At 40.6% G+C, this 110,596-nt stretch overlaps 2 protein-coding genes across 4 annotated transcripts; one reads left to right on the forward strand and one right to left on the reverse strand.

Annotated features, from left to right (window-relative positions):
• Positions 1 to 9,269: 9,269 nt before the first annotated feature.
• Positions 9,270 to 41,005, forward strand: LOC134349018 (augurin-like). 3 transcript variants are annotated; one of them, XM_063052862.1, is made up of 5 exons: positions 9,270 to 9,375; positions 32,038 to 32,156; positions 35,079 to 35,126; positions 37,495 to 37,646; positions 39,172 to 41,005. In XM_063052862.1, the coding sequence occupies exons 2-5, from the start codon at positions 32,087 to 32,089 to the stop codon at positions 39,334 to 39,336; spliced, it is 435 nt and encodes a 144-aa protein (XP_062908932.1). In that variant the 5' UTR covers positions 9,270 to 9,375; positions 32,038 to 32,086; the 3' UTR covers positions 39,337 to 41,005. The 3 variants fall into 3 exon arrangements, with proteins under 3 accessions (XP_062908932.1, XP_062908931.1, XP_062908930.1); XM_063052861.1 differs by lacking the exon at positions 9,270 to 9,375 and adding an exon at positions 16,971 to 17,093; XM_063052860.1 differs by lacking the exon at positions 9,270 to 9,375 and adding an exon at positions 19,574 to 20,093.
• A 1,186-nt stretch (positions 41,006 to 42,191) lies between these two features.
• On the reverse strand, positions 42,192 to 103,413 carry uxs1 (UDP-glucuronate decarboxylase 1). Its single transcript, XM_063054901.1, has 8 exons — positions 103,398 to 103,413; positions 95,425 to 95,546; positions 94,852 to 94,971; positions 74,100 to 74,143; positions 72,456 to 72,516; positions 71,540 to 71,597; positions 60,058 to 60,164; positions 42,192 to 45,855 (listed from the first exon to the last, which is right to left on the reverse strand). The coding sequence occupies exons 1-8, from the start codon at positions 103,411 to 103,413 to the stop codon at positions 45,724 to 45,726; spliced, it is 660 nt and encodes a 219-aa protein (XP_062910971.1). The 3' UTR covers positions 42,192 to 45,723.
• Positions 103,414 to 110,596: the final 7,183 nt, after the last annotated feature.

Consider the following 110,596-nt stretch of genomic DNA (forward strand, 5'->3'; position numbering starts at 1 on the left):
AATATGTTACAGGACAAAACTGAATGGAGTTTTCCACATGTAGACTTACAAAAATACATTACAATTTTCTCCGTAACTTCCGCCACCTCCAACGGGATCCCACCACTAAGCACATCTTTCCCTCCCCCCCTCTCTCTGCATTCCGCAGGGATCGCTCCCTACACAACTCCCTTGTCCATTCGTCCCCCCCATCCCTCCCCACTGATCTCCCTCCTGGCACTTATCCGTGTAAGTGGAACAAGTGCTACACATGCCCTTACACTTCCTCCCTTACCACCATTCAGGGCCCCAAACAGTCCTTCCAGGTGAGGCGTCACTTCACCTGTGAGTCGACTGGGGTGATATACTGCGTCCGGTGCTCCCGATGTGGCCGTTTATATATTCGTGAGACCCGACGCAGACTGGGAGACCGCTTTGCTGAACATCTACGCTCTGTCCGCCAGAGAAAGCAGGATCTCCCAGTGGCCACACATTTTAATTCCACATCCCATTCCCATTCTGACATGTCTATCCACGGCCTCCTCTACTGTAAAGATGAAGCCACACTCAGGTTGGAGGAACAACACCTTATATTCCGTCTGGGTAGCCTCCAACCTGATGGCATGAACATTGACTTCTCTAACTTCCGCTAGGCCCCACCTCCCCCTCGTACCCCAGCTGTTACTCCTTTTTATGCACACATTCTTTCTCTCACTCTCCTTTTTCTCCCTCTGTCCCTCTGAATATACCTCTTGCCCATCCTCTGGGTCACCCCCCCCCGTCTTTCTCCCTAGGCCTCCTGTCCCATGATCCTCTCGTATCCCCTTTTGCCTATCACCTGTCCAGCTCTCGGCTCTATCCCTCCCCCTCCTGTCTTCTCCTATCATTTTGCATCTCCCCCTCCCCCTCCAGCTTTCAAATCCCTTACTCACTCTTCCTTCAGTTAGTCCTGACGAAGGGTCTCGGCCTGAAACGTCGACTGCGCCTCTTCCTATAGATGCTGCTTGGCCTGCTGCGTTCACCAGCAACTTTGATGTATGTTGCTTGAATTTCCAGCATCTGCAGAATTCCTGTTGTTTACAATTTTCAATGTGCTTTGTCTGCTGAAAGTAACTTCTGCATAGATAACCTTATAGAGAATTGTTAAGATTCATATCAAGATCTGTTACTATAACAATCCATGTACTGACCTATATTGTACTCTTGGCAATTCCTGTTTTCTTACAGAAGTTTGTTCTATCTAGTCCTAAAACATGGATTTTTCACACCCACAGAGTCTTGGGCCAAAGTGCACTTTTTAAGTCATTATCTTTTGCTAATGTTATTGCACTCGATTCTTAACTAGCATGCAAATTCTCCCAAGGGGAAAGTGTTATTAATGGTTATCGGAATGTACTCAGTGCTGAATATATGGCAATAGAAGGCATAGCCTCAGAATAAAAGGACGTTACTTTAGAACAAAGATGAGGAGGAATGTCTTTAGCCAGAGGATGGTAAATCTGAAATTCATTGCCACAGATGGTTATGGTTATGAAGCCCTTGGTTATATTTAAAGAGGAGGTTGATAGGTTCTTGATTTGTAAGGGCGTTAAAGGTTCTGGAGAGCAGGCAAGAGAATTGCGTTGAGAGGGATAATAAATCAGCCGTGATCAAATGGTGGAGAAGACTTGATGGGCTGAATGAACTAATTCTTTTATGTCTTGTGGTCTAATCCCTCGCATTAACTGCAAAAGGGCCTATCTTGCAGAGTAACATTCAGATGGATAAGGCTTTGAGAAGAGCTAAGTAGACCTCCGAGTTATTTACAAATATTAACCAATTTCTTCAGAAAAGGCAACAATCCGGATTAAGAAGTTGTAGAACCTGGGCCTCTGTACCTCCCTCTGTAATTGGATCCTCGACTTCCTAAGTGGAAGACCACAGCTTGTGCAGATTGCTGATAACATTTTCTTGGTGGCAATCAACACTGGTGCACCTCAGGGCTGTGTGCTTAGCCCACTGGTCTGCTCTCTATATATCCATGACTGTGTGGCTAGGCATGGCTCAAATACCATATATAAATTTTCTGATGATACAACCATTGTTGGTAGAATCTCGGATGGTGAGAAGGCGTACAGGAGCTAGATGTGCCAACTAGTGGAGTGGTGTCACAGCAACAACCTGGCACTCAATGTCAGTAAGACGAAAGAGCTGATTGTGGACTTCGGGAAGGGTGAGATGAAGAAACAGATCCCAAGGAATCAGAAGTGGGGAGATTGAGCAGTTTCAAGTTCCTGGGTGTCAAGATCTCTGAGGACCTTACCTGGTCCCAACATATCGATGCAGCTATAAAGAAGGCAGGACAGCAACTATACTTAATTAGGAGTTTGAAGAGATTTGGTATGTCAATAAAAACACTCAAAAACCTCTATAAATGTACTGTGGAGAGCATTCTGACAGACTGCATCACTGTCTGTTAAGGGTGGGGTCTACTGCACAGGACTGGAAGAAGCTGCAGAGGATTATAAATTTAGTCGGCTCCGTCTTGGGTACTAGCCTACAAAGTACTCAAGACATCTTCAAGGAGCAGTGTCTCAGAAAGGCAGCTTCCATTATTAAACACCTCCAGCACCCAGGACATGCCCTTTTCTAACTGTTCCCATCAAGCGATACAGAAGCCTGAAGGCATAAACTCAGCGATTCAGGAACAGTTTCTTTCCCCCTGCCATCTGATTCCTAAATGGACATTGAACCCTTAGACATTACCTCACTTTTTAAATATATTATTTCTGGTTTTTTGCACGATTTTTAATCTATTCAATATGCATATACTGTGATTGATCTACTTATTATTTTTTCTCTTCCTCTATGTATTACATTGAACTGCTGCTGCTAAGTTAACAAATTTCACGACACATGCCGGTGATACATCTGATTCTGATTCTAAAATACAAAAGAGATGTATTTTATATATAGCTTTGTTTTTAATTTCATTTATTCCTTCAATCATCAACTATATACTTTAGATTAATGAGTTCTACCTTATCAGCATTTTTGAAAGGGAGAATTTCAGAAGCAGCCTCACTGTAATAGAATGATCACGCAACTTATAGGAGCAGTTTTTGAACTGGACATGCAAAACTCATCCCTCAATATATGTCAATATATCATGGTCCAGTGGTCTGATTTTAAAGTTTTCTTTATTGTTCCTTTAATCGCAGTTCATTTCACAATTTATTGTATAAAACCAAATAATGATTTAAATACTGCAACGCTTAAGGCTTCAGTTCAATTCGACTCCCAAAGCCAATTTTATTTAGCCAGTGCAGTTTATGTATAGCTAACAAGTGGGTAGAAGTATTCATTGTATACTTATGTCTTAGGTCTGTAGCAGAGCAAAATTAGTCCCCAGGAAGATCAATGTGGTAATCTATGTGTGCAACTGAAAGAGATGGGTGAACCAAAGCAGCAGTGAGGTCATGGACCCTATACAGATTACAGAGGAAGACGAGATTGCTGTCTTGAGGCAGATTAGGCTGGATAAATCCCCAGGGCCCTGACAAGGTGTTCCTTCAGACCCTATGGGAGGCAATTGCAGGGGCCTTAGCAGAGGTATTTAAAACATCCTTAGCCACAGTGAGGTACCAGATGTTTGGAGGATTGCTAATCTTCCATTGTTTAAGAACAGCTCTAAAAATAAGCCAGGAAATTATAGGCTAGTGAGCCTGACATCAGTAGTGGGAAAGTTATTGGAAGGTATTAAGGACAGGATATAAAAGTGTTTGGATAGAAGGGGACTAATTAGGAATAGGCAACGTGGTTTTGTGCCTGGTAGATGATGTCTCAACCAGTTAGTTTTTCAAGAAAATTGATAAAGGCAAAGCAGTGGATGTTTTGTATGTGGACTTTAGCAAGGCATTTGACAAGGTCTTGCATGGGAGGTTGGTCAAGAAGGTTCAGTCACTTGGCATTTAAGTTGAGGAAGTAAATTAAATTAGACATTGTCTTCATGGGAGAAGCCAGGCAGTAGTAGTGGATAGTTGCTCCTCTGGAGGCCTACGACAAGAGCTGTGCCACAGGGATTGATGCTGGGTCCGTTGTTGTTTATCATCCAGATCATTGATGTAGGTGATAATATGGCTAATTTACAGATGACACCAGGATTGGGGGTATAGTGGACAGTGAAAAAGGCCATTGTAATTTGCAATAGGATCTGCATCAGCTGGAAAAATGGGCTGAAAAATGGCAGATGGAATTTAATACAGACAGGTGAGGTATTGACTGTTGGTAGGACCAACTAGGATATGTCTTACACAGTGAATGAGCACTGAGGAGTGTGGTAGAACAAACGGATCTGGGAATGCATGTCCATAATTCATTGAAAGTGATGTCACAACTGGAAAGGGTTGTAAAGAAAGCTTCTAAGACATTGGCCTTCATAATGTATTGAGTACAGGAGATGGGATATTGTGTTGAAGTTGTATAAGATGGAGAGGCCTTATTTGGAATAATGTGTGCAGTTCTGAAGGGTTATAGTCTGGATGCTGGCTGATGGGAATAGGCAGAATAATGGTTTGGCACAGGTTAGATGGACCAAAGGGCTTGCTTCTGCTGTAGTGTTGTATGACTATGTAAATTAGTGCAGAAAGAAAGGGAAAAAATAATGACGTAGTGTTCATGAGTTCATTGTCCATTCAGAAATTTGACGACAGAGAAAGAAGCTGTTCGTGAAACGTTAAGTGTGTGTCTTCTGGCTCCCGTGCCACTTGACTGCAGCAATGAGAAGAGGGCATGTCCTGGGTGATGGGGTTCCTTAATGATGGATGCCAGCTTTTGAGGGATCATTTTTTTAAAGGTGTTCTGGATATTGCGGAGGTTAGTGCCCATGATGGAGCCGGCTAAGGTTACAACTTTCTGCAGCTTTTTTTCCCAGCCCTGTGCAGTGGCCCCTTCATACCAACAGTGATGCAACCAGTTAAGATGCTCTTTGTGGTACATCTGTAGAAATTTGCAAGTGTCTTTGTGACATACCAATTCTCCTCAAACTCCTAATGAAATATAGCCACTATCATGCCTTTTTTGCAACTGCTCACCTTTTCCACTGCTGATTGCTCAATGAAGACTGTGTCTGTTCCCTCAACTTCTCCTTTCTGAAGTCCACAAATAATTCCTTAGTCTTATTGACATTAAGTGCAAGGTTGTTGCTGTAACACACCTCAACCAGCTGATCTATATTACTACTTTATACCTCTTTGTCACCATCTGAAATTCTGCCAACAATAATTGTGCCTTTGGCAAATTTATAGCTGGTGTTTATGCCTAGCCACAATCATGGGTGTAGAGCAGTGGGCTAAGCACACATCTTTGAGGTGTTGACTGTCAGCAAGGGGAAGATGTTATTTCTGATCCACACAGACTGTGGTCTCCTGTTGAGGAAGTCAAGGATCCAGGTACAGAGGCCCAGGTTTTAGATCCTGTTGATTAAAACTGAGGGTATGGTTATGTTGAATGTTGACCTGTAGTCAATTAACAGCTACCTGACATGGGTATTACTATTGTCTAGGTGATCCAAGGACAAGTGGAGAGCCAGTGAGATTGCATCTGCTGTCGACTTATGACGATAGGCCAAATTGCAGTGGGTTTAGGTCCTTGTTTAGGAGTTAATTCTAGCCATGACCAACCTCTCAAAGCACTTCATCACAGTTCGTGTGAGTGTCGCTGGGAAATGGTCACTAGGCAGCTTACTGTGATCTTGGGTACTGGTATGATTGTCGCCCTTTTGAAACAGGTGGGAACCCCTGACTGCAGCAGTGAGAGATTGAAGATGTCCAGAACACTCCCGCCAGTTGGTTGGCGTAGATTTTCAGTGCCCTACCAGGTACACCATCGGGACTTGACACCTTGTGAAGGTTCATCCTCTTAAAAGATGTTCTGATGGCATTCTCCAAGACGGAGATCACAGGGTCACCAGATGCTGCAGTGATTCACACAGGTGTAGTTTTATTCTCCCTTTCAAAGTGTGCATAAGAGATGTTCAGCTCATCTGGGAGTGAAGCGTCGTATTAGATTTTGCTTTGTAGGAAGCATTGGCCTCATTGGTCCTCACCACTGGTGCTGTGGTCTTCAGTCGTTGTCAATATGCTGGGAGTAGAAGTGCAGCCAGGTGATTAGACTTTCCAAAGTGGGGGTGTGGGACATCACAGTAAGTGTTCTTGGTGGTGGTATAACTGTGGTCAAGTGTGCTGGCTTCTCTTGTTCCATTGGTGATAGTTGTTCAGAGACCTCTTCAAGCCAACCTGGTTAAAATATTCTGCATTGATAGGGGAGGCATCAGGTTGCAGAGTTTCATACCTGCTGATTATGTTGCTCAGCTCCTCCAGTGCCCTACTGATATTAGCCAGAGGTGGAATGTGCACCACTATCAGGATGATGGCAGAACACTCAGTCAGCAGATATGATGGACAATATTTGACTGCTAGATGTTCCAGGTCAGGTGAGCAGGACTGAAACAGAACTGCCATGTGTATGCACCATGGTAAGTTAATCATACTACACCTCTTCTGCCTTTAAAAGACCGAGCTGTTCTTTGCAGAGAATGGTGAAGCCCTTGGGCTGCCGTGCTGCATCCAAAATGGTAGGTGTGAGCCAGTTGTCCATGAAGGAAACTACACAGCAGTCCCTGATGTCCCTCATACAGCAATCTTACTGAGGTCTTCAGTTTTATTTTTCAGAGACTGTACAGTTGCAAGAAAAAGTTTATGATCCCTTTGCAATTATCCATGTTAATTGCTCATAAAATATGGTCTGATCCCCATCTAAGTCGCAATAATAGACTAACACAATCTGTCTAAAAACTAATAACACTCAAACGATTGTACTTCTTGTCAATACTGAGTACACCAGTATTAAACAATCACATTTTAGCTTCTAAAAAGTATTGGAGATGTGGGTTGTAGGGGTGCTCTGCTGTATAAATATATATCAAAAACACACAAAGTCAGGTTACTGCCAGCCTGCTTTTCTCTAGAAAGATCTGTTTTTATGCACCATGCCTTGATCAAAGTAACTTTCCGAGAATCTTGCAAGAAGAATTGTAGAGATGCAGGAAGCTAGAAAAGGCTTCAAAAGCATTTCTAAAGACCTGAGTGTTCATCAGTCCACAGTAAGAGAAATTGTCTACGAATGGAGGAAATTCAGTCCTGTTGCTACTCTCCCTAAGAGTGGACATCCTGCAATGATCACACCAAGAGCACAATGTGCAATGCTGAAGGAGATGAAAAAGAACCCAAGGGTAACTGCAGAAGTCTCTAGAACTTGCTGAAGTCTCTGTTTTTGTGTTCACTTTAAGAAAAACACTGAACAATAGTGGTGTTCATGGAAGGACACCACGGAGGAAAGCTCTGCTCTCCAAAACAAGTCATTGCTGCACATCTCAAGTATGCAAAAGACTACCTGAATGTTCCACAATGCTTCTGGGGCAATGTTCTCCGTACAGAAGAGACAGAAGCTGAACTTTTTGGGAGAAGTGCACACCACTATGTCAGGAGGAAAAAGGGCACTGCACACCAAAACCAAAACCTCATCCCATCTGTGAAAGGTGGTGTGAGGAGCAACCTGGTTTGGGGCAGTTTTGCTGCCTCAGGGCCTAGACGGCTTGCAATCCTTGAGGAAACAATTAATTCAATATTCTATCAAGACATCATACTGGAGAATGTCAGGATAACATTCTGATTTCTTAGTGTCCAGTTTCCAACACTATTCGAACAGAATGAAAGAGTAGACCAACTTTGAAGTTCTTTGTTCTTTGTAATTTCAAATAATCAGCCTTTATTGTTTGTATCAGAAATTGGGGCTCTCAAACTTCTGGTAATTACATTCACCATTTCCCATTCCTGTCTTCCCTCTCTCATCTTATCTCCTTACCCGTTCATCATCTCCCTCTGGTACTCCTCCCCCCTCCCTTATTTCCATTGTCTTCTATGCTCTCCTGTCAGATCCACCTCCTCCAGCCCTTTACCTTTTTCAGCAATCAACTTCCCAGCTCTTTACTTCACCCCTCCCTCTCTCCCAGTTTCACCTACCACCTTGTACTACTTCCTCTCTATCCCACCTTCCTACTCTGACCTCTCCCCTTTCCAGTCCTGATGAAGGGCCTCAGCCCAAAACTTCAATTATTTACTCTTTTCCATAGATGCTGCCTGGCCTGCTGAGGTCCTCCAGCATTTTGTGTGTGTTGTTTTGGATTTTCAGCATCTGCAGATTTTCTTGTGTTTGGCATTCTGATATCAGCTTAGTTACCATCAGCTCTGTACCATTAGCTCAGTTTTTCTCTATCCTTACTTGCCATCTGTCTTCTAAATATTTCTAGCAACTGCAGTTTTTTTGCCCTATGATTTAACTTTTTTATTATAAACCAGAATAATTTCAGATACATTATTGAAATTGTACCGGTTCCAATTCTGGTAAAGTGATTATCTGATTTGGTCCAAATTCTGTTTCACTATTTTTTTGTGTTGGGGAGGTGGAGAATATTCCCTTCACAGCACAGGGTGGCTAATTACAACAGTATTTGCAAATGCGCACTGCCCGAGATCATCAATCAAAAATTAAATCTGTTCCAATTGAAAATAAGAGTAGTTTATCTGTGGTTGCATATCACATGATTGAGTTGATTCCTTGGTGATAGTCTGCAGCAGTTCAAGAAGATGACTCACCATATAGTTCAAGAGCAGTAAATTTATGACCTTGGCAGTAGTGCTAATGTCAACTACCCCTCCAAAAAAAGGAATGAAAAATAAATTAATGCCAAGCCATGAATTTTGGTAGGAAATGAACACCAGCAGCAGATTCAAGCTTTTCCCACAAATCAAGTATTTTCCTCATTTTTATTTCTAATTTTATTTTTTTATATATATTCCAAATCTAGTATCACTAAATGTGTGTTTTGAAGTGAAAACAAGCTAAGGAAAGATAACTTGTAATATGTAGTAATAGTATTTCTGACAATATACTAAATTTCTCATGTATTTGCTGCATAGGTTCTTTTACTTCAGATGCTTTCATCAAAAGAGAAGCACTACATTTCTTTTTAAATGTAAGCACGTGTTTGGTAGTGGCAGCATGGGAAGGCATTAGTGGAGAATGGGACAATGGTTCTGTCTGGTGGTGAGTGAGCAAGAGGAATAATTTGTGAATGTGGAGCCATGGCCTGACATATTTCTTTGGTTGCCTTGGTATTCCGATTCAGTGCTCCCTGTAATTGCAGCCAAGCTGGTGAAAGACCACTAGCTTTCGATGCCAATGTCCCTGAAGAATGATCCTGGAATGCTAGGCTTAGAACCTGCAGCTTCCAAATCCCTTTCACTATAAGGAGCAGAAGTCTGGACTGACCTGCTGATGGGTAACAGTAACATATAGGTAAGGAAGCTTACTTTTAGTTTACTGGATTAAGCATGAGTTCTCATGGCAGTTGGGGGACTTTAATTTGACCAATGACATCTGGAGTTTTAATCTTTAAAAAAATCATTGATCTCAGTAATGGTTCCTATAAATCCATGGGATTATTAACCCATCTCCTTACCTTTGGATAATGCAATGCCCCAATGTAGTTGACTCTTAACTACCACCGGCAATATCAGTGTTGTCAACATCCAATGGCCAAATAAATAACTTTAAAAGAGTATCAGTGGAGTTAACGTTTGTCATACTGTAAATACTATTACCCTGAAAGAAGTATTTGTGCTGAACAGGCTGCCACATCAACAATCCTGGTGTTCTACTGAGCAAATTTGAGGAGTTGCTGGTCATGGGCATCATTGTGAAAACAATAGGTATTTATAATCTTGGTTCCGGGTAATTACCTGGCTGGGTGGAAATACTTGGGTATTTTCAAGGAGAAAAGGGACCAGAGTGGGGTTTAATAGAGGAGGAAGTTATTAGTGCATGCTGAGAGCACCTGCAGATTGTAAATCAGAACAGGTTGCAGAATGATTGGGAAACATTATATTAAGATAACATCCAGACTTGAGCGTTTTGTTATATTCAATAGCTTTCATTCTCTTAGCCCAGTGCTGGCTGTCAACTTTGAAAAGACTTTACTTCCTCTCAGCCAATTGAAGTTTGTTTCAACTCTATTTCAGGGGCTGATGAGGTTGTTGGGATCCAAATGTAGATCAGGAAGTGCTTGATCATACTCATAGTCATACTTTATTGATCCTGGGGGAAATTGGTTAAAAAAATACAACAAATAACTAAGTTAAAAAGTTTAAAAGTAAGAAACTACAGAGCAACTGTAACAGGCTGCATGCACGACCGGCACATGCACACTACTTGATGGGATGAGTAGGTAGATCAGGGAGAGGAGAGATACTGGTGCACTTTTCACTGAACTTGCAATGTCTTCCCCGCAAAGCTTTCCTGAATGCTCTTTTTTTAAAATTGATATCACTCCAACAAATACCCAAAATTGGTGAGGGTGTTTCTTTTGTAAGAGTCTTTTTGGGCATTCTTAAAGTATTTACTCTTTCTTTCTGTTGTGATGGAGATCAGAGTCGAATGATTCTGATGTCAGACGTGAAGAATATGGACTACCCATCGGAGTTGGCTGATGGAATTTAGAAGCTCTGTAGAGGATTTTTAGTCTGGGAGAAGTATACTTTATCCTGCTAACAGATTTGGAGGATTGGTTATATTTCTCCACATCTTTGTGCTGTCTGCTGTAGGTCATCCATCATGGGGCAGCCGGAATCATTCGCTGGATGGGTAATGATCTTTGTGCTCTGTGTCTTAATCTTCCATCTTTTCCTTCGAATAGCCAAAGGCCTTGCTGGCACACTTTAGACGTGGTGTCAAAGTTTCATCATGGATGTGCTTTGTGCTTTGAAAGGAAGATTATCAGAAGCCCTTTCGTGCCGCCCAGTGAAGAGTCAGCAGTGACTTGGATCTTGGTCTCTTGACTGCATGTAGCCTTTGACTCTACAAAGTGAGAGGGACTACTAAGAGTATTTCATCACCATGCTATGTCAGCAACATGGTGCATGCAAGTAGAATTCCAGCCAATAGATCTGCCTAGGGATAGATGGTGGAGGAAGGTTCTGCATTGTTCTAATATTGCATCTCATTCCCAGCAAACTTATTGCTGGATTGGAACTAATCTTCAAAGCAATTAAATTAACCAATGACTGCTGCCTTTACTCCAGAGCCAAGATCATTCCAGCATCTGTAATAGCGCTACAATACATGTAACGTTTGGAGTTGTGCCCAGTTTGAGGCTGATCTCTAATTCTCTCAGGCATTCCTTGCTTCGACACCTGTCTGTAGAAGTAAAAGATTTTTGTGCCAGTTCTATTAAAAAGGGGTGGCTGTTGCTATCCAATTTTGTAGAAGAGCAGGTTGGTCTCGTGGAAAAGGAATCCAACGTTGCGAAAATGTTCTGCTGCATGGACATGGTTATGCATGTTGTTGAACAAAATTAGTTAAACATGGAAAGCAGGCACAAATGGGCTCTGGCCACATGTTCTTTCTCTGCTCCCTTGATCATCCCTTCTGCACACCCGGCTGCCCCCTTTTCCATTTTCCTCCTGCCCTACCGTTCTATTCTCCTCCCCCTCACCCCATCAACAATGCCAACATCTCACACTCTCCTGGGGTGAGACCATTCCACCATCCTGCCACTTGTCCACCCTGAGACTGCCAGTTACTTCTCTCCAAGGTTACAAATACCATGCAACCAAAGGATTCAGCTCAGCCCAGACCCTGTGTCCTCCCTTGAAAATCCTTGGGAGAGACATTAGTTCCTCTCTCAATGCTGCCTGTTATCTGTGGCCTCTTGGTGCTCTGCAGTTCGGTGGGTCTCAGCATATGATTTGCTGGTTGAGGGAGGCAGATCTGTTCTGCAGGAGTTTCTCACTCAGCTAGTGTTATTCGGTGTGTAGAATGACCAGAAACCTATAGAACCTCAGAATCAGCCCAATAATGACTGGAAAACTTTACCTGATTGTCAAGATAAAAGGGAGGTGCATATCCCTTCCTACCAGAAAGGTGCTGGTAATCAGCAGAATCTGGATGGTAATCATGAACCACTGAAAATTATGCAGGCTCAGAAAGAAATTAGGAAGGCAAACATTGAAATTGCATTTTTTTTAACAGTGGTAGCCATGTCCTGTTCTAATTATACCAGAGCCTGGTGAAGCTACATTTGGAATATTATATAGATAATTGTTTATATATTGAATTCAAGCTTGCATTGCTTTAAAATAAACCCTAATTAATTTCCAAAATGTGCTTTTGTACGTGGAATCTTGTTTACCATATGTTATTCTATATTCATTTCCCAAGGTATTCATCTAAGGTTCAGATTGAACTTATTATGAACATGTGCTTTTATCATTTCTTATTCTCTTTCAGCTAATCTGGCATATGCATCCACTGCTCGATTAAATGCAATTTACTAATTGCTAAGGCAGATTAAGGCATTTAAAATGTCATAATTTTACAATTTGCTCTCAAATCATTTATACCCTTTCATATACTGCACTCCCAACTTCTACAATACCATATAACTGCACATCTTTTTGTTTTCTAAAGTCTGTTCTTTTCTAAAGAATTCGCTAGAGGTCATATGATGCCATTTTTTTAAAAAATGAAGCTAAGAAAGAAATCATGGATCACATTATGCCTATACTTGTGATGCAATGTGAATGAGGTACTGTCAACCTATCATGGGCCCTTTTCCCAGTCATCATTTTCATAAACTTCATCTTTTTAAAATAATAATACATTTACTTAAGCAATGAAGTTGTTTTTTCTTCTTCAGTTGATCCTACTCTTGACAGTCTTCCTTCTGGCATCTATCTCGTATGATATCGTATCTGTAAAATAGGGGCCGTGCACAATCCTGATTTGATGGAGACAACCGCGAGAGCATGGAGGAACATCTGGAGTAACTTCTGAAATGCCCGCTTCGCTGCCGCTGCTACTGTGAGATCGAGAATCTCCGGAGGGAAGGCCCCAAAATCCTTGGCTTTTCCTGCTGCTGGCTACCAAGGCTGGGGTCAAAGCGTTCAGCAGAGATGGTGCTCGGTGCTTGGTGTCAGAGGGCTGGTTGGAGCTTGATGTTTTTGGACAACTCAGAGTCAGACTGTGGTCGGGTATGGCAGGGAGAGTTCTCTTCCTTCTCTCATCTGCATGAGATGTGGGACTTTCGAGAGACTTTGAACTTTTTACCGTGCTCACACCCTGTTCTTCATCAAGTTATGGTATTGCTTGCACTGTTGTAACTATATGTTATAATTATGTGGTTTTTGTCAATTTTTCAGTCTTGGCCTGTCCTGTGTTTCTGTGATATCACACGGGAGGAATATTGTATCATTTCTTAATACATGCATTACTAAATGACAATAAAAGAGGACTGCGTGTCCTCATAATCTAATCTAATCCTGCAGCATTGAATCACAAAAATTCTCCCTAATCCACTGCAGCCTTACTAATTTGCAGACATTCAACACCGGTTGCCCCATATATAAAATCTGAAATCTTCTTTATATTTAATGCTTTTCCTACCAGCACCTGTTCAGTTAGAACATACAGATGAATCTGCAAATATATATATCTCTGTACCTCTACCTAGTACAAATTGACTTAGTTTGGCAGAGGAGCTGCGTGGTCTTGGTCATGGTGAGGGACAGGTGTTGCCTGTTTGCAGCCGCCAAGAAGGGAGGCATCAGAGTCGCTGGAGTGGAGTGGAGGTGTCGCATGGTATATAGGCTGCAATCGGTGCTGCTCTCCAGCATTCGCTCAGCAGAAGACAAGATGGTGTTCAGCTTGCTGCTGTGCAAAGCTGACTTGTCTCTGTGCTGAACTGGGGCTGCAGCCTGCAGCTAAGGGGCTCCTGAATTGGCTGGTTTTGTGGCTGTGGACTCATGTTTGTGAACTCCAGTTCTGGATGTTATTTGCTTACTTGTATTATTTGTATGGTTTTTCTTGCACATATTGGGTGTTTGATAGTCTTTTTTTTAAATGGATTCTATTTGGTTTCTTTGTTGTGTGGCTGCTTGTAAGGAGACAAATCTTGTGCCTCATTATATAGCATACATACATGTAGTTTTATATTACATACATACTTTGATAATAAATGTACTTTGAATTATATACTGACTGCTTCCAAAAATGTGTTTAAATTTGAATTCTCTTTTCCTTGGATTCCACAGGTACTTGTAATCTTATAATTACCTGCTGTAAGTACAGATTTATCAGACTAATGAACAGAGGGGTTAAAATTGCTATCCTACCAAAGACATCTTCAGCTGTTTCTAAAGATTCAAAGAAAATTATGTTATCATCCAAAGTCCTATTAAACTTGTACAGGTATATGTTTTAATAATTCACTTCCTATCCTGTGAATGGACTTTTCTTTGTATCCAGTGAAAGACTCTTAGTGTACCAATCTATTGTCCTGCCAGCCTCTTTATATGCCAACTTTCTATGAAAAGGAGCTTAAAAGCAGTGACTTTCAAAACATGGAAATGGAAGTGTTAGTAAACCCAAAAACACTGTTTTATCTTCAAATTAGTGCAAAGGAAAAACCAAATATGGAACTTTTTATTATTTTGAAACCACATGACCAAAATACTATTGGAATTCATTGTTGTTTACTAGACATGACCTTTTCACATGAGAAGCATTAAGCATATAATATGTATTCTTGCTAAACAAGGAATAAGTGTTGTGGAGAGGGGTTGAACTTTTTACGAAGAAATGTCATTTTGTATCCAAAGTTTACCTGGTATATGGCATTAAGGTACTTTACTGAAATTGATGTTTGTGTCAGGTGAAAAGAGATTTTTATGTTCTCCGTGTGCAGCTGCATGCATTATCTCACAAATCGAAGTAGATGTATTCTGTAATCTGAGATATCTAAGATAATTATAATTTGCAAAATATAATATGTTCCAATTTATCCAAAAAATTTAATGTAAAATGGTTGAGTAGTAGTAGTTTGCTGACTCTAATATGCGTGTTTCCTCTGATCTGGGAAGCTGATGCAGTATTAGATCTATAAATTCAGTTTTCAGAGAAACTGGAGATAATTTTGTGTAAACTATAACCTGATATTATGACATATCCCATTTGAACTGATGGAACAGGCTGCAGCAGATAATGTATATGGTCTTTTTTTAGGCTAAGCAGTAAGTAATTTAAGCAACACACATCAAAGTTGCTGGTGAACGCAGCAGGCCAGGCAGCATCTGTAGGAAGAGGTGCAGTCGACGTTTCAGGCCGAGACCCTTCGTCAGGACTAACTGAAGGAAGAGTGAGTAAGGGATTTGAAAGTTGGAGGGGGAGGGGGAGAGGGAGATCCAAAATGATAGGAGAAGACAGGAGGGGGAGGGATGGAGCCAAGGGCTGGACAGGTGATAGGCAAAAGGGGATACGAGAGGATCATGGGACAGGAGGTCCGGGAAGAAAGACAAGGGGGGGGGGACCCAGAGGATGGGCAAGAGGTATATTCAGAGGGACAGAGGGAGAAAAAGGAGAGTGAGAGAAAGAAAGTGTGCATAAAAAAAAAGTAACAGATGGGGTACGAGGGGGAGGTGGGGCCTTAGCGGAAGTTAGAGAAGTCGATGTTCATGCCATCAGGTTGGAGGCTACCCAGGCGGAATATAAGGTGTTGTTCCTCCAACCTGAGTGTGGCTTCATCTTTACAGTAGAGGAGGCCGTGGATAGACATGTCAGAATGGGAATGGGATGTGGAATTAAAATGTGTGGCCACTGGGAGATCCTGCTTTCTCTGGCGGACAGAGTGTAGATGTTCAGCAAAGCGGTCTCCCAGTCTGCGTTGGGTCTCGCCAATATATAGAAGGCCACATTGGGAGCACTGGACGCAGTATATCACCCCAATATTACTGCGTCCGGTGCTCCCGATGTGGCCTTTTATATATTGGCGAGACCCGACGCAGACTGGGAGACTGCTTTGCTGAACATCTACGCTCTGTCCGCCAGAGAAAGCAGGATCTCCCAGTGGCCACACATTTTAATTCCACATCCCATTCCCATTCTGACATGTCTATCCACGGCCTCCTCTACTGTAAAGATGAAGCCACACTCAGGTTGGAGGAACAACACCTTATATTCCGTCTGGGTAGCCTCCAACCTGATGGCATGAACATCGACTTCTCTAACTTCCGCTAAGGCCCCACCTCCCCCTCGTACCCCATCTGTTACTTTTTTTTATGCACACTTTCTTTCTCTCACTCTCCTTTTTCTCCCTCTGTCCCTCTGAATATACCTCTTGCCCATCCTCTGGGTCCCCCCCCCTCCTTGCCTTTCTTCCCGGACCTCCTGTCCCATGATCCTCTCGTATCCCCTTTTGCCTATCACCTGTCCAGCTCTTGGCTCCATCCCTCCCCCACCCCCTCCAACTTTCAAATCCCTTACTCACTCTTCCTTCAGTTAGTCCTGACGAAGGGTCTCGGCCTGAAACGTCGACTGCACCTCTTCCTACAGATGCTGCCTGGCCTGCTGCATTCACCAGCAACTTTGATGTGTGTTGCTTGAATTTCCAGCATCTGCAGAATTCATGTTGTTTGCGAAGTAATTTAAGTAGTATATCATGTGATAATTGTGTGCTTATAATTATAAAACAAATTGAGTTTAGAGTAAGCTATGCATTTAACCTGGTATTATGTTCATATTTATGTGAATTGAGTATCAGCTTGCTTGACAATTAGTGAAAGATTACAGAAAACCAATATGTATTAATGTTGAGTATTCATTTTAAACTGCAAATGTGGCACAGATTTTTTTAAAAAATTGGATCCAAATACAGTGTCACCAAATTCTTTATGGTACGCATCATACAGACATCTGTTAACAATCTATAGTAGCTTGAAATACATTCAATTTGAATTAACGCATTACCAAATTAGTCCGCCTTATTTAATGCAAGTTGCCAGACTTTCTAAGATGATGAAACTAATGTTAGCTTAGCAGATTTATTTCTAGATGTTCGGCTGTTCAGATCCCACCCCTAGTGTAGATCAGACTGAACTGTGCAACATAGAAAAAGAGACTTGCTGTGGACTGAAAATCTGCTTAACCCTGCGAGACAAAGGGAAAGAAAAGCTTTTGCATCAAAGGTAAACTGACTGAGTTGAAAAATAAACATGAATGTAGGGGTTTAAGGCTGACATCTGGTCTGTATGATTTTCATTTTTTATAAATAGAATTTAAAAATGTTATATTTAGATCAAGAAAAAGTTCAGTAGAAATGAATATTGTGCTGCCTTTCCAGAGACGAGATAATAAGTAGTTTACATAGGAAATAATTTATAGAATTGCTGACCTAGTCATTATACTTTCAAATTTCAAAGTCCTGTGTACTTTTAAGTTGCCTTGTTGCTTTTGTAAAATTATATTTGTTGTAATTATAGCACCTAAAATTACACTTCAGATGTTTAACAAGTTATCTTTTAAGTGTTAAGAAGGCAGGTTTTGAAGTGTTAATAAAGCAGTAGAACATTGAGATAAAATTTGTCTTACTGGCTCTTAAAATTTTGTTTTTTTTTAGCCAGTGTTTGAATAGAAAAATCTATTAATCTTCCATGATGTTGCTTAACTTCCTCTAGAACACGCTTACCAAATATTACTGGTTATTTGAGTGTGTTGTTTTTTTTGGGATTAGTAATTTCAAATTCTAACGCTTCAGTTTAATTCTGGGATGATTGGGTGGTCAACTTCTGTTAAAATATTTACAATAAAATCCAACATAAATTAATGGCATGTTAATTTCATTTGTAGTTTTGATTACTTGCTTTGAAGGCGGTTGTGAAAATGATGGTAGATACTTTGTTTATTATATCTGTTTCAGAGCTGCAGAAGTACAAACTTACAGTATACACCAAGTCCACTGGATTGTACAAAGTAATTATCAATACCGAGTATGAAAGCAAATATCTTTTTTATGTTATAAATTGATCCATTTGCAGAACTCTGGAAAAAGTCAGTGGGTACCATGTTTTATTACACCAGATGAAAAAAAACTAGGTTGAGAAATTAGATAAAAATTGGAAAACTCTCATGTACGTGGATTAATAAAATATTCTGCATATTGCGTGTCATATTTTACTATTTTGTTCTTATATGCAAGTAAAGAATTCTAATGAATCAAATGAAGATGAAATTCAAAGTTAAAGAAATTCATAACTCTGGCAAAATGAGTAAAGTGAAAAAAGAAGCTAACTACTCCAATACAGATTATATGCGGGAACGTTTGCTTTTCATTAAAGCTACAGTACTGTTTGAATTTTGTATAATCTGCTGTAAAGCTGAACCTTATTTCCAGTGTTGCCAGGATAGGATGGCATTAAGTTTGCTTAGCCAGACTCTTTTATGTTGTGGTTATATGTTTGATGATAAATATAAACATTTTTTCCCATAGGTTTTGCCATCAGCAGGAAAAAGTAAGAGTTTCTTAGTATTGTTGTTTTCTGCCCCCGTACAGCCTATGCCACTTTATTCCTGCTTCTGTGACTGGCTGGCTGGCATTGAAAATAAAGGGAAGATAAATGAATGCAGGAGGTGTTTTGTCGAGGGAAGCTACAGCTTCCTTTATGCAACTTATGGCCATGGTAGCATAGTGGTTAGCATGACGCTATTACAGCTTGGGGCGTTTTGAGTTCAATTCCGGGGTGCTCTATAAGCACTTTGTGTGTTCTCCCTGTGTCTGCGTGGATTTCCTCTGGTAGCTCTGGCTTCCTCCCACAGTCCAAAGACCTATCAGTTAGTAGGTTAATTGGTCATTGTAAATTCTTCTGTGATTAGACCATAAGACCATAAGACAAAGGAGCAAAAGTTGGCCATTCGGCCCATCGAGTCTGCTCCGCCATTTTATCATGAGCTGATCCATTCTCCCATTTAGTCCCACTCCCCCACCTTCTCACCATAACCTTTGATGCCCTGGCTACTCAGATACCTATCAATCTCTGCCTTAAATACACCCAGTGACTTGGCCTCCACTGCTGCCTGTGGCAACAAATTCCATAGATTCACCCACCCTCTGACTGAAAAAATTTCTTCGCATCTCTGTTCTGAATGGGCGCCCTTCAATCCTTAAGTCATGCCCTCGCGTACTAGGCTCCCCCACCATGGGAAACAACTTTGCCACATCCACTCTGTCCATGCCTTTCAACATTCGAAATGTTTCTATGAGGTCTCCCCTCATTCTTCTAAACTCCAAGGAATACAGTCCAAGAGCGGACAAACGTTCCTTAGGCTGGTGTTAAATAGGTGGCATGGCTTGTTGGGCTGGAAGGGCCTGTTCGGCCCTGTACCTCTTTGTAAATAAATGTCTGCTCCTATAAATCTGTGAACAAACGCTCGGGCAGTGAGGTTTCCTACAATGACTGTGTCTAATTCTCCCATCTTGTTGGCTGCTGAACAATATCCAGCTGTGAACTCTGCAGCACCTCCTCTGCCTCTGAAGGAATTTGACTGGGCGTCTGCCTTTGGTTCCTTTCCAAGTGGCTGGAGTTGGAGTTTGTGACAATTAGAATTGTCATAATAACCCATCATTACTCAGTGTACAATAAAATACAGGAAATGAAGCCAAGTAGTACTTGTATATAGAAGCAGCCATTGGGTGTGGATTGTATTTTTTTTTATATAAGAAGAAGAGGTTGTGTTGAGGAAGTAGACACTGGGAAAGTGAAAGCTCCCCTTGTTATGTGGACGTGAGGATGAAAATTTAAGTCAGGGATATTGTTGTTGGGTATAAGCCAGGAGAATAGTTGGCATTATGACATACGTAAATTACATTCTTCTCGAGTGGGAAGGGTAGCTTTGATTGTGTTGATTTTATGCTGAGGACAATTTCTCGCCAAACCGTGGTTCAATATTAGGCATTTGAAAGAAGGAGTAATGCCCATGGATTAACAAATGAGAAAGTGAAGTAAACCTACTGTAACTTGGTTTCAAAAATGATTGGTAATGATGGTAAAGGTAAGAATGTAGTCATTTGATGAGCTCTGGTAGCAAGTAAAGGAATTATGAGGGTGGTGCTACTGAGCTGAACTCTCGAGAGACATTTGTGGTGAGTGCTATGGGCACTGAAGTTGAAGATCACAGGATGGTCAGAGAAGGTAAGAATCATAACAGTGTTATATTTCTGTGCTCTTTCACACATGGGACATTAAAGAAGTTCCATAGAAATACAGGTGCTAAACCCAGAAATCGACTCTTTGGGTTAGCCAGTCCATATTATTCCTCCACAATGTGAACTGCTCCCACAATTGTTACAGATCTAAACTATCCTTCACATTTATGCTTCAATTATTAATTCGGCTCCTCATACTGATAACCCTCTATTTTGCATTATTGCTTATTTTCCCTCTCATTATGACCTATAAAGTTCACTTCTGCCTGCAAAGTTGGATGAATGAACGGGTAGTAGTGCTGCTGTATACTGGGATCTCGTGTAGCTGGATAGTGTTAAACCATCAGCAAGGCGGGAGAATTGTGTTAACTGGAAAGTAGTTTATTGTTGTCAAGTGTACCGAGACACAGTGGAAAAGTTTTACTTTGCATGCCATCTGTGGAGATCATTCCAAACTTAAATACATTGAGATGGTACAAAGCGATGAACAATACCAAAGCAAAGCGTTTCTGCTTTTTCACATGTTTACAGGCCCGACCAGAGGAGGCATAAGGAGGCTGTAGCTTCTCGAGATAAAGCAACATCCAACCTATACTGTGCATATGTATTCAATTGTTCTGGAAATGCAAGAAATCTTGATTTAATACCTCAATATGCTTGGGATTACTCATCAAGGAAGGCATCATTGTCGGCAAAGAAACATTAAATCCTCAGGATCTTTCAGAACAAGTAAAGGCTAGGGTTGGGAATTTTTAATAAAGTATACAGGTATGGGAGGGAACGAGGGAAAATGAGAAAAGATGGAAGGCTGGAGGGTGAGAGATTAGATTAGATTCAACTTTATTGTCATTGTGCCAAGTACAGATACAAAGCCAATGAAATGCAGTTAGCATCTGACCAGAAATGCAAAGAATAGTGTTATTTACAAAATAACTGCGAATAAAAAGTAAGTGCTGCAGCACACAAATATAAAAGTACTGAGACAGTACAAAAATAGACTTCAAAAGATGGGCAGCACACACAAAATGCTGGAGGAACTCAGCAGGCCAGGCAGCATCTATGGAAAATAGTACAGTCAATGTTTCAGGCTGAGACCCGTCATCAGGACTGCTCAAAAATGGGTGTTGTGAAGGTGTAAATCATAGCTGAATCATTTTCACTGCTGAAAAACATGGGCACTATGGGCGCTATTCCTGAACTGCACGTAGAAAGCTGTAATTTCCTGAATTGAAGGATGAGGTCCTGTTCTTTAAACATGTATTACTACTCACTGGAATACAGGTTAGACAGGCAACCGAAGTGATGAATAAGCAGACTCGTTGGGTAATATTCGTAGACAGTACGGAGACATTCTACACAAAAAATACTCAGTCCACGTTTAGTCTGCTCATGGCAAAAGAGACCACATTGTGGAAATGATGAACTGTTTCCATTTGTGCAGGGTTCCCTTGGCAACAATTCCAGCACAATTGCACCTGGCAATAACTCAACGAGAAAGGCAAGAATGTTCCTTTTCCCTGACTGCCTGGTTGCTGGATACTACCACTATCAATTAACACAGTGTTGACCACAAAAGAAAACAAACTCAAGCTTGCATTGATTAGGATGATTCTTATATTGAATTATTAATTAAAACACAATTACTTTTCAAGGTCAGCCAGACAGTCTATCACTTTTTGATTAGAATATCTTTAAATTGTAAAATTTATGCTCTTAATCTCAATTATGAAAATCTATTTTCAATTATAATTAGTGTTAGCCTCATAACTGGAAATTTAAATTATTCAAATATATTGACTTTGATAATTAACTATTGCTTTCATTTTCCCACCACATGTTCCATATTATGCTGTCATGGTATTACACTCATTGAGCTGCTATGTGGTTCTGAAGTTGTCAGATGGCATTGTTCCAGACCTGCTAATTATTTTGGATTTTGCTGTTTGGTGGTTGTGTGTGTGTGTATGTTTCTGATTTGTGCCCTATTCAAGGAGTACAGAATGCACATATGCACTCCGTGGCCACTTTATTAGGTACCTCCTGTATGTCGGAGGTCTTCTGCTGGTGTAGTCCATCCATTTCAAGGTTCAACGTATTGTGCATTCTGAGATACTTTTCTGCACACCACTGTTGTAACGCGTGGTTATTTGAGACACTGTCAGCTTCCTGCCAGCTTGAGTCAATCTGGCCATTTTCCTCTGACATCTCTCATTAACAAGCCATTTTTGCCCACAGAACTGCTGCTCACTGGATGGTTTATTTTTGTTTCTTGCACCATTTTCTGTAAATTCTTGAGGCTGTTGTGTGTGAAAATCCCATGTGATTAGTAGTTTCTGAGATATTCAAACCACCTGTCTGACATCAACAAGCATTCCATAGTCAGAGTAATTTAGATCACATTTCTTCCCCATTCTCATGTTTGGTCTGAAGCACAACTGAACCTCTTGACCATGTCTGCGTGCTTTCATGCATTGAGTTGGTGCCACATGATTGGCCGATTAGATTCTTGCATTTATGAGCAGGTTTACCTAATAAAGTGGCTACTGGGTGTAAAGCAACACACACAAAATGCTGGTGGAACGCAGCAGGCCAGACAGCATCCATAGGAAGAAGCACAGTCGACGTTTCAGGCCGAGACCTTTCGTCAGGGCTAACTGAAAGAAGAGATAGTAAGAGATTTGAAAGTGGGAGGGGGAGGGAGAGATCCAAAATGATAAGAGAAGACAGGAGAAGGAGGGATAGAGCTAAGAGCTGGAAAGTTGATTGGCAAAAGGGATACAAGGCTAGAGAAGGGAGAGGATCATGGGACTGGGAGGCCTAGGGAGAAAGAAAGAGGGAGGGGAGTGTCAGAGGAAGATGTAGAGCAGGCAAGGAGTAATTGTGAGAGGGACAGAGAGAGAAAAGAGAGAGAGAGAAAAACAAGGAAAATAAATAAATAAATAAATAAATAAATAAGGGATGGGGTAAGAATGGGAGGAGGGGCATTAACGGAAGTTAGAGAAGTCAATGTTCATGCCATCAGGGTGTAAATCTAGACCTATCTGATAACTTAAACACCAAACTCTTAAAATATATCAACTTACTTCACCTCCACTCCCTACCCACTCACCTTCCCCCTCACTTGGTCTCAACTATCTCCTGCCAGCTTGTACTCCTTATCTCCCTTCACCTCCTTATTTTGACTGCTGCCTCTTTCCTTTCCAGTCTTGATGAACAGTCTTGGCCTAATACCTAAATGATGCCTGACCTGCTAAGTTCCTCCAGCATCTTGTGCGTGATGCTCAAGATAACCAGCATCTGCAGAATCTCGTGTTTATAGCTTTAAATGTAATAAGTTTTCCCTTTATTTACGCCTTGGCTACAGAAAGGGAAGCGGGTAGAATTTAGGATATTGATGTCTCCCCTCCCCCCACAAGCATAAAGTACTGAGCAAAAGTCATAGGTATGTGCCTAAGACTTTTGCACATTTCTGTATTTATCAATGTGGAGCGGATAGCGAGTTTGTGAATCTGATGGGAGCAAAGAATGCTGGAGCATCGCGGGAGGGGTCTGGGACAGGAGGCAGAGAAGTGGTGCTGAGGTGATGGGTGGGAGTGGCGTGGGTGCAGACACATCTTGCCCTGAGACACTAAGTAAGGTCATTTGATTCCAAACAACTGGTTAGTGATCATTACAGAATGTCTCTCTGGTGCTTCCCTCTGCCTTCCCCTTTTCCCAACCGTGATTCCCCTCTCCCTGCTCCCTTCCCACTCTCAGTCCACAACAGAGATACATTTCTGAATCAGATTTATCATCACTCTCATATCTCATGATTTTTTTTTGCAGTAGCAGTATAGCGCAATACATAAAATTACTAAGGCACTGTGCAAAAGTCTTAGGTTCCCTAACTATATAATAGGATTAGAAAGAACCTCAGTGAAATTTAAAGGCCAGGATACGATTCTAATTTGGCACATTATATTATGAAATGTCTGTGTAGGTCAGCGAGGGCATGGTTATATGATGGACAGATTTTGGTCAAACTGGTGTTTCTCAAGGATAGATTAAAGTGTCAGCTGGGAATGTGTCAAGTGAAGACTAGTTTGTACGGGACAAAGGTGCGTTGAAAGGTTTCATTGGTAGAAAAACTGTGTGATGTAAATGGAAACATGTAGATAGAAATCCTGTCTTTGAAAGTTCAAATATTAAATTCTGATTGAGAAATTTGGTTTCATGCTTCTAACCTCAGTTGTATCAGATGGAACTTTGAGATTTTAAGCACTCTAATTAGGTATGGAAAGATGGATGGTGAAGGATGGAGTTCACTGCAGGGGCCAAAGATCGATGGGTTTTGTATCCTACTGGATGCATGGTGAGGAGTCCAAAGGCAAAGAGCAGTTGAGAAATCAGGGAGTGAAGGAATGGAGCTCTGTTTCTTTGGTGATTGTGTACAATGACATTTTCTTTAGAAGATGATACCTGCTTTGGCTCAATATGTGGAGAGGGAAGGTGAAAGCATTAAAGATGGATGTTTAGGGCAGAGCTGAGGTGTGAAGGAAACAACAGTGGTGATTGTAGATTTCCGTTGAGAGGTAGGTCAAAGAGAATATATCAATGAATGCCATTCGTGACATTGGTTTATGCCATTTCATTAGCCTGAGAGTGATGGATGTGAATTCAAGTTATGGAGCTAAGAGTAAAATGTAGGTACACAAGGCTCTTAAATCATTGGAACGAGAATTTGGAATTAGCAATAATGTTTTTCAATCATACAGCTTAAATTCCATTTTTTGTATTGATCAAAGGTAAAGAGAGAGGTAATATGGCTTTGTAAAATCTCTGGTTCCCTTTGTATGAGGAACAATTAGTTTGGGTTCTGCTATGTTACATTACAAAGTACAATATGTAATAACAAAACACATCGAAAAGAGCAAGAAAAAATTATACAGAGCCAAAACATATTTATGAAAAAGAAATTATGCTTGACCTATCTGTTGAAGATATGACTGTACTCGCTGGAATTCAGAAGAATGAGAGGAGATCTTATAAAAACATATAAAATTATGAAAGGGATAGATAAGATAGAGACAGGAATGTTGCCTCCACTGGTAGGTGAGACTAAAACCAGGGGACATAGTCTCAAGATTCAGGGGAGTAAATTTAGGACAGAGATGGTGCCAGAGAGGGGGGTGGGGGGAGAGTATATATGTTCTGTTTCCACCTAGCAGAAGATGTCTGCAACCTGTGCAACTGACAAATCCATTCCACTAGTCTCCAAAACACTTGTTCATATGTATTGGGTCCATAAGTGGTTGTGACCTGGAGATGACCTATGTTTGAATTCCTGTTGTAGAGTGCAAGACAGATTCAGACAGAATGAAGACATTGAAAAAATATATATTCGTCTTATTCCTCTACTCAAAATGCACTGCTGTTTCACATTATGCTGCAGTTGTGAATTGGAAATGCAGTACTGACTGGAATTATTGCTGCTTCTGGAAATTGTAAATTAAAATTCTGAGCTTTATAAAAGAATAATCAAGCAGCACCAGGCAGTTCATCTTGATTCCTTTACTCTAAGTGTGACTATCACTATTAAGACCCTTGGACCCAGGTACCAGCAAGCATTTTCTAATTATTTCAAAAAAAAGTTGGAGCCCTCTGATTCATAGATAATAACTTTCCATTTCTCATGATCTATTTAACAGTAGAGATGGTAATGACCTGTTCAAATGGAGTGCGCAAAGAAAAGTTAAAATAAATAGTTCAATAATTCAAATTATTGAACTTCTGAATATTGATTTTTTTTTGTGGAGCCAATGGAACTGAAAAAATTGGTGATTTTTATTTTTATGTTCCAGTGCCTTGAATGTACAAAACATTCCAGATATTTGTTGCACATCTGATGATCAGATTGTGAGCTGGGTTCATTAATCAAACACTAATAAGCTTTCAACAGCTTGGTGGATTAGAGGAACTAATATTTTCAGATGATGGCCTTGATTAATTACTTCTCAGTGGAAGTGTGAATTGGACATTTATGTTTCTTTGTGTTTATTTTTAAAAAAAAGCCATGCTGTTCACACAGCATTTACCTCTTTGTGAAATGTGACAATAAGTAAATATAACAAATCAGTAGACGGATAACAGTGATGGCTGAGGTAAAACAACATGTTATTGACAAAACAATGAAAGCCAATGGCCACTCAACATGTTCCAAATGCCAGGTGCAGGGAAATTACAAGGGATGAATCAATAGGATAAATTCTAGATGATCTTTTCTGAGCAGAGGGGAGCCATAGACTAACGTTCATAGAAGAGGTATATAAAAAAGGTATTTAAATTTACGTCAGCTCATTTAGAGGCATTGGTAAATGAAGAATCATGCAAAATTTCTCAAGTAAAATGCTTTGTTTTAAATAATTGTTGTGTGAGTTTGAGTTTCTGACTTGCACACAGCCGGGCAAGGTATTTTAAAGTTCATAATTAATCTTCTGAATGGCCTACATTTTAATTCAGCTCTTAATTGGAACAAGGGTCCACAGGAAAATAAGAGCAGGAATAGGGCTCACAAAGCTGCCTGACCAATCTATCTGAACATGACTACCCTTTCCTGGCCTTCACCTCAGCTCTCCTGTTCTCATTGCTCTGAATTTCCCACTCGAATAAAAAAAATATTTACCTGCTCTTTAAAAACTTCCACTGTTGTCTGCACAACCTTCCTGGGTAGAGAATTCCTGGGATCCACCACACTCTGTTTTAAGTAACTTGCCTCTTGTAACTGCATCATCTTGTTTGATGTTATTCAATAAGTTGTTACTTATTGTCACCTTGTTCCGCCCGCCGTTGATGTATGTATATTTCAGTCAGTCTCCTCTCATTCTCCAGCACTCAACAGAAAACAGGTCTGTTACAGCCATTTGTGATGGAAAACCCTCACTTTCCAGGAATTAGCTTAGCAAATCTCTTCTAGATTGTCTTTAATGCTACTATATTCTTGATTAAGGAAATCTAGGCCATGGTTCAGGTGCAGTCCCACCATCACCTGGTACAATTGTGATAATACTACTCTATTTTCAAATTTCAGTGGCGGCGCTGAAGGCCAATATATTATTTGCTGCCTAATTACATCTGAACCTTTCTGGGTTTAATCTACAAGATCCCTCTGTATCTCTTAATACAGATAATTGTCTATCATTTGCCTCATCCGGCAATGATTCATAACCTCACACTTTCTCAGTTAAAGACCATTTGCCAAACTTCTGCCCACATATCCAACCATTTATGTCTATTGAAGGAGCCATGTATCCTCATTGCATAAATGCAAGAGATTCTACAGATCCTGGAAATCCAGAGCAACACACACAAAATGCTGAAGGAACTCAGCAGCTCAGGCAGCATCTATGGAAAGGATTAAGCAGTTAATATTTTGGGTTGAGAGCTTTCATCAGGACTGGAAATGAAGGAGTAAGAAGGTGAAGGGAAGAAGTACAAGTTGGCAGCTGAGGGGGGGAAGTGGGGGGTGGAGGAGGAGAGTGAAGCAAGAAGCTGGGTAGTGATTGGTGGAACAGGTAAAGGGCTGAAGAAGAAGAAATCTGTAAGGAAAGGGCAGTGGACAATAGGAGAAAGTGAAGGAGGAGAGGCACCAGAAGGAGGTGCTGGGCAGGTGAGGTGAAGATAAAGGATCAGAGTAGGGAAAAAGGATGGGAGGGGTGGGGTTAAGAAATTACCAGAAACTGGAAAAAATCAATGTTCATGCCTTTGGATTGGAGACTATCCATCCACCACAAAAGGTGGGATTCCCATTTCAGTTCAACTTCCCATTCCCATTTCAACATTTCCGTCCATGGCCGCCTCTATGGCTGTAACGTGACCCTTCTCAGGTTGGAGTAGCAACATGTCATATTCCATCTGAACTCTGATTTTCGATGTGAGATATTTCCCTTAAACTACATGTGGGATTATACTCCCTATTGTGCTGTTGACTTGTGGAGGCAGTGCAACCAAGAGTTAGATCATAAGACATAGGAGCAAAATTGAGCCATTTTTCCCCTCCTCAGCCTTCTCTCTGTAACCCTTGTCGTGGCCAATCAAGAACTTTTCAATCTCTGCCTTAGATATACATAAAGACCTGGCCTCCACAGATGCCTGTGGTCACAAATTCCACAAATTCACCTTCTCTGTCTGAAGAACTTTCTCCACCTTCTTGTCCTAGACTGCCCCACCAAGGGAAGTATCCTTTCCACACCTACTTTGTCTAGGCTTTTCAACATTTGACACTGGCAGCCAACCAGACGAGGACCCTTTTATTCCCACTCGCTGCCTTCTGCCAAATGGCTAATACTCTAACCGTGTTAGTAACTTTCCTGTAATACCATGGGCTTTTAACTTGGTAAGCAGCATCATGTATAGCACCTTGTCAGGCCTCCTGAAAGTCCAACTATACCATCTCCACTGCATCCCCTTTATCTATCCTAATTGTAATCTCCTCAAAGAATTCCAACAGTTTTGTCAGGTAAGATTTTCCCTGAAGGAAACCATGCTGAGCTTGTCCTCTCTTGTCCTGTGTCACCAAGTACTCCATAACCTCATCCTTAACAATTGACTCCAACATCTTCCCAGCCACTGAGGTCAGGCTAACTGGTCTATAATTTCCTTTCTGCTGCCTTCTTCCTTTCTTAAAGAGTGGAGTGACTTTTGCAACTTTCCAGCCCACTGGCACTGTGCCAGAATCCAATGATTTTTAAAAGATCATTACTAATGCCTTCACAATCTCTACCACTACCTCTTTCAGAACCCCAGGGTGCAGTTCATCTGGTCCGGATGACTTATGTACCTTAAGGTCTTTCAGCTTTTTGAGCACCTTCTCCTTTGTAATAGTAACTTTGTTTACTTCTCTTCTCTCACACCCTTCAGCATCTGGCACACTGTTAGAGTCTTCCACAGCAAAGACTAATGCAAAATACTCATTTTGTTCATCTGCCAGTTCCTTGTCCCCCATTATTATTTCTCCGGACTCATTTTCTAGCAGTCTTATATCCACTCTCATCTCTCTTTTAATTTTTACATACTTGAAGAAGCTTTTACTATCCACTTTGATGTTGCTTGCTAGCTTGCTTTCATACTTCATCTTTTCCCTCCTAATGATTCTTTTAGTTGCTCTCTGTAGGTTTTTGAAGGCTTCCCAATCCTCTGTCTTCCTGCTAATTTTTGCTTTGTTGTATGCTCTCTTTTGCTTTTACATTAGCATTGATTTCCCTTGTCAGCCATGGTTGCACTACTCTCCCATTTGAGTATTTCTTCATTCTTGGAATACATCTATGCTGCATGTTTCTCATTTTCCCAGAAACTCACACTGTTGTTGCTCTGCTGTCATCCCTGCCAGCATCTCCTTCCAATTTACTTTGGCCAACTCCTCTCATACCACTGTAATTTCCTTTACACCACTAAAATACTGCTATGCTAGACTTTACTTTCTCCCTATCAAATTTCAAGTTGAACTCAATCATATCGTGATCACTGGATCCTAAGGGTCCTTTTACCTTCAGCTCCCTAATCGCCTCCGGTTCATTACATAACACCCAATCCAGTATATCTGATCTTCTTGCAGGCTCAATGACAAACTGCTCTGAAAAGCCATCTCATTTTTTTTTAGGCATCCATTAGTCTTATGAGAACATGGATCTGCGCCTGGAAAGTCTTCACTCTCCAGGGCGCAGGCCTGGGCAAGGTTGTATGGAAGACCGGCAGCTGCCCATGCTGCAAGTCTCTCCTCTCCACGACACCAATGTTGTCCAAGGGAAGGGCATTAGGACCCATACAGCTTGGCACCAGTGTCGTCGCAGAGCACTGTGTGATTAAGTGACTTGCTCAAAGACACAACACCCTGCCTTGGCTGGGGCTCGAACTCACGACCTTCAGATCGCTAGTCGAATGCCTTAACCACTTGGCCACGTGCCCACACATAAGCCATCTCATAGGCATTCAACAAACTCACTGTCTTGAGATCCATGACCAACCTGATTTTCCCATTCAACCTGCATGTTAAAATATACCATGACTATCGTAACATTGCCCTTTTGACACACCTTTTCAATTTCCCATTGTAATCTGTGGTCCACATCCCAGCTACTGTTGGGAGACCTGTAAATAACTGCCATCAGGGTCCTTTTACCCTTCCAGTTTCTTAACTCAGCTCACAAAAATTCAACATCTGATGATCCTATGCCACATCTTTCTACTGATTTGATGCCCTTCTTTACCAGCAGAGTCACGCCAACCCTTCTGCTTCACCTCCCTTTCCCTCCAATGCCAAGTGTAACCTTGGGCATTCAGCTCCCACTACAAAAATCCTTCAGCCACGATTCAGTGATGGCCACAACATCATACCTGACAATCTGTAATAGTGCAACAAGATCGTCCACCGTATTGCTTGTACTCCGTGCATTCAGATATAACACTTTGAGTACTGTATTTACTACCCTTTGTGATCCTGCATCCCTAGTGCTCTGCTTCTCACCCTGCTGACTACAATTCCGTCCTGTACTCTGCCTGCCCTTTCTGACAGTCTAATTGCATGCTAAGGACACATGATTTGCTTGGATGACAAAGTTTTCATGGGCTCTTTTTAGGAACTCTTACCTCCAAGGAGATCTTCATATCCTGTGCAGCCTGGCAGTCTGTGTCTTCTTCCTCTGCATGGCCGGGAGATGAGATGCTGCCGAATGCAGTTGGAGTCATAGAGTACAGAAACAGGTCCTTTGGCCCATCTAGTCTGTGCTACCCTGGACTTCTGCCTGTTCCATCTACCTACATCTGGACCATAGCCCTCCATAACTCTCTAATCCGTGCAGCTACCTAAGCTATTCCTTAATGTAGCAAAACGGCCTGAAATGTTGACTGTGCTTCTTCCTATGGATGCTGTCTGGCCTGCTGCATTCCACCAGCATTTTATGTGTGTTGCTTGAATTTCCAGCATCTGCAGATTTCCTCGTGTCTACTGTATCTACCCCTATTGCCACCCCGGCAGTGTGTTCCATGCACCAAGCACTCTTTGTGTAAAAAAAAAGTATATATATATAATATCAGCCCTCCCCCCCATACTTTTCACTAATCACCTTAAAATTATGCCCTCTCGTATTTGAGCAATTTTTGGGTTTAGTACATTTATATTTAGCAAATGACTTTCAGCCACAAATCTTCAAATCTGAATGTAAATTGTAAATTTAATTTAAATGAACAATAGATTCCTAAAAATCGGGAATCACAGACCAGATGATGCTGATTAAAATTCATGCAGCTGTCTGTGCCGTGGATGTGAATCGGGAGCTATGAAGTTCGTGTGTAGTTTCAAAGAAATCATTATAGATACATTGTAAATATGGAACTGTCCGTTGCTGTTTAGCACATAAAATATTGTTCCCCACGCTAGTCCAGCTGATTGTTCGACCAAAAGAGTCTCCATATAACGCCTGCTGTGTCTTGTTTTGTCAGATTTACCAGTACTTTTCTCCAGTGACACAACAACAGGTCGTATGAATATGGTGCTGATGTTTCCCTTGGCTGGTGTATGTAGAATTAGCAATCACTACCCCAGAATAAGCTATTGACCATTTTGGATTAAAATGAGAAGGAAGTTCTCTACCTGAAGGCTAGTGAATCTTAGGAATTCTCAACCCAAAAGTAACGTACAGGCTCAGTTCCTGAGTATATTCAAGTGTGAGGTCATTAAACTTTGGATGTTAAGGAAATCTTGGGATATGCAACAAAGTGAATCCAGGGGTAAAATCAGCCATGATGTTATTGGATTGTGAAGCAGACATAAGGGGCAAATGGCCTACTCGTATTCCTCTATTTTATTTTATAGATTATATAAGACAGCACTTTGACAGCCCAAGTCTCTTGAGATCAGTGTTTGCTACAACTTTTCTCTTCTCTCTCTCTCTCTCTAGCCATCTAAGTCTTCAAGGAATCTATTGATCTAACTCCTTCTCTCAAGAAATGTCTCATCAACCAAGCCAACTTCCTCTTGTCATTTTTTGCATACTTCTGTTGACGTCTACATTTCCAAGTAAGTAGAAGGATTCATGATTTTTGTCCAGGGAATTTCACATTGTTTTGACATTTAATTATTGGTATATTTTCTTTTCTTTTATCACATGAGATATATTCCAAGTGTTAGAAGCATATTTGAGTCATATATCAGAGGTAATCATAAATCTGCATCACTGCTCTGAAAGAAGAAATAAGTCAATATAAAATTAACTTTTTTCAACTCAGCAAATTTGGAAGGGCAATTCTACTATTTTTAATAGTTTTTATATTTGATGTTTAGTTTTCTGGTATATTTTCTCCCAAAGGTCAAAAATCAAATGTAAAACTTGTAGATACTGGAAATCTGAAAAGAGAAAATGCTATAATACTTAGAGGGTCAGGCAGCATCTGTTGAGAGGGGAGTGAGTTCCAGTTTCTAGCTTTCATCAGAACTAGGAAGATTTAAAAGTGTACTAACTTAGAGCTCAAGATTCCCAAAGCAATCCTGAAATCCAGCAATTGGTTGCTCATCTCCGCACCATGTTCAGATCATAAACAACACAGCTGCTGGAAACACTTGCATTTAGGAACATGCACAAAGATGAATTGAACAGAATGTCGGTAAGTTCTGGCTGCATTAGTCTTCTTCTTGATACAAACCTGATCAGCCTGGCACCTGTTTAGTTATTGATCATCTATTCCATGACTAAATGTGGCATGATGGCAGAGCAGCAAATACAATGACAGACACTGAATATCCCTCTGGGTGAGACTCCAACATAACTGTACACATTGTGACTCTTCTCCGTCTAAAGTTCTCCAACACAAACACATCTTGCTTTTGCACATTTGGTATACAGTGTCACATCCATTTTAAGGCACCTACAGGCTGGATTCATTGGTAAGTGATTTTCAAAGAAAGCCCACATGAATATTACAACCATCATGACAAGAGCAGATAAAGCAGTGAAATTTGTAAAACACATAAACGTTGCTGGTGAACGCAGCAGGCCAGGCAGCATCTCTACGAAGAGGTACAGTCTACGTTTCGGGCCAAGACCCTTCGTCAGGACTAACTGAAAGAAGAGCTAGTAATAGATTTGAAAGTGGGAGGGGGAGGGGGAGATCCAAAATGAAAGGAGAAGACGGGAGGGGGAGGGATGGAGCCAAGAGCTGGACAGGTGATTGGAAAAAGGGATATGAGAGGATCATGGGACAGGAGGCCCAGGGAGAAAGAAAAGGGGGAGGGGGGAAAAACCAGAGGATGGGCAAGGGGTATAGTGAGGGGGACAGAGGGAGAAAAAGGAGAGAGAGAAAAAGAATGTGTGTATATAAATAAATAATGGATGGGGTATGAGGGGGAGGTGGGGCATTAGCAGAAGTTTGAGAAGTCAATGTTCATGCCATCAGATTGGAGGCTACGCAGATAGAATAAAAGGTGTTGTTCCTCCAACCTGAGTGTGGCTTCATCTTTACAGTAGAGGAGGCCGTGGATAGACATGTCAGAATGGGAATGGGATGTGGAATTAAAATGTGTGGCCACTGGGAGATCCTGCTTTCTCTGGCGGACAGAGCGTAGGTGTTCAGTGAAACGATCTCCCAGTCTGCGTCAGGTCTCGCCAATATATAGAAGGCCGCATCGGGAGCACCGGACGCAGTATATCACCCCAGCCAACTCACAGGTGAAATGTCGCCTCACCTGGAAGGACTGTTTGGGACCCTGAATGGTAGTGAGGGAGGAAGTGTAAGGGCATGTGTAGCACTTGTTCCGCTTACAAGGATAAGTGCCAGGAGGGAGATCGGTGGGGAGGGATGGTGGGGACGAATGGACTAGGGAGTGATCCCTGCGGAAAGTAGTGGTGGGGGGATGGAAAGATGTGTTAGTCCTCTGTTTATTTCTCCGTTGCTGCCGTCTGACCTGTTAGGTATCTCCGGCATTTTCTGATTTTACTTCAGTTTACTAGCATAAGGTTATTTAATAATTTTTATTTGAAGTATATGGAGAAACAACAAGATTGTTTGATAGAATGCAGGGGAAGGGGAGTAGGGATGGGAGGGGTTGAATTACAGAATGGCAAGGGTAGGATTCTGTAGAGAAATAGTACAGTCCTGCTTTCCATGTGAAGGCCTAAGTCCCAAACTTGCTTTTAGCTGTAGTTTTCGGAAAACGTTGTGATAGTGGACTCCAGATGGGACCCAGAGAGGGAATACAAAGATGCTGTAATTTTTCAGACGTCAATGACGATTTTCTGCATGGAACAAAGGTTAGTTTTTTGAATTGTTCTCGCAGAGTAGAGTAGATATGGTGTATTTAGACATTCAAAGGCTTTGTGTAAAATTACAGCACATAGGGTTGGGAGTCATTAGACTGAAGATCGGTAAAGGGAATGACACAGTATAGGCACAAATGGGTTATTTTCAGGTTGAGGGGTTTTGGCCAGTGTCAGCTATTCACTATTTGCCTTGGGACCAAGTGTATTATACTTATGTTTGCTCATGATACTGGGTTGCATTATATGTGAGCTGTGAGGAAGACGCAGAGAAGTTTTAAGGTATATAGACAGGCTAACTACAAGGACATGACATTTTTTGATAAGGCTCTGCTACTGCACACAGCCTGTACAAAATGTATTGGATCCCTCTGTACCAACTTGGGAACTGTCATTGTTTCTTGTCACTTAGCTTTTGTAACGGTGGTACTTGCTTTTTATTGGTACAGTGATGTGCTGATAGAAAAAGAGCCACAACTTAAGAAACTAGTTATGTAATATTTAGAGATAAAAGAATACCTTGGTTAGCATTTGTGTTATATTTAGCAATAAGAGTAGGAGAACTTTCACGTGTTAACACCAGTGAATTAGAAGCAGTTACATACACGACTGTGTCATAACTGCTCTTGGTTCATCATCCTCTGAATGCCCCATTGAACAAATTCCCATCATTCTGTTCTTCTTTTCAGATGGGTCAAGTGGAAATAAACTGCGCAAGATGATTCAGAAAAGACATGGTGAGTGGTATTATTTTGGTGTATATTACATACCTTAATTATCACTCTAAGCATTTGTTAGATGGGTCCATTAAAATATTCTTGAAAAGGCAGGTAGAGTTGGATGTTACAATCATTGCCTAAGTTTCTCATTCATCAGCTACATCAAGAAAATCATCAATTTCTTTCATAACTCCAATCATACACATCCAAACATTTTCCAAGTGTCTGATATTCTGTGCAAGTGAAAGTTTCTAAAGCTTGTTTAACAAAAGTTTCTGTGAAAGTCATGACCTGTCGTTTACCTTATTCTATTTGGAATAGTTTACTCACATAAATGTAGATTTCTAGTCAATGCTGTACAGAGGAATAGGTGTCAACTCTGTTTACCATGACAACTAAGGACTTCAAGGCTAAGGAACGTCCTATTGTCCCTCCTTTGATGGTTTCATTATTGCGCATGTAACACACTGTACAAAACAATTCAGTTGGTGCCTCACAGAATATCAAGATTCAAGAGATTATTTGCCATCTGCCAGTATATAAGTGTAAAGGATCATAACTCCATATCCAATTCAGTATAAAAAACACAATAAAAACTCAAAATAAATATATATACATCAGATTAGCTTATAAATATAGACTGATCTTATATACTGTACATAAAGGATGTTGGGAACTGGAGTATCTGTACATAAGGTGACTTTAACAGGAAATGATAAAGTGGTGGTGGTGAGATGGATTAATGAGTGTAGGTGTTAATCAACCCTGGTCCTTTTACCATGATACTAATTTGTCCTTTTTATGCATTCTAATATTACTAAGTGAATTAAGTAATTTTATTTTGTAACTGCTACTTGACAAACTAGATACAATACTGTGAAAAGAGTCTCATTGGATAATCGTGCATCATTATCATATACAGTACACATAACAATGCAACTCAGTTTTAAATGTGGTCACTATCGTCTGTTGAATTCATTCTTATTAAAAAGGTGGATGGGAGAAACTAATTAGTTCATAACTGCAAATTAACAATCTGACCCAGGAATAAAGTATTCATAGTAAAGACTCATAAATGAGCAGGATAATATGGACTATCAAATACCAAAAAATAGCATACTCTGGTATAGGCGAGTCATAGAATTGCTGTATTCAACTGAACTGGGAAATGTTTTCCTGATTAGTTATGACTAGAACTAGAATTATAACGAAACAACTCCCAATTTTATGCATGTTTTTGTAAAAGACTCAATGAGTCAGATTTTACTTTTGGCTGCTTCTTACAAAATGCAACAAACCATTCCTCACTCAGATACTTGTTCATATTATTTTCTTTTGAGCTAGATGTTTCTCTTATCCAATTGCTAAATATGAAACGTTGGCCATCAGAAATTGTTGGCAAATTTACTGTCATAGTAGTTACTTGCATTTTCAAATAACATTTGATGAAGTGCCATTTTAAACTTCAGTAGCTCATATATTACTAAGGACTATCAGAAAGCAGCGAGTCAGGACACATGGGTAGTATGTTGACCCTCTGACAGAGGGTGATGTATCACTGGAATTCTCCCCCACAGAGGGTTCTGGAGGTTAGATCTTTGGGAGTATTTAAGGAGGAAGTAGATGAATTGTTGGATTATTGTCTCTGTAAAGCTGACAACTTAATCATTGAGTATATTCAAGGCAGAGTTTAGATTAAAATTATTCCTACATTTACAGTGTCAACATGGTTGTAATGTGTCTATTGTGGTAGTGTAGTGAGTCATGCTTGTCATTCTCACTTTCAGCTTCCAGCACTGGCTAGCAGTCTTGCGAAAAGGAGAGCTGAATGTGTAAGTCTCTCCCTGGCAGTACGTAGCCTCTCCAAAAGCAAGCCTCATGAAGTGCCTCCTCACTGGTGATACGTGGAAACTCAACTCCTTTTGGACTCAGGCTGAAATACAGAGGACGGGTAGGACGTCTGGCCCCTGCACATGTAGCACGCAGTCTTAATGACTAGGCATCCCAGGATCTCCATATCTTCTGCCCAGGCTTGTGATGATGATCATCATCACCCATTGTCCTTCAGGATAGATAGATGGTAGCCACAAGGAACAGACAGGAAATTGGAGCTGAAGCCAAGGCAAGATCTGCTCCAGACTTATTCAGTGCTACAACAGGATTTAGGGGCCAGATAATAAGACTCCTGCTCTCAGTTAGTCCTTTCACTATGTTTATCACAAATCTAGGCCCCACATAATTCCATTTATGATACAAGTGGAACATTTACAGAACTGGTACATCATAGTCGCAAAGTATCTTATTAATTATTTAAGTTCTACATTATTAGGCACTATGAAAATACAGGTACTTACTAAGTTGTTTCAAATATTTTCACTGTTTCTAGCTTTAGAGAGATTGTCTGCTTCGGTTTCTGAATCAAAAGCTAATGAGTTTTTGAATAGTTTGAAACGTCCCAAACGGCACCTTTGGGATAGATCTCGTGATGACGTTCAGCAATGGTATCAGCAGTTCATTGGCATGGGATTTTCTGAAGCTGTGAGTATCTTCCCCAATTCTCAAACATCTACTTAATATTTAGGTTTACTGACAGCAATTTTCTCCCTTATCACTTTTGCCCTGAAGATGTTAACTGCTTTGGCGGAGTATGTGAGTTGGATAAAGCAGAGTGGTTGAGTGACATAATTGTTTTGAATCTGTTATTTGAAAGAGAAGACCAGGACTTAAAAGTACAAATTGGAGGCTGATGATAAACAGGGAAAAGTGATAAAACTTAAGTTCAAAATAGAAACCCAAACTAAAAAAAAGCATTTTAGTGAAGATCTTCATTCAGTAAAAAGAGTGTTTCAAAAATACACTGACAGGTGGTGTTTATAGACAACCATTTTTTCCCCCCTAAAAATGTGGATAGTAAAGCATTGGTCAAAAGAAGAAGTGAACAATGACATCTTCTCTGAGATCTTTCTAGGATTGGAATACTGAGTTGAGTTATTAGAGGAGTTTTGATAGGCTGGGTCTGATTGCTCTGGAGTGCAGGAGGCTGAGAGGTGACATGTTGAGGTGTATAAAGTTATATGAGAGGCATACATAGGGTAGGCATTCAGTGCTTTCCATAATAGGGGTATCAAAAATTACAGCACAGAGGTTTAGGTGAGAGGAAGGTAGTTTAACGGAAGGCTGAGCCATAAGTTTTTCAGACTAGTTGGTATCTGGAATGAGCTACCAGACAAGGTCTTAGGAAGGAATAGTAACAGAATTTAGGAACTATTGACGGGTACTTGAGTGACGAAGACATTAAGAAATATGGAATTAATGCTGCCAAGTAGGATTACTATGGGTTGATACGCTGGTTGGCGTGGGACAACTCAACTCCTCAAATGATTTGGCTGCAGGACAGACACAAGAGCAGAATCCTACTGACTTGTGTTTACTGGCGAAAAAATCCCCCACATTATCCTCACTTGATGAGGACGCAGACTGCTTAACTTGCAGAATCCAGTGGTTTGGCTTGAGGAATGGCAGGGTTTCCACTATACCACCGAGAAAGCTCTGTCCCTGACACTTTTAACATCCAGAAAAGTCCTAGTGCAGGGTCTCAACACCGATTCCTTCCCTACTCCCACACCCATTTTTTTGGCTCCAGCTATTCAAGCTGATGCCTTAGTGTCAGAGGCTTGGGTTGTAACCTGACGCAAGATATTGCCTGTGTGGAGATGGTACGTTCACCAAGATTGTGTGGGTTTCCTTCAGATGCTTCAGTTTCCACCCAGATCACACACACATCTGAGTTGGTAAGTTAATTGGTCACTGTAAGTTGCCCCTCAAGTTTAACAGTGTGATAGATAGGACTTGGGGGTTAGTTTGATGAGAATAAGGGGAGAAATAAAAATGGGATTAAATATAGGATTGTTGCAATAGGTCATTGATAGTCTACTCAGACTTTGTGGACTAAGCAGCCTGTTTTCATACTGGTATCTTTAAGACTTAGACAAGTTGAAAATAATTATACTGTATCTCAAAAGTTACCGGAAAGGATCAATTGATTTTTAAAATAATTTTGCAGAAATTTGAAGAAACTGTTGCATATTGGAAGAATGTATACCAAGATGGCACTCATGACGACTACCATCGCTACTACAACCACTACCATGATGATGGGAATTCTCCATTTGGCCCCTATTATGCTCATTCCATGCGGCATGGGGCTGATGTTAATTATGATTCTTAAAGCAACGAAGTACAGTCCATAAATATTAGTGATTAACCTTTCACCTACTGGCATAATGTATTATATAATCATCTTTTTGAATATTATTGACTCATTTGTAAGGTTTAGATTTTGTGTTAGTTTTACGAAGAATTACAAATGTAAATTGTTTCTAACAACCTAATGCTTTTTCTGTTATATTTTAATCACCTTGAATTAATTTCTTACATGCTGAAATTTGAATTTCAATATTTTGGTAAGTAACTAAGGATCACATAATTGTAGAAGTTTTTAAATGGATGTTGGACTAACTCTTTCATGTCTTCTACTAAAATGGTATTTTCTGATGAAAGCAGCGAGATAAATCATGTTATTAATGATTTTCTATGTAGTGAAATCATTCCAATCAGAGTTTATAAAGATAGTCAGTGGGTTGCACAAGGAGCTATTGGGGAAAGTAACAAAAGGCATCATAAGCTGTAGGTTATACAGTAAGAAAGGTAAATGGAAAGTGTAGGGAAGGAAAGGGGGTGGGCAGCATGGTAGTGTAGTGGTTAGCACAATGCTTTACAGTACCAGAGACCTGGATTCAATTCCTGCCGTGAGGAGTTTGTAAGTACCCCCCGTGACCGTGTGGGTTTTGTCCACACTCCAGACATACCGGTTGGTACTTTCAGGTCCGGGTTAAATGGTCATTGTTAATTGCCCCATGATTAGGCCAGGATTAAATAGGAAGGGACTGCTGGGTAGCGCGATTCAGAGGGCCTATTCTGTACCGCATCTCAATAAAAAAATGATTTTGTAGCTAAGGACAGCTCCAATGCCATCTTCAAACTCACTGATGACAGTATCGGTAGATGTCTCACAGATGGCGAAGAGTCGGCTTCCTGAAGCGAGGTACAGCACCTGGTTGTGGTGTCGCAACCTTTCATTCAATGTTGGCAAAACTAAAGAGTCGATTGACTTGAGAAGGGGAGGGAGGGTAAATATGTGGCAGTCTACTTTTGGTGGGGTGGGGGGAGAATTGACGGTGCAGTCAGTAGTTTTTAAATTCCTGGGCATTAACATTATCGGAGGACCTATCCTGGCCCAGCATGTGGATGCAATCATAAGGAAAGTACTACTTAGGAGGTTAAGGTTTGGCTTGTCTCCGAACACTCCAACAAAGTATCCTAACCGCATCTTGAGCTAGTAAGGGCAATTTGAATGTGCAGGAACATAAGCCGCTGCAGACTGGTACTGGGTAAATGGAATTGGTTTAAGTCAAGTCTGAAGCAAGTGCCAGCTGTACAGTCATCATGAAGAGTGTTTATAGAATTTTCTGATAACAGTCAGGCACCACACTCTTATTAGTGAGAGAGGCTGTTTATTACCCGCCTCCCAATTTCAATCTAACATTAAATGTTAACAGACTCATGACAATATTAAGTTCCTTCTATTGATGTTGGTCCACCTGTATTATTTATGACCCTTTCTTCAGGATCCCTTCGACAATAGGAATGCCCTTTCTCTAATCACACTGCTCCATACTCCTACATATACGTATGTATCTAATATATAACTCTGAATTTCAAAAATTTGAGAACTCTATTGCAGCTTGCAGAAATTTGCAAGAGGAGCTAGTTCTCGATGCTGGCAATATGACATATCTCTGCAGAGGACAAGGAAGAGATTTGAAGAGTGAGAGGAGACCTAGCCTGAAACATCGACTCACAAACAAGAGAAAAGATGTAGATGCTGGAAATATGAGCAACACACACTAAATGCTGGAGGAACTCAGCAGGCTGGGCAGCAATAATGGAAAAAGCAGTCAACGTTTTGGGCTGAAACCTTTCGGCAGGACTGGAGAAAAAATGCTGAGTAGATCTGAAAGGTTGGGGGGGGTGTGGGGGAGAAGGAGAGAAACACCAGGTGATAGGTGAAACTTGTAGGGGGAGGGATGAAGGAAAGAGCTAGGAAGTTGATTGGTGAAAGAGACAGAAGGCCATGCAAGAAAGAAAAAAGGGTGGGGGGAGGAGCACCAGAGGGAGGTGGTAGGCAGACAAGGAGGTAACATAAGAGAGGGACAAAGAGATGGGAAATGGTGAAGGAATGGGGGAGGCATCACTGGAAGTTTGAGAAATCAAGGTTCATCAGGTTGGAGGCTATCCAAATGGAATACAAAGTGTTGTTCCTCCAACCCAGGTGTGGCCTTATCACGACAGTGGAGGAAGCCATGGATGGGCATATTGGAATGGGAAGTGGAATTAAAATGGGTGGTCACTGGGAGATCCCACTTGTTCTGGCAGATGGAGCATAGATACTCGGCGAAGCAGTCTCCCAATCTGTCGGGTCTTACCAATATACAGGAGGCCACACCGGAGCACCAAACATAGTACATGATCCCAACAGACTCGCAGGTGAAGTGTTGCCTCACCTGGAAGGACTGTTTGAGGCCCTGAATGGTAGAGGGAAGTGTAGCACTTGTTCTGCTTGCAAGGCTAAGTGCCAGGAGGGAGATCAGTGGGGAGGGACAAATGGACAAGGGAGCGATCCCTGAGGAAAGCAGAAAGTGGTGGGGGAGGGGAGAGGGAAAGAAAGATGTTTGATGGTGGGATCCAGTTGGAGGTGGCAGAAGTTTTGGAGAATTATGTGCTGTACACGAAGGCTGGTGGGGTGGTAGGTGAAGACAAGAGGAACCTTGTCCCTGGTAGGGTGGCAGGAGGATGGGATAAGAACAGACATGTGAAATGGAAGAGATGCTGTTGAGGGCAGCGTTGATGGTGGAGGAAGGGAAGCCCCTTTCTTTGAAAAAGGAGGACATCTCCTTCATTCTAGAATGAAAAGCCTCATCCTGAGAGCAGATGCAGTGGAGACGGAGGAACTGAGAGAAGGGAATGGCATTTTTACAAGTAGCAGGGTGGGACAGGTATAGTCCAGGTAGCTGTGAGAGTCCGTTGGTTTATAATTGACATTGGTGGATAAGCTGTCTCCAGAGATAGAGACAGCAAAATCGAGAAAGTGTTGGAAATGGACCAGGTGAATTTGAGGGCAGGGTGGAAGTTGGAGGCAAAGTGGATGAAATCCATGAGTTCAGCACGGGTGCAGGAAGCTGCACCAATGCAGTCGTCCATGTACACACACATACACAGTCAAGATGCCTTCCTGTAGCTAAACTGGTCTGTGATACAGTCAACTCTGGTTGCTTCACGATTTTCCTATTATAATGTTCACAGAAAACTCAAAGTCAGTTTCCACAAATTTCAAAACCTTTATTTATTTACAACCAAACAGAATTGGAATATTAACTACTCCAAAAAATCAGGTACAGAAAATTCAAGCAATAACTTTCCATTATTTACCTTGTAAGAGGCATGGTAGGGACTTGTTCACAATAGATTATATTAGACAAGACATTAATTGGATTAAGTACTTAAAATTGTCACATCAAATAGTGACTCAAACAATAGGAGTTTAATATAGTATATTAAACGCTTATATCAACAAACCTACACAGCAATCTTTTGATTGTGGACTTGTGTTCAAGTCTAGGCAAAAATTACAAAAACGTGCCTTTGGTTGTACAAGTCCCATAAAATTTACTTTTAGCAATTGTGTGTGTGTATGTATGATCACCATCTGCCACTAACCTGCCAATATCACTCAAAGAGGCAGCACAAATGTGAAATAATTTTTAAAAAATCACATTAATACTTTCAAAATACAGTTAAGGCACATTATTTGGGGCACTATGGATTGAAAACAAGTCTCAGTCAACCTACACTCAAATCATTCATCTTACCAACACAGACCCCTTCAACTTAGACATCAACAGATCATACCCAAGTATAAATGTCAAACATTCAATTGTAACATTACCCCGCATCTAATTCAAGACAGCAATTTCATGTGTAGTGTAAATATTAATGTTTATATATTGCCATAAATCTTTCATGCCAATAGTCGCTCTCAAAGTATTCACTGCTTTGAAGTGATTAAGAAAGACATTTTTTCCCACAATGTAGTAAAGCTCTGATAATCCACCATCTAATTGTTCAGAAATCCTGATGGTTTGGCTTAATATTCACTTAATAGTCCAAAGTACAAACAGCAGAAAGACTGTACAGCCAGAGCTGGGGTCTAGTGTTTACTGTACATCTTTTATTGTCTAAAATTCACCAAGTTTGACAGAAAATTGATTATTCTATGATGAAACATGTAAAGTGAAAATAAAAGTAACGACCAATAATCCAGAAGAAGCTGCTGCTGCCAACACTACTAAAATCCTGAGTGCATTAGTGTTTCAGTTTTACTGTACTTATCTTACCCAGAAATCTGCAGTGATAAATTTCAGCTTCTGCGCTTCTACTGAACGTCCCAAAACATGAATAAACCTTGCTTTGACAAGTGTTAGATAAACAAAACAATGAGCAATATAGTCTTCCTCATACATTGAAACAATTTCTAACTGAGCATACGAAGGAGAATGATTGAAACACAGTGTAAAAAGAAAATATTTAGACTCAATCCTTTCAAGATATTTTGGCCAAAAGAGTTTCTGAATGATTAAAATAGCATTCTGGTATGTCCAATAGATAGGCTACAAACTTTTAACACAAGGATATACAGCTTCCATGTCACAATAATCTGAACCATGAAAACTACAGCTGTCTTAGTTATTACTTTGTAAAGTTGTCCAACTTTGGGGAATATACTTTGAGATTTGAAAAAATTTAGGCTGAAGTTCTTGGAAAACAACAGTTTGACCTGTATTTCATACAAATTGTGGGGGATATCAAATGTATCCAATGGATAGTGCCATTTTATAAATTACCATCTGATTAGAAAGTTAGCATAGATTAACAAAGAGCGAGTCATACTACCTAACCTGGAGGAATTTTTCATTTTAGCTGACTACAGCATGTGTTTATAGATATGATTTCCAAATACCTAAAAAGAACTTAAACCACAAATATACAAGATTGCAAGGATTCTGTGCATCATTGGCCAATAGGGATAAAAGATGGCAGAAATAAAGAGAACATTCTACAATGGTCTGGATGAAACTAGTGTTTCAAAGGACCTGCACAAAGTATCTTTCTTTCTCTTTGGAAGCTGGTCAAAAAGGAAAGGAAGTGAGAGATAAACAACTAAGTTTCGATATAATATTAAGTTTGGAGGGACCGTTAGTTGTATAAATGGGAGACAGAGGTTACAAGTGAAATATAAACAAGATGGGAGTTTAATACAGTGAGCTTAATCACTTTGGACCTGAAAGGCATTCTGACAATGACCAGATCTCATGATGGGAATTTGAATTAGGTGACTTTATGCATGTTTTAATAAATCCAGTTTCTCTAAGGATTGAAGCTCTGTTCGACCATTTTTCTGACAGTTAGAACTAGAATAAACAGATTTGGTTTCAGGAAGATGAAAGACACCCAGGTAGATCAGTCCCTGCACTCCAAGCTACTATGAACATTAAACCAATTAAGAAAGTGGAGGATCCCATGAAAAGTTGCCTTCATCATCTGTTTGGTTGTAAATCTGAGACCAGGCCATCTCTTCCCAGTTTTATTTACTGGTTGAAAAAAAAAGAGAAGAATGACAACAATCACCAATGAGTTTTTAAATTTTCATTTAAATTGGGAACTATTTAGGCAAAAGTAAATTGACATTTCCAATTTTAACAACTTTAAGACGATATAAACATCTCACAAAACAAGACATACAAATAACAATTTTTTGTAATTCTACATGTAAAAAATAGCTTAAATATGATATCCCACCAACATATTTTAAATCAACACTTAAAATACATACGTACGTATATTCACACACTTCTCCCTCCAAGCACATATACCATGTAGCAGTGATTGAGACAACTACTTTCTTTTTAAACTCTTATATAACAAATAGATCTTACAAAAAGAAATATATTCCCTAATTTTAGAACATTTTTACAACTCTTAAAAATGAACAAGCAAAAGTTTGTGAATGAGGAACCACTTAGATGTCAAGATCAACCACTGATTGCACCTAACCACACTGTTAGATTGATTGAAAATCATTGCACATGATCATGGTAAAAATAAACCAGTACCTCTTGTTTTAGGTAAGCCTATTTCAAACAGGTTTTTTTAAAATGCAAAATCCTTCACATCAATGAAAAAAAAGTTCAAAGACAAACAAAATAAACTAAGTACATATAAAGCTACCCAAGAATGCAATGCCACTTTAAATAAAATAGATTAAAAAGTGCAAGGCAAGATCTGAATTTTCTTCTTTTTTTTGTAGGCACATCCATCTGTAGAAGCAAGCTCAAACTACAAATTAGAGTTCAATTTTAATTATTTTTCAAAGGTTCTTTAATAACTAATTTTTCATTCTATTCCCTGGGGTGTTGATGGCTTAATCTCCTCCAGTCCATTAGGCATGTCTCACTCTGGCTTTCTTTGTTTTAGCAGGTTTCGGTTTTGGGATATATTGATTATTTGCCTGATATTCTAGTTCTTTACGGAAGTAGTCAATTGTTTTGTTTAGGCCTTCTTCCAGGGGAACCTATGTAGAGAAAGTGGGAAATAAGTAAAAATATTGTTATTTCTTTACGTCTTGTAATGAAACCACAGAAAATGTAAAATGTGTAGTATTAAACCCCACGCACCTCTTGCGTTTTATCACATTAATATAGGAATGCTTTATAGACAAATGCTGCATCCCCTCATTGAAACTAAAGATACAATTTTTTAAAATATCAGGGAACTGCTTATGCCCAAATGCATATCTTTGTTTGAAGGTACACTCACACTACTGTTAGAGAAGGAGTTTTAGGCTTTTGATCTCACAAAGATGAAGGAGAGGAAATACACCTCTAAGTCAGTATGGTGTATGATGTTGTGTTAGAAAACCTGCAGGCAGAGGTCTTCCGACGCACCCACTATCACTTTTGGTGGCAGAGGCTGTGGATGTAGGTGGTGCAGTCAAGGTAATCTGGGTAAGTAACCACAGTCTATTTTATAGATGAATCAGAATTATTGTCATTGACTTAGATGACATGAAATTTGTTGTTCTACAGCAGTAGTACAGGGAACAAACAATAAATTACTATAAATTATAAAAATAAAGCAAAAAGAAAGAAATAACAAGACAGTGCACAGAGACCATTCAGAATTCAGAATCCAAAAGGAAGGAAGCTATTTCCGAATGAATTGAGTGTGTGTCTTCAGGTTCCTGTACTTCCTACCCAATGGAGGCAACAAGAAGGTGACACATCTTGGACGGTAAGGGTCACCCAGCAGCCGTTGTATACCAGTGGAGCAGACAATAAGTACTTAGTTTCTTAGATGGGGCATGAACCAAACAGACTGCCCGTCCTGGATGTTGTATTTCTTGAGAGTTTGGTACAGTACACATCTAGGCAATTAGAGGATTCCATCACACTTCTGATTTGTCTCCCTTAAATATTGGGAAGTGCTTGGGGGTCAGGTGGGCCACATTCCTCAGGAAATCCAGCTCTAACCTGTTCTGGTAACCAAGATAAAACCATAAGACAAAGGAGCAGAAGTCGGCCATTTGGCCCATCAAGTCTGCTCCGCCATTTTATCATGAGCTGATCCATTCTCACATCTAGTCCCACTCCCCCGCCTTCTCACTATAACCTTTGATGCCCTGGCTACTCAGATACCTATCAATCTCTGCCTTAAATACACCCAATGACTTGGCCTCCACTGCTGCCCGTGACAACAAATTCCATAGATTCACCACCCTCTGACTAAAAAAATTTCTTCGCATTTCTGTTCTGAATGGGCACCCTTCAATTCTTAAGTCATGCCCTCTCGTACTAGACTCCCCCATCATGGGAAACAACTTTGCCACATCCACTCTGTCCATGCCTTTCAACATTCGAAATGTTTCTATGAGGTCTCCCCTCATTCTTCTAAACTCCAAGGAATACAGTCCAAGAGCGGACAAACGTTCCTCATATGTTAACCCTCTCATTCCCGGAATCATTCTAGTGAATCTTCTCTGTACCCTCTCCAACGTCAGCACATCCTTTCTTAAATAAGGAGACCAAAACTGCCCACAGTACTCCAAGTGAGGTCTCACCAGCGCCTTATAGAGCCTCAACATCACATCCCTGCTCCCTGACCTTAAGACGTCAGAGCAGAATTAAGCCATTTGGCCCATCGAGTCTGCTCTGCCATTCAATCATGGCTGATCATTTTTTCCCTCCTCAATCCCATTCCCTGGTCTTCTCCCCCTAACCTTTGATGCTGTGTCCAATCAAGAACATACCAATCTCTGCCTTAAATACACCCAATGACCTGGCCACACAGCTGCCTGGGGTAACAAATTCCACAAATTCACCACCCTTTGGCTTCACCACCGTCTGCACCTGTTTTAAATGAACACCCCTCTATCTTAAGGCTGTGCCCTCTTGTCCTAGCCTCCCCCATCATGGGGAAACATCCTTTCCACATCTACACTGTCTAGGCCTTTCAACATTCGAAAGGTTTCAATGAGATTCCCCCTTCATCCTTCTGAATTCCAGCAAGTACAGACCCAGAGCCATCAAACGTTCCTCGTATGATAACCCTTTCATTCCCTGAATCATCCTTGTGAACCCTCTCCAATGCCAGCACATCCTTTCTCAGATGAGTGCCCAAAACTATTCACAATACTCAAGGTGAGGCCTCACCAGTGCTTGTAAAGCCTCAGCATCACATCCTTGCTCTTGTATTCTAGACCTCATGAAATGAATGGTAACATTGAATTTGCCTTCCTCACCAGCAACTCAACCTGTAAGTTAACCTTTAGGGTGTCCGGCACAAGAGCTCCCAAGTCCCTTTGCATCTCAGATTTTTGGATTTTCACCTCATTTAGAAAATAGTCTGCACATTTATTTCTACTACCGAAGTAGACCATGCATCTTCCAACATTGTATTTCACTTGCCACTTTCTTGCCCATTCTCCTAATCTGTCTAAGTCCTTCTGCAGCCTGCCTGTTTCCTCAACACTACCTGGCCCTCCAACAATCTTCATATCATCAGCAAACTTAGTTACAAAGCCATCTATTTCATCACCTAAATCATTGATATGCAGCATAAAAAGAAGCAGTCCCAACGCTGACCCCTGCGGAACACCAACAGTCCTGGCAGCCAACCAGACAAGGATCCTTTTATTCCCACTTGCTGCCTCCTACTAATCATCCAATGCTCCAACCATGTTAGTAACTTTCCTTTAATACCATGGGCTCTTAACTTGGTAAGCAGCCTCATGTGTGGCACCTTGACAAAGGCCTTCATAAAGTCCAAATATACAACATTCCCTGCATCCCCTTTATCTGGCCTACTAGTAATCTCCTCAACGAATTCAACAAGTTCATCAGGCAAGATTTTCCCTTAAGGAAACCATGCTGACTTTGTCCTATCTTGTCCTGTCTCATCAAGTACGTAGAACATAGAAAACCTACAGCACAATACAGGCCCTTCAGCTCACAATGCTGTGCCGAACGTGTCCTTACTTTAGAAATTACCTAGGGTAACCCACAGCCCTCTATTTTCCTAAGCTCCACGTACCTATCCAGGAGTCTCTTAAAAAACCCTATCGTATCCACTTCCACCACTGTCGCTGGCAGCCCATTCCACACACTCACCACTCTCTGCATAAAAAAAAAACTTACCCCTGACATCTCCTCTGTACCTACTTCCAAGCACCTTAAAACTGTGCCCTCTCGTGTTAGCCATTTCAGCCCTGGGAAAAAGCCTCTGACTATCCATGCCTCTCATCATCTTAAACACCTCTATCAGGTCACCTCTCATCCTCCGCCGCTCCAAGGAGAAAAGGCAGAGTTCACTCAACCTATTCTCATAAGGCATGCTCCCCAGTCTAGGCAACATCCTTGAAAATCTCCTCTGCACCCTTTCTATAGTTTCCACATCCTTCCTATAGTGAGGTGACCAGAACTGAGCACAGTACTCCAAGTGGGGTCTGACCAGGGTCCTATATAGTTGTAACATTACTTCTCAGCTTTTAAACTCAGTCCCACGGTTGATGAAGGCCAATGCACCATATGCCTTCTTAACCACAGAGTCAAGCTACACAGCAGCTTTAAGTCTCCGATGGACTCAGACCCCAAGATCCCTTTGATCCTCCCCACTGCCTAGAGTCTTACCATTAATACTATATTCTGTCATCATATTTGACCTACCAAAATGAACCATCTCACACTTATCCAGGTTGAACTCCATCTGCCACTTCTCAGCCCAGTTTTGCATCCTATCAAGGTCCCGCTGTAACCTCTGACAGCCCTCCACACTATCCACAACATCCTCAACCTTTGTGCCATCAACAAATTTACTAATCCATCCCCCCACTTCTTCGTCCAGGTCATTTATAAAAATCACGAAGAAGAGGGGTCCCAGAACAGATACCTGAAGCACACCACTGGTCACCAACCTCCATGCAGAATATGACCCGTCTACAACCACTCTTTGCCTTCTGTGGGCAAGCCAATTCTGGATCCATAAAGCAATGTCCCTTTGGATCCCATGCCTCCTTATTTTCTCAATAAGCCTTGCATGGGGTACCTTATCAAATGCCTTGCTGAAATCCACATACACTACATCTACTGCTCTACCTTCATCAACTTGTTTAGTCACATCTTCAAAAAATTCGATCAGGCTCATAAGGCACGACCTGCCTTTGACAAAGCCATGCTGACTATTCCTAATCATATTATGCCTCTCTAAATGTTCATAAATCCTGCCTCTCAGGATCTTTTTCATCAACTTGCCAACCACTGAAGTAAGACTCACTGGTCTATAATTTCCTGGGCTATCTTCACTCCCTTTCTTGAATAAGGGAACAACACCTGCAACCCTCCAATCCTCTGGAACCTCTTCCGTCCCCATTGATGATGCAAAGATCATTGCTAGAGGCTCAGCAATCTCCTCCCTTGCCTCCCACAGTAGCCTGGGGTGCATCTCGTCCGGTCCCTGAGACTTATCCAACTTGATGCTTTCCAGACCCTCCAGCACAACCTCTTTCTTAATATCTATATGCTCAAGCTTTTCAATCCACTGGAAGTCATCCCAACAATTGCCAAGATCCTTTTCCATAGTGAATACTGAAGCAAAGTATTCATGAAGCACCTCTGCTATCTCTTCCAGTTCCATACACACTTTTCCATAACATCATCCTTAACAACTGACTGCAACATCTTCCCAACCACTGAGGTCAGGCTAACTGGTCTATTATTTCCTTTCTGCTGCCATCCTCCTTTCTTAAAGAGTGGAGTGATATTTGCAATTTTCCAGTCCTCCGGCACCATGCCGGAGTCCAATGATTTTTGAAAGATCATTTTTAATGCCTCCACAGTCTCTAACGTTACCTCTTTCAGAACCCTAGGATGCAGTTCATCTGGTCTGGGTGACTTACGTACGCTTAGGTCTTTCAGCTTTTTGAGCACCTTCTCCTTTGTAATAGTAACTGCACTCACTTCTCTTCCTTCACAAACTACAACATCTGGCACACTGTTAGTGTCTTCCACAGTGAAGACTGATGCAAAATACTCATTTAGTTCATCTGCCATCTCCTTGCCCCCCAGCCTCATTTTCTAGCTTGCCCCATATCCACTCTCATCTCTTTTTTTTACCTACTTGAAAAAGCTTTTACTATCTGCTTTGACATTGTTTACTAGCTTGCTTTCATGTTTCATCTTTTCCCTCCTAATGATTCTTTCAGTTGCTAAGTTTTTAAAAGTTTCCCAATCCTATATCTTCCTGCTAATTTTTGTTTTGCTGTATGCATTGTCTTTTGTTTTTTACATTAGTTTTGACTTCCCTTGTCAGCCACGGTTGTACTGTTTTGCCATTTGAGTATTTCTTTGTTTGTGGACTACATCTTTCACAGAAACACACACCATTGCTGCTCTGCTGTCAACCCTGCCAGCAGCTCCTTCCACCTTACTTTGGCCAACTCCTCTCTCATACCACTGTAATTTCTGTTACTCCACTAAAATACTACTATGTCAGACTTTACTTTCTCCCTATCAAATTTCAAGTTGAACTCAATCATATCGTGATCACTGGCTCCTAAGGGCTCTTTTACCTTAAACTCCCTAATCGCCTTCGGTTCATTATGTAACAACTAATCTAGTATAGCTGAAGCCCTAGTAGGTTCAATGACAAACGGCTCTAAAAAGCCATCTTGTCGGCATTCAACAAACTCACTCTCTTGGGATCCATTACCAATCTGATTTTTCCCATTGACCTGCATGTTAAAATCTCCCACGACTATCATAATGTTGCCCTTTTGACATGCCTTTTCTATTTCCTGTTGTAATCTGTGGTTCATATCCCAGCTAGTGTTGGGAGGCCAGTATATAACTGCCATCAGGGTCCTTGTACTCTCGCAGTTTCTTAACTCAAACCACAAGGATTCAACATCTTCTGATCCTATGTCACATCTTTCTACTGATTTGATGCCATTCTTTACCAGCAGAGCCACGCCACCCCCTATGCCTACCTTCCTAACTCTCCAATACGTGTAACCTTGGACATTCGGCTCCCAACCTCAACTATCCTTCCGTCGTGATTCAGTGATGGCCACAACATCATATCTGACAATCTGTAATAATGCAAGAAGATCATCCACCTTATTTCTTATATTCCATCATTAATATACAACACATTGAGTGCTGTGTTTGCTACTCTTTTGATTTTGCATCCCTAATGCACTGATATTCACCCTGCTGGCTACAATTTTATCCTATCATCTGCCTGCCCTTCCTGATGGTCTGACTGCATGCCATTTTTGTGTTTTTACCATCCATCCTATCCCATCCTGAGTCTTTTCATTCCAGTTCCCATCCCCGTACTAAATTAGTTTAAACCCTCCCCGAGAGACCTAACAAACCTGCCTGTGAAAATATTGCCCCCCCCCCCCAGGTCCAATAAGGTGTAATTACTCAATGGTAACCTGATTAATGATGGTATGCACTTGGCGTTAGTAAAAATGCCACTGCAAGTTAAAGGTAAAGGTTAGACACTCCCCCTAGTGATGATTATTGGCTTACATTGTTGTGGGACTTTATTACTTGCCACTTATTAATGCATGCTGAATGTTAGCAAAGTTCCACCAAGAGATCTTCATGCCATATTCAAGTCAATCATTGTGGCAGTGATTCTCACTTCACCTCTGAAACACAAGCTCATTGTACTAAGGATGCAATGAAGCCTGGAGCCAAGTAATCCGAGCAGAATGCAAACCAGGATCAGGTAGGTGCATTGGACACAGAACAGTACAGGCCCACTATGTTGTGCTGACATTTTAACCGACTCCAAGCTCAATCAAAACCTTCATTTTTCTCTTATTCAGTGCCTATCTAGAGTCTCTTAAATGCTCCTAATGTATACGCTTCTACCAACCCTGGCAGTGCGTTCCATGCACTTACCACTCTCTGTGCAAAAAAAAAACCTATTTCTAATAAACCCCTATAGGTTGCTCTAATCACCTTAACACTTAACAGTACACCCTCTTGCATTAGCTGCTGCCCTTCTGGGAAGGCGGCATCAAGTTTCCTCTCATTCTACTTAACTCCAAAGAGAAAAGTCCTAGGTCACTCAACCTTTTTCCTATTAGACACCTTCTCTAATCCAGATGTCCTGGTAAATCTCCACTACACCCTCTCTATACCTTCCACATCCTTCCTATAATGATGCAACCACAACTGAACACAAGTGTTGCCTAACAATATTATAGAACTGGATGGTACCACATGGCTCTAGAAATCAATCTTCCAGCTAATGAAGCCAACAGACCATATGCTTTCTTAACCACTCCATCAACTTGCATAACAACTTCAAGGGATCAATGAACGTGGATCCCAAGGTCACTCTATTCCACCACACTGCTAAGAATTCTGCCTTTAACCTTGTACTCTTCCTTCATGTCCAACTTTCAGAGTGTATCATGTCACATTTTTCCAGACTGAACTCCATCTGCCACTTCTCAGCCCAGCTCTGCATCCTATCGATGTCCATTTGTAACCAAGGACAACCTTCTACACTATCTACAACACCATCAAACTTTGTGCCATCTGTAAACTTACTAATCCACACTTCCACTTCCTACTCTAAGTCATTATAGAAGTCACAAAGAGCTGTGGTCCCAGAATAGATCCCGGAGGAACACTAGTCCCAGTGCTTGTAAATCCTGTCTTTAGAATCCTCCCCAAGTTTGCCCATCACTTTGTAGATTCACTGGTCTACAATTCCCAGGATAATCCTTATTCCTTTACTTGAACAATTGAATAATTTTTGCCATTCTCTGATCTTCTGGTACTACTCATGGCCAGTGAGGACGCAAAGATCATTACCAATGTTGCAGCAATGTCTTCTCTTGCTTCCCAGAGTACCCTTGGGTATATCCCATCCGGTCATAGGGACTTATCTACCCTAAAGCTTTTCAAAATTTCCAGTGCGTCCTCTTTCTTAACATTAACTTGTTTAGATTTAGATTAGATTAGATTCAACTTTATTGTCATTGTGCCGAGTACAGATATAAGCCATTGAAATGCAGTTAGCATCTGACCAGAAATGCAAAGAATAGTGTTATTTACAAAATAACTGCAAATAAAAAGTAAGTGCTACAGCACACAAATATAAAAGTACTGAGACAGTAAAATATGGGTGCAATACTGTTTAGCACTGTGATATGAGGTTCAACAGGGTCACAGCCTCAGGGAAGAAGCTCTTCCTGTGCCTGCTGGTGCAGGAGTGGAGACTCCTGTAGCGCCTACCGGATGGGAGGAGAGTAAAAAGTCCATGGTTAGGGTGAGATGCATCCTTGATAATGCCTTTCACCCTGCCCAGGCAGCGTTTATGGTAGATGTTCTCAATGGTGGGCAACTGGGTGCCGATAATCTGCTGGGCAGTTTTCACCACACGCTGGAGTGCTTTGCGGTCCGATACGGGACAACTGCCATACCACACTGAGATGCAGTTGGTGAGTATGTTCTCAATGGTACAGCGGTAAAAGTCCGTCAGTATCCTGGGACATAGGTGAGCTTCCTTAATGCTTCGCAGGAAATAAAGGCGCTGTTGCGCTTTTTTGATCAGGATGGAGGAGTTCAAGTACCAGGTGAGATCCTCGGAAATGTGGACACCAAGGAATTTGAAGCTTGATACACACTCCACTACAGCTCCGTTGATGTAGATAGGGACGTGAGTGTGGTTCTACCACATTAAGACTTTTCTATACTGTCCACATGTTCATTAAGGTGCCTCTCAGTGATGAATACTGAAGAATTAATTAAGGATCCCCTTTACCTCCTCCAATTCAAGGCACACACTTCTTTCTTCATCCCTGATCAGTCCCTACCTTCAGTTTAGTTATCCTCCTGTTCTCCACACACATGTAAAACACCTTGGCATTTTCCTTAATCCTACTCACCAACGCCTCCTCATGTCCACTTCTAGCTCTCCTCAGTCCCTCCTTAAGCTCCTTCTCGTAATGCTGTAACTCTCAAGAGCCCTGTGTGATCTTTGCTTCATAAGAAGTATGCTTATTTCTCCCTAGTGCCAATCAACGTTCTACCACTTTTGTCAACTATGGTTCCCACACTCCACCATCATTTCCCTGCCTCAAAGGGACAAGTGAATCCAGGACTCCATGCAAGTGCTCCCTAAATAACCTCTACAGTTCTAGTTGTGGTCATCTCTGAAATGTTCACCCACTGAGATCTCTCACATGACCAGGCTCATTGATTAGTACTAGATCCATATGCCCTCTCCTCTAGTCAGTCTGTTCATCTATTGTGTCAGGAATCCTTCCTGGACACACCTAACAGATTCTCCCCCACCTGGGCTTGTACTCGTTGGAATTTAGAAGATTGAGAGGGGATCTGATTGAAACGTATAAGATCCTAAAGGGATTGGACAGGCTAGATGCGGGAAGATTGTTCCCGATGTTGGGGAGGTCCAGAACGAGGGGTCACAGTTTGAGGATAGAGGGGAAGCCTTTTAGGACCGAGATTAGGAAAAACTTCTTCACACAGAGAGTGGTGAATCTGTGGAATTCTCTGCCACAGCAAACTGTTGAGGCCAGTTCATTAGCTATGTTTAAAAGGAAGTTAGATATGGCCCTTGTGGCTACAGGGGTCAGGGGGTATGGAGGGAAGGCTGGGTTCTGAGTTGGATGATCAGCCATGATCATAATAAATGGCGGTGCAGGCTCGAAGGGCCGAATGGCCTACTCCTGCACCTATTTTCTATGTTTCTATGTTTCTAAGCCTTTTGCATGAAGGAGATCCTCTCAACTTCAGGTGTAACCCGTCCTTTGTGTGAATGTCATACCTTCCCCAGAAGAGATCCTAATGATCCACAAATCTGAAACAGTATCCCCTGCACCAATTCCTCAGCCACACATTCATCTACCATATTCTATTTTCACCTTCACTGGCACATGGCATAAGTAGCAATCTAGAGATTTCTCCCTGAAGTCCTGCTTTTTAGCTTCCTTCTTAGTACCCTTCTAAAAAATTTATTTAGAGATACAGCACAGTAAAAGGTCCTTCTGGCCCAACAAGCCTATGTAACCCATACACTTTTTGGAATGTGGGAGGAAACCGAAGCACCTAGAGAAACCAACTCATGGGAAGAATGTACAAACTCCTTACATGGACAGCAGCAGAACTGAACCTGGGTCGCTGCCACTGTAAGAGCATTACGCTAATCACTATGGTACCACGCCAGCCTGAATTTGCTCTTCAGGACTTCGTCCTTTTTCCTACCTATATCATTGGTAACACTGTGTACCACAACTTAGGCTGCTCAACTTTCCCCTTAAGAATACCACGGAATCGATCCGAGACATTCCTGTCCCTGGCACCTGGGAGACATCATACCATCTGGGAGCCTCTTTCACGTCCAAAGAATCTCCTGTCTGTTACCCAACCTATGGAATCCCTCATCACCACTGCTTTCCCCTTCTTCTTTCCCTTCTGAGCCACAATGAGAGATTTAGGCCAAAGACCTGGTCACAACGGCTGTCTGCTGGTAGTCCCTTCAACAGTATCCAAAGCACTACAGTCATCCCTCGGTATCCGCGGGGGATTGGTTCCAGGACCACCGTGGACATCAAAACCTGTGGATGCTCAAGTCCCTTATATAAAATGGCATAGTATTTGCATATAACCTACACACATCCTCCCGTATACTTTAAATCATCTCTAGATTACTTATAATACCTAATACAATGGAGATGCTATGTAAATAGTTGTTATACTGTATTGTTTAGGGAATAATGACAAGAAATAAAGTCTGTACATGCTCAGTACAGACGCAACCACCGTAGCTCTTCTGGGAACACTGATGCTGCCTCGGCATCAGCCGATGCCGATTCTCCTGTGATCTTTAAGTTCTTGAGCTGTAGTGCTTTACATCGTTAGCCAGCCATCCCTTACTAACCTTAAACTCCTTCCTCTCGCTCACAGTACAAGTAGCGAACGAACGAGATGCGAGGCGAACAAAGCTCAAGGAACGAGTGCTGGAGAGAGACTGAGGATCTGTGAAATGGCGGGAGGCTACAGCGGGGTATGCCTACATATCAGTTCATTCACGTGGATTCAGCGTAGTGCTCGGTGCGTGGCAAATTCAAGTTTCGCTTTTTGGAACTTTCTGGAATTTTTTTCCGAATAGTTTCGATCCACGGTTAGTTGAATTCATAGATGAGAAACCCGCGGATATGGAGGGCCGACTGTATATTTGTTATTGAGGGGAACTTCTACAGGGGTAGTTCTGCACTGTCTACCTATTCTCTTTCCCTCTGCTGATAGTCATCCGGTTGTTACCTGCCTCCTGTGACTTGGGTGTGACTGCCTTGCTGTAGTTCCTGTCTATCAATTCCTCATTCTCCTGAATGATCCGTAGATCATCCAGCTCTAACTCCAGTTCCCTAACGCTGTTTGTAAAGGGGTGCAGCCACATGCACTTCTCACAGGTGTAGTCATCAGGGACACTGGTGATCTCTCTGACCTCCCACATCATGCAAGAGGAGCATAACACTGCTCTACCTATGCAATAATAAAGAAAGACAAAAGAAATTTAACAGAAATCCTCACCCTAGCTTATACCTCTACAGCCAATGTCGCAGTTCCTCACTCTAACCCTCTCCACTCACACAATGGCCCCTCCATTTAAACCTAACCTCTTTTTATTATCCTTTGCTAATTGACTAATTACCCATTCAAATTACAAGAGAATAGAAAGTCCCAACAGGTATCGCTTTCTATGTCTCCTGTTCTTGCAAAAAGCAATTGCTCCTGCTACCTGAAACCCGCAAATGGCGAACAGTGGGCACTTTTGACACTACTGTTAAAAACAGCTTTAATCATTTTTACTATAACAGAGTAAACCAATCTGGTGCTAAATAGGTAGCTTGGATTGCAATTTTCTACATTGCCATGCAAAGGCCAGCATTATGTTGTACAGTAGATGCAGCTAGCTCTGGTTTTCCAGTACAACAGTTGAACTGCTCTAATCCTATTGCCTATGCCATATTCAGTGTTACCAAACATCATTTTTCAGATATCATGTATTAATAAGATATATGCAGTAAATGGGTAGGGTTTCAGAAGTGTTGCAATATAGGTGAAGCTTGGGGTGTGAGTTCATAGCTCTCTGAAAACAGCATTCCATATACTTGCCTTCACTGGCCAAAGAATTTAGTTAAACAAAAAGACTTGGGTGGCATTTTGCAGCTGCACAAAACAATAGCCAGGCTACACAGGGTATACAGTTGTATACAGTTCTGGTCACCACACTACAGGAAGGATGAGGTAATCTTAGAAAAAGTGCAAAGGAGATTCACGATATTGCCTAGAGTTGAGGGTCTTGTAAGGATAGACTGTAGTAATTAGGCAAGTAATTTGTAGATCATGCATGCCTTGTGCTGTTTACATGGGTTTTCTATGTGCACCAAACCAAATGACTCCTCCTCTACTCTGAATGATAGCGGTTTAGGGATTTTCAGAGTCAGTGAAGAAACTACATTTCAAGGAGGGTTTCTGAACAAAGCACCTCTCACCTCTGGTCCTTGTGCTTCTGCAAATGAAGTGTGGCAGTTGTGACTGGGGGCCCAGTGTCCTCATCCCCTTCCTAACTCTTATTTTTATTTATTTAGAAATACAGCACAGAAAATGCCCTTTCAGTTCTTTGACCACACTGCTCAGCAACGCCAATTTAACCCAAACCTCATCATGGGACAATTTACAATGACCAATTAACCTACCTGGTATGTTTTTGGACTGTGAGCAGGAACTGGAAGACCTGGTGAAAACCCACGCATTCCACAGGGAGAAGGTACAGAAACTCCTTACAGTGGACTCTAGGATTGAACTCCAAATTTCCATGTCCCAGCTGTACATAGCATCGCAATAACCACTACGCTAACTGTGGTGCCCATGATTCTTGCTGTGAGAGGGACCTTTCTTTCTGGGTATACATCTACTTTTTGTGATTGAGCTTGGAATCACTTTAAGGAGGCTAAGGTTGGGCATGTGAACAATATGGCCTGTCTATAGAAGCCAACTGACTGTAATAAGGATGAATTTGATAAAGCCCTATACAAGAGATTAGTGTGCAAAATTAAAGTACATGGGATCAGAAGTTATCTGCTTGCATGAACTGAAATTTGTTTCACATAATATAAATTAATGGGCCTTTTACACAATGGCAGGCAATGATTGTGGGTTAAATCCCTGAAATTCATTTTATATACAGTATATGCTAATAATATATGTAATATTATACAGTATATAAAAGGAACAAAGCTAACATCATTAAATTTGCTGACAACATGAAACTGAATTGCGAGCAGGATAGAAACAGACTTTAAGATAATTTAGAAAAAGTTGAAGAAATGTAGGTAAATGTGAAGACATCCATTAATTACAAGAAAACAAAGGCAAATAACTTAAATGGTAACAGATTTAAATACTGATGTACAAAAGGGATCTAAGCATTCCTGCCACCAACAAGCAGTAAAGAAGGGAAACTTATTGCGATAGATTTTTTTTTAGTGCTGAAGCAAGGATGTCTTATTACAGTAATTCACAGCCCTGTTGACAGCACATCCGGAGAACAGTGTGGCTTTGGCCTCCTTACCTAAGGAAGGATAATCTGGCTACAAAATGATTGCACCTTTCCCAATTTGCTCCTGCCAATTACTTCTGCTTAACTTCTGTGGACCACATCTCAAGAAACTGATTGTAGAATTTAAGTTCAGCATTGACTGTCATTTAGCACATTTCTAGATAAAAAATAATAGTGTCATGGCAAATCCAGCCAACTAAATGTAAACTGGCAAAAATGATTTAGAACACTTGGGAAAAAAAGTTCTCAATAATATGATTTCAATTCAGAATCAGATTTAATATCACCAGCATAATGTCATAAAATTTGTTAACTTAGCAGCAGCAGCAAAATGTAAAACACGATATCAAAAAAATAAATAAATCAATTGCAGTAAATGTATATATATTAAATAGATAAATTAAAAGGTGGAAATAAAGAAATAATATTTTAAAAAAGTGAGGTAGCATTCATGGGTTCAATATCCATTTAAGAATCGATGGCAGAGGAGAAGAAGCTGTTCCTGAATCGCTGGGTGTGTGCCTTCAGGTTTCTGTACCTCCTTCATGATTACACACTTTCAATTACATGATTTGTCATGTAAATAGAGGAATCAATATATCCTTACCACAGGCTCCCATCCCAGCAATAATTTAGCTTTTCTGATATCTGGATTTCTTCGTTGGGGATCATCTTGTGCTTCTGGAAGTGACAAAATTTCACTTCTGCTCCCTGCTGGAGAGAAAAAATAATACACCTCAACTCCGACATAACGCTATTAATTTTGAACTAAAAAGAAAGACTGAATAACCAAGTAGCTTACTTTTTCTGGAACAATGAGGATGAGTTAAAGCTGTGAAAATGGCTTTAACTTGCATCTCCAAATATTTCATATCACATTTACAGAAAGCACTGAAAATAACGGCACTCTTGCATTCGTAACCTGAAGTACCATGGTAATCAAAACTGATGCAAGTCAAACATAATTAGCTCCACAAGGGTCTCATTTAGGGCCAAGACTTTGGCAAGCAGGATTAAATTAAGGAGAATCCTAAAAAATCGCTAAGTACTATCTTGCTGCTTATGGAAAGAGTTCCTTCAGGGGCCAAAAAGGAAATCCATGTGAGGAGCCACTAGATAAGAGTAGGATTTCAAGTGAATACACCTCATTCTCCATAGACAATACCAATAAGGAAGATGGGGAATATGGGGAGGGATACATTAATATTCTGGAATATATCTGTGCCAGGAAGGAGAAAGTGTTCGAGACACTTGGCATTGATTAACATGGATAAATCCCTAGTGCCTACTGGAATCTATCCCAGAATACTATGACAAACAGAGCATATTGTTAGGACTCTTCATTAGCTACAGGTGAGTTACCAGATAGAAAAGTACAGAACAGAAACAGGCCCTTTGGCCCATCTAGTCCATGCTGAACCATTTAACCTGCACCCGGACCATAGCCCTGCCATCCATGTACCTATCCAAACTTCTCTTAAACGTTGAAATCAACTTCACTTGCATTGGCAGCTAGTTCCACCCTTTCATGACCCTCAGAGTGAAAATGTTTCCCCTTACATTCCCCTTAAATTTCTCACCTTGACCTCTAGTTGCAGGTCCACGCAACCTCAGAGGGAAAAAACTGCCTGTATTTACCCTATTAATACCCCTGAATATTATATACCTCTATCAAATCTCCCCTCAATCTTCCATGTTCCAAGGAATAAAGCCTTAACCTATTCAATCTTTCTCTGTAACCCAGGTCCTCCAGACCCAATAACATCCTTGCAAATTTTCTCTGTGCTCTTTCAGAATCAGAATCAGGTCACCGGCATGTGTCATGAAATTTGTTAACCTAGCAGCAGTTCAATGCAGTACATAATACAGAAGAAAAAAATAAAATAATAATAATAAATAAGTAAATCAATTACAGTATACAGTTAGGAATCAGATGGCAGAAGGGAAGAAGCTGTTCCTGAATCACTGAGTGTGTGCCTTCAGGCTTCTGTACCTCCTACCCGATGGTAACAGTGAGAAAAGAGCATGCCCTGGGTATTGGAGGTCATTAATAATGGACGCTGCCTTTCTGAGACACCGCTCCTTGAAGATATCCTGGGTACTTTGTAGGCTAGTACCCAAGATGGAGCTGACTAAATTTACAACCCTCTACAGCTTCTTTCAGTCCTGTGCAGTAGTCCCCCCATACTAAACAGTGATGTAGCCTGTCAGAATGCGCTTCACAGTACATTTACAGACGTTTTAGAATGTATTTGTTGACATACCAAATCTCTTCAAACTCCTAATGAAGCATAGTCGCTGGCTTGCCTTCTTTATGACTACATCGATATGTTGGGACCAGGTTAGATCCTCAGAGATCTTGACACCTGGAACTTGAACCTGCTCACTCTTGCCACTTCAATCTTATTTACATCTTTCCTGTAAGTAGGTGACCAAGTCTGTTCATAAAATTTCAAATTAGGCCTCACCAATGTCTTATACAACTTCAACGTAACATCCCATCTCGTGTACTCAATATTTTTATTTATGAAGGCCAATGTGCCAAAAGCTTTCTTTATGACCCTATCTACCTATGCCACCACTTTCAATGATTTATGGAACTGTATTCTCAGATCCTTTTGTCTACCACACTCCTCGGTGCCCTACCGTTCACTGTGTAAGACCTACCCTAGTTGGTCCTACTGAAGTGCAACACCTCACACTTGTCTGCATTAAATTCACTCTGCCATTTTTCCAGTTGGTCCAGATCCCACTGCAAACTCTGATAGTCTTCTTCACTCTTCACCGCACCCCCAAGCTTGGTGCCTTCTGCAAATTTGCTGATTCAGTTAACGAAATTAACATCCAGATCATAGATATAGATAACAAACAATGGACCCAGCACCAATCCTTGCAGCATTCCACTAGTCAAAGGCCTCTGGTATCAGAAGCAACCATCTACTACCACTCTCTGACTTCTTCCACAAAGCCAGTGTCTAATCCAATTTACTATCTCAACCTGAATGCCAAGCAACTGAATCTTCTTGATCAACCTCCCATGTAGGATCTTGTCAAATGCCATGTTAAAGTCCATGTAGACAACATCCACTGCCTTGGCTTCATCAACTTTCCTGGTAACTTCCTCAAAAATCGCTAGAAGATTGGTCAGACACGACCTATCATGCACAAAGCAATACCAACTATCCTTGAACAGACCCCACCTATCCAAATACTCATATTTGATCATGGAATATCTTTCCTATTACTGACGTCAGGCTCACCAGCCTATAATATCCTCGTCTATTTTTAAAGACTTTCTTAAACAGTGGAAAAACATTAGCTATCCTCCAATCTTCTGGTACCTCACCTGTCACTAAGGATGATTTAAATATCTCTGCTAGGGCCCCGGCAATTTCTGCACTTGCCTCCCACAGAGTCCAAGGGAACACCTTGTCTGACCCTGGGGATTTATCCACCCTAATTTGCCTCAAGACAGCAACACCTCCTCCTCTGTAATCTGCATAGGGTCCATGACTTTGCTGTTGCTTTGCCTCACTTCTTTGGACTCTGTGTCTGTCTCCTGAATAAATACAGATGCAAAAAATCCATTTAAGATCTCCCCCATGTTTTTTGGCTCCACGCATAGATTACAGTCCTGATCTTCCAGGGGACCAATTTTGTCCCTTGCAATCCTTTTGCTCCTAACATTTCTGTAGAATCCTCAGGATTCTCCTACACCTAGTCCACCAGGGAAACCTCATGCCACAGACACACACACACATATTATATATATACATACACACACACACACACGGGCATCCGTTAGTCTCGTGAGACCATGGATTTGCACCTTGGAAGGTTTCCAGGGCAAAGGCCTGGGCAAGGTTGTATGGAAGACTGGCCCATGCTGTAAGTCTCCCCTCTCCACGCCACCAATGTTGTCCAAGGGAAGGGCACTAGGGCCGATACAGCTTGGCACCGGTGTCATCACAGGGCAATGTGTGGTTAAGTGCCTTGCTCAAGGACACAACACGCCACCTCAGATGAGGCTCGAACTAGCGACCTTCCGATCACTAGACCAATGCCTTAACCACTTGGCCACATGCCTTCTTTTAGTCCTCCTGATTCCTTTCTTAAGTGTTCTCTTGCGTTTCTTATAGTCCATAAGTACATAAGTACCTCATTTATTCCTATCTGCCATGCATCTTTTTTTTTCTTAACCATAGCCTCAATATCTTGTGAAAACCGAGGTTCCCTAAACCTGTTATCTTCAACTTTTATTCTGCAAGGCACACACAAGCTTTGTACACAAAATTTCACTTTTGAAGGCCTCCCACTTACCAAGTACATCTGAGCCAGAAAACAGCCTGTTCCAATTCATACTTATCAGATCCTTTCTGATATAATCAAAATTGGCCTTTCTCCAATTCAGAATCTCAACCCATGGACCAGACCCATGGGAATTTGTAATTCCTTCTAAATCATTTCAAACCTTCATACATGAGTAAAAATATTTTTGTTACGTCTCCATCTAAATGTGCAATCATAGTAATTTATAATAAATAGAACAGTCAATGTAATATAGAGTACACTCAAGTCAGCATGAGTTCATCAGTGTGATGGCCTGGTGGAGAAGCTGTCCCCGATCTTGTTGGTCCTGGCTTTTATACTGTGATACCGTTTCCAGGATGGTAGCAGCTGGAATAGATTATGGTCAGGATGGCTTGAGTGCCCAATGATCCTACAGGCCCTTTTTACACACCTGTCCTTGTAAATGTCCTGAATCATGATGTGCTGGGCTGTCCGCACCACTCTCTGCAGAGTCCTGCGATTAAGAGAGGTACAGTTCCCATACCAGGCAGTGATGCAGCCAGTCAGGATGCTCTCAACTGTGCCCCTGTCGAAAGTTCCTAGGATATTGGGGCCCATACCAAACTTCCTCAAACGTCTGAAGTGAAAGTTGTGCCTTTTTCACCGCACAGCTGGCGTGTACAGACCACGTGAGGTCCTCTGTGATGTGGATGCCAAGGAACTTGAAGCTGTTTACTCTCTCAACCCCAGATCCATTGATGTCAATAGGGGTTAGCCAATCTTCATTCCTCCTGTAATCCACAACCAGCTCCTTTGTTTTTGTGGCATTGAGGGAGAGGTTTTTTTGTTGACACCACTGTGTCAGAGAAATGACTTCTTCCCTGTCGGCCACATCGTTATTGTTTGAGATAAGGCCAATCAATGTAGTGTCGTTGGGGCAAATTTAATTAGCAGATTGGAGCTGTGGGTGGCAATACAGTCATGGGTATACAGGGAGTAAAAGAGGAGACTCAGTACTCAGCTCTGAGGGGCTCCTGTACTGAGAGTCAGAGGTTTGGAGGTGAGGGAGCCCACTTTTACAACCTGCTGGCGATCTGACAGGAAGTCCAGGATCCAGCTGCCGAAGGCAGGGTTAAGGCCGAAGTCTCTGAGCTTCTTGTTGAGCCTGGATAGAATTATGGTGTTGAATACTGAACTGTAATCCAAGAACAACATTCTCACATAAGCATCCTTCTTCTTCAGATGCGTAAGGACAGTATGTAGAGCAATGGCTATTGCGTCATCTGTCGATCGGTTGTGTTGGTAGGCGAATTGTAGGGGGTCCAGTTTGAGTGGTAGCATGCTGCAGGTGTAATCCTTGCCCAGCCTCTCAAAGTATTTGCGTATTATTGAGGTGAGTGTGACAGGCACGTAGACACACGTGCCAGTTGTGCTGCACATATCCCAAGTACTTGCCCTGGGATGCCGTCCGATCCCGCAGTCTTGTGACTGTCCACGTATTGGAAACATCTGCGTACCTCAGCCTTAGAGATGATCAGGTTGCAGGTTGTAGTGGTGGCTTTTCTCAGAGGCTCAGAGTTAGCAACACTGAACCTAGCATTAAAACGATTGAGTTCATCTGGGAGAGAGGCCACAATGCTGGCCGCACCACAACGTTTGGCTTTGAAGTTTGCGATGGTACGCAGCCCTCACCGCAAGTCACGTGTGCTATTCGTTGTGAATCTTGACTCAATCTCCCTATATTGTTGTTTTGCAGCCTCAATAGCTTTGCGCAGATCGTAGCAAGTTTTCTTGAGCTCTAGTTGATCGCCAGCGATGTCAGCTCGATGTCACGCTGTAAGTGCTGCTCGCACGGAACTACTGATCCAGGGTTTCTGGTTCGGGAAGACCCTGACAGACTTCTGGGGGACAACATTTTCGATGCACTTCCGGATGAAGCACATGACTCCATCTGTGAACTCGGAGACATCCTCATCATGGAAGACATTCCAGTTGACATCATCGAAGCAATCCTGCAGCACGGAGGCTGATTGGTCGGACCAACAGTGGACAGTTTTAACTATGGCTGCCTCGTTTCAGATTCTGCCTGTATGTCGGCAGAAGCAGGATTGAAGAGTGATCTGATTTTCCAAAAGCTGGGCGAAGGAGAGCTTTGTAAGCATTGCAGAAGACAGTGTAGCAGTGATCAAGTGTGTTATCTCCATGAGTGCTCACCTGGGTGTGCTGACAAAACTTTGGAGAGATTTTCCTCAGTGACACTCGATTAAAGTCACCGGAAACGATGAAGGCAGCCTCTGGGTGTGCAGTCTCCAGCGTGTTGATGGTCTCGTACAGTTCCTTGACAGCCAGGTACTTTGATTCACTTTAATTAGTACTGAGGCACTTTTACTTTGCTGGCACCAGTGGTGAAATCAACCTTTGTTTTGCATATCTCATAAAAAATATATAGGGCAACACAGTTGTGCAGCTACTTCACATAGCAGAGATCTGGTTTCAATCTGACATCAAGTGCTACCTGTGTCGAGTTTGCACATTTTCTGTGCAATCGTGTGGGCTTCCTCTAGTTCCTAAAGACATGTGACCACTTTAAATTGCACCTAGCTGTAAGTGAGTGGGAGAGGAATGATGAGAATATGGGAGATAAAAAAAAGGAATAATGTAGAGGATTAGTGAAAATGTGTGGGGTATTGTTTGGCGTGGACTTGATAGGCTAAAGGGCTGGTTTCCACATACCACTTGAATCTATAGTCAAAATAACATTTGCAGTGGCATTGATAGCTCATCAACATTTGCACTTGGAAGTTCTTAGCACTGCAAAATTCCCTATGATGCTTGACAGGAGTACTATCAGATTAAAGGTGACATACAAAGTAAAACGTGGTTAAGTGATAGTTTTTGAATAGAGTGAATCCATGAGTTATCAACACCTCTAAGTTCAAATTTCTCGATTCATTTACATTCTCACTGGGAGTCTCATTCACACTTTTTTTACAATGACTTTTTGTATCCAAAAACAGTGAGATGATGTGTCTTTTTTATACAAGAAGGACGGCGGGGGGGGGGCGGGGAGGAGGAGAGTATTCAAGCAGCTACAGATGAGGCAATATTAATTAGGACTGTGCAATAGGCTAGAATTAAAGGTGGACAACAAAAACAGAGTTAAAGGCTAGAGCTGTTAAAGAGACATGGGTTGTGTGTACAAAGCATGATTTGACCACTGGGTGAGAATTTCATGTTTCAGGTACTATCAGACAGGTGAATGGCAGATGCACAAGTGAAAAAAATAAGCAGTCCGGAGGAAAGAATGCCAGCCAGCAGAATACTGGAATCATGTCCAGAGAGAATGAAAGTATTGCTGAGAGGGGTATTTTGGTGATGGAGATATTATGGAGGCAAAAGCATAACTTGGCTCTACAACCGAAAAACTCTGACTGAGCTTCAGAAAAATGTAGACAGTAACTGATGGGATTGAAGATAATGGCGTTCAATCCCGTGCCCCCCCCAACCCAATATTTAATTATTGAATAATTCTGCTCTTCTGATATTGGATGCCTGGCAAAGTGCAGTTATAGAGGGTCAAGAGAAGTGATGCTAAGGTAGAGCTGTATTTAATCAGTGTTTGTATGGAACCTGATATTTTTGAATTATGCTGTAGGATGCAGATAAGAAATCAAAAGCAGCTAAAGACCAGTCCCTAAAAGAATCCAGAGGCACCAGTGTGGGATTGGAAGTGACCTCACTGCAGGTGTCTCTGGCTTTGTTTTAGATAGGAATAAGGCAGTTAAATTTGCAGACATTTGAAAGATATATAAAAACATATTCTGTAAAGGAAGTAAATTTTTGCCCTACTCACAATATCTTGGTAAAATCACCAGTCATTACACAAAATTTCCAATTGCTTAAAGACCTCAATAGTACAAATCTTAATCCATCAGGGACATAGAACCAAATCTAAGCTAATAAAGATGACAGTGATCATAGCTTTCCATTGCAGCCAAGAGTCCTAAAGAAGGGGAAAATTTCATCAGCTACAAGCCTCAGCAAAATGCTTACAAAGACAGAGAAACACAGAAAATGTTAGTAATATTATTCCCCTATTAATTATGAAGTAATACTAGAGAAGAGAATGTGCACTACCTGATGGCCTTTTGTTCCAATATATGTGTCAATTCTCTGCTTACCAGCTTGATCTCTCTGCAGTATTTTGAATATCCTCAATTTTAAATATTTATCCAAATATCTAATGGATACAGATATAGGTTACGCAACATACATCAAAGTTGCTGGTGAACGCAGCAGGCCAGGCAGCATCTATAGGAAGAGGCGCAGTCGACGTTTCAGGCCGAGACCCTTCGTCAGGACTAACTGAAGGAAGAGTGAGTAAGGGATTTGAAAGCTGGAGGGGGAGGGGGAGATGCAAAATGATAGGAGAAGACAGGAGGGGGAGGGATAGAGCCGAGAGCTGGACAGGTGATAGGCAAAAGGGGATACGAGAGGATCATGGGACAGGAGGCCTAGGGAGAAAGACGGGGGGGGGGGTGTGACCCAGAGGATGGGCAAGAGGTATATTCAGAGGGACAGAGGGAGAAAAAGGAGAGTGAGAGAAAGAATGTGTGCATAAAAATGAGTAACAGCTGGGGTACGAGGGGGAGGTGGGGCCTAGCGGAAGTTGGAGAAGTCAATGTTCATGCCATCAGGTTGGAGGCTACCCAGACGGAATATAAGGTGTTGTTCCTCCAACCTGAGTGTGGCTTCATCTTTACAGTAGAGGAGGCCGTGGATAGACATGTCAGAATGGGAATGGGATGTGGAATAAAAATGTGTGGCCACTGGGAGATCCTGCTTTCTCTGGCGGACAGAGCGTAGATGTTCAGCAAAGCGGTCTCCCAGTCTGCGTCGGGTCTCACCAATATATAAAAGGCCACATCGGGAGCACCGGACGCAGTATATCACCCCAGTCGACTCACAGGTGAAGTGATGCCTCACCTGGAAGGACTGTTTGGGGCCCTGAATGGTGGTAAGGGAGGAAGTGTAAGGGCATGTGTAGCACTTGTTCCGCTTACACGGATAAGTGCCAGGAGGGAGATCAGTGGGGAGGGATGGGGGGGACGAATGGACAAGGGAGTTGTGTAGGGAGCGATCCCTGCGGAATGCAGAGCGAGGCGGGGAGGGAAAGATGTGCTTAGTGGTGGGATCCCGTTGGAGGTGGCGGAAGTTACGGAGAATAATATGTTGGACCCGGAGGCTGGTGGGGTGGTAGGTGAGGACCAGGGGAACCCTATTCCTAGTGGGGTGGTGGGAGGATGGAGTGAGAGCAGATGTACGTGAAATGGAGGAGATGCGTTTAAGAGCAGAGTTGATAGTGGAGGAAGGGAAGCCCCTTTCTTTAAAAAATGAAGACATCTCCCTCGTCCTAGAATGAAAAGCCTCATCCTGAGAGCAGATGCGGCGGAGACGGAGGAATTGCGAGAAGGGGATGGCGTTTTTGCAAGAGACAGGGTGAGAAGAGGAATAGTCCAGATAGCTGTGAGAGTCAGTAGGCTTATAGTAGATATCAGTGGATAAGCTGTCTCCAGAGACAGAGACAGAAAGATCTAGAAAGGGGAGGGAGGTGTCGGAAATAGACCAGGTAAACTTGAGGGCAGGGTGAAAGTTGGAGGCAAAGTTAATAAAGTCAACGAGTTCTGCATGCGTGCAGGAAGCAGCACCAATGCAGTCGTCGATATAGCGAAGGAAAAGTGGGGGACAGATACCAGAATAGGCACGGAACATAGATTGTTCCACAAACCCAACAAAAAGGCAGGCATAGCTAGGACCCATACGGGTGCCCATAGCTACACCTTTAGTTTGGAGGAAATGGGAGGAGCAAAAGGAGAAATTATTAAGAGTAAGGACTAATTCCGCTAGACGGAGCAGAGTGGTGGTAGAGGGGAACTGATTAGGTCTGGAATCCAAAAAGAAGCGTAGAGCTTTGAGACCTTCCTGATGGGGGATGGAAGTATATAAGGACTGGACATCCATGGTGAAAATAAAGCGGTGGGGGCCAGGGAACTTAAAATCATCGAAAAGTTTAAGAGCGTGAGAAGTGTCACGAACATAGGTCGGAAGGGATTGAACAAGGGGTGATAAAACAGTGTCGAGGTATGCAGAAACGAGTTCGGTGGGGCAGGAGCAAGCTGAGACAATAGGTCGGCCAGGACAGGCAGGTTTGTGGATCTTGGGTAGGAGGTAGAAACGGGAAGTGCGGGGTGTGGGAACTATAAGGTTGGTAGCAGTGGATGGGAGATCCCCTGAGCGGATAAAGTCGTTGATAGTGTGGGAGACAATGGCCTGGTGCTCCTTAGTGGGGTCACGATCGAGGGGTAAATAAGAGGAGGTATCCGCGAGTTGTCGCTGTGCCTCGGCAAGGTAGAGGTCAGTACGCCAGACTACAACAGCACCCCCTTTATCAGCGGGTTTAATAATAAGGTTAGGATTAGTGCGGAGGGAGTGGAGAGCAGAGCGTTCCGAAGGAGTGAGGTTGGAATGGGGACAAGGTGCGGTGAAGTCGAGACGGTTGATGTCCCGTCGGCAGTTGGCAATAAAGAGATCCAGAGCAGGCAGAAGACCAGAGCGGGGTGTCCATGAAGAAGAGGAGGGTTGAAGACGGGAGAAGGGGTCATCGGTGGGGGTGGAAGAGTCCTTGCCGAAGAAGTAGGCTCGGAGACGGAGACGGCGGAAGAAAAGTTCTGCATCGTGGCGAACACGGAACTCGCTGAGGTGTGGGCGAAGGGGGACAAACGTGAGGCCCTTACTGAGAACAGAGCGTTCTGCCTCCGACAGTTGAAGGTCGGAGGGGATGGTAAAGACCCGGCACGGATGAGAGCTGGGATCAGAGGGGGGAGGGGGGAGGCTGGGGGTGTCAGTGGAGAGGGGAGGGTTGGGGTGAGAGAAAGATGGAGCCTCTGAGGGCCCAGGAGCTGACGGTGGGATCTGAGGAAGACGGGGCTGCGGAGTGGTGGTGGGGGAAGGGGAGATGGGAGTCACAACAGCAGCACATAAAGACCCGGCCTGGAGTTCAAGGCTGGAGTTGCAGTTGGTGGTTGCGCAATCACTTCGAATGTGTCCATGGTCGTTGCTGGAGTCCGGGTTTTGAATATGTCCTGAGGTGTTGGAGCCGCCGAGATCAATGGCAGGCGCCGCAATTGAAAGTTCATATAGGTTGTTTCTCCCCAAACTATTCCTTTGGAAAATCTTGCATTTTAAGGTACCCTATTAAATGAGATAAATCTTCCACTGGGACATTTGATGGATCCATTGACAAATCCAGAACAGGTTGACTTCAGCTGAGCGTTGCCTACAGGAACATGCAAAGCCTGGTTGGACTTTTCCTGAAGTAAGATTTTCCCCACAGAACCAACCATCAAAAGCTGAACGTGTCTGATGGTGGTAAAGACAAAATGAAAAAACTGTGACATTAAAAAAAATAGACAAGAAAATATTTAAATGGAAATTAAGACAATGGCTAAAGACAAGCAATTAATGGTGGAAAAGCCTATTGATATTCAGTGGACATAGAACGATTAAGGTGGCTTTGGAGCCTTATAAATCCAAAGAAAATAGATGAGAAAATTCTGAAAGCAATCATTGTAATTTCTGAAAACTCAGTATATGCACAGGCTGATTGCAAGGATTAGAAGACAAAGTATGTTATATTATTAGCCAAAAGACTGTAGTTGATTAGATGGATCAAATGATTTATTCCCCTGGAATGACATTCCTTTCCTCACCAGATCCCCAAATAAGCAGAATGAAATTACCAACAAGGCTCCGAATTAATTTGGCAAATTCCAGAATGGTGTGTTCTTCTGGGTTTCCCTGTGAAAATAAAACAGTTTGCATTTGAAGACAACTGCCAACTTAAACAACAACTTTATTTGCACACCTGCTATGAATGAATTTAATAGCAATATACACTTTAATTAAATGACAAAAATACTTCACACATTATTAGAACAAATATGAATCCATGCTGAATCATTTGCCACATACATGCACATGAATTAAATGGTGCTGCTCTCAGTAGAATAGTATGCGTATAATTAAATGCTTATTTGAAAAACAAAATGCGCAATGGACTTGCAGTGCCAAATTCTCAGTTTCGCCCACTGCCAAACACAGTTCCCTGTAATGGTTTCAACTCCCTATTCAGATATTTGTTGGGATAAAGTAGGCCAAGTACCACTTTTCTATTTGTATGAACATCAATCTAATTCATCCTTAATCCCCAAGCCTAATTTAGAGAGGTGTCTCTGTCACTGTTCCAGTCTCTCCTTATAAAAGTTTCTAATGTTGTGTGCATCCTCTCCTTAAATCTTGTCAATTGTCCCAAAATAAACATATGAAAACCCTACTGCACACCAAATGCAGCTTAATCTTTCCTTTTCCTATGTATTCTGCACTTGAACAACATGTATAATACTTTAGAGCATAAACATTGTAAAAGACATAAACAGATTCATGAATCTGTCCCTTTTAAAGAACTGAGCAACTGCATTCTTATGTCCCTTTACTGCAAGTTGGTAAGTTACATTATTATTTGCTGATAGAATACAATTAGGAACATAAGGTTTTAACATTTAGGATGACAAAACTATCATAGGATTTATCCAGTTTTAGTTATAGCACTGTCAAATCCATGATTTCAAATGAACACTTGGACTATGATTTACATACCACATTAACGGGACTGCTGACATTGCTGTTCATCAAAACCACTAATCCATTCACAAGGTCGCTATAAACAAATTTTAAATATTAAAATGAAATTTGTTGCATTTTCATGTGGCTTATCAACAATCTAAACATGTAGTTAAAGTGAACATGAAAACATTGTAATTTGAAATAAAATTAGATAACACTGGACAATTTAACAGCTTTTATAGCTTTTTAACTCAACGTAAACAAAATTTTCTGACATTTTCTGGCATTTCAATCCATATTTAACTTCATGTAGAAAAGGTAATTTAATATTCATACAAGTGCCAAATATATTTATGGTTAATATTTCATAGAACATTTTGGGTTTTAATAAATTGGAAGGAATTTTCAAATTTGCAATATTACAGCTTGGTATTCAAGTCATATAAGCCAGTGATAACAAATCTGACTCAGGAAACATTGTCTTTAGTAATGTACATCCTGTTAATTGCCACTCTTACTTTCTATAACAGCTCTCAATTGGTATCAATAAAATGAATGTACAAAATTCTGACTCATGAACAGTGCCACAAAGAATCTGCTAATTACATTTGCAATAAACATATCTCTGGTGCATTAAAAGCTAGTGAGACAATATGTTGTTTAAATTCTATTAAATCATTTTACTTAATAATTCTTAACTATTATAGCTCAAATGCACATAATTTTGTTCTAAAAACATACAATCAAATGTACCTCACATTTAGTATAAAATAAATTAAGTCCAAACCCAGCTTTCTGGAAAGTTCCAGAATTCCATTAAATAACTCTTTGGCAAATTATAATAATTATGCCCAATAGCAATTTACTGAGAAAAAGTGAAGTATGACAAAATCGTAAAAAGATGTCAAGTCTTACATTATGTTAATCCATTTATTATATGTAAAATTTTGAGCGAACGAGGTTCTGATGGTTGTGTGCAAGCAGTCAGTGTGAGCATAACCCTGAAAAGCTATTCAATGTTAAACAACAGCTTCAAACAGAACCTTAACTAACTTTGTTGATCTTTAAGGAAATCCAAGTGTTATGGTAAAGAAACTGCGAAGCCTACAATCCCCTACTCTATTGAAGGAAAAAAATATCTAGTTCACAACCTTAATACTGTGACCATCTGACACCACAGCGCTTCATTATTTGCTCCTGATTAATTTATAATGAAACCCGTTGTCACAGGAGTTGCAGTATTTTCCTGCAATTAATTGGCTCTGGGCATTTCTTTTGAAGAATTGGTGGGCCTTTCCCAGCCTTTTTACTATCAAGACTTGAACTTCCCCTCACACTAACGTATGAAACTTGAAGAGTGTACTTGTTTCCATTTTCACTGACAAAGAACATGAATGGCATGCTTCCACAAATCTCTTCACATAAGGATGATTCCCACCTCAAACACAACTCTGTCTCAACTCCCGAATCTCCAGCTCACTGTGATAATCTCGTGTGTATAGAAGTTCCCACTTTTTCCCCACGTTAATTATTCTTCCAAACTTTCTTTTGATCTTTCTTGACCCAAGTGTGTTTTATTATTCTAACAAATGCAAATTTGATATGCATAAATGTTTGATAAATTAATCTTATTTATCTATCAAAATAAGGACATGCTACACATGAAACATAGCTTACCTCACATATTGGAAAGATCTAGTCTGAGAGCCTGAACCATAAACCTGTGAACAATAACACAAAAAAATCCTATTGCCTACAAATTTACTTAAAAAATAAAACCAAGCACACAAAGTAGTTTATAAATTGAAGGCATTCTAACAATGAGTAACATCTTAAAATCCATCTTATTCTAAGAGCTTTCTTGCTATCCAAAAATATGACTGTTTATGACTGAAATTTCAGATTCCATCTAGTAGGCAGCTGGATAGAGGATTAATGGATATCAGCTGAATCTATCATGTTGCATCGATGCACTTTTTAAAAAACTGTTTGGAGGATGGGACAGAAGGAAGGGCAAATACCAGCGTTCACCAATGTCACAAAAGTTGCACAGTAAACAGCATAGATGGAAGAGATACATTTTAAAGAGTGAAATGGCAAAATTGTGGAAAATGTTTTTCTGAAGTATTCAAATGATAGGTCATCCACATTGGAAGTTAAAAGGACATATCATAATTATTAATAGATGGTTTAAAAAACAAAAGCTCATCCATATTACATTCATGAGGGGTACAGGCAATAATCAAAAGGGAAATAGAATGCAAAGCAGGAGAAGTTAAATTGTGGTTAGACATGCACTACTGGAGCATACTGAGCCACCATACCTTAGGAGAACAAATTAGCCTTAGATAAGCCGAGCAGTTTTACCAGAATGATAACCTAGGCTGCAAGAGCTAAATGCCGAGGACAGAATACACCAATTGGCCTTCTCTGAAAATTCAAATGTTAAGGGGTAATTTATCCAAGTTTTCCCAAACATTGAGGAACAATACTAGGTTAGATAGAAGTGAAGTGTTTCCATAAGTTAGGAAACCAAGGACGTTGGGGTAGGTGGGGGCACTCTATCTAAAAAGGTGTGTGTGTGTGTGTGTGTGTGTGTGTTTTTTTTTAAAAAGGTTCCTTGAGGTTGTTATAGCCAGGGGTGGTAGTGGGCATAAGCTCCCACTACTTATTAAATGCTCCCAGTGGTGTGCGTCTCAATTAGCCTCTGACAAACAGTTCCAGCTCCTGGCCTTCAAGAATGGCTTAGCTACTAAGCCTGGTTGAACAGTTTCTACTGACAGGAAAAGGGGCAAAGACGGGTTACTGGTGTCTTAAAACCAGTCACTTTGGGAAGATGGAGCTCATTAGCTGTGGTTGGCAGCTCACCTAGGAGAAGGAAAACTCTGATCTCAAACCTCCACTGCCTTGCAGCTATACCCACCCATGGGGAAGATTTTGGGAGTACACCTTGAGGAAAAATCCAGAGCTGGAGTCTCTACATTGAATTCAATGCTGAATGGCAAATCCTGCAACACAGCTGGTGCTAAACTGTATTCATCTCTGCTGTTCCTTTGGTTTCATCAGCTGCTGAGGAGAGGGGAAGCCTGCTATCTAGCGTCTGCAGACTTTCTCATGTTTATTACATGGGCAACAGCTGCTCTCCATAGGGACATCCTGGCTTATGTATCATGTAGACAGCTAGGACGCGACATCCATGGTCAACAAATCTCAGGGTTGTATATGGTGACATACAGATACTTCGATAATAAATTTACTTTGAACTTTGACCTCAGGGTCTTCCAGAAACGAAATTGGGAAATACTTTATGTTTCTATACACTGGATGGCAGATGTCTGGTACATTCTTTTCTACTGGATTTACTGGACATTGCAATTCTATTCAGTCAATTGTTACATTTAAATAAAAGAGATATCTAGTCCATGTAAAAATGCATCAAGGCTATTTCTTCAAGAATAAACAAACTGAATAAATGGGACTTCTGGAAAGTAGTCAATTATTTAACTACACAAAACATTACAAAGTAATTTTAAACAAATATGTAAACCAAATACAGGTAGAATGATGATTAAAAAGGCAGGGAATAAGAGCAAATAGATTTCAATATTTTTCAATGAACGTTAACTAGTGCCACCTGTAAACAAGGATGTACAAGCTTTAAAAAATTTTAAACTTCTGTAATTGATTGCACTCTAGATACATCTGGTTATTTATACAGTGTTCAACTTTATCTTATGTTACCAAAGAGATAGGTATGAGTCACGGCAGTTACAATAGAAAGGTCAGCATTAAATATATCTCCTCCGTGCTTGTTCTAGGAAACATCAAACTCTTGTTTTGAACCTTTTTGCTGTATCCCTCTGCCTTTGGCTTCAAAAACTTACCAGAACTTCTTCTGAATTTCTAATCTCTATCTTAGCACATTGTTTAAATAACTTTGATGCAAATTAAAATATTCTCTGCATACTTTAGATAATCCTCAATTTTTGCCATTTTGTTCCCATATCAACTAATGTAACCCACCTTTTATTTAATAATTCTCTGTAATATGGAAAACCATGATGTCTATGAATTCTGGCAAATTATGAGCGTGGATGGATATTCGGTTGGAAATTATTCAGGATGTAAGCAAGATTAACGGGACTTCTATTTTTCTCTATTTAATAATCTGGAAATCAGAATAGTGATTATATCAATAGCTTCAACTGACATTACACTGCTACAAAGTGGGTGGTGAATGCTGCAGATGGACAACCTTAATTAAATAAACACGTAAAACTTTGTCCAGTGGAACTCAGTGTGATCAAGTCATCTACTTTGAACTAAATAAGATCTTCATTTTTTTAAATGACCAAGAAAGTGGTGTAAAATCTTTTAAAGTTAATAGATAGTTTCACATAAACTCACAAACAGATTAATGGAATGTTGACATTCTAATCAAATGCTTTAATATCTTCATTTAATATTTCTATTTTTCCCTTTCAGGGTTCCTTTGAAGACCCTGACCTGGAGTTACATGCTGCCTTCGGTTCTTAGCAGAAATGGGACCTGCTCTCAGGGGTCTCACGACAGGCCGTATTCGATATGCCAAGGTCACGGCCTAGGAGACTAGCGTGCCTCCAGGGTTCAGGGAATTCGTGGCTCTGGAGGTGGGCGGACTCGAGGTCGGTGCCGCTGCGAAACTATTTTGTTGTGGGAGACGGTAGATTGAAAGCAGCGAGCTTGCTGCCGGTTGCGTGCCCAGAGCTCGGAAGAAGCGACGCAACAGACTTTTAACACCATAAATAGGCGAGATGTTTTGTTATGTCTCCCTTCACAGCAACACCTTTTTCCCTTAAATATATATAGGAGAGGGGGAAGGGGAGGGGGAGGGGGAGGGGGAGAGGGAGGGAGAGACGGAGAGAGAGACGGAGAGAGAGACGGAGAGAGAGAGGGAGAGAGAGGGGGAGAGAGAGAGGGAGAGAGAATGTGGTATGTCGAATACTGGATGAATGAGTAGACTTTGGGGTACTGCAAGTCTGTGTCTTTATTAATGCTTTGCTGCACACTTGAGTGCTCAGTGGGGGGGCACTGATGCTTTTTTTGCTGGTGGGGAGGGAGGGGTGGTTGTTGCTTTGCTGCTGCTTATGCATGGGAGTGGGGAGTTGGGGGGGGCTTTGGGGTTCTAACATTTAACTGTAATTCATTCTTTGGGGCACTCCTCTATTTTCCTGGATGATTGCAAAGAAAAAGAATTGCAGGATGTAGATTATATACATTGCTGAGCCTCTGGTGATGATCTTTGCTTTATCAATGGGGATGGGAGTTGTTCCTGAGGATTGGAGGGTTGCGGATGTTGTTCCATTATTCAAGAAAAGGAATAGGGATAGCCCAGGAAATTATAAACCAGTGAGTCTTACTTCAGTGGTTGGTAAGTTGATGGAGAAGATCCTGAAAAGCAGGATTTATGAACATTTGGAGAGGTATAATATGATTAGGAATAGTCAGCGTGACTTTGTCAAAGGCAGGTTGAGCCTTACAAGCCTGACTGAATTCTTTAAGGATGTGACTAAACACATTGATGAAGGTAGAGCAGTAGGTGTAGTGTATATGAATTTCAGCAAGGCATTTGACAAGGTACCCTATGTAAAGCTTATTGAGTAAGTAAGGAGGCATGGGATCCAAGGGGACATTGCTTTGTGGATCCAGAACTGGCTTGCCCACAGAAGGCAAAGAGTAGTTGTAGATGGGTCATATTCTGCATGGAGATCTGTGGTGTGCCTCGGGGATCTGTTCTCTGACCCCTTCTCTTGGTGATTTTTTATAAATGACCTGGATGAGGAAGTGGAGGGATGGGTTAGTAAATTTGCTGATGACACAAAGGTTGGGGATGTTGTGGATAGTGTGGGAGGGCTGTCAGAGGTTATAGCAGGACATGGATAGGATGTAAAACTGGGCTGAGAAGTGGCAGATGGAGTTCAACCTGGATAAGTGTGAGATGGTTCATTTTGGTAGGTCAAATATGATGGTAGAATATAGTATTAATGGTAAGACTCTTGGCAGTGTGGAGGATCAGAGGGATCTTGGGATCCGAGTCCACTGGACAGTCAAAGGACTCTGTAGTTAAGAAAGCATACGGTGAATTGTCCTTCATCAATCATGGCACTGAGTTTAGGAGCCAAGAGATAAAGTTGCAGCTAGATAGGACCCTGGTCAGACCCCACTTAGAGGACTGTGCTCAGTTCTGGTCACCTCACTACAGGAAGGATGTGGAAACCATAGGAAGGGCGCAGAGGAGATTTACAGGGATGTTGCCTGGATTGGGGAGCATGTCTTATGAGAATAGATTGAGAGAACTCAGCCCTTTCTGCTTGGAGTGACGGAGGATGAGAGGTGACCTGATAGAGGTGTATAAGATGATGAGAGGCATTGATCGTGTGGATAGTCAGAGGCTTTTTAACCATATAATCATATAACAATTACAGCACGGAAACAGGCCATCTCAGCCCTTCTAGTCTGTGCCGAATGCATACTCTCACCTAGTCCCACCGACCTGCACTCAGCCCATAACCCTCCATTCCTTTCCTGTCCATATACCTATCCAATTTTACTTTAAATGACAATATTGAACCTGCCTCTACTACTTCTACTGGAAGCTCGTTCCATACAGCTACCACTCTCTGAGTAAATTTCCCCCTCGTGTTACCCCTGAACTTTTGCCCCCTAACTCTCAACTCATGTCCTCTTATTTGAATCTCCACTACTCTCAATGGAAAAATAGCTTATCCATGTCAACTCTATCTATCCCCCTCATAATTTTAAATACCTCTATCAAGCCCCCCTCAACCTTCTATGCTCCAAAGAATAAAGACCCAACTTGTTAAACCTTTCTCTGTAACTTAGGTGCTGACATCCAGGTAACATTCTAGCAAATCTTCTCTGTACTCTCTCTATTTTGTTGACATCTTTCCTATAATTCAGTGACCAGAACTGTACACAAAACTCCAAATTTGGCCTTACCAATGCCTTGTACAATTTCAACATTACATTCCAACTCCTATACTCAATGCTCTGATTTATAAAGGCCAGCATACCAAAAGCCTTCTTCACCACCCTATCCACATGAGATTTCACCTTCAGGGAACTATGCACCATTATTCCTAGATCCCTCTGTTCTACTGCATTCTCAATGCCCTACCATTTACCATGTATGTCCTATTTTGATTAGTCCTACCAAAATGTAGCACCTTACACTTATCAGCATTAAACTCCATCTGCTGTCTTTCAGCCCAGTCTTCTAACTGGCCTAAATCTCTCTGCAAGCTTTGAAAACCTACTTCATTATCCACAACTCCACCTATCTTAGTATCATCTGCATACTTATTAATCCAATTTGCCACCCCATCATCCAGACCATTAATGTATATGACAAGCAACATTGGATCTAGAACAGATCTCTGAGGCACACCACTAGTCACCGGCCTCCAACCTGACAAACAGTTATCCACTACTACTCTCTGGCGTCTCCCATCCAGCCACTGTTGAATCTATTTTACTACTTCAATATTAGTAGCTAACGATTGAACCTTCCATGTGGAACCTTGTCAGAGGTCTTACTGAAGTCCATATAGACAACATCCACCGCTTTACCCTCGTCAACTTTCCTAGTAACCTCTTCAAAAAATTCAATCTCGAAGAATATTTTCCATTAACTTACCCACCACTGACGTCAAACTTGCAGGCCGATAATTGATAGGTTTACTCTTAGAACCCTTTTTAAACAATGGAGCAACATGAGCAATACGCCAATCCTCTGGCACCATCCCCGTTTCTAAAGACATTTGAAATATTTCTGTCAGAGCCCCTGCTATTTCTACACTAACTTCCCTCAAGGTCCTAGGGAATATCCTGTCAGGACCCGGAGACTTATCCACTTTTATATTCCTTAAAAGCGGCAATACTTCTTCTTCTTTAATCATCATAGTTTCCATAACTTGGCTACCTGTTTCCCTTACCTTACACAATTCAATATCCTTCTCCTTAGTGAATACCAAAGAAAAGAAATTGTTCAAAGTCACCCCATCTCTTTTGATTCCACACATAGCTGTCCACTCTGATTCTTTAAGGGACCAATTTTATCCCTCACTATCCTTTTGCTATTAGTATAACTGTAGAAACCCTTTGGATTTATTTTCACCTTACTTGCCAAAGCAACCTCGTACTTTCTTTTAGCTTTTCTAATTTCTTTCTTAAGATTTTTTCCCAGGGCTGGAATGCCTAACACGAGAGAGCTCAGTTTTAAGGTGCTTGGAAGTAGGTACAGAGGAGATGTCAGGAGTATTTTTTTTTTAAAAACGCAGAGAGTGGTGAGTGCATGGAATGGGTTGCTGGCGACAGTGGTGGAGGCAGATACGATAGGGTCTTTTAAGAGACTCCTGGACAGGTACATGGAGCTCAGAAAAATAGAGGGCTATGGGTAACCCTAGGTAATATCTAAGGTAAGGACATGTTCGGTGCAGCTTTGTGGGCTAAAGGGCCTGTATTGTGCTGTAGGTTTTCTATGTTTCTGTGTTTCTCTGACATTAAATGTACCTACTGAAGTGCTTCAACACTCATAAGTTATTACCAGAAACCTTTATTAGAAAAAAAAAATGGTTAGTGGCTTTATATTTGTACAAATATAAGGAATACATCAACACATACAAGATGCTGGAAAAACTCAGCAGGTCCAGCAGCATCTAAGAAAAAGAATTTTTTCCCACTTTCAAATCTCTTACTAACTCTTCCTTCAGTTAGTCCTGACGAAGGGTCTCGGCCTGAAACGTCGATTGTACCTCTTCCTAGAGATGCTGCCTGGCCTGCTGCGTTCACCAGCAACTTTGATGTGTGTTGCTTGAATTTTCAGCATCTGCAGAATTCCTGTTGTTTGCGTAAGAAAAAGAATTGATGTTTTGGGCCGAGACCCTTCATCATGACTGTTTTTTCATTTCCACAAATGCTGCCTGACCTACTGAGTTTTTCAAATAAAAGAATATATCAACACATACAAAATGTTGGAAATACATTACAAATAAACAAAAAAGTGAGGAAAATGGAAATTGTGATAAAGTAACTGATAGTGAAACAACTAATGCCTTTAAATCAATCTCGCAATTAAGCTATACGTTTAAATATTTTCATTTTTATTAGCATTTCTGTTATTTAGTTTGAAAATTGGGAATTAAAAGTTTATTGTAATGCCGATGTTTAATTGGATACCACAATTTTTTAAAACAAATTTATAGGTTTTTCATAGGACATTGAACAGAAATAATTGGCTATTAGACCTTTTACATGCAATTTATATCCAGGAATTTCAAGGCCACATTTGTTTGAGTATGGCATCAAGGTGCTCTGGCTAAACCAGTGCACCCGGAGAAAACCTACTCATTCCATGTGGAGGATGTAAGGACTCCTTGCAAATAACATTGAAATTGAACTGCAAACTCCGACAGCCTGAGTTGTAACAGTGCTGCACTAACCGCTACGCTACCACGGCATATGATGGCTGGTGGACAATCATCTCAGCTACAGGACACTTCTGCAGAAATTCCTCTGAGTTGTGTCCTAGGCTCAACTATCTCCAGCTGCTTCTTCAATCAAAAGGTCAGAAATTATGATTCATTGATGCATGCAGAATATTCACGATTATTTGCAACTCCTCAGGTAATGCAGTCCCCTACCAAATGCAGCAAGACCTGGACAATATCCATGCCTGGCCTGATAGGCAATGAGTAACATTCAGATTGCACAAGGGCCAGGCTTAGAAGTATCGAATAAGGTAAAATCCAGCTATCACTCCATGACTTTCAATGGCATTACCAAGTTCCTCACAATCATTATTCTGGTTACACAATATGACTGCAAAATAAAACAACACAGGTCAGAGTCTAAACAAAAATCCTGTGATAAATAACTCACTTCCCAAATTACAAAGCCTGTCCACCATCTCCCAAGCGCAAATCAGGTGTATGATGGAATATTCTCCACGTGCCTGCACGAGTGCAGCTTCAACAGCACTCAAGAAGCTAGGTACCGTAGAAAATATAGGAGCCTGTTTGTTAGGCATCCCATCAACAATCATTCACTTACTTCACCAGCAATGCACAGTAGCAGCAGGTTATACCATCACCACCACAACAACACACCAGGACTCTTTGGACGGCATCTTCTGAATCTACAATCTCCAACAGTTAGTTGGACAGGAGCAGTAAAAGCATGGAAATGTATCCCAAGCCACACGTCATCCTGACTTGGAAATATATCACTGTTGCGGAGTCAAAATCTTAGAACTTAAGACCATTCTGGATATACACACACCTCAAGAATTGTAACAGGTCAAGGTGACAGCTTGCCATCTTGTACAATAAGATGGACTTGACCTCATGCATTTTATCATTCACCTGCACTGCACTTTCTCTGTAGCTTTTACACTTGATTCATTATTTCTTTCGCAAAACAGTGGTGAATCTGTGGAATTCATTGCCACAAAAAGCTGTGGAGAGCAAATCATTGGTATATTTAAAGAGGAGATTGACAGGTTATTGACTAGTAAGGGCATCAAAGGTTAGGGGGTGAAGGCAGATGAATGGCATTGAGAAGGATAATAAATCAGCCATGATCGAATGACAAAGCAGACTCAATGGGTCGAATGGTCTAACTCTGCTCACATGTCATATGATCCAATTGTCTATTCTGGATTGTTATTGTTTTATTCATTTTCTTTCAATGCATTGTGCAATGATTTCATCTGTATGAACAGTATGCAAGACAAGCACTGTATCGTAGTACGTGATAATAATAAACCATCAAGACTGATTAGGAACACACATAAAAGTTGCTGGTGAACGCAGCAGGTCAGGCAGCATCTCTAGGAGGAGGTACGGTCGACGTTTTGGGCCGAGACCCTTCGTCAGGACTAACTGAAGGAAGAGCTAGTAAGAGATTTGAAAGTGGGAGGGGGAGGGGGAGATCCAAAATGATAGGAGAAGACGGGGGGGGGGGTTAATGGAGCCAAGAGCTGGGCAGTTGATTGGCAAAAGGGATATGAGAGGATCATGGGACAGGAGGCCTAGGGAGAAAGAAAAGGGGGAGGGGGAAGCCCAGGGGAGGGGGAGAGGGAGAGGGAGAGGAAAGAGGGGGGGGGGAGAGAGAGAGAGAAGAGAGAAGAGAGAGAGAGAGAAAGAATGTGTGTAGATAAATAAATAAATAACGGATGGGGTACGAGGGGGAGGTGGGGCATTAGCGAAAGTTTGAGAAGTCAATGTTCATGCCATCAGGTTGGAGGCTACCCAGACAGAATATAAGGTGCTGTACCTCCAACCTGAGTGTGGTTTCATCTTTACAGCAGAGGAGGCCGTGGATAGACATATCAGAATGGGAATGGGACGTGGAATTAAAATGTGTGGCCACTGGGAGATCCTGCTTTCTCTGGCGGACAGAGCGTAGGTGTTCAGCAAAACGATCTCCCAGTCTGCGTCGGGTCTCGTCAATATATAGAAGGCTGTATCGGGAGCACCGGACGCAGTATATCACCCCAGCTGACTCACAGGTGAAGTATCGCCTCACCTGCAAGGACTGTCTGGGGCCCCGAATAGTAGTGAGGGAGGAAGTGTAAGGGTGTGTGTAGCACTTGTTCCACTTACAAGGATAAGTGCCAGGAGGGAGATCGGTGGGGAGGGATGAGGGGAACGAATGGACAAGGGAGTCGCGTAGGGAGCGATCCCTGCGGAAAGCCGACGGGGTGGGGGGGGGGGAGGGAAAGATATGCTTAGTGGTGGGATCCCATTGGAGGTGGCGGAAGTTATGGAGAATTATATGTTGGACTGATTAGGAATTGGCAATTAAATGCTGCTTTAGCCCGCCAAGCTCTCATCCCTTGAACGAACAAAAACTCAAGATGATGTATTATATTTATTAAGCATTTGTACCCACAATGCAACCTCCCTATGAATATGTGAGAATAATTGACTACATCTTGTTGGAAAAAAAATGCCTAGTTTAAAACATTAAGCCATATAAATGTTCAAACTGGTTGGCATTTTGAAGGGATGAGATATAGCAGCTGTAAATCTTTCAAACTTGTTGACTAATCTATGCTGCTCTGCTCATTCTTTCCACAAATGCTTATTATTGCTAATCTTCCTATTATTTATAAAAAAAAATGACTGGACTTGCACATTCATTGCCCATTAATCATGCTGCAAAAAGCAAGGGCTTATAATTACTAACAAAAATATCCCTCTTATCACAATGCAAATCAATCTCTCTGGCATAAATACATTAACTATTTAAACTAAGATTCAATCATTCTTTAAACTTCAAAATTAAAAGTTAATATTTATTTTCCATGCTCTACCCCTGTTTTGCTCCCTCTTTCATTCTCTGACAGTACTTGCTCTGACTGAAATTCACCATTCACCCAAGGAAAAATCCCATCAATCACAAAGGTCACAGGTGCCCCTTTTGTCAGCTGCTATTTCTAACAGGAAATGGCACACATTTAAAATATATTGAATAGGCTAAGAAGAACCTAATGCCCATGCAGCATGGTAATTCACCTCCCAACTGCAGTAAGATTTTCTACAAATGGCAAGTCAGGAGTTTGGTAATGAAACACCCCAGTTTCCTTGGCTGTGTAAGTCTAGGAAAGACAACCTCCAGCCCCTCCAAATTCATGAGATTGAGCCGTGCTTGATCTTATCCCAAACCTCAGTTTGCGTGGATACTGTGTCATTTGCTACCCTGTTACAAATTAATGCCACAAAATAACAGACAGTACACTGCATACAATTAAAGGAATTATTTATCAATCTTAACTGAAAGGTTAGTAAAGAATAACAAAAAGAAAAGGGTCCATTCTAATTAAACAGTCAAATACCCACAAGTTGGAGCTCATCTTGAACTTCGCTGTCACTCACGCACTGGACCCTCGGTCTACGTGAAAGCACACACCACCTTCTGAACTTCGCTTGCAATCCATCTCAAATAGACAGGTCTCCCACTGATTGTATGCTACAACCAGTTTTCCCCAGCATCTTCTCTCCTCATCTCCTCTCAAACAAAACAAAACCTCAAGCTCAACCTTATTATCCCTGACCAAGAAAACCTCCTGCTAATTGGATGGCACACATTCCATTATGATCCCTCATGTTCAACAGTAACCCAAACAGGCTGAAAGCAGAACAGCAGCTCTTACAGAGCTGCTAAATGAAATACCTACAGCATAACAGGAAAGATATGAACCAGGGCATTACAGTTAAATACTTTCCACTTGTCTGGATAAGTAACATCAACAGCTAACATCAAGGACAAATCAACCACTTGATTAGTATTCCATTCTTGATGGCATTTTACAAGTCTACGACATATGGTGGGAACATCGATTTAAATATCGTCACCAAGTGTCTCATTATCATGACTTACAAAAGTATTTCTGCTTTGCTACTGCAAGGTTGATATTTTGGAGCTCCCTATTAGCAATGTGGGAGTACTGTTATCGTAAGAATTGCAGCAGTTCCAGGAGGTGCCTCACCACCACCTTCTAAAGAATATTTGGGGAGGTTTAGTAATTACTAACCTCAACAGTGATGTATTTTATCACATAACACATGCACAAGTTTTCACACATTTGGATGAGAGATGTCAAATTCTAAGTAAAATTATATAATCAGTTGTTCTGGTACTCTGATGAATCTTTCTATATTTGGAATAAAGAAGCATGTGCAAGTAGTCTAAGATGAATGGACAAAGAAAGCCCGGAGACACAAAGGTCTATTGATCAAGTTCCCTGAAACAAGTTGATATTATCTAAAAGTCTACCCAAAAACCTTAAAAGATTACATACAAGTCATGAGGATGCAGCAACTATTTTTCCACTCCAATGAGTGGGAAATTAAAGTGAATCAAGTTTTTCATAAAAATAATTCCTACAGTATTTTTTGTTCTAATAATCCAAATGAATGGACATTGTGTTCCCCAATCTCCTATAATACCCATGCACCAAAATACCTGTGAGATTTCAGCATATTTTTTCAACATACTGCACAATCTGAAGCACATTGCGCAATAGAATAGTTCAATATGTTCTAGAGTGATAGTAATAAAGTCCAGCATAGATTGCCAAAACCTTTGCATTGTCTGCCAAGGTTGATTTCACCTGACAGAACAAATAAAAATTCAGAAACTTAACCTGATCACAATTTAGATTAACATACAAAATGCTAGAGGAACTCAGCAGGTCAGGCAGCATCAATGGACAGGAATAAAGAGCCAATAGTTTGGGATGAGACCCTTCATCACAATACAATTTCTCTTCCCGATGATGTGGCCCAATCAACTAAGTATTTCCTGCGTTTTCTTTCTTTATGCTGATATAACAATATGCTCATTAGGAACAAGGCATTCATCAAGTTCAAGCCAAAAGCTTATTTAGAATATGGTGAGATAAAGAAACCAACATGCCAAGGATGGCACTGATGACTTCCTATTAATTCAGAGGCTTTGTTTGTTTTAATATCACTAGCAATTTACAAGGTTATGAATAGGCATCTGTTAGTCTCGTGAGACCATGGATTTGCGCCTTAGAAGATTTCCAGGGCGCAGGCCTGGGCAAGGTTGTATGGAAGACCGGCAGTTGCCCATGCTGCAAGTCTCCCTTCTCCATGCCACCGACGTTGTCCAAGGGAAGGGCATTAGGACCCATACAGCTTGGCACTGGTGTCGTCGCAGAGCAATGTGTAGTTAAGTGCCTTGCTCAAGGACACAACATGCTGCCTCAGCTGAGGCTTGAACTAGCGACCTTCAGATCACTAGACCGACGCTCTAACCACTTGGCCATGCGTTATGAACATTAATAAAAATGTTTACATATATGAATCCTTTTAAAATATTTATGAAACGTTTAGAGCTACACAAAACAATCCTAGGATGTTATACCATTTTGCTCCATAGACTGTGTTCTCGCACTAATGACTGAATTTCAATTATCTGAAAGCAATCAATTTGAACTTTAAGCCTGCATACTTCTTGGATTCATTTAATGTACATGTATATTGAAACATACAGTGAAATATAGCTCAAAATACAAGTTTCTTCATTTATTCTGTCAATGGCCTGTTGTTACAAAATTAGGACTAGAACTGTTTGATGGAGTCCTACTACTCGGCTAGATAACTTTCTCTGATTTTAGAGAACTTAAGATCTTGGCTTTGGCAACATTTAGGCTTGCTTTAACAAGGGACAAATAAGCAGTTATACCATATCACAATATAGTTTGAGCACCCCTTGTTTGCAAGTCCAAAATCCAAAAATTTTTTGACCACTCACATGACTTCACAAATGGAAAATTCCATAAGGCATTGGGAAGGTACTAGGTGATGCCTGGATCTCTGCACACAACAGAGAGTTCCAAGAAGTGACCTCACATGTAATGAACAGAAGTTAATGAAAAACAGAAAAATTCAGCATAAAGTGAAAAATTAAGATCTTGATCATGTATTGAGAGAGTGGATTCATCAGTATCAGAATGAAAATATACCACTTTAATGGTATGCTGATCATGAAGCAAGCAAAGACCTATCACAATAAATTAAAAATTGAAAGTAATAGTGAATATTCAGAAGGCTGATTGCAGAAATTTAAGAAAAAGCACAGCATTATTTTTTTTTAAAGGAAGAGATTTATGGTGATAAAGCATCCACTGATGACGAAACAGGAATGAAAATCACGAAGTCACTAATGAAGATCTAACAGGCTAAACGGGTGCATCAGTACATACATGTGATGAACAAGTGTAAGACAAAGACTGCTTACCAGTAGCACATAAAATCAGAGCTGGAAATGATGGAAATGTCAAGTAGTCAATGACTGTCCACCTGGGCAGCCAAGGTAGTGGTAACTTACCATTCTGATGATTTAAATGCACACATTATTCTTTCTTACACAAAATTATTAAAACATTATATCAAAATACCTTCATGGTATATTAAAGGCTGTACATATCACGCACCATCAATTTACAGGACATGTCACTCAGGAACTTAGGCTCTAATTTTTTAGTGTGACTGTTTTACACTGCCATATATGTGCTATGTATGACTATTGCTATTGCGTTTTTCACCTTGGCCGCAGAGTAATGCTGTTTCAATTGCCTGCATTCATGGGAAATCATGTATGGTTGAATGATAATTAAACTTGAACTTAAATGGATTTTGTATTTAGACTTGGGTTCCATCCTCAAGGTATCTCATTATATAGAAGCAAATATTCCAAGATACGAAACACTTCTGACAACAAGCATTTTAGATGATGGGTGCTCAAACTGTAATATGGCATAGGTACTCCCTGCCATCCACTTCTGACTTGGTCAAAAAAGGCCAACATCACTAAAACGCCCACAACTTTTACAGTCACAACCAAAACATTAACTAAGCCAGCTATGTCAAAATACTGAAAAGAGCAAGAGATCTCTTGAATATTCCGAGAGCTGTTCATCTCTTGACCCCGAAGGCTCCCTTACTGTCTGCAAGGCTCAAGACAGGATGATAATTGAATACCCTCTGGTTGCCAGAGAGATATAACCATAACATTTAATAAAGTTAGCACAACCAATAGTAGGTGTGTTGGTGAATTGGCATTACTGCCCTTGGTTTAATATGTAGTTTGTCTCTAGCAATTCATCAAGCTTACAACTTTCAGTATCACTCAAGTTTCAATCTCTTCTGCCGGAAAAGATATTATCAAGCTTTACACCAGAATCAGGTTCATTATCACTAAAATATGTCATGAAATTTATTGTTTTGTGGCAGCAGTACAGTGCAATACTATACATTTGAAATACTCTGGTAAAGGTTTCACTGCTAACACTGCTTTCTGTAGCAGTAGTGTTTGGGTTATGGTTAAAGACTCGGGTGCTTTGGAATGTGAGCCGTCCAATCTGGGGAGCAGGTTTCTTTTGTGCGCCTCTCATTGGTGTGAGCTGGGGTCTTTGTTCAGCTGGAGATGAAGAGATAGGATGCTAGAGAGAACTGTTCGTAGGGTTCGACCCATTGGGGACCATGATTCAATGGAGTAAGGTGCAGCATTCACACAAACATAGATTTGGCGGGACCGGAGGGTGTATTCCCTAGACTTATGCAGGCCAAGGAAACCAAGGGCTTTCACATTATAAAGAGAAACATAAGTAGTGCAAAAATAGTGAGGTGTGTGGGTTCATAGTCCATTCGGAAACCTGATCGAGGGGAAGAAGCTGTTCTTAAAACTTTGAGTACGTGCCTTCAAGACTCCTGTACCTCCTCTCAGATGGTCGTAATGAAAAGAGGGCATGTCCTAGGTACTGGAAGTCCTTGATGATGGATGCTGCCTTTTAGAGGCATCGACTTTTGAAGATGCACTTGATGGTGGGGAGGCATGTACCAATTGATGGATCTGGCTGAGTTTAAAACCCTCTGCAGCTTTACCTGATCCTGTGCAGTGGCTCTTCCGTAACCAGAGGGTGATGCAACCAGCTAAAATGCTGTTCATGATGCATCTGTACTAATTTGTTAGAGTTTGGTGAAATACAAATCTCCTCAAACTCTTCATGAAATATAGCTGCTGGCATGCTATATGTTAAGGCATCAATATGTTAAGGCCCTGGATAGGTCTTCAGCGATGTTAACATCCAGGAACTTGAAACTGCTCACTCTTTTTTCCTGACACTCAATAAGCACTGGTGTCCCCTCTATTTTCTCTTCCTGAAGTCCACAATCAGTTCCTCGGTCTTGTTGATGTTGAGTGGAAGGTTGTTGTTGCAACACCACCCATCCAGCCAATCTATCTCACTCCTGTACTAACAGAAGAGTTTCAAATACCTCCCATTTTCCCCAACTGTACCTATAAAACACCTCCCCTTGGAAATTTTCAGTGTTTTATTGTTTTACATAATTGAATCACAATTTGGCTTTTTTTTGACACTGATCAACTGAAAAAGATTCTTTCATGTCAAAGTGAAAACAGATCTCTACAAAGTGATCCAAATTAATTACAAATATAGAATACCAAATAACTGATTGCATAAGTATTCAACCCCTTTAATATAACAAACCAAGTCACTGGTGTAGCCAATTGGGTTTTAGAAGTCACACAATTAGTTAAATGGAGATCATGTGTGCAGTCAAGGTGTTTCAATTGATTGTAGTAAAAATACACAAAGGTCCAACTGCTGGTGAGTCAGTATCCTGGCAAAAACTATACTATGAAAACAAAAGGAAGTTCCAAGCAACTCTGCAAAAAGACTATTGAAAAGTCCAAGTCAGGAGATGGATACAAGAAGATTTGCAAGTCACTGAATATCCCTTGGAGTACAGTTAAGTCAATCATCAAGAAATGGAAAGAATATGGCACAGTTGTAAATCTGCCTACAGCAGGCCATCCTCAAAAACTGAGTGACTGTGCAAGAAGGGGACTAGTGAGGGGAGACCACCAAGAGACTTATGACAACTCTGGAGAAGTCGCAAGCTTCAGTGGCTATGATGGAAGACACTGCGCATACAATAAATGCTGCTCAGGTGTTTCACCAGTTGCAGCTTTATGGGAGCGTGCCAAAGAGAAAGCCACTGTTGAAAAAGGCTCACATGAAATCTCAACTAGAGTTTGCCAGAAGACATGTGGGAGACTCTTAAGTCAGCTGGAAGGAGGTTCTATGGTCTGCGAAACAAAAATTGAGCTCTTTGGCCATCAGACTAAATGTTATGTTTGGCATAAACCAAATATTGTACATCATCAAAAACACACCATTCCTACAGTGAAGCATGGTGGTGGCTGCATCATGTTGTAGGGATGCTTCACTGCAGCAGGCCCTGGAATGCTTGTAATGGAAGAGGGTAAAACGAATGCAGCAAAATATAGGGAAATCCTCGAGGAAAACCTGATGCAGTCTGCAAGAGAACTGCAACTTGGGAGAAGATTTGTTTTCCAAGCAAGATAATGACCCCAAGCATAAAGCCAAAGCTACAGAAGAATGGCTTAAAAGCAACAAATTTAAAGTCTTGGAGTGGCCAAGTCAGAATCCAAACATCAATCCAACTGAGAATTTGTGGCTGGACCTGTAAAGGACAGTTCATTTATTATCCCCATGCAATCTGACAGAGATTGAGTAGTCTTGTAATGAAGAATGGGGGAAAATTGCAGTGTCCAGATATGTAAAGCTGATAAAGACCTATACACACAGACTCAAGGCTGTAACTGCTGCCAAAGGTGAGTAATTATGCAATCAATTATTTTGAGTTTAATTTAGACCAATTTGTAGAAATTTGTTTTCACTTTGCCACAAGAGCCTTTTCTGTGGATCAGTGTCAAAAAAGCCAAATTTAATACACTGTGAATCAATGTTGTAAAACAAAAAAAAACATAAAAACTTCCAAGGGTTGGAATACTTTTTATAAGCACTGTATCTTACATTTCCTCCAAAACGCATTAAAGGACTGGATTACTTCACTGTAGAATTTACAGTTTTTTCAGCTATCTTTTAGAATAATAGTTATCATTTCTAGTCTTGGCTCAACATTTTAACCTAATCTTATAAAGGATAAAGATATCATTGGCCAAGCCATCATACATTGCCCCTGAACTGAATGGCTAGTAGGCTACTACAGAAAACAGTTAAGTGACATTCACATTGGTACAGTTGCAAGAAAAAGTTTGTGAACCCTTTGCAGTTCCCTTGTTTTCTGCATTAATTACTCAGATGAAGATCAGACCACATTTTATGAGTCACAATAATAGGCAAACACAATCTGCCTAAACTAATAATACACAAGCAATTGTACTTTTCATGTCTTCACTGAACACATTGCATAATCATTCACAGTCCAGGCTAGAAAAACCCCTTGTATTTAATAGCCAGTAGAACTTCCTTTAACAGCAATAACCTCTACCAAATATTTCCTGTAGCTGCTGATCAGACTTGCGTAGAGGCGAGGAGAAAGTTTTGACCATTCATCCATACAAATCACTTTCAGCTCATCAACATTTCTAGGATACCTTGCATGAACAGGTAGGTCTTCAGGTAACGACACAGCATCTCAATTGGACTAAGGTCCGGACTCTAACTTGACCATTGCAAAACGCGAATTTTCTTCTTTTTAAACTATCCTGCTGTTGATTTACTTTTGTGTTTTTGATCATTGCCATGCTGCATCATCCAACTTCTATTAATCTTCACGTGTAGGACTGCTATCCCGACATCCTCTTGTAAAATGTCTTGATATCAACAACTGGAAGCTGTCCAGGCCCTGAGGCAGAAACGCAGCCCCAAACCACAATGCTCCTTCCACCTTGTTGCATCACAGTTACGATGAGGTTTGGTGTTGGTATGCATTGCCTTTTTCCTCCAAACATAGCAATGTGCATTTCTGCCAAGAAGTTTAACTTTTGTCTCATCTGTCCACAGAACATTGTAGAGCATCCAGGTGGTCTTCTGCAAACCTGAGATGTGCAGCAATGTTTTTCCTCCATGGTGTCCTTCCATGACCACCATTGCTGTTCAGTGTTTTTCTTATTGTGGACACATGAACAGAGACTTTAGAAAATTCTAGAGATTTCTGCAGGTCTTTTGCTGTTAACCTTTGGGTTCTTTTTCACCTCCTTCAGCATTGCTCATTGTGTTCTTGGTGTGATCACTGCAGGACACCCACTCCTAGGTAGGGTAGCAGCAGTACTGAATTTCCTCCATTTGTAGACAATTTCCCTTACTGTGGACTGATGAACACTCAGGTCTTTAGAAATGCCTTAGAAGTCCTTTCCAGCTTCGTGCATCTTTACAGTTCTTCTACTAAGGTCCTCTGAAAGTAGGTTTGATCAAGGCATGGTGCACATAAACAGATCTTTCTTGACAAGATTGCTCTGTCAGTAACCCGACTTTGTGTGTCTTTTTTATAGGGCAGGGCACCTCTACAACCCACACCTCTAATCTCACTTCATTGAGTGGAGCACCCGACTCCAAATAGATTTTGTAGAAAGCATTACCCCAGAGGTTCACATACTCTTTTGAACCTAGACTGATTATTTAAATGGTGTACTCAGTATTGACAAGAAGTAGAACTGTTAGTGTGTTATTAGTTTAAGCATTATTGTGTTTGTCTATTATTTTGACTGAGATGAAGATCAGACTACATTTTATGAGTAATTAATGCAGAAAATCAGGTAATTGCAAAGGGTTCACAAACCTTTTTTTGCAACCGCATGTCTTGAATCAAATACAGGCAAGGCACACATTAATGAATCAGACGAGTTTTTATAACAAGCCACTAAACTTCATGATCACCTTCACCGATGCCATATCTTCCTCTCTAAATTTATTTAATTATATGAACTTAATTTCCCTAGCTGCTGTAGTGGGGCTTAACCTTGTGCTTTCAGAACAATAGGCAAGTCTGGATACCCGTGCAGTAACAATGATCAGGTGACAGCCTTCCTAGTGACCCTGTAGCACTGTTGCCCTGCTGAATGCAATGAATTCATGGTTGTGTTGGGAGATAACCAAATGAGCAACTTGTTTATATTTCTATTTCAGCACCTGAGCCATCAATCTGTGCTGTGAAACTAATCTCACTGTCATGTTGCAAAAATCACAGAAACAGAGGCGATGGGGATAACTGCCATTGACACTTACCCGCCAGTTATGATGGCGCCTAGGTCCTGCTCCCCCAAAGCTGTACTTAGGCTTGGCACCTATGCCCATAGTATCAAAATTAACTTCCCTTGTCTGGAAGGTACAGGAGACAGAGGCTGAAAAGAGAGGTGGTGGCCACCTAGACAGTAAGTGGGAAAAATGTGTTTATATTTGAATGGGCAGAACTTAGAGAAAACTGGATTATTCAACACAATTGTGGTAATGAGCAAGATGAATCGCAAATATAAAGGGAATTTTTTTGCAGAAAAATAGAAAAAAAGATTGATTTATGAATTCTAGTGATGCCTTTGTTTAAAAAGCTGGGTAAAATATCATCCATTTTCCTAAAATGAAAATTTGAAAATAGAAGGCTCTCCAAAATCTCCTGTACTTTCAAAAGATTGCTTAGTATATTACTCTGAATCTCCTTAAAAGCTCATGATTCACATTTAATACCTATGACATTAAATATATAAATCTATTTCCACCTTTCAAGGGCTCAACATTGACAAGAAACTATATTGTTACACGTGGCCAATAACATGGGTTTGTCAAATTATAAAGATTAATAATTCAGTTAAATGTAGCTCAATTCTAATCTAAACAGATAAAATGCAACAAAATTGGTATCTCCTATATATCTTTATACTATGAAAAAACCAATGTCTGGAAAAGAACTGCTGTATAAACCCCATGAGCTTTGGATAATATACCAAATTGCATGCACAAGCCACTGCAAAAGTGACAAATTGTACTCACTGTCAGACCTTCTCCTTGGAGAGCCTGTAGAATAAAGTTACTCACGACCCTGCCGTCATTCATATGCATGCGTGGACCAAATGTATTGAATATTCGAGCAACCCGAACTTCTACTCCTTCCTGCAATATTGATATGGAAAACATGCCTTAATATTATCAAGAAATAAAAAATATAAATGTACATATTGAACAAAAATATTTAAAGCTATATTAATCTAAACATATCATAATATTATTAATTATACAGCATTGCAAAACTGCCACTCATCTAAACATGAAGGGTTGAAGGATATTATATAATTAACTGAAACTGGTGTCCTTAAACAATATTTAAAATGTTATAAAAATGAAGCATGCCATTAACAGACCATACAGACCTCTGCACAGTTAACATAGATCAAAGTGACATTTCAAATCATAGAACACATACATCAGAATATCTAGTATGGACTCCAAATACATAAAAGATTCTCAAAGTATCATTCACAATGCGTCACATTTCTAAGTTACAGGACTACCTAAATTGTAAAGTTTAGCAAAAGTAATCAATGTATACCCAAGCTATATACTAACCTGCTTCATATAGGCGTAACACATTGTTTCAGCCACTCTTTTCCCCTCATCATAGCAGGCTCTTGGTCCAATTGGATTTACATGACCCCAGTAATCTTCGCGTTGTGGATGAACTTCTGGATCTTTATTGATTAAAAAAAATACTATTAGCTGAAAATAGATTAACCATTACATTTTATAAAATTCTGTCAGGGACATTAAAATGTATTTTTCTACTTGACTAGTCCAGATACTAAGAAAGAGGTTGTAAGAGCTGTAATTCTTGTCAACACGTATTACAATAATTTTCAATTTGAATTGGACACTAGCAAAAGCACATATTTGGGCAACATTAAACTCATAGTCCTGACCTAAATTCAAACAAGCTACCTTTACATACAATGTGCAATACATCTGTAACGGTCACAGAGGAAAGAACTGCACTTATTCTACCTACAAAACTTTTAAACACATTGTGGTCTATAATACAAGGGCCAAAGTCATATCAAACCAAATCTTCCTCTATTGTTCTAAAGAAACAACCCAGCTACCAAATTAGGTACCAAAAGAGGTGGGAATTCAATTTAAACTTTTAAGGATAGAGCACCAATTATGCACAGAACAGGAATAAAACCAGAAGCATTCGCCCATTCCAAGCCAGGATGATGATAAATCTTAACATTTCACACTAACTACCTTGGAGCCAGCAGGTGCATGACTAAATTCTCGTCTGGTGGAGATAAGGATCATCTCTGCTCTAAGATCATATATTATAAATCCACCCCATTGCCTATTACCATTGGGATTTGCATTCATAAGGGAGGACTACTTTAACCTGTAGATTAAATACTCATCATAGCCACAAAAAAATGCAGCTATTGGTGGTGGGGGGGGGGGGCGGGGAGAACAAATTTACACAAAGTCAGAACCTGGACAATAATTTATTTCTTCATTTCCACTGTTATCGAAGAATTCATTTTCACTGACACAGATTAATGCAGATGAATAATTGATAGGCAGGGTCAAAAGGAATACAATGTTAGAGATTGTGCATGGGTACCCAGCTCATTGGGAATGTGTTTGCTGCAATCTTTATGCAAGTAAACTGACATTTAATTCCAAGATTCCTGTCCTTTGCTGCACCTCTCATTCCTTATCATTTATTTAGGACAATTCATTCCCACTGATTCCATAGTGCCTCCTCTGATAACAAAGCCATGCAATCGTCGGCAACACACACAAAATGCTGGAGGAACTCAGGAGGTCAGTCAACATCTATGGAAATGAGTAAACAGTCGACGTTTCAGACTGAGACCTTTCTTCAGGACTCAATCATCATGCAATAATCAACACTGCAAAACCACACAGGTGGCAGAATTCTTAGTTTCAGTCTGCAATTAATTGGATGTTTTAAATTTAGAAGCTACGCTTAAGCTTGATATGTAGTTGACTGGTTTTATACCTGACACTCCCAGTCATTGTCCAAGATATTATCACTGATCTAAAGGATCTGTTAGGATCATTTTCATGTTAAATAATAATGCAAGTAAATATGAGATAACATGCAACTACCTTCCACTCATATGCAATGATAATAATGTATGATTTTTAAGATAATTGAATATTCCACTTAAGATGGAAGAGAGTCAAAGGCCTCAATGGCTCCATTGACACTGCGCTACCTCAGATCAGATTTTGTATCACTGACTTATATGCTGTAGAATTTGCTGTTCTGCAGCAGTGGCACAGGCAAGACAAAATTATCACAAATTACAAAAATGAACAGAAAAACAAGACAGTGTGCAGAAATCTGATGGCGGAGGGGTAATGTGTTGTTTCTCAATTGCTGAATGTGGGTCTTCAAGTTCCTGTACCTTCTCCTCGATAGTAAAGAGAAGAGGTCATATCACAGATGGCAAGGGTTCTTAGTGATAGGCATCGCTTTCTTGAGCGAACGGCTCTTAAATATGTCTTCAATGATGGGGAAGGCTATGCTCATGATGGAGCCAGCTGAGGGTAACAACTCTCTGCAGCCTCTTGTGATTCTGTGCATTGAAGGCTCCATACCAGGCTGTTATGCAACCATCTCTCCACCATGCATCTTTAGAAATTTCTAAGTCTTTGGTGACATACCAAATTTCCTCAAAAACCTAACAAAGTAGACAGTATGCCTTCTTTATGATGGCTGTGTTGGACCAAGATAGATCCTCTAAGATGTTGATGCCCAGGTACTTGCACCCTTTCCACTGCTGACTCCTAATGGATTAGGCTGTTTAATTGTTATCTTCTTTGCAGTTTAACCAATTACTGCTGGTCTTTTTTATAACTACTTATATACATATAACTGTTTAGTAAGTTTCCTAGTGGTCACAGTATGTGTATGCAGCTGTAACCCCCTTTGTGGTTACATCTACATCATTCTGGAAAGCTCTGGAAGCTTCTCTGGTGCTGCGTTATTTGAATAGGGGCCATCTGATTGGCTGACTCTTACCTGCAAATTTGAATGGAAGGTTTATTTTCCATGGAGTATAAACAAAGCTGACCATGTGGTGACACCATCATTTTTCATTCTTTTGTTTCTCTTGCCCTTCATTTACTAGACTAGATCTAGCTTTTAAAATTTTCTTTGTTCTATTGATGCTTAATAAAACAATAGTGAAGCAACAAGATTTGTACCACCTTTCTGCCTTCCAAAAGAAACTTTGATTAAAAACAGAATCCAACAATTTTGGCATAGTTAACAAAACAATGGTTGTGAAGATTTAAGGACATGGAAGAATCACAAATGAAGTGGAAATTTTTGGGGCCTAAACTAAATGAAGGTAAATGCTTCTTCTCTAATTTCAAATTGTCTGAGAGGACACCTAGTTCTGGCATCAGTACATCATTGGATGGAAGTTAGGAGTGAGGAACTACAACACTGCTAATTAAAAAAACCAGATCTGAAAAAACCAAGACGAGCACTGAAATTAATATCGGGCTCAGTGAAGGTAGAAGGCAAAAGTAATTGGATACATGCCAGCCACTGCAGGTGAGCGAAAGTGGTACCTCATGAGGACAATAAGCACGGTGGTTAACATGCTAGTAATTTCTGACACAGTGTCTACATTGCTGGCTACAGTGAGCAAATCATGAACCAACCAGAAGGCTTAGAACAAGTTGACAACTATTGTTCATTATGAAGTTTATTCTAGTATTATTTGTTGCGGTTATGCTTTTGCCAATTCCCCTGACTTACAATGAGTACAAATATTCATACTGATATGCTTTATCATAGCTTCCATCCGTTTTACTTACATCAGTCATCATTAATAAAATAGTTCAAACTCCTGCAAATGTGCCTACTAATCTATCTAACAATGATATAATCCAGTAAATACTTTGAAGAACATATAGCCTTTGCTATTTCCATAACTTAGGTAGTTCTTGATTATTTTCCTACTGGTCACAATATTTATGTGCAGTAGTTTGGTGTGTTCCCTAGTGGTTACATTTGTATCATTCTGGAAAACTCTGAAAGCTTCTCTGGTGCTTCATTATTTGGATAGGGGTTATGTGATTGGCTTTTATCTGCAAATTTGAGTGGAATGTTTCTCATCTATGGAGTATAAAAAAAGTTGACCATGTGACAATGTCATCTTTTTTTCTTTCTCCCTTCACTTACGAGACTAGACCTCCATCACTGTCCGTTTTTCAATTTTTATGGTTCTATTAACGCATAACAAACAATTGCAAAGCAACAAGTTTTGTGCCTCCTTCCTGTTTTCTGAAACAACCTTAAATAAAAACATCAGAATCCAACACTCTTTAATGAGGACTGGTGCGTGTTTCCCTGACCTTCCTTACCTCAAGTACACAATCTGAGCTTTGGTTCTGCTGACGTTGAATGTAAAGTTGTTATTGCAATACCTCTTGGCCAACCATCCTATCTTTGTCATTTAGGTAAAAACAGGGCAAAGCCCGATAAAAGGGAAAATTGCTTTAATCTCGATTGCTGACAAAAACAGGGTTTCAGATGTTTGTAATATTGCACTATAGATTGGCTGATTTCCCATATAATTTTGAAAGATATTTGGTCCAAAAAACTAAGTAATAACAACTTTCACAAGAAGAGCTGCAAGCCCAAGAAATTGCAAATGCTGAAAATCTTAACCAAAAGACTCAGGAGGGGAGGCAGCATCTGTAGGACGGAAGAAAAGAATGAATGTTTCCGGTTTAAAATAGTTTCTTTCCACGTATTTTACCTGACCTACTCGGCGTTTCCAGTCTTTCTTGTTTTTATGTCTGAGAATACAGTACACCCTTGATTGGCACAAGAATTGTTTGCAACATGCAAAATCTATAGACTCTGTAGACTTGCTTCCTTGTGGCACACTGCCTCAGAGGAAAGTCAACTCGCTGCATTAACTTTCCTTAAAAAAGGAATAATTAGTAGTAGAAATTCTAGTTCCTTAAACTGTGCCACCACTCAATCAGATCAATTCTATGCCCAGTCCATTTTGCCATCTTAACCCACATCTTCCAGATCCTTTCAGTTTTCAATATGCTGAATGAAAGATCATCTGCAGCTCTCTAAGTATTATAGCTTCATATCATCTATTTCCAAGGTGACCCAAAATTGCCACAAATTGGAACATAAACAAAAGGGCCATTAATAGTACTATTATTCCTAAATCATAAAATCCTTATAAATGACAACTGAAATGAGCTGGCAAAGTCAGCCCATTCCAACCCTCTGCTACCACACACATTGTCACAGAAGTTGGAGTAGTCCCACACTAAATGCATCAATCAACTGACCTCATCTCACCACCAAAGGTTTGCATTGCCCACCCCCAGTCTATCCAATGCTAGCTCTCACAGGTAGCGTCTCCACACCTAGCTTTGGGCAAGTCATTTTGAAGCAGTACTAGCAGAGAATATGTATTCACCCCAGAATAGATGTTTACACCAAGTTTGAAAAACAGCAGTACTATGATCTCTTAACACTGATTTCATGAATTCATGGCATGAATATTGATTTCTCCTTCCATTAAACAAATCCTCCCACCCTATCTTCCTCTATTTCCCACTCTGACCTTTTAATTCTTTCCAGCTTTGTATAACCTTCCCCTGGGTCCCCTCCTCCCCTGTAAGACCTCAACTTTTCCCACCCATCTAGCTTCACCTTTCACCTTCCAGCTAGCCTCCTTTTTATTCTGGCATCTTTCCCCTTCCTTCTCAGTTCTGCAGAAGGGTCTCGGCTCAAAGCGTTGTCTATCTATTAATTTCCATAGATGCTGAGTTCCTCCAGTGTTTTGTGTGCGATGCTTTTGATTTCATTAGTGTTGTGTTCCTGGGAAAACATGCTGAGCTCTTAGTAATGTACATTAGAAACAAAAGAATAAAAAATAAGAACAGGAGTAGGTCACCTGGATCATTGAGCCTTCTCCATTATTCAATAAAATCGTGTCTGATCTGGTCACGGACTCGGCTCCACATATCTGCCTTTTCCCCATAATCTTTAATTGCCCTGCTATTTAAAAATCTATGTAACTATGCATTAAGCATATCTGATGAGGTAGCCTCTAAATGTTTCAATGGGCAGAGAATTCCACAGATTCACTGCTCTCTAGGAAAAGCAATTTCACTTCATCTCTGTCCTAAATCTATTCCTCCAAATCTTGAGGCTTATGTCCCCTGGTTCTAGTCTCACTTATCAGTGGAAACATCTTTCCATCCTTTTCGTAATTTTATATATTTCTATAAGATGCCCTTTAGACTTCTGAATACCAGCAACACAGACCCAGACAACTCAATTGCTCCTCACAAGTAATCCCCAATCTCCAGAAACAACCTTGTGAACCTACTGCTCTAAAGGCAGGATGTCTTTCCTCAAGTAAGGAGGACAGAACTCCATGCAGTACTCCAGGTGCGGCCTCACCAGTACCATATGCGCTTGCAGCATAACCAATCTGTTCTTAATTTCAATCCCTCTAGCAAAGAAGGTTAATATTCCATTTGTCTTCTTAATAATCTGTTGCACCTGTAAATAATCTTTTGCTATTCATGCACAAGCACTCCAAAGTCCTTCACAAAAGCATGCTGCAATTTTCCAACATTTAAGTAATCTGAACTTCTATTTTTCCTTCCAAAGTGGATAACCTCAAATTTATCAAGGCTGCATTACATCTGAGAACCTTTGCCCACTCACTTAACCTATCTATATCTCTCTTCAGACTTTGCACATCCTCTGCACAATTTGCTTTTTCACTCAATATAGTATTATCAGCAAACTTAAATACGTTACACTCAGCCCCCTCTTCTAAATTATTAATGAATATCGTGAACAGTGACAGGCCCAGCATTGCCACCAGTGCCACTCCACTCACCACTGAGAAACACCTACTTATCCATTGCTCTAGTCTCCGGAGGTGCACTTTTTTTGTATGCAGTTTGTTTTGCTTGAACATCACTTCTTGTACATAAAACTTTTTTCTATATCACTTCTGGCATGGGTTAATTGGATTTCAACTTGACGCACATGATAGAAAGCCACCCACCTCCATCTACTCTTTATTTGCCCTAGAAACAGCAATATCTGAGTCTTCAGTTTTGTTACTATTGATAAACATTTAGTAATGTACTTTAACACTTTTACTTTATTATTTTATTGTCGCCAAACAATTGATACTGGAGCATACAATCATCACAGCGATATTTGATTCTGTGCTTCACGCTCCCTGGAGTACAAATCGATAGCAAATACAATAAAAATTTAAATTATAAATCATAAATAGAAAATAGAAGAGAAAGTAAGGTGGTGCAAAAAAAAAACCGAGAGGCAGGTCCGGATATTTGGAGGGTATGGCCCAGATCTGGGTCAGGATCCGTTCAGCAGTCTTATCACAGTTGGAAAGAAGCTGTTCCCAAATCTGGCCGTAAGAGTCTTCAAGCTCCTGAGCCTTCCCCTGGAAGGAAGAGGGACGAAAAGTGTGTTGGCTGGGTGGGTCATGTCCTTGATTAGCACTGCTCCGACAGCGTGCGGTGTAAAGTGAGTCCAAGGACAGAGATTGGTTTGTGTGATGTGCTGGGCTGTGTTCACGATCTTCTGCAGCTTATTCCATACCAGGTTGTGATGCACCCTAGAAGAATGCTTTTATGGTGCATCTATATATTTTAAAGTATTATATTTATTGCTGATTGTTGATATCACTGCGTCAAGAGTTTAAACTCAGTTACACAGCATAGTTATGGAGTGTTGTGAGTGAGAGAGCACGCAAGAGAGAATAACCTTGGTTAACACTGATTGCAAGAATTCAGGTGCATGGCGATTCTGTATTGAATTTAATAAGCTTTTAACAAGTTTCACAAGCAAGATCTAATTAAAAACCCTGAAGGAAGCTTCGATCTCGGGTGATTTTTGAGAAAGTCCTTAACTCACCGCATAGCTTTGCATATCCACACTGTGAGGGCTACAGAGTGAAAAGATAACTCCCGTTCAAAGCATCGCCCAGACGTCAGACGCACCTGAATGCTGTACACAATGTCAGCTTCCGACCTGAGTAGCGCTGATCACCAAGACCTGGAAGACAGGTCAGAATATGGCGGATCGATCGTGTAATTGTAATGCTCAAAGAAATTCACGATTAGCATAGCTACAGCACGAGCTTGCTCCAGAGCCAAAGTGGCAAGAATGAGAGCAGCTTATTCTAAACACAATGTTGAGATGCAAATGGAGAAAGCTTGTATAGACATGGTGAGAGCACCTGTAAACGCTATGTTAGGTGCACTCAAGGAAGACCATGAAGCTGAAGCTGCATTAGCAGGGGCAATGGTATATGGAGCAGTAGCTGACTTAGGCACTGTCGAGTCTATAACCAGAATGGGACTTCTGGTAAGAGGGCGATAGGTTAATTGCTTCAATTTGTCGCTCCGTTTCATTTCTTACCTCCTCACTTCTTATCTTCCTTTTTCTGCCCCAGACTGCTAATTTTTTTTTTTGGTTCTCCTACCTGCCTGTGAATACATCTGTCCTACAATGGCCTTCAAGCCCTCTAAAGCTGGGAAAAAAGAAGTCTCTGCGACGGCCTCTGGCTCCTCTACCGACATTATCGCCATTCTGGACCAGCACCGTCAAGAGATTATATCTGAACTTAAGTCTGAATGTAAGTCTTCCTTCAATTCGTTGGAGTCAAAATTGGATCAAATCAATTCCAAAGTGAAGGATCATGCCGTTCATCTCTCTCATTTTGACTTAGAAACTGAAGATTTAAAATGTCGTGTTCAGCAGCTGGAAGCCGTTTGCTCTAATTTGAGTGAGAATAACACCAAGTTATCATCAAAAATAGCTGATCTCGAAGGTCGGAGCAGAAAGCATAATCTACGAATCCTCGGTCTGCCAGAGGCTATCGAAAACAGAGCTCCTGTTGAATTCTTTTCCTCTTTACTTTGTGAGATTTTAATTGGGCTACCGGCCACCCCCAGTTATACTTTGTTTTCATCGCTATCAGGTGAAAAACCTTTTGATTATGGAAGCACATCGGAGAGGAAAATTGCATTACAAGGGCCATCCCATTCGTATTGTTGAAGATTATGTTCCTCAAGTTTTGAGGCTGCGTGCCGAATACAAAGGTGTTATGAAAGAATTTTACAATTGTGGATTCAGGCCCTCACTACATTACCCTGCCCATCTCTGAATAACTTTTAGTACTGGGGACAAAAAATGGTTCAACTCTGTTACAGAAGCTCAGGAATTCATCGAAAGTCTCCCTGCCACTGCGATTTCTTCAGACTCGATTTGATTATTTAAAATGGCTGATTACTTTTTTTTCCTCTCTCCTTGGTTTTTTTATTTTTTGTTTTCCTTTTAAATTAAATTTTTAAATTACTGAAAATGGTTTATTTCTGGTATAAGAAGGTCAGAAATTTATCGAAAGTTTCCTTGCCATTGTGATTTCTTCAGTCTCGATTTGATTACTTAAAATGGTCGATTACTATTTTTTTTCTCTTTTTTATGTTTTGTTTTCCTTTTAAATTTAATTTTTAAATTACTGAAAATGGTTTAACTCTGCTATAAGAGGTTCAGAAATTTATTGAAAGTCTCCTTGCTATGGCGTCTCCTTCAGACTCGATTTGATTATTTAAAATGGCCGATTGGTACTTTTTCTTCTTTCTTTTTTTTATTTTCTTTTTAAACTTAATTTTTAATTACTGAATAATTTTTTATTTTTTTCGCAGGTATGGTACTCTGGATTATTATTTCAAGTTAAATCTAATACTTTTTGATAGTACTGTTTTCTTTTTTTTCTTTATGTACAATTTTAATTCAAAGTGCATAAGCTCTCTTTTTTTTGTGAACTGTTAATTAAACAGAGCTCATGAAGATATTCAGAAACTAGAAGTTGGGTTTAGGGGTAGTTTTTTTCTGAAGAACTTGCTGCTGTTCTTTGGTAGCTTTCTTGCTTTGGGACCGGTGGGGGGAGGGGGGGGGGTTTCTTAGTGCCAACACTATTTAAACAACCCTTAGTTATTCTTTGTTACTCAGGACTTCCTTTTTGTCCTGATTTCCTTATTTTATATTTTTGCCCCAGAGCTGTTATTAGAATGTTTGTTCATATTTATGCCTACTACCCTATATGCTTTTTTAAAATATGACAATGGTTAGCCCGTTGAATCTTATAAGTTAGAATGTTAAGGGATTGAACCATCCTGTTAAAAGAAGGAAGATGTTTTCACATCTCAAGCAGCTCAAAGCTGACATTGCTTTTTTGCAAGAAACACATATTCGTAGTTTTGATAACTCTCGCCGTATGTCTAGGTGGGTGGGACAGCACTTCCATTCTGCTTTACCGGCTAAAGCCAGGGGGGTTTTGATCCTTATTAATCAGAATGTTCCCTTTGAGCTTCACAACAAAATTTCAGATACAAATGATCATTTTATTATTGTCTTTGGGAAATTGTATAATAATAATAGGGTAGTCTTGGCTAACCTCTATGCTCCCAATTCAGATGATGTGGGCTTTTTTGATCGCTTTTTTCCTTTATTGCCTGACTTGAGTTTATATTCCCTCCTATTGGGTGGTGATTTTAATTGTTGGTTAGATCCAGTATTGGATCGATCCTCCTCTGTTCCTAGACTCCCTAGTAAATCTGCTCTATCTATTCACTCTTTCCTTTCTAATTATGGTATTTCTGAAGTGTCCATCCTACTGAGAGAGATTATTCCTTTTTTTCACATGTCCATCATGCTTTTACTAGAATTGATTATTTCTTAATGGATAATCAGCTGATTCCATCTGTTCGCTCTTGCGATTATCAGAGTATAGTGATTTCAGATCACGCCCCAGTTACCCTGTCCATAAATTTCCCTGGTTTTCCTCAAACGAACAAACATTGGCATTTTAATCTGACCTTGTTGTCGGATAATGATTTTGTAAAATTTATGAAGGACCAGATAACTTTTTTTTAAAGTACTAACATGTCATCTGAAATCTCATCCCAGGTTGGCTGGGATGCCATGACAGCATATTTGAGGGGTCAAATAATTTCATATACTGTGAATCCGAAAAGAAAGACCTATTTAGAGTGTTTAGACTTGATTGGTCAAATTAAAGCAAGAGACCAATTATATGCCCAGACCAAAAATCCTGAATTGTATAAGAAGAGAGTAGAACTTCACATTAAGTTTGACCTCATCTCCACTCGCCAGTTGAACGCCAACTTCTTGAAAGTAAGAGCCATTTTTATATTCATGGGGATAAGTCCGGTGAGTTTTTAGTTAACGAACTAAGATGCTCTAAAGCTAACAAATTACAAGAATTCGAATGGGAAACGGGAACGTCACTTCGAATCATTCTGATATTAATGACACATTTAAGAACTATTATTCTCGACTTTATACTTCTGAATTTTTAAATGAGAATATCTCGGTTGAGCATTTTTTAAATAGTTTAAATATCCCTTTGCTCTCCCCTGACTTTAAAGCAAAACTCAATGAACCATTATCATTAGAGGAAATATCATCTGCCATCTGTGTATTACAGTCGGGTTAATCTCCTGGACCTGGTGGCTTTTCTGCAGAATTTTATAAATCATTTTCTTTACCACTTTCGTTTCAATTATTCTTAGTTCTATCTGATTCGTTTAAGCATGGTAAACTGCCTGCATCATTTAACGAGGCATGTATCATTCTTTTAGCCAGAAAAGGTAAAGATCTGACAGAGTGCTCTTCGTAAAGGCCAACTTCTTTATTAAATGTTCATGTTAAAACTTTGGCTTAAGTTTTGGCTCATAGATTAGAGAACATTATACCCTCTATTATTTCTGAAGATCAAACTAGTTTTATCAAAAATCATCTTCCTTTTTTAATATATGGCACCTATTTAATATCTTGTATTCACCCTCAACTGGGACTCCTGAATGTGTTATTTCTCTTGATGCGGAGAAAGCACACAATCGTGTCGAGTGGAATTACCTTTTTGTGGTTTTAGAAAAATCTGACTTTGGACAAAGTTTTACTACATGGATTAAATTGCTATATTTATGTCCCACTGCTTCTGTTTTGACCAACTCTCAGCTATCCCAGTCTTTCAGCCTTAAACGCGGTACTCGTCAAGGATGCCCTTTAAGTCCCTTACTCTTCGATTTAGCTATAGAGCCACTTGCCATTGTGTTTCGTAGCTGTGCTGAATTGATGGGGATTTGGAGAGGAGGTGTTGAGCATAAAGTTTCCCTTTATGTTGACAATCTTTTACTTTTTATATCAAACCCAACTACCTTCTTACCCTTAATGTTTTCACTTCTTAATAAATTTAGTCAGCTTTCTGGTTATAAACTTAATTTACATAAGAGTGAACTCTTTCCAATTAACAGAGAGGCACAAGCTTTAGTATTCCATGACCTCCCTTTTAAAGTAGTTAACAATTAATTCACTTATCTTGGTATTACAGTAATGATAGGAGAAGACAGGAGGGGAAGGGATGGAGCCAAGAGATGGACAGTTGATTGGCAAAAGGGATATGAGAGGATCATGGGACAGGAGGCCCAGGGAGAAAGAAAAGGGGGAGGGGGGGAAAACCCAGAGGATGGGCAAGGGGTATAGTGAGAGGGACAGAGGGAGAAAAAGGAGAGAGAGAGAGAAAGAATATGTGTATATAAATAAATAATGGATGGGGTACGAGGGGGAGGTGGGGCATTAGCGGAAGTTTGAGAAGTCAATGTTCATATCCCTCTCACTATACCCCTTGCCCATCCTCTGGGTTTTTCTCCCCCTCCCCCTTTTCTTTCTCCCTGGGCCTCCTGTCCCACAATCCTCTCATATCCCTTTTGCCAATCAACTGTCCAGCTCTTGGCTCCACCCTCCCCCTCCTGTCTTCTCCTATCATTTTGGATCTCCCCCTCCCCCTTTCAAATCTCTTACTATCTCTTCTTTCAGTTAGTCCTGACAAAGAGTCTCGGCCCGAAACGTCGACTGTACCTCCTCCTAGAGATGCTGCCTGGCCTGCTGCATTCACCAGCAACTTTGATGCGTGTTGCTTGAATTTCCAGCAGCTGCAGAATTCCTCATGTTTGCTAACCCTCTGGTTGCTGTTTTTGGCACCTTGGGTGAAGTAGATATGCCCTTGAGTCCGACTAAATGTCGAACATTATCTTTTGCCTCTCTCTTGGCTAGATGGTAGGTTTTTCTTAGGTGGAAAGATACTGTCCCACCCACTCACACTCAATTGCTTAGTGATATTATGGCCTGTTTAGACCTTTCTTTTTCTTTTTAAATCTTTTTATTGAGTAAGTATACAAAAAAGGTAAGCCATATAAACATTAATACAATGTTAAAGTATAATAAAATTCCAAAAGATAACAATACCAAAAAGAAAATACTACAAACAATGTAATTTAAGCATAAGAAACCAAGATAACATAATAGTATACTAGATTTTATATATATCAATGGAAAAAAAAGAAAAAAAAACCCCAAAAAAAAACCCACCGTGCAACTAACTAAAAGCTAAGCAAAGCAATGGGCTAACTTGAAACCAAACAGAGTTAAACTTAAAATCACGTCCTCAATCCCGACCTCCATTAAAACAGTGAAAAAAAAACAAGAAGGGTAAATATTACATTAAATGAAAATATCGAATAAAAGGTCCCCAAATCTGTTCAAATTTAAATGAAGAATCATAAAGGTTACTTCTAATTTTCTCCAGATTCAAACATAAAATCGTCTGAGAAAACCAAAAAAAGGTAGTTGGAGCATTAAGCTCTTTCCAATGTTGTAAAATACATCTTTTCGCCATTAAAGTAAGAAATGCAATCATTCTACGGGCTGAAGGGGAAGGATTACTAGAAATTTTAGGTAGTCCAAAGATAGCAGTAATAGGGTGAGGAGAGATATCTATATTTAATACCTTAGAAATAATATTGAAAATATCTCTCCAAAAAGTTTCCAAAGTAGGGCAAGACCAAAACATATGAGTTAAAGAGGCTATCTGCCCCGAACATCTATCACAGAAAGGATTAATATGCGAGTAAAAACGCGCTAACTTATCTTTGGACATATGTGCTCTATGCACCACTTTAAATTGAATTAGGGAATGTTTAGCACAAATAGAGGAAGTATTAACTAATTGTAAAATCTGCCCCCAATCATCCACAGAAATGGTAAGCCCCAATTCCTGTTCCCAATCTACCCTAATCTTATCAAATGGAGCTTTCCTGAGTTTCATAATAATATTATAAATCATAGCCGATGCACCTTTCTGACATGGATTAAGGTTAATTATCGAATCTAAAATATATATAGGAGGAAGCATTGGAAAGGAAGGAAGTATAGTACTTAGAAAATTTCTAACTTGTAAATATCTAAAAAAATGTATTCTTGATAGGTTATATTTATTAGATAATTGTTCAAAAGACATAAGGGAACCATCTAAAAATAAATCCAAAAACCGTAAAATACCCTTAGTCTTCCAAGTTTGAAAAGCGCGATCCGTAAAAGAGGGAGGAAAAAATATGTTACCTAAAATAGGAATCGCTAACCCGAATTGATTAAGATCAAAAAATTTTCTGAATTGAAACCAAATACGCAAAGCATATTTAACGATCGGGTTAGAGAGCTGCTTAAGGCGTTTCGAATCAAAAGGAAGAGATGAACCTAAAATAGAACCAAGTGTATAACCCTGAACAGATTGTAATTCCAATGCTACCCATTTAGGAATAGATAGTATATCCCGGTCAAGTAACCAAAATTTCATATGTCGAATATTAATAGCCCAATAATAAAATCTAAAGTTAGGTAATGCTAAACCTCCATCTCTCTTAGCTTTCTGTAAATGTATTTTACCCAGTCTCGGATTCTTATTCTGCCAAATAAATGAAGAAATTTTAGAGTCGACTTTATCAAAAAAAGATTTAGGAACGAAAATTGGTAATGCCTGAAACACATATAAAAATTTTGGCAAAAAAAACATCTTAACTGCATTAATACGACCAATCAAAGTTAAATATAAAGGAAACCATTTAGAGTTTGGCGGCTGACGCTAAACCCGATCGTAAATATGCTATTTGAATATCAATCAAAATTTTTTGAATGTAATGAATTCCTAAGATTCATTTGGAATCCTATAATCAATCTTATTCTAGGTTCATCTCTTCTTCTTTAAGCAGGTCTCTAACCCAATCTTCTTCTTCATTTTGGATTAGAAAATTTTCTTCTTCTCTTCTCCTCTTCTTCTTCTTCTTCTTCTACGGATCGACGCTTCGGGTATTCAAACTTCGGAAGACTAAGGGTATTTTACGGTTTGATTGGTTAGATGGTTCCCTTATGTCTTTTGAACAATTATCTAATAAATATAACCTATCAAGAATACATTTTTTTAGATATTTACAAGTTAGAAATTTTCTAAGTACTATACTTCCTTCCTTTCCAATGCTTCCTCCTATACTATATTTTAGATTCGATAATTAACCTTTAATCCATGTTATATAGATATATATATGCATACATGGACTATGATTTATAATATTATTATGAAACTCAGGAAAGCTCCATTTGATAAGATTAGGGTAGATTGGGAACAGGAATTGGGGCTTACCATTTCTGTGGATGATTGGGGGCAGATTTTACAATTAGTTAATACTTCCTCTATTTGTGTAGAACATTCCCTAATTCAATTTAAAGTGGTGCATAGAGCACATATGTCCAAAGATAAGTTCA

Source organism: Mobula hypostoma, chromosome 7, assembly GCF_963921235.1.
Source record: "Mobula hypostoma chromosome 7, sMobHyp1.1, whole genome shotgun sequence".
In the NCBI taxonomy this organism is placed as follows: Eukaryota; Metazoa; Chordata; class Chondrichthyes; order Myliobatiformes; family Myliobatidae; genus Mobula; species Mobula hypostoma.

Coding starts and splice junctions, on each gene's coding strand:
- uxs1 (XM_063054901.1), bottom strand. Junction 94,972..95,424: donor GTTACGCCTATATGAAGCAG/GTTAGTATATAG, acceptor TCAATATTGCAG/GAAGGAGTAGAAGTTCGGGT. Junction 60,165..71,539: donor ATTAATTCGGAGCCTTGTTG/GTAATTTCATTC, acceptor TTTTCTCTCCAG/CAGGGAGCAGAAGTGAAATT.
- LOC134349018 (XM_063052862.1), top strand. CDS start 32,087: ATGTCTCATCAACCAAGCCAACTTCCTCTTGTCATTTTTTGCATACTT. Junction 32,157..35,078: donor GTTGACGTCTACATTTCCAA/GTAAGTAGAAGG, acceptor TCTTCTTTTCAG/ATGGGTCAAGTGGAAATAAA. Junction 35,127..37,494: donor GATGATTCAGAAAAGACATG/GTGAGTGGTATT, acceptor CACTGTTTCTAG/CTTTAGAGAGATTGTCTGCT.